The following is a 144179-nucleotide window of genomic DNA, read 5'->3' on the forward strand; positions in this document are numbered from 1 at the left end:
TGACCTGCTAATGGATATTTGGGTTGTTTCCACCTTTTCACTATTACAAATAATGTTGTATGAATATTGGTGTGCAAGTTGTTGTATGGACATACTTTCATTCCTCTTGGTTAGATATCCGGAAATGGATTTGCTGGGCCTTATGACAAATTTACAGTTAACGTTTTAAGAAATTGTCTACTGTCTTCCAAAGTGGATGTGCCATTAGGAGGTTTTCTTTAGGGTAACTAAACAGATCTTTCCAATGGGTTTGTTTTTATTTTGTGACCCTTCCTAATGTAAAATATTCTGCTGCTTTCAACTCTGACCCCAGCTCAGTCAGAAAGTCAAGCAGTGGGCAAGATGAATTAATTCTTCAAATAGTTCTCATTTTCACATCCTTAACTCACAGCTGATTTCACATTAAAACTAAACAACCTTTAAAGTTCAGAAGAAGTGTTATAAAACATTCTATGAGACCTCTGGCAAGTTATGTTGGTCATTTAGGGCCTCAGGGTCCCACTTGTCAGAGAAGATGAGACCAAGATGATTTCTAATGTCCATTAATGGCATCTATGGAGGTATCTACCGACCCACAACAATCCTTTGTTGGTTTTGAGATACTTAGTTTACACTGCCTGGGTGTGGAGGTGAACAGTTTCTCAACCATGCATATGCAAACTCAGCAAGGGAACTGGGACTTTCCCCTAACTGTGGACCCTAAAATTGGAGAAACAGGGAGCAACAGATGAAAGAATGACCCTTCTCTTCCTAAGACGAGCTGAATGAAGCGACACTATGACCTTCTTATTCCAGTGAACTGCCTGACATAATATGCATGGTGGACATTAATTAACATGCCTCTGAGGTCATGTTTCTTTTGAGTTGACTTTTAAAAATCTTGATCGTCTGTCTGGAAGTGGTAGCGTTATATTACTCATTGGAACATGTGTATCTTAGGAACTGTGTTAATTTCCTAGGGCTGCTCTAATAAAGTACAGTCATTCTTAGGGGGGCTGGTTCCAGGAGTGCCCCACATACTCAAACCCACGGATGCTCAAGTCCCTTATAAAATGACATAGTTCAACGAAAACATTTGGCCCTATGTATCCCTAGGTTTCACATCCTTGGATTCACCAAACTGTAGATAGAAAGTCCTGGAAACAGAAGGTTGGCTGTACCAAAAACTGGGTAGCTTGAAACAACAGAAATTTATCATCTCACAGTGCTGGAGGCTGTAAGCCCCAAATCAGGCGTTGCAGGGAACATGCTCTCTCTGACAGCTCCAGGGAAGGATCTTCCCTCCTGTCTTAAAACTCCTGGCACGCACTGGCAATGCTTGGCCTTCCCTGACTAGTAAATGCATCACTTGACTTACATGGCTTTTCTCCCCTTGTGTCTTCACACTGTCTGCCCTCTGTGAGTCTGCCTCTTGGTCCAAATTTCCCCCTTGTAAAAGGACACCAGTCATCTTGAGATGCTGTTGCTGTTCAGTCGTGTCCGACTCTCTGCAACCCCATGGACTGCAGCTGCACCAGGCTTCCGTGTCCTTCACTGTCTCCCAGAACTTGCTCAAACTCATGTCCATTGAGTCAGTGATGCCATCAGGACCCACCCTAACGACCTCATTTAAATTTGGTCACGTCTGTAAAGAGCCTACTTCCAAATAAGGTCACATCTGAAGTACTGGGGGTTAAGATTTCAACATATTTTGCGGGGGGTGGGGGTCAGTAAGGGAACAAGTTCAACTCATAACAGTAACAACTGGGGAAAAAAGGAGGTTTACAATAAGGTCTCTGTCACTGAAAGCACATCTAACTGTAATTATATTATAAAAGGGGGGAAAAGTGTTTTTCTTCTTCAACACCTGACATGAGTTCTATAGCACTTGAGCACAAAGAAACATAACAATCCTGAGCTCTTGACTCTCAGTCCCATGTGGGTTGAGATTCTGACATCAGCAGTCATTTAAACAAGTGTCTTCAGTCTGGGGAGGGAGAGGATCTATTCAGTGCTTGGGACAAAATACTGTAAATTATTTAACATGGTTTATCCTGAGTAGTGCTTCCTAGGACTAAAGACAGGGAAGAATGGGATGTTGGGAATGGTTTTTTTTAAAGTTGGGATGCAAGGATGTGATTCCATAATCACAGGACGGGGATTAACTTGAATTTCCACACCTTCGAGAAGGAAGAGAGAATGTCAGGTTGGCAATTGAAAGAGCTGATTATCACTCAGGAGGAAAGAGAGACAGGTGTGGGGCTGGGTTCACTTGCCAGAGTGAACCTTAATTGGCTTGTGGAGAGTATCATCTTCTAGCAGAGGGACAGAGAGAACCCAGAAGGCCTCCTCACAGAAGACTTTCAAAAGACCTTTTTCCCTTCTCTCCTTACAGTCGTAGTCCCCTCCATGAGGGCTTGGGGACGCCAGCTGCCTCCCAGGCAGACCCAGCACAGCCCATGGCTTTCAGGAATTTCATCCTGTCTCACCGGCCATCACCCTCCTCCCCTGTTTAAATTCACCTTTTCCCTACCTGCACCCCTATAAGCCTATCTTTCCCACCCCATCTGTGCTCCCATTTGATTTACTTCTTCCATGGGATCCGCTGGAAACTTCTGCTGTTAGAAGCAAATTAATGAAGAGTTTAAGCTGGTCTCAAATACGCAATGCAATGCCCCACGTTCAATGCCCCACCATGTGCAATTAGCAGAAACCTGGAATTCTCTTGATAATGCTTCTCCCTTCCCTCCAAGAGACCTCTTTTCACATGACTCTGGGTTACACACGGTCTGGAAGAGAGTTCCTCAGTTTCATGGCCTCCCCTAGACCACCGTGTTTCCGATCTTTCCCCTCTTTGTCTCGTCTTTGCTCCTTCCTCACCACGCCCCTCCAAGCTCTTTCATTTCTCCTGTGGCTCCAGACACCATTCCACCAGGAGAACTTCATTCACCAGATGACTATCCCATGCTTCAGACTCCAGAAACCACAAATGAAGTCCTTTGACTTCCTTATTTGTGCTAATGACACCAACTTTCTACCAGTCTCTTGAGGCAGAAGTTCTGTTGGTTTTCTTTGATTTCCCCGCTCTCCCTCAGCAACAGCACTGATCAGGAAGCATCCAGTCCCTGTATCTCCCTCTCGATGTCTTTCCAAACCATCCATCCAACATCCACACTTTCTATTCCCCCTGCCACATCCCTTATCAAGCCCTGACCTCCCACCTGGACCAGGGTTAGACACTCTAAGCCTGTTTCCTTGTCTCCAATTTCTTCTTCCACTTCTGATCCACTTGAGATATAAGATCCAGATAGAGCTAATGAAAAATTAACTTGGATAGCGTCATTCAGCTGTTCAGAAATGTCAATCCTCTCCCGCGGGTTTACTTGAAAAGCGAGTCTTTCCTGTCCAGTGCCCCACGCCATCTCCAGGCTTGTCTCCAATAATTATGCTCCAGTCAGATTGGATAAGAAATTTCTCAAAGTCTTCTGCCTCGCCCACATCCATTCCTTTGCAGATACCATTCTCTCAGTCTGGAAAGTCCCCACTGTCCACAAATTGGAATTCTTCTCATCCTGCAAAGCCCCTTCCTCCCTGAAGCCACTTTGTGTTTTTGTCTCTTCCTCCTCTGAATTCTCACCACCCCTAGCTTATCTTCCTCCCACAGTGCTTTTATTTGTTTCTCTAGATCTTTCTTTTTTCCCCTATATGCCCTCATCCTGTGCTACGTAAGGAGAAGGCACTCAGTAAATGTTTCTAATATTTGAGGTCACTTCTCCGGTTGGGGAGATACAGGTTTGGATTACTTTGGTCCAATCTTGACACTAAACCCTCCAGTACCCCTGCTAGCATTATTTTCCTCATCTTACCTTTTTACCTTTCTAATTCCAAATTACTTTACCTTATCCACCCCAAAGCACACCACCTGCCCCAGCCTTTGTCTTAATCTCCCCAAATTTAACTGCTCTCTTGTGCAGACTGGTGCTCCAGGATGAAAGCCCTGAAGGGAATCGCTCTTCTTTGAGGTCTGATGTGTATCAGGGAAGCCAAACCCTGCAGTTAAAAATGTCGTGAAAACGAACTGATAAGTAGCTAGAAGCAAAATGCTGAGTATACACAAATTCCACTGCATTGCAGAGCGCAGTTTGGAAGTTCAAGCAAGAATTGTTTATTAAAATGCATGAGCTTACCGTAGCTTCACAGAGAAGGCGATAACATACTTAACAGTTACTGGTGGAGCATTGCATAAGAGAATGGGTATTTTGTGTGGATCTAAGCAACTCTTGAAGTATTTTTTTAATTCTTTTCATTAGGCTAGAAGAAGCCAGCTTTAAGGCCATGTCACTGGCATTAAAAGATGCACATTATACATCAGCAACTACAGCATTTACTTCATGTGAGCACAGCAAGAGGCTTGAAAACACAGTTTATTTTGCAGAGAGACTGAATTAATCCTTCACTTGCTGTCCCATGCCACAGAACTGCCAATTCTGCCATACTATATAACCTTTGCAGTGAAGTGAAAGTTGCTCAGTCATGTCCAACTCTTTGCAACCCCATGGACTATACAGTCCATGGAATTTTCCAGGTCAGAATACTGGAGTGGGTAGCTGTTTCCTTCTCCAGGGGATCTTCCTAACCCACGGTTCAAACCCAGGTTTCCCACATTGCAGGCGAATTCTTTGCCAGCTGAGCTATAAGGGAAGCCCAACAATATGGGCGTGGGTAGCCTATCCCTTCTCCAACGGATCTTCCTGATCCAGGAACTGAACTGGGGTCTTCTGCATTGCAGGCGGATTCTTTACTAACTGAGCTATAAGGGAAGTCTTTACTTCTTATAATTACGTATGTTAACCAGTTAATATACTAGAGACAAATTAAGTAAAGAGAAGGAAAAAAGTGGGAACAGGAGGTCCTCCTGTGTGTTCCCTTCTTGGGGTGGGTGTCCTCAATGGGCTTTACAGAGGAAGAATGTAAAACCTTTACATTACAGAGGAAACATCCAACCTGAATCATGGGGACTAGGAACTTCTCAAACACAGGGGTTTCCCCTCTTCCATCTTAACAGAATGGAAGCTTCCCAGATGGCACAGTGGTAAAGAATCCACCTGCCAATGCAGGAGATTCAAGAGATGTGAGTTTGATCGCTGGGTGGGGAAGGTCCCCTGGAGTAGAAAATGGCAACCCACTCCAGTATTCTTGTCTGGGAAATCCCATGGACTGAGGAGCCTGGTGGGCTGTAGTCCATGGGGTTGCAGAGTCGATCACGACTGAGCATGCACGCATGCACACCTTCTAACAGAACTGCAGGCCCCTCCTGATGTCATTTTTATATTTCTCCAGTGACGACCACTTTGTCCCTACCTGCTTTTCAACACATTCCCCTCCTGGTTTCTCTGTAAATGAGTGGGACTGACCCTTCAATTTTGCTGGCTGCTGATGGAGCCTAAACTGAGTTTTCCTTCCATGTTTGTTCAAATGGTTTCCCATCATTTCGAGAAGAAAGAAAAACAGCTGGATGACCAGTACTAGGGGAGGGTAGTGTGGCAGAGTGGAACTGCCCATCAGAGGAGCCAGACTGCCCTTGGTTCCAATCCCAGGACCAAGACCTGTCAGCCCACAGGTCCTGGCAAATTACGTGCCCCTGTGCACCTTAGCCTTCTCTGTGAAATGGGGATGATATCCCTCTCATGGGGTTGCTTGGCATAGGGTAGGTATTTGACAAATGTTAGTTCTACTTCACTAAACCTTAAACCCCCAGTTCTATTCATACTCAGGAGAAATTAGTGACATTGGAGCAAAGGAAGGTTTTGCTTATTTATTTTTTAATATCCCTGCTAACATTCTCCCTTTCTCACACAGAAGCCAAATCTCAAACACATGTCTTCTCCCCACCCTCACCCCAGCTGCCCAGTCCTGCCATGTCAATGCCAGATCACTAGGTGAGCCCAGGAATCTCAAGGAGAACCAGCTTCCTTCTCTGGGCTGGGCTGGGTGGAAGCTCACGGGTGAATTCTGATGGGCTCCCTGGAGGAGGAGGACCTGCTGGAGTTACTGGACTCACTGCCTCTCTGGGGAGGAGGAAGGAGCACCCAGAAAGCCACAGGTGTTCTTTGAGGTCTTTTCTCCCTATTCCATTTCCCAGTTTCTCCCTACCAGGCAGGCACAAGGTGGTGACCTGGATGCTAGTTCCCTGAAGAAACACCCAGGTCAAGGTTCAAGCCTGTTGCAGGCGGCAGGAGGAAGGGAGAGGACTGACTGGGTCATAGGCTGTCATACTCTCTGTTAAACGATTTCTAGCCCGAGGACTATCTCGAACTCATTCTATCTCAGTGAATGAGTCACTTACCGGAAACGGTGTAAACACAGGTGTAATACTGGCCTGCGGAAGCCCTGGCTCTCCGAGCTTGGAGGAAGACCAGCTCTTCCTACAACAACCCTTGCCTTCCACTTTCAGAAAACTGAAGTTCAAGGGGCTACGCCTGGTGCCTGAGGCCTCAGTCGAGGGACTGAGGACTCCCAGTTAGGCTGGGTGGTGCGTCAGCCTCGTTCTACCCGCAACAAGTCATTGACAATTTCGGGGCCCACGCAACTTTCGGTACGCGTCTGGGTCCTGATCTTATCATTCCCCTGCGCACCCCCAGATCTGGGGCTGTACCCTCCACCGCCTCTCCCTCGTCCTCTCCGGGTCTCGCAGAGCAGGCTGGACGAAGAGATGCAGGACACCTACATACCTACCTACGCGCACGTTATGGGAAAGGGAAGGCTACAGACACCGAAACTCGCCCCTGCAGAGCCCCGCGGGGCCATCCTTGGAGAAGGGTGCAAAGGGGCGCTCGCTCCCGGGTCGGACGGCGCCAAGTCTCGGACTGGGGGCGGAGCCTCCGTCGGAGCCGGAGGGAGGGGCGGGGCGAGGGTCGCCAGGAGGCGTCGGGGGCAGGGGAGCGAGCCTGCCGGCTGGGGGCGCGAGGCGGCGGCCGGGCCCGCGGAGGTGCGGCGGGGCCGGGCGGGCGGCGCCACCGGAGGCGGGAGGGGGCGGAGCCGCGCTCGCAGCTGCTACCCGGCCGCCGGGCCCGGGCAGAAGACGCCGCCCGCGGCCGGGCACGCACCGCGCGCACACTCTCCAAACAATGCTCCTAAGCGCCCGGCGGGGCGGCTGGCGGCTCGGAGACCCGCGGCGAGGCCGGGGGAGCGCGGCCCCGAGGTGAGCCCGCGGCGCCTGCTCCCAAGTCGGCCTCTTTTTTTGTCTGGCAAACGTGGCCGCAGAGGGGAGCTCTGGGGGAGCGCGGCAGTTGCAGAGCAGGCGACCCCCGTCGGCGTCCCCTGGGGGTGACAGGCGGTCGCTGAAGGAGGGTGGAGCGTTCGGACCGCGTGCGCCCCGAGTTGCGCCCGAGGTGGAAGCGCCGAGCCCGGGCTGGGGGGTGGGGGGTGAGGGGGAGGACCGGGGAGCCAGAGGTATGTTTTCGATTCATTCGAGAATCGCGCTCTTTCGGAAGGGGAAACTTTCCTCGAGTTCCGGCAGCGGAACCGATTGCTCTGGTCTCGCTGGTCTGGCTGCTGGATTTGGGGCAGGAGACCGGAGCGCTTTGGGGATTGCTATTGTGGAGACTGCCGTTCCGCGGCCGCAGGATTGTCACAGGAACAGAGAGGGAGAGACCGCTCAGTGGCTCGGATCGGGACCCCGGGCGTGATGCTTTGGGACGCCAGGTTAGTAGCTGCCTGTTGGGCAGCCCGCAGTTGGATGCCAGCCTGAGGGTCTCCAGGGGGAACTAGACGATACCTTCTTCCTGAGCGGTGGCGGAGCCCTCTGAGAGGCTATCGTGGGCACGTTGTTAACCTTTGCTTGTGTTGCCTCCTCCTCCTCCGCCACACACACACACAAAATAGAATCACACACACACACAGAAAATAGGATCTCTCCACTTTTCGGTCCTCAGTGAGAACGCGAGGAGGCAGGGCCGGCTGACTATTTCTCAGGTGAAGCTCAGCCAGCGAGCACATGGCTTTGCAGAGCCCACAGCAAAGCCCAAAGGTCTAGAAGGGAGGAGTTTTGCAGGGCATCCAGCCCAGAGTCAGGTTGGGAAGGCGCTATTGATCACTGGCCTGAAAAACCCCTTCCCCTTTTGAGCCGGAAATTTGACAGGAAGCACTGGGGAATTCTGCGGTTATTTCACTATCTTGGGGTCTTGTGGGATGCGGGTATCTTCCTTACTGGTTTAGACTGTAGTGGGTCTAACCCACAAAAACCACATTCCTGCTGCTGAGATTAGATTACATAGCGCTGGAGAAGGAAAAAAGGACATAAAAAGTTGGGTGAGTAGCATGACTTAGCCTCTGTGCGTGTGGGTGGTGGGGGGAGGCAGGAGGTTAGGCTTACTTTCTCCTTTCTGCCTGGGCACCCCCTGTCAATGGAGTGTTGAAATCCAGACAAATTTCCATAAATATACCTCTTTTGCATTCATTTAATTGTATTTAATTGTAAAAAATAGATAAATTTTTTAGATGACTGTTTGCTCACTTCAGGATAAGGCATGAGCAACTTTCAATGCAAGTGTGAAGGGCATTTGGAGCCCAGAGGTTTGATTTTGTGGATCTGGTCACCATTGTTTGAATTCTTTTTCCTCTGAGGTGGGTGTGTATCTGACAGCTTCAGTCTTGCACATTTTAGCCACAACTCTGGTGCAGAAGTTTGCAGAGGCAAAAGATATTTTATCATGACTTGGATCAGAAAGAATGCTGAGATCTTTTTCTAATCTTACACTGCTGCCTCCCACTGAAATGGGGGAATTTGCATAATTCTGAGGGCTGCCTGCCCTCGGAGGTAAGGAATGTGGGCTGGGAAGGTGCCATTCCCAGGCGGTGGAGAGCTGGCACTGCGAGGCAAGCAAAGCTCATGCTTGGTGAGCGCCACTTGAGTTTTTCCACTGTCTTTTGACTTAAAATAAATAGATAGTTCCAAGCCCAGAACCTCTCTAGACAGAGAGAATCCTTTCTGGCTTGATGTAGTGATAAATTCTGTTTGCTGTGACTGAGGAACCAGTTTTAACAGGATGTGTAGTGAGTCAGTGATGGTAAGGAGCCCAGGGCTTCGTTCTGTTCCCGTCTTCATTCTTTTTCCCTGAAAAACCTTTTCCAGTCTCTGAGCTGTTGACATGGTGAAAGTTGTACCCACCGTCGGAGAATTTCAGAGCTGAGGATGGGAACGAGGAGGGTGTTCAGGAACTGGTAGGGGTTCTGAAGGAAGCTTCCTGAATGTTGGTAATCCGACCTGAAGCCCCAGGGCTGGAGTGGGCCATCTGCGCACAGGAGGGGACCTTCGGCACCAAGCAACCGTGACACGTTTGGGTCGGTTATCTGAGCAGGAAATGAGGTGTGGCCACCCCACGTGGCTTTCTTTGCCCCCCTCTGTGGATGCCTCACTCCTCAGACAGCCCAGCCCTGTAAGGAGCTGCAGGAAGGAGGTGAGCCCACTCAGAACCGATCCCCCAGCCCTCTCCCTCCATCCCGCCTGGGTGCGGAAGCCTCTGCCTGCTGTAGAGGGGGCTAGGATTCCCAGGAAAGGACCTCTCCCCGCCTCAGGGCCAGGGTATGGAGCTTTGCCTTATTGAACAACGAAATACCTCTTCTACTTTTTCCTCTTTCCAAAATCCTCCCTGGCGTGGGATTGTGAGAGAAAGAAAAACCCTTGCTTTCATCCTCTGCTTGTTGAAGCTTGGTGACCTCTTCTGGGGAACTTGGCAAGGAACAGACCTGCCACTTGGGTGTATTTATAGGAGTAGAAGAACCCAACTTGTAATCATGTTGATGAAGGAGATCCTAACAATGGTCACGAAAGACAGATACTGGTCTTTATTTCAGAGAGTTCATTTAGCTTAAAGATGCAGTGGGCTTCCTGGTTAACTTTGGAGGGAAAAAGAGGCCCAATGTAGCTTCAGCTCTCATTGAATAGGCACCCCAGTCTGGGAGTGTGGGAGATCAGAAAGAGAGCTCTTCCCACAGAGATTCTGGAATGATCTTTGGGGCTCCTGGCTCATTTCACCTGGTTAGTCCTGTTGATGGTGGGAGAGCAGCAACCTCAGAGCCAGTTCTCACGGGAGGAAAGCGGAAAGCAGACCCTGGGGCCAAACCCTCTCTATTTAATGAGTCTGTTCACAGTAGATTCTTCAGGATGATTTTCTCCTGAACACTGTCCTTCTGAGGAAGTCAGTTCATTTAAGTGAGGAAAGGAGAGCAAAAAGCAGCAACCGACTCAGTGTAACATGTGAGGTATGATGTGAGGGGCTGCCAGGAAAGTTGGCTTCTCTCTGAGGAACCCCTGAGCTCTCTGTGCCTGTGGGCATGCCTCAGTTTATGTTCTTGGCTTTGTTTTCCCGTTTGTAAGACGGAGGTGACAGCTACCTGATGGGTCTTATTCGGGTGAACTGGTTAAAGTCTGCAATCCTTCGAGTTTTCCCCCCCAGTGGTGAATTTACTGAGTGAATTCTGTGGTGCAAACTCTCCACATTCAGTTTTACTCTCAGAGGAAATAAACTCTTTCAGCAAGCTGACTGCCTCCCCTCCAGGGTTCTCGTTGTTCCCTCCTGTCCTACTCTTTGCGACCCCATGGACTGCAGCACACCAGGCTTCCCTGTCCATCACCAGCTCCCGGAATTTGCTCAAACTCAAGTCCATTGAGTCAGTGATGCCATCCAACCATCTCGTCCTGTGTCGTCCCCTTCTCCTCCTGCCTTCAATCTTTCCCAGCATCAGGGTCTTTTCAGTGAGTCGGCTCTTTGTATCAGGTAGCCAAAGTATTAGAGCTTCAGCTTCAGCGTCAGTCCATCCATTGAATATTCAGGATTAATTTCCTTTAGGATTCCTTAGGGTTCTCATGGGGAAAATCATTGTGAGCCACGACTCTTCTAGTACAGCCTACTGTACAACTGCTTCTTCTAACACAGTCTATCCAGACCAGACCACAGGGCTGACATGACCATGAATCTCTCTCTTTCCCCCAGGCCTGAAGCTCTAGGTCTATTGATCTCACTAAGCCCTGGGTTGAATAAGGCATATTAAGTAGAAGTGTTGGAGAATTCCAAGATGCCAGACCTCCCAACCAGGACCCCCTGGAAAGCAGCTAAGACCACATCTCTCCACTTTCTCACCCCTTCTGTCTCCACCTTCTGACAAGTATGGGTTGCAGTGCTGATCTCTGAGCCCAGGCTTGCCTCTCCACTCATATCATTCTTGGTTAAAAATTGTGGCTTATTTTCCAGAAGGCACGACTTCTACCTGCTGTCCTATTTGGAAGTTCTCATTTCTCTGAGGCCAAGTCCCAGGCTCTAGACCCCATAGCAGCAGGGGATGCACCGATGAGCCACAAGCTTCTCATCTCCAGCCCTGTGTGATTTCTTCCCGTGAACTGCCCGCAGAACCTCCTGGTGCTCAGGATTTTAGGGGACTGAAGTATCTTTTACACACTCTACTCATGCATCAGGGGCTTCACTGGTGGTTCAGGTGGTATAGAATCTTCCTGTAATGTGGGAGACCCAGGTTCAACCCCTGGGTCAGGAAGATCCCCTGGAGAAGAAAATGGAACCCCACTCCAGTATTCTTGTCTAAAGATAATCTCATGGATAGAGGAGCCTGATGGGCTACAGTCCATGGAGTCACAAAGGGTTAGACACAGCTGAGCAACTCACACACACACATACACACATGCAACAGAGCTGTGTTTAGGTTTTACAGCTTTTTAAGATCACCCCACTAGAAAGGGGTTAAGCTCCTCATGACAAGTGGGTGAGGGCCTTGGAATAAATAAAATATTCATCTTCACCTCTTTTCTTCTTTCCCTTCTGCTCCATAGTCATATCATCAGACTCTGATTGATCATGCCCCATCTTCCCCAGGGGCTCAGTGGTTAAAGAATCTGCCTGCAATGCAGGAGACCCAAGAGACAGGCATTTGATCCCTGGGTGGAGAAGATCCCCTGGAATAGGAAGTGGCAACCCACCCCAGTATTCTTGCCTGAAAAATCCCATGGACAGAGGAGCGTGGCAGGCTATGGGGTCGCAGAGTCAGATAGGACTGAGCATACACTAAGGGATCCTCTGGCAGGGAAGATCACTGATCAGGCAAGTGTTCTGCTTTTCCAGGAAGTTGCCCTTGGAGCCCCTTCTGTCTTTCCGGAGACCACACCAGCAAGCTGAGTGCAAGATGAACCAGTATCCCGTCCACTGCTCAAGATGCTCAAGACCATCCCACTGAACCCCGAGAGCCCGAAGATGTCTGCGTGCAGCGACTTTGTGGAGCACATCTGGAAGCCCGGGTCCTGCAAAAACTGCTTCTGCCTGCGCAGCGACCACCAGCTGGTGCCTGGCCGCCCCCAGCCCCGAGTTGGCTGCCTGCCCCCTCCGCCTCGCCTGCCACCCAGGCCTGAGAGCGGCCGCCCGGAAGATGACGGCCTGAGCGGCTCGCCCTACTCCAAGCCCACCATCGCCGTGAAGCCCACCATGATGAGCTCCGAGGCCTCGGATGGGTGGACAGAGGCTGCCGGGAGTGCCGGCGTGAGTGCCGACGTCGCGCAGGTGAGGCTGACTCAGCCCCGCGGTATTTTTACAGGGGCTGCTCCTGTTGTAAGGCTGTCGTGACTGGCGGGCAGCCAGGGCGAGCTGTCCCGGCAGGACTCCTGCGGGATGGCTTCCCGGGCAGCTCGCCCTAGACTGCTCCTTCCTGACGGCCGCCCTCTCTTCTCTCTCTGCCCTCCTTTCTCTCGGTCCCTTCAGGCTAAGAACCATGAATGCAGTCCCTCCAAGTTTATTTGGAGATTGTATCAGGACACACCCACCAAAATGAAGCGTTTTTCTAAAAAGTTTAAAAAAAAATTTTGTTTTTAGAGATCATCTTAAGTATATGCAAAACTAGGAAGAACTGCCTAACAAACCCCATGCATCCACCACCCTGCCTCAAGAGCTTGAACAGTCATCAACTCATGATCACTCTCCTTCCATCTTTATCCCCACCCCTACCCTCCCTCCCCCTCTTTTCCCCTAAAGCAAACCCCAGATATTGCATCATGATAGTACCTCCTTAAAAAAATTAAGTCTTTATACAAAATACCATTATCACACTTAAAATTGTCAGCAGTAATTCCGTATATCGTCCAGTTCCCAGCCAGTGTTCATATTTCTAATTTGGAAGCTTGGATTTTTCCACCTTTGATGTGGGATTACTAAAGACAATTACATCCTTAGAGAGTACACCATTCTGCTCATCCCTTGCCCAACCCCCCCTACCCCCTACCCCCGCCGTTGACCCTGACCAAGGTCTATTTAGAGGGCATGTGAAACCTGCTGCCCCTAGACATGTCTTATAATAAGCTGCATGTCTAAAACATATTCTTAGGACTCCTTATAACCTCTTTACCCGTTCTCGTTTTCTTAAACTGTCACAGTGAGTGGGTCAGGAAGGCTTTGTGAGCTTATGTGAAATCAAAAGTCAGTTTTAAATCAAGGGAGGCTTGAATGAGGCAAGCCACCTCCTGGGGTTGCTCTCAGCTTCAAATCCCCTGCAAAGCTGCTCCATTTTCCAGAATCTGGTTACACTCATTCCCCAGGCTTTTCTTGGTACCTTCAACCTTCACATATGTAAACCAGGAACTCTTTCTAGTTTGGATCATCTTGGAAAGGAGCCAGAGGCCAGCCCTGCCTCGAGGCTTCTTTGACAGTGGGGGTAGGGGAGATTTTAGAAGGGAAGGAGAAGGGGACAGTGGTTTCAGTGATGGGAATGACTAGCCTACATTACTGTCTCAGGCTCAACTAGTCCAGCCACTTATGCAGGTTTGGGCTGAGGTCACTGCCTGTCACTGGGAGAAGGATTGTAGCTCAGTGAGTGATGCGAGGGACCAGGGCCCAGCTCAGAAGGGGCCCCTCACCCTTCTGCCCTCTAACCCCACCCCCCACCCAAGGTGTTTTTAAAAGCCTTATGACTTTGTTTTCTTCCTGCCGTGAAACCGTTATGGAAAGACTAATGAACACTAAGCAAAAATTCAAACTCTTATTTTCGAAGCTCATGGGAGAATTCACCTCATCCGGCAGTTTCGAGGGAAAAGGCAATATATTCTTCTTTAGTGTTTTTTCCGCTCAGCCAAAAGAGTAACAGACATGGGCGGGGAGCGTAGTGTCTGGGAAGACCAGTGGCTCCAGGGGGCCCCGCGATGATGAGAAGTCCATGGGTAGATCAGAGGGTAGGCGGGCAGCCTGGCTTCTTCACTGTGGCTCAGGAGACGGTTTCCAGTGTCATGGCCCTGCCCTCTCACTTTCTCTGTCTTCCTTTTTTCTCTGGCAAGGTCTAATGTAAGTCTTTTAACCTTGGGGCTGTGTAGGTCATCTGGAGACGAGCCCCTGGCAAGCTCCCCCTCCCGAAGCAGGAAGACGTGCCAATAGTTTTTCTGGGCAGCTTCCGAGGTGTCCAGAAGCCTGCTGGGCCCTCGGGTCCCACAGATGGGGGTCACCCCCGCAGTCCCCCCGCCTATGCCATGGTCGGCCTGCACAGCCTAGAGCCCCGAGGGGACCGGAATGCCGCCTTCCACCCGGTGAGCTTCCCTGACGAGAAGCTTGGACGAGATGATAAACCAGTGATCCCCTACCAAGAGCTAAGCTCCCCACAGGAGAGCTTCCGCCAGAAGCTGGCCGCCTTCTCCGGGATGACTTCTGGCTGCCACAAGGGCCCGGGGCCCTACCCGTCTGCTCAGCCCCTGCGGGAGTCCCTGCCCTCGGAGGATGACAGCGATCAAAGGTGCTCGCCCTCGGGGGACAGCGAAGGGGGAGAATACTGCTCCATCCTGGACTGCTGCCCCGGGAGCCCAGGTGCGGAGGACGCGGCCCGGGCCGGGGGTTCCCGACACAGACAGGGCGGCAGGGACTGCTCGGCAGCCTGCTGGGAGCCGCGGGTGTGTGCGAGGCCACCTGAGGAGGAGAAGCGCGCTTTGAGCTTCCCCAGGGACTGCTGCGGCCAGGGTCCGACCGAGAGCCCACCCCGCCTGGGCTCCAAGAAGCAGCCCCTCGCTTCAGAGGCTGCCAGCTCTTCGGATGGCCTCTCCTGCGGCAGCACCAACAGCCGTGCCAGCAGCCCCCTGGCCCCCCATCTTGAGAGCAATTACTGCTCCCTCCAGAAGGAGCCTGGGCCGGGGAAGCAGCAGGACTCCGGCTGCCACGGCGTGGCCTCCAGCAGGTGCCTTGGGCAGACGGGGGAGCCCCAGCCCCCAGCCCACTCCAGGGAGGCTGCACAGCCTGAACCCATCTATGCTGAGAGTACCAAGAGGAAGAAGGCCGTTCCAGTGCCTTCCAGGCCGCAGGCCAAGGCGGAACAGGGGGCCGGCACCCCAGGCCAGGCCCAGGTGCGGACGGTTAACACCTGGGCTCAGAAAACCGCCTCTGGCTGGGGCCAGGACAGGGAAGGCCTGGATGTGGCCCCCCAGATGGCGGCCACCATCACAGTCATGGCGGCCCACCCAGAAGAGGACCACCGGACAATCTACCTGAGCAGCCCTGACTCCTCGGTGGGGGTGCAGTGGCCACGTGGGCCCCCGAGCCAGCAGGCTCCTGAGGCAGGCGGAGAGGAGCCTTCAGCTGGGCAGGGGCTCAGCTCCAGGGAGAGCCGCCATCGTGGTGCCAGCGAGACCACGGCCAAGGGGAGACCTGCCATCCCCCCCAAGATGTCCAGGAGCAGCCCCGGGGGGTCCCCGGTGTCCCCCTCCACCTCCCCGCTGTCCGACCTCAGTGAAGGGAACTCAGGCGTCCCAGGACCCCAGCCTCTGTCCAGGGGCCCTGCTGACCCTGCGTCTTCCTTCCGGGCCAACGGCATCCCCACCAGCGACTCTGCCAGGGGTCCCCCGCCTGCCACCAGCACGTCAGCCTTGGAGCAGAGGCGGCCCCGGCCCCAGGCCGGTGCCTGGAGTCGCCAGTGCCGGATCGAGGAGGAGGATGAGGTGGAGCAAGACTTGCTGAGTCAAAGTTGGGGGAGAGAGGTGGAAAATGGCCCCTCGGACCCGGCCAACTCCTCCGCCTGGCACCGTCTCCGCCCTACAGACGGCTCCTCTGGGCAGAACAGCAAAGCTGGGACTGGAATGAGCAAGTCTGCCTCATTTGCCTTTGAGTTCCCCAAGGACAGAAGCGGGATTGAGGCATTCTCTCCTCCCCCGCCACCTCCAAAGTCACGGTAAGTACGACTGTATGTGCGCGCAACTTGGTGTTGGGGTGGCCCTGGAGGGGGTGTTTGTCCAGCAAGATGGAGGCGTCTTCCAGAAACCTAGGTCTTTGCTGCCTCCACCAAGACATCAGGCCAAGGTTTGGTGTCCTAATGCGGGACACCTGTGTTGGCCTGCAGGCACTTGTGCCTTTGTGTAAATTTCTGCTTGGTGCTCAGCACACAAACACGAGCAGAGCCCTGCTTGGGACTGGCTATGGGGAAGGCATCTTTCTGAGAAGCACTGAGAGGCTGTCACTCTTGGCTGGTGCCATCCTCTTACAACAGGGTGCCTTTGTTTTCTCCATTTCTCTGAAGTGTCTTCAGCAGGCTTTCCCCACTCCATCCAAATCCTGAAGTTCCTCATTTAAACGTGCAGAAGAAGGCTCCAGGAGGCTATGCTACAGAATCTCGCAAGGCAAAGAGATGGGCAGGCAAAGGAGCAATGCCAGTGTGCTCCATAAATTGTAACCATGACAGTGATTAGACTTTGGGGGCAAAAGCAGGTTGTAGGAGGCGCTGCACATGTTTTAGAACTCTCAGATGTGGGTTTTAAAAGAAAAAAAACACATATATATAGTTTCATGGTAGCATGCTGAAACTCACAGCTTTCTCACTGTTTTCTCCTGCCAGTTTAAAGTTCCTCTCAAAGGCTTGAGAAAAATAAATGCTTTTTTTTTTTTTTTTTTGAAGTATTGAGTTGTGCATGGAATTCAGATTCTGAGGCAGGGAGGGGGGAGGGGGGATGGCCCTCAATTAGAGCAAAACTGATTCCTCTTAGGGAAAGGAACAGCCTGCTGTTTTTCAAAAGATGACAGCCCTTGCAAACACTTTCTTTAGTCGTGTCATCTCCACTGGTTCTGTTGCAGCTCACGTGCCTCCAGGTTGATGTCAGAAGCAGGGAATTGACCACAGAGGGAAGCGGCTGTGACACTTGACTTTGAACATCAAGGCGTCTCGGGCTGTGACGCGTCCTAACGTGGGCTTTTTCTGGGACCACTGCTTTGTTCTGGTGTTCAGTTGGCCTCCTGCCATGTGTAGTAGACAGCCATCCCCCAGATCTTTGGATGAGCATAGACTCTGGGCTGTGGTTTTCGCTCTCTGACTGAATGGGGGGTTCCGCAGCTCAGAAGAGCTCCCCCTTTATACGACACTAACTATGGGCCAGGCATGGAGTTAAGGGACTTAGACATATTAACTCATTTGATGCTCAGAGCAGATCTAGGAAGTAGGAATTACCATCCCCAGTTACAGATGACAAAACAGAGAGAGAACTGAGTAACCTGTGCCAGGATCACACGGCATACTTGGCAGTCTGCCTCCAAAGTCTGTGCTTCCAAACACCTGAGACACATCAGTATATGGAGGAGTGGGCAGGGCATTCAAATAAAACATGGGCATCATGTCTGTCTGCCTCAGGCCTGGAGGGCTTAGTGGGAAGCCTGGGCTTTGGAGCCAGAAAACTGAGTTCATGTTGCGTCTGTCTCACCTACATGTTAAGTGATCTTGAGCAAGCCACTCATTGTGACAGAGCAACTTCAAGTTACTCTCCAAAATGGGCTAATAATAACAATACATTTGTAAGACCCTGTTGTTGAAAGGCTCAAATAGGTGAACAGAATCTAATGCAGAGATTAGTTCTATAGGCAAAAGCCACCCCGAGCTGTCAATTGTAGCAGGGATACCCACACCCTATAGAAATGGGACTGGCCTGATCCGAGGAACACCACCTGAGCCTTGGAGAAGGAACTAAAGCTTTCTTGGGTAAGAATCACAGGGTTTGGAATAACACCAGTCACCATAGCAATGTGACTCAAGTAGAATCTTCGCTAGCATCTAGGGTGAGATCAGAGTTTTGGAGGCCAGTTTGTTAAAAAACAAAACCATTGAATTATATACAATTCACACCAGGTGGGAAGCTCAGAGGTTCTAGGTGCCAGCTCTTTAAAAATTATTTTTTAAAAAGTTATTTTCAGAATTTTTGGGAGAAAAATCTAGGAAATAAAATTAACTAGCTTAAGAGAACACAGAAAAAAAGGAAAGAGCATCTGGTACTATTTAAAATAAATTGAACTAGTGTATGTATATATATATTCATTTGGGGAAGATTTTTTCAAGCATTACCAGCATTCTCTTTTGAATCATTGCACATCTCCCATGAGTATATAAGAGGGCAGGCTCAGGACCATAAGTTCAGTTCAGTTGCTCAGTCATGTCCGACTCTTTGCGACCCCATGGACTGCAGCATGCCAGGCCTCCTGTCCATCACCAGCTCCCTGAGTTTACTTAAACTCATGTCCATTGAGTCAAAGATGCCATCCAACCATCTCATCCTCTGTTGTCCCCTTCTCCTGCTTTCAACCTTTCCCAGTCCTTCCAACTAATATTCAGGACTGATCTCCTTTAGGATGGACTGGTTGGATCTCCTTGGAGTCCAAGGGACTTTCAAGAGTCTTCTCCAACACCACAATTCAAAAGCATCAATTCTTCGGTGCTCAGCTTTCTTTGTAGTCCAACTCTCACATCCATATGTGACCATAAATTGACTTTTAATTGTAGAACTTGGTACTGTACTTACTGAGGTGGGTGCCAGGAACCCACAACCTTCAAACCTAGTCAGCCTGGGTGATGGTAAATCAGAGTATTGACCAGAGTAATAGCCCACGGTTGATCCAGCACCACACAGGTGGCTGTGACAGGCTGATGTCAGTTTTCCAAGATGGGAAAATGTTGGAAGGTCTTTGAGCAACATCCAAGGTTAACTATTTCTTCACATGGGTCGTCTGTTCAATGGGTTTTATTTCTACAGCTCAACCTCACCTGTGAACAACGATAACAACTGTCATGAGGGGTATGAGGTCCACTCAGGACTCCAGAGAAAGGGGCTGTTCCATGCAGGGTAGTGTTACTTTTTACTAACAGGCACTTAAGCAGGTCAGTGAGTGCTTTCTCAGGCCACTATAGATCAAAGAAATCATATGCTGGATTTCCTATGGTCCCATTTTACAAAACTGACCGACTAAGAGGGGAAAAAATAGATGTTGAGAGTGACCTGGCTTTCCTGTGGTCTTGTTTTGAATGTTTGGCAGTAGCTTTTCTGTTTTCTGAGATACTGTCCTCTGCAAACTCCCATCAGGGTTCCTGAGAAAACTCTTGCTGCAATACCATGTAGGATGGAGATTCTCAGTACTCATTTAATGCCTGAAAGCCATGTAGAGGTGTTCAAGTACATGTTCAACCTTCCTCCCAGGCAGGTGAGGAGGTCTGGGTCCTTTACCTGCGGCTGCCAAGGCAGCCTCCTATCTGTGTAAGCTCACACCTGCTCAACCTGACCAATCCCACAGAGTCTCTGGATCACCCCTGCTCCAATTTAGGGCAGACTTAGAAAGTAAGGAGCAACAAATATTGCTGGTTAGAAAACAAAAACCTACAGGGAAGAGATGTGCACGTCTTAGTTTAAATGTCACATTCGAGACTTAAGGCAGTTCAATGAGAGCAGTCAGTGCCTGGGGGAGTAATTAAGGTGTGAAAAAAATCAAATTTATTTCTGCCTTTTATTTCCTCACAGATGCAAACCTGGTTTTAAATGACTTACGGTTTTTCAGTGACAAGGTCAGTTAAGGGAAAATCATCTGATTAGTGCCAAACAGGTGTTTCACAAAGAAACCCTAAAATAGGAATTAGACTGGTAGACCTGAACTCAGAGGTAGAATTAGAGGACAACAGGTGAATGAGAAATAAGACAGGTTTATATGGTTTTAGTTTCCAGATGATCTGGCCCCAGATGAGACTAATCAAAAAGAAAGAAACATTTCCCCAAGAAAAGCAAGGGATGACTTTGTTTTAAAGTTATCACTCATGCTTATAATTTTAACCCAATACTTATACTAAGTTCTCCTCTTCAGCTGCAAGGATTCTGGGAAGCAGAGATTGAGTCTGTCCTAAGCTTTTGTTCATTCTTAATTCTCATCCTTTTCACATGGCTTCTCAGCAGATAGTTGGTGATGGTGTCAGAGATGGAGGTCTTTTCTGGACACATTGCTCCCCAGAGGAACCAATAGAACTTCATTGTACGATCCCTCAATCACATGCTCTCTTAGCATGACTTCGAGGATTGGAATTGGATGAGTGAGATGGGTCACTGTCTCTAGATCCTATATCCAATCTGATTAAATCTCTAGGGACTTCCTTGGCGTTCCAGTGGTTACAATTTCCCCTTCCAAAGCAGGGGCTGCAGGTTCAATCCCTGGTCGGGGAGCTAAGATCCCACATGCCTTGTGGCCAAAAAGCCAAAACATTAAACAGAAGCAATACTGTAACAAATTCAATAAAGACTTTAAAAATGGTCCGCATGAAAAAAAAAAAAAACAACTTTCAAATGCTCTATTCTTGAGGCACCTCTTACTGTAGTGGATTGTGATGGGATGTCAACAGTTGACCAGGAAATCCCACAGTCTTCATGTATAACATGCTTTTCTCAGTGGCATTTTGAAAATCATAGTTTGTATCAGAAAGCATTATACACACTTCAGGAATCTTCTCTTTATGTTTACCTTTTTGACAAAACTGGAATAAGTCGGCTGGAGATTGAGTCAGTTCGGTGAAGACTGAATACTGGGCATACTTCAGGGGAGAAATCCACCCCCTCCCACATACACACACACAGTTTGGCAAACAGAATAAAGCACACATATCAACACTACAGTTTTACATCCTGCTCCGTGCCAGGAAATTGTATAGTTGGCCTCTTCCCATGAGTTAGTGGATAGAATCTGACATGGGACATCTAGTAATGCTGAAGCAGGGAGAACTAACATTGATTCCTATCTTCTTACTCTGTATATTTTTTTTAAAAAGAATCACTAATTGTAACAGTTGCATATATAAAGTATTTACAGTATTCTCTCCATTTTTGAGAAGGTATCCATGGTGAAGGCTTACGGGTAAGAGATTCTTTAATTCATCAGATATCTACTGATTGCCTAATTTCTATGAAAGGTGCTAAAAAAAAGGCCAGTTACTGGGGTTCCACCCCTTAAGGCCCCTGAGGGTTGCATTGGTAGGAATTAAATCAGCAGGTGTGCAAAAGACTGCCAAAAGTTTACCCCTGCTTTGATTGCTTTTATTGAGACTGGTTATCACAGCATCTGGATTCTCACTGAATTTCTTGTTCTGCCCAGTAAAGCCCAGGTAAGCTCAGCTTGGTGTCCAGGAGTAGTGAAATAACAATCCTTCTATTTAAGGTCTTTTGACCTAATACAAATCACACTTAGTACAGGCATGTAGATAGCCATCTATTTAAATTAAAAAAAAAGTTCCTTGAAGGTAAAAGACACGCTGCTGCTGCTGCTGAGTCGCTTCAGTCGTGTCCGACTCTGTACAACCCCATAGACGGCAGCCCACCAGGCTCCCCCGTCCCTGGGATTCTCAAGGCAAGAATACTGGAGTGGGAAAAGACATGCTTAGCCATCTATAATTTCAAAATATCCTGTTAAATGCCTGGCGTATGTAGATGCTCAAGAAACTTTTATTCAGTAGACAGTAGTAGGCAGAGACCCTACCCTATTCCATTTTGGCCAGAAGCACCTAACTCTGTGTTTTGCACAGGAAGAAATACTGAGAAAGGAACAAGTAGCATCATTAAATACTTGTATAAAAATGTCTGATACCCAAGTTTCAGATTGCCCCACCCCCACCCCCCGCCCCATGCTCTGTTCTTGCCTCTCTTTTGGCAGTTAACACAGTATTTTGAATTAAACTCCATTCATAAGTCATATCTAAGAGCTTATAAACTCTTGAGAGTACAGGAAACATTTTATATACTTTTCTTTGACTTTTCCATAGGATGCCTTAAGACAGTAGGTATTCATTAAAAGATTATTGAATTAGGGGGGAAAAAAGGCTAGAAGGAACTACAGATCTTGGCCTTATTTTTCACTGGGCACCCCATTATAATTCTGTGGCTTGAGTTAAAGAAACTGAAGTTAATAATTATTAATGCTATTAATGCTTCAAGGTGGGCAAACACTATGAGAGCACAATGCACCCTTTCATGGATTAATTACTCTCCAACGATTGTACATTTGCTTTTTTTTTTTTTTAAGCTGAGCAGGTGTTTGGAGCCCAGCCCTCTCTTGCCACAAGAATGTTCTTTTCAGGCAGTAATCACCTAAGGACTTTTTTCCCCACCCATAAATTGCAAGGAATTCTAGGGTGTGGTTTCATTTTTCTGAGAATAGATTTTCCATGCTTTCTGAGGTGGGTTGGGAGATACAGGCATGGGCCGCATGATCAAGCCCCCTCTGCCATCACATGATCAAAAGCACTTTGTTCCTAGAATAGCCAGCCTACCTTTGAGGTGTGGAACTCACCAACTGCTGAGACATTTTCTCTATTTGTAGTGCAGGAAATCTGCTGTTTGGTTATCATCGATGTGCTCACAAGACTTGCATTTCCCTTTATCAGGGTAGATAGACCAACTACAAAGAATCATTAGCAACCATTTCTCCAACTAATAATTTTCACTTTAAGATCAACATCTTCAGCCTCTGTGCTAAAATCGCTCACTTGTTTCTTTCTATTGGCTTTTGGGCAGGTCCCTAAAAATGTTGGGCATTAAAGGGTGTTTGTTCTGTCCCCATACAGCTCTGTAAAATCCTTTGCTTCCATCAGCTTTTGTCTGGTACTCTGGACATTTATTCTCTGTACTTTTCTAATAGGCAGACTTATGTAAACAAGTGTCCTCCGCTGGGGGAAAAGGGGAACTTCCAGATTAAAGACTGCTTTAAAAAAAAAAACCAAAAAACCCTTCCCTTCTTACTCAGATATTTTGCTCTCCAGTTAATTTTAATATCTATCTCTACCAGATGATCCCCCTGACTTCCTGGCAGTTTTGTTTTAGCCATTTCATGCCCATTTATACATGTGCTATAAAAAATTTCCCCAAAGTTTAAAACTTGTCTTTTAGGCAAATGATTGGTAATGTTTCCACTGTATGTCCCTTCACAATGGCTCCTGATTCCAGGAGCTCTGTAGACAGTCAAAATGAATGAAAATTCAGATACCCTGGATAAAGACAAGAATAGTTGAGGTAAATTGACACATTAAGTAGTAATAAGACTTTGAAGATTAGGAAGAAAGGGAAGAAGAATCTTTGGAATTTTTATCAGTCATAATGGGGAGGTCACTTAAAATAATACTTATGAATGTGTGATCAAAAGGAGGGTTTTGTGAGTGCATGTTCTTGCACCACCAATTAGGGCAATTAGCTTGCATCCTCCACACCAGCTACAGTCAGTTGGAGTAGCAGTCTGGAGTGTCACATGCAAAACTGAGAGCTTGCCAAACTCCATCAATACTGTCTGCAGGTTATGGGAGGTGGGGGGAGCGGTGTACAGCCACAGGTGCCAGCTGTTTGCCAGTCCAGCTTAAGCATCTAAAATTTACCATCAGTAATTGCAGAATCATTGGGGACCAATAACTCTTTCCTATCAGATGGTAAAGAATGGAAAGAATCTGCCTACAATGCAGGAGACTCAGATTCGATTCCTGGGTTGGGAAGATCCCCTGGAGGAGGAAATGGCAACCCACTCCAATATTCTTGCCTGGGAAATCCCATGGACAGAGGAGCCTGGCGGACTACAGTCCATGGGGTCACAAAGAGTTGGACACGACTGAGCGACTTAACACTTCACTATACTGATTTGAAAGTTCCACACCTGGGAGAGGATCTGTGGTCCGTCTAGCCCATGTAGCCCTAAGCAAAGTGTTTGCAAAAGAGGGTCTTCTGATTCCAATCTCCACCTTCAGACTGTTGTGCAAAAATGTTTTGTTTCCTTTTAATGAGTGATTATGAATATTTTCTGACTTTTAATGAGTGACTGAATATTTTGTGACTTATGAGTGATTATAAATATTCCACGAACTTTTGGAAGTTTGTATTTTAGTAAACAATAGTTACCATTAATTCTAGTATCCAATATATAACGCATTATTTCTCTTTAAAGGCTTTAAATTTATGTTTTCAGTCCTTAAACCATGTTAAACAAGGAATGTTAGCCTCACCCTCTTTAACTTGTAGCAGTGACTTTCTGTGCCCCAGGTGGTGGGGTAAGGGGGTCGAGGCAGGAGGTATGTCAGAATCGTTCAGATGAGTAGTTTGAAATGGGAAATATTAAATATAATATCAATATTATATAAATTAATATTAAATATTATGATATAAATTTATACTTTAGAAATTGAAAGCTATTGTTTTCATAATTACTTACATATAATTTTTCCAAGTCCTTTTTCTGGTGGTAAGTGAGGGCATCTGTTTTTATGAAAATATTCAACATGAGGATGGAACGCATCTCCCTGGGAGAAAGTAGAAGAAAACCCAGACAGGAATATTTGATAATCTGTTACATTTACTTGGTGACTTCCCTTCAGATCTTTCAAAATGCCTCCTTGATACTTGTGTCCTCTCCAGAGCTTGACACAGGGGATTGTCTGCACAGTAAATAGTAAATCCCAAATCCCGCCCCTCGATCCTTTTCCTTTGCCTCCTTCAGCACTGATCTGCCCTTCCTCCTGCTTGTGACAGTCATTTAATCGCTAACTGTTGAGGTCTAGGTGTAAGGGAAGCTAAAATGAATTACCCAGGAAAATAAAATATAAGAATACGCTGTTCCCGCTCCATTTCTGAGTGATGCCTTCGAGTAAAACACAATGAAGATCAGTGCAGTATTGTTTGTAGTAGCTGGGTGTTGGTGCAAACCCAGGCTTACTTGAGAAAGGTGAAGATAGTGGCTCAGAACACCAAATAATGGGATGAAAGGTTGGAATAGCTGCTTTGGAGAATTTGAGGTCCTGTGAAGGGATGGCCAGGGAGCCACAAGAGCTAGCTGTCAGGAAGTTTGAGTTCGTCGTGGTGCCAGCCTGCATGGCTGTGTGCTTTTCTAGAGAAGCACTGGGCTACCTAGCGCAGGAGTCGGATGGGAGATGTTTGTTTCATCTTTGGGTCTCTTTAAAATATGAAAGTAAAATCTCTAGCCTATCTATTAAAAAATATCTAGGTATTTTCTGTCCATGTAGCAAAATACTGGATTTGCTGGAGGCTGCTGAAGTCTGTCTGTCTGTCCCCATCTATCCATCATCTATCCACCCATCTTTCTATATAACTAGTACTTTCTTTGTACCTGGTACTATTTTTAGCACTTATTAAATAGTAACTCATCAACTCTTCCTAACCACCGCCGCACCCCACCCCCACCCCCAGTGAGGTAAGTAGTAGTATTGTCTCCATTTTGTGCATGGGAAGCCCCAGGGTCGATGCTCTTAAGAGTGAAACTCATGTGGGAAGCTTTTCAAATGCGTTCGTTACTATTGTTCCCAAAGGCTCCAGAGGTTCCTTTCACACTGTGCTGACCTGTGGGCAGGGCAGCTGGTGGGAGGGCCCCGTCTGTGGATTGTAGTTGTTCAGTCTTTACTTTCCATTGGTCATTCATTGCCTTCTTTTTACCTTCTCTTCCCGTCTGCCTCTGTGTGAACAGATGACCAAGCTCTTGAACATGTAGCATTTCTTCCTTAAGAGGCCAGGAGTTGGAGATTCATTATTGGAGATGCAAGTGTATTGGACCAGGTGATGGGGTCCAGCCGCTGAGTTGCTCTGCACCCTCTTACCTGCTTTCATAGCCGGTCTCCTGTCCTCAACCTGGGCTTAAACCTTCCCACGCTAGGTAGTTGCTGCCTTCCTCTCTCTCACACCAGAAATTCTTTGGGAAAGGACATAGCCATGCAGACTGGGGGCCACAAATAAGAGACTGATTTTCTAAGACAGCAAAGGTCATCTTTTAAAGCCATTTGTACCTCTCAGTGCCAAAGTATATCTATGTATAGTTAGGACAAATGGCTGCAAATTCCCATTTGACCGATGGAAACGTTTTTGTCCATTTTTGTACCAGATAACTAGTAACCTAAAGATGTGTATGGAGGTGCAGGTGTCATGCATGCATGCGCACACTGCTGTCTTTAAAAATGAGCATGTCCTCATTCCTGTTTTTAAATCGTTTCCACTGAATGCAAAGTGCTTTCGTTTTGGGGTTAAACCAAAGGGTTTTTTCAACTTGAGGTTCCCCAGCAGTCACCAGTGCATTAACTGCAAATGCAAATTAAAAAGCCTGCACCATGGGGACTGTAAAGGTCATCTGACCCAAAATGAAACTGATTTCCTATCTTTATATGTGCTAATAAGTCAGTGGGGAAGCCTGCCACTAGAGCAGACTGGATCCATTAGTTCCTTCATTTGGCACTTAGACACTTTGCAGAATAACTCCCATAGCATCTTCTTCAAAGAGCACTAAGGATAAAAACAATAAAAACCTTTCCAGCTTAGCTGTATAACTTTCTCATCCCATCTCTTGAAAAAAAAAATATTTTTTAAACTATAAGGTTGTTAGATTATATAAATTCAGGATACTTGGGAACTGTGGTATTTTGTAGATATGAAAAAGCCTTAGCTATTGAGTCCAACTTTCCGGAGGGCTGTTGTTTACTCAGCGTTCCTGCCTTTTGCAAGTTTTGCTGGGCAAGTGTAGCCGGGCAAGTGTGATTCTTTTCTTAAAGGAAACATTTATCCTCCTAGATGCCTCCCAGTTATTGAAACAGAGGCAGATAAACTTAATCAAGAAGTATTTAATAATGACTCTCTGTTCCAGCATGTCCTGACTAGGACACAGCTCCTCAAAACAGTTTATAATTGTGGTGGTAACAAGCCTGTTTCACATGAAACAGAATCGTCTAACCAGGATTATAACCAAATGCTCAGTGATGTGAATCAGACTCGGTTTGGTATGAGTTCCAAAGCGGACACACCAGTCAGAGGAGACAGATGGCTGGGGAAGGGTTTGTAGGTAAGTGATGCTTCTGCTGCTAGGTCTTGGGTATGGAAAAGGTTTGAAGGGGAGAGAGAATGTTTCCCTCTTTGCCGAGGTGGGGCAGGGACAGGAATGCAGGGTGCTTTGGGGACAATGAGAGGCTAGCCCCACTGGAGCAGAGTATATATGAGCAGAAGTAGTGGATATCGATTAACCCAAATGGTGATAATTTTTTTTCCAAACAGAATGCTAGGCATGTGTTCTAATGTATACACAGTGCTGGGGTGGTGGGGTGGGGTGAGGGGGATATTTGAAATCAAAGAAAATCTGGAGGTGTGTTTCTGTTACCATGCGAGACCAGAGCTGATTCAGTATGTGGCAGAGGTCAAGAATACTTGAACGGGCTCTGTGTAGGGTTCTTGAAAGTTGACCATCATTATGAGAGAAGAATTTTGGAGAGTTTTGGAGTCAGAATGACCAAATCTGCAGATGTTTTCTGACGACCATGGCTTAAACCCTCTGCATACTTTTTTAGAGGAGATTGATCAATATTTATCTCCCAGGTTGTTGAAGCAAGGATGGTGTCACCTCCCCTCGCTGTTGTAGCCACAAAACCTGACACAGTGCCTGGCACAGAGCAGACAGTCAGTATTTATTTACTGGAAAATCTGAGAATGGTATTCAAAAAAGACAGGATTGGGGAATGCACTGCTGGTCATACAGGCATAAGATAAATAAAAATGGGGTGCTTTTATTCACCAAGCAAACCCAGTGTTTCAGCTCCAATCATTGAATGATTCTGACTTTAGGATCTGGCCAAATAGTAGAGAATGAAATAGGGTGAAATTGAGTGTATTTGAGAGGGTATTTGAATTGCTTCTGATGATGCAGCCCAACAGGACAATTGGAGATTGGAGAAAGCCGCAGGTCACAGAGGCAGAGCCGTCCCTATTTTCCTGTGCTTTCGCAGGAAGTGCATTTTATAGAAAAGTCAGAGAGGAACTGGGGGGAAACGGAGAGCTCTGAGCTGGTGAACTCACAGCGGCTGACAGGGCACACGCGGCCGCCTTTGACGCTGGCCCTTCATCCTCAGGGCTGCTCCGCGGGGCCCCGCCGTCACCGGCCCAGCACACCCCTGGGCTCTGGGAGCCCACGCGGATGATCACAGCACCGAGGGCTGGAGTCTGGGATGGTAAGAGGCTCTCATTCTTTGATTAAGGCATGACTTGATTTCGTTGCATCTAAGCCAGTTTATTTCCCCTTCTTGGTAACTTAAACAAGGTTTAAATGAGTTTTCGAACATGTTCGTGCTTTCTGAGCTACCTGAAAGGGCTTCCCTAAAACATTAGACATAGCAGCGAACTTGACCCATCCAAAGACTGGGTGGTATAACTGTGTCCAGGGGTCTGGAGAGCTAGTGTAAAACTGCACACTGGTGCTGCGCGACTTTTCTTACCTTTCGCTCCAGGGGCAAAAATTTCTCAACCAAATAGATGTGAGCTAACCCAGACTCAGAGCTTTGAGAATGAACGTTTGCCTCGGTCACATTTTCAGTTGTGCTGCGTATGAGGATTCTAGCCGCCGTGTCTGAGATACAGTCTCTGCCCCTACTGGGGTCTGGTATCTGTTCAGAATTTTGGGCATTCTGAAAACTTGGGGCTATTTTTAGACTTAGTGTTTTTTTTTTCTCCTACGAATGAGGAAGTCTGGCAGATGGCTCTTCCGGCTGGATTATTATTATTTTTTGCAGCTTTCTACCAATACGATAGGGAGAAAACTCTGGCAAGGCTTCTTTCTCTAAGGACAATGGGGGGAAAAGCCATTCTGCAAACACTGGGCAGCAGCTGCAGGGTTCAGATCTCTAAGGACGCTGTGCCACTGGCTCTGTATCTCACACTGCTCTCCTGTGACCGTGTCTAATCACGGGGGGAGGTAGGGAAGGAAGTCTGAGCAAGAACAAGCCATTTATCACAGTGCAGAGCAATGACATCTGTGCAGGCAGTGCTCTCACTGCAGATGATAAGAGTGTTATTCGCCACCCAGAGAGGAAAGACTAGAGCATGTGGCTTTGGCCTCGTGAAGCCACTTCCTTAAATCACATGACATCAGAGTTCACCGCATAGATGGTTTGCACCAGTTTTATGAAAGGCAAGTCAAACTATCACTAATGAAGGAAAAGAGCCTTTAAAAGAGAATAAGTATAGTCTGGCTGTGTATTGCTGAGTGCCTTCGGATTCTCATCCGGCCTCACATCTGATGGAACAATCTATTAGGGCCCAGAAAAGTCACCTTTGGAATCTTAAGCCTTTTGCAAGGATGCTTGAGAAATCTATTGCACACACAGACTGGAGACACAAAAACAACGTGATTGTCTGTCCCCGCTTTGATGGCCAACTTCCCCCTTTTCATTTTCAAGTCTGGTGTGGTTGTTTTCCTTCGATAATTGAACTCGCCATTCTCTAAGACAATAGATCATACAGGTTTCCAAGGTGGATGAGATTTGATGCAGTTCATATGAAAGATTTTATAAAAGGGTCACCTCTTTCTCCTTATTTACATCTGAGCATCCCAACTGCCTGTGGGGTTTTAGTTACTGGTCAGGAACCTGGGCTTCTTGAGGGTTTTTTGGTAGAGAAACTTTGACGTGTCCAGGGGCTTCCCTTGTGGCTCAGCTGGTAAAGAATTCACCTCCAATGAGGGAGACCTGGGTTCGATCCTTGGCTTGGGAAGACTCCCCTGGAGAAGGGAAAGGCTTCCCTCTCCAGTATTCTGGCCTGGAGGATTCCATGGACTGTATAGTCCATGGGGTCGCAAAGAGTCGGACACAACTGAGTGACTTTCACACACACACGTGTCCAAGATTTTTCAAATAATTACCATTTTGTTCTCTGTTTTGGGTTGTTGTTTTTTTAAGGAAATATTACAAATACCGTGGAATATCCCTCCCTATACAATTTCCATTTCAATTTCCCCTTGCTACCCAGAGTCATCACTGTCTTGAAGTTGAGTGTCATTTCCATTTTACCACGTGTATGTGGTAAAATGTGTAAAAAATACATAGAATTATAATGTGTTTTAAAATTGTATATAAGTGATGTCACACTTAAGCCTTTTGCAAGCTGCTTTTAAAATAGTCAGCATTTTAAGAATTCTTTTCATACTGGTACATTTAAATCAAGTTTATTTATTTTTGAATGCTATATGGTACTCTGATACAAGACTATACCACAGTGTATAGTCTTCCATTCCTTTACTGATGGCCACTGGACTGCCTATGATTTTGTTTCTGCTGTTAGTAACACTGTGAATAATCTTCCCCATATATGAGTTTCTCTAGATCTGCCCTACACAGTGCAGTAGCCACTAGCTAAAATGTGGGAGCCTAAATTGCAATGTGCTATAAATATAAAATATAAACCAGATTTTGAAGACTTGGAATGAAAAAACTATAAAATATCTCATTAATTTTATATTTGTTGCATAGTGAAATGACAATATTTTATGTATTTTGTGAAGTAAAATACATTGTAAAAATTAATTTTACCTTTAATTTAGCTACTAAATTTTTTAAATTTTGTATATATGTACATGACTTGCATATTTCTATTGAACAAGACTGTTCTGGATCGGGAGTCATCATCTACCACCCACAGGTCAGCTATCTGTGTTGTAAAAAAAGTTTTACTAGAAAACATGCCCATTTCTTTACATATTGTCAGTGGCTCCTTCCCTGCTACAAAAGCAGAGCTGATACTTGGAACAGAGACTATATGATCCATGAGCCTAAAATATTTACCACCTGTCCTTTAAGGAAAGGTTTGTCTGTCCCTATTCTAAAGTGATGACTTTTAACCTTTTTAAAACTAAGTTTCTAAAATATATTTTAAGAATTATATTTAATACTGTGATCCAATACACACACACACACACACACACACACCTCTGAAACAAAAGTTTCACAAATACTTACTCTTTTAATTTTTATTTCTGGTCTATTCTATTTTGTTAAACTGCCTTGACACACAAAATTGAGCTGGCCATTCACTACTGGTCATTTAATATCTTTGTTCCTTTTGCATATGGCAACTGGACATTTTTCTTTCTTTTAATGCTTCACTTTATACTAAATAATCGTGTGTATGTTCTCACACATACCACATTTACTTTTTGTTTTGTTTTCTCTATTTATACACATTCTCTTCTGGTGATTTTCTGCATCAGCTCAGCAGCTGTGGTGCTGGAATTTCTCCCATGGCAGTTTTCTGAGCCTGTAGGCCGGGAGACTGCAGGGCCGCTCTGATGTGGTTGCATTGCCAGAGAGACCTAGCTTTTTTTTTTACCTAGACTGAGGACTTGTCATTATTCACAACTTCATATCTTGGCCTCATCTGCAAAAGCCACTGTTGTTGCATCTGTTGTTGGATCATAAAATAAAAAAAAAAAAATATTTCACGAAACCTTCTATGACGATATTTTGGCAGAGGGTAAAATAAAGACAATCTACTACCATAGTGCTTCCTAAGATTTGATGTCCCCAAGGCCCCTAGAGTGACATTGGGATGTAGAGAATATTATTAGTTGTAACATTGCCATCACTGTCATATTTAGGTGTAATAGCTTTGAAACTTTTAAAAATGCGGTCCTAAGGGTGGGAGGCAGGGAGAGAGACATATCTCTGGAGAACATGTTTCATGGAAGCAGACTTTCTCTAAACTTTTCTGTTAATGAACAAGAGATTCCACTGCCTATGAGGACCACACAGGACTGGGCACTGCTGAACACAAAGAACAATCAATACATTCTTGGCTGTACGGTCATGTGCATTAGATAAGGCAGTTCTGATACCAAATCAATACTGTTTTGTGTATTTCCTACAGCAGATATTGAGATATAGATCCACCGTGGTGGGAGAGGAGTGTCATCAGGAGATATCAGTCCGGAGAAATCTAGGTTACCAATAACAGGGAGAGGGCTGGATTGATTGTGGTCTGTCCCACTGCGTGGGGAAAATGTCAGGTCAGAGTGAATATTCATGTGGTCCTCTGAAAGAGGGAAATCAATCAGCTAAACCTTCTACTTAATAAGGGAACCGTTTTCTCCAAGGCGAGGTCCTTTTCTTGAACTTGATATTCCTGTCCCCAGTGCGTCAGTCATTCTATCTTAGAGACACAATCAAAGATTTCATAGAAAGCCTAAGGGCAGATTCATTCCTTAGTTTTGGTATCAGGTTTAATATGGTTCTATCTAAGCATTGCACTACCCATCTAGTTAAAATTGCAATAATGTTTCCTTTAATTCCATGGAACAAGCTAGACCCTTTGAAGCTATATCAAGAGAGTACCAGGCACAGAAGAAACCTTTTGTTTTTGGTCCACAGTTCACTTGTCCTGTGATCTTGCAAAACCTCCCCAATCTCTATATCTCTGTACATTGGCTTGTATGATCATGTTCAATTTTTCTTTGTAGAGATGACACATAGTATAATAGCTGACATACATATTTTGGCAGAGGGGGCCAGAGTATGAAGGCTGCTGCTGCTGCTAAGTCACTTCACACGTGTCCAACTCTGTGCGACCCCATAGACGGCAGCCCACCAGGCTCCCCCATCCCTGGGATTCTCCAGGCAAGAACACTGGAGTGGGTTGCCATTACCTTCTCCAATGCATGAAAGTGAAAAGTGAAAGTGAAGTTGCTCAGTTGTGCCCGACTCTTCACGACCCCACGGACCGCAGGCTTCCAGGCTCCTCTGTCCATGAGATTTTCCAGGCAAGAGTACTGGAGTGGAGTGCCATTGACTTCTCCGGAGTATGAAGGCAGTTCCTCCAAAATCATGATTTGGGGGCTTTTCCAAATTTAATAGTCTCACTTGTCTTTAATCACACTCAAGAAATCACCTGCCAGTCGTGTGTATAAGGTTTCAGAAGAGCCCGTGTTCTGTCCTCCCCCAAATCATGTTTTCAGAACTTGGCAGCACTGGTCAGGCTTCAAGAGCATGGTAGGTTCATACTCTATTGGCTGGTTTTTTGAACAGAGACCAAATTAATTATTGTTATCATTTGTTTCTGCATTTTCCAGGCACCTTTTAAAAATGAACAGGAGCAGCTCTGATTTGGAGAAAGTGAGCCAGGGCTCCGCCGAGAGCCTCAGCCCATCCTTTAGGGGCGTCCACGTCAGCTTCGCCACAGGCTCCACGGACAGCCTGGCCTCCGACTCCAGGACCTGCAGCGATGGGGGTAACACACTTGACCTTGATGGAGAGGCTTAGATCCTCCTGAGCCTGGAAGGCCAGGCCTGGGTTAACTGCCGAGACTCGGAAGCGTTGAGCTGGACCTACTGTCTCGGTCCCACTTTCCCCACAAAAGAGACTCTACCGAGGAGTTTTTTTTTTTTTTAAAGAGTTCTCTTTATTTTTATTTATTTATTTGTTTGGCTGCACTGCACAGCATGTGCTATGCTGCGCTTGGTCACTCAGTTGTATCTGACTCTTTGCGACCCCGTGGACTGTAGCCCACCAGGCTCCTCTGTCCATGGGATTCTCCAGGCAAGAATACTGGAGTGGGTTGCCATGCCCTCCCCCAGGGGATCTTCCCAACCTAGGTCTCCTGCATTGCAGGCAGATTTTTTTACTGTCTGTGCCACCAGGGGAGTCCAAGAATACTGGAGTGGGTAGCCTATCCCTTCTCCGTGGGGTCTTCCTGATCCAGGAATCGAACTGGGGTCTCTCGCATTGCAGGTAGATCCTTTACCAGCTGAGCTACCAGGGAAGCCCACTGCATGTGGGATCTTAATTCCTCAACCAGGAATGGAACCCACACCCCCGCATTGGAAGGTGGAGTCTTAACCACTGGACCACCAGAGATGTTCTTATTCCCTGTTGAATTTATAGCAAGGTGCTTCACCCCGTATCTCCCTCTCCAATTACACATAGTACATCCACATGGCAATATGGTGGGAGATCGGAAGCATATCGAAAGATTCCTGACTCCTGGGTAATGAGTCATTATATATTTAGGTCTGCACTTGATTTCTATCCTCAGGATTGGTTCACAGTGGCAATCCCAAGTTCCCTCTCCCTCCACCCTCTGTCTCTCCTTTTCTTTCACAGGCATGCACACACACATATGCACACACTTACTTGGATACACAGCAGGCGTTTTTATCAGTGTTTGTTGAATTAAAGCATGGAGGCTTCATTAGACCACCACCAATCCCAGAGCTTCTGGATAAAGCTCTAAGGCTTCATATGTGGGTATGTCCTGATTGGGCTTCCCAGGTGACACTAGTGGTAAAGAACCCACCTGCCAGTGCAAGAGAAGCAAGAGATGTGGGTTCGATCCCTAGGTCGGGAAGATCCCTTGGAGGAGGGCACAGCAGCCCACTCCAGTGTTCTTGCCTGGAGAATCCCATGGACAGAGGAGCCTGGCAGGCTGCAGTCCATAGGGTCGCAAAGAGTCGGAAGCAATTTATCACACATGTACACATGTCCTGGTTGGGTATATAGTTGCCTCCCCCCGCCCATATCTGCAGGCTTTGAATTCACGATTTGAACAGGTTCCCAAGGTTAAATCTTTGGTTAAATTGACGGATACAGAACCTGCGGATACAGCAGGCTGGTGGCACTCTGCTGCTGCTTTGTATAAGGCACTTGAACATCTATGGATTTTGGTATCCCAGGGGATTCCTGGAGCCAGTTCCCCCAGGGATAAGGAGGGATGACTGTATTCCTAAAAAAAAAGAACTCTCGCTTTCCTGTAGTTTCGATGGGTAGTAGTAGAACTTTTAGCCTTTAACATTTGTGTGAGTGTGTGTGTGTATGTGTGTTGACTCCTGTATTTCTCATCAACTTGCCCTAGCACGATAGGTTTGAACATGTGCTATCATGACCCTCTCAGTCCTAAGGAAATATTTCTTCTCCGTTGGCATTTTTAGAGTAGAAAGTTCTGGTGTGAATTTACTGTCACCAACATTTTTCTATCTAAAAGATTAGTGCCACTCAGACAGAAGCATAGAAGTCAGTCTGTGGTGTGTTCTGATGGGAAGCTTCCGATAGATCTGACTTAAAAACAGGAAATATCTTAGCCTTGATTTGGGTGGGATGTGGCAAAAGAACATTTTCTTTCTCTGCAGGTTGTCCTGGGCGTCTATCTTTTTCCTTTCCCCCTTGGATTGTGCAGAAATTTCTACAAAGCACATTATTTTGTGGAGGGCTGGGCTGGGCACGTGAACCATTAGACCCTGTGCTGGTCCGCGGGGACCTGCCCTTTTGGGATTGTGAGCCATTCTGTGGGAGGGTCTTCCATCTGCCACCCACCAGCTCGTGTTGGTGAGAACTGGACTAAATTGCTCCAGCACTTTTCTTCTCGGAACCAGCAAATCATGACGTTTGCTCTTGGGCTCTTACCATCTAGCCAGGAAGGTAAGATTCAAATTCCTGACCCATGGGTGGATGGAGTAAGCAAGCAAATTGGGCTGCTCAGAACAAGAGTGCTTATGAAAGCGTCCAGAGAGAGAGGAATCAGTGAGGGCTGGTGGAGGGTTCAGAGAAGGCTTCCTGAGGAGATGGGACTCTTGTGTCAAGAGTGGTTAAACTTGAGGAGGTAGTGGGAGGAAGAGGGGGCTTTTCAGGTTACGGGATCAGTTCAGGAGGAGAAAAGGCACAGGTTAGCGATGCTCAGGGTGAAAGGGTGAGACCAGCCTGATACACTTGAGTGGAAGCGAATGAGGGGCGCTAGTCTCCGCGGTGGTGGGAGGCCGGGGCGGGCTGGTGCAGAGCTCCCCAAACCAGTCTGTGGAGTTTGGAAGTAGGGAGCCACTTGGAGGTTTATGAGTACATTCGTGACCCCTAACCCAGACTTCTAGAATTAAAATGAACACTTGTCCATCTGACACTGAGATGACATTGTAAACCAGCCATGCTTTGATTTTTTTTTAAAAAGGATACATTTTCATGGTTATCCTTTTACTGTGAGCTGTTCAATGGAAATGCCCCTCAAAATCTAGATACCTGGAATAACAAAACGGTATATATTGCATTGGCCGAAAAGTTCGTTCAAGTTTTTCTGTAACACATTATGGAAAAACCCAAGCGAACTTTTTGGCCAACCCAACACCTTCTTAACCAGACTCTGGCTCGTCAGAGCAAACCAGTTTCTATCTGCTGCTCCTCCGTATGGCTCTGTACCGAGAACCCTGCTTTGAAACTGGCAGGAGACCATAGGAATGCTCTCTTTTCTCCTTCTTAATGTCTCTTAAACATTAATCTGGAGGCTATCCAGAACCGCCAGTCATGAAATGTAAGAAACCCTTCATTTAGCCACTCATCATTAGCCAAGGCAGCTGGCTTCAATCTGTTGTTGAACAGTGAGCTTTTCGTCCCATGGATCCTTACTCACTTTTACCTTGGAGCAGAAATACTTACCCATCGTGCCTTTTGTTACTATTTGGCATCTTGTGCTGAAGCTGAGACAGGGAACCAAGATAGGAGAGGTAGAGTTAATTCAAGAATGTAGCATCGACCTCTTTAATATTATAGATCAAATCAAAAGAGACCATTCGATTACTGATTTTGTCAGTAAGAATTCACTCATAAAAATGACACATTTTGTGGACTCCGAGTCTGTGGTATGAGCAAGCCTGAGTGAGTTGAGGACAAAGTCATTCCAGGGCATGTAGCATAGTAGTTTTTAGAAACTTCTTGGAAACTCATCTGGGTTCATGGTGAAAGTTTTCTTCTATCCAGGTTTTGTGGCCCACCCCCTGCAAAAGTTTTTAATTTTATAAGAAAAATAAACCTAATTGCAAGCTGTAACTTTGTTGCATTTTTTTAAAAAAAGGAGTTTGTCTAAACTTGACAAAATATTTTTGTATCAATGTTAATTCAGCTCTTTGTGCTTGTGTCACATTTCTTACTCCTCTGAGCACATCTGTTATCCCATTTGTCCATGTGGGCAGTTCCATTGAACAGTGGGTCAACTCGGTGAAAGGAAAAATCCATCTAAGCAGTTGTCAGGTTTATGCTTGGTTAGGGAGGGACAAACTGCATGTGTAAGGACAGATCTATGAATGCTGCCAAGGGGAAGGTCATCTGGAGTGAATGGTTGGATGGGGGTGGGAGGAATGGTCATCAGGAGACTCATGTGCTTTTAAATGGTTACTTTTAAATATTGCAAACCTCATAATTGCATTAAGATAATTTTCCCTTTTGATGTAGGATAACATTTCAATTAAGAGTTCCACAGTTAAACAAACATCGTGGATGCCAGGCTCCCATCTCCCATTGAACTGAAAATGTGGTCACAAGGGATAGATGAGAGGTCTAAATAACTAGACAGTAGTGACTATAAACTCCCATGAAGAAATATACCCAGGCAGTGTTTCTGTTCTGATTTTTGTTGCCGGCAAACCAGAGGCATAGAAAGTTCATTAACTATCTTGACAGTAGTGAGCTTGTATTTCTCAGTAATAATGCCGAGAGGATTTTAAAAATATAGATGTTAATGCAGTCATTGGTTTGATAGGTATTCATTGAATACAAACGATGTGCTCAGTTGCGTCGGACTCTGCGACCCCATGGACTGTAGCCTGCCCAGCTCCTCTGTCCATGGGATTTCCCAGGCAAGAATACTGGAGGAGGGTTGCCATTTCCTTCCCCAGGGGATCTTCCTGACCCAGGGATCTAACCTGGGTCCCCTGCATCTCATGCATTGACAGGCAGATTCTTTACTACTGAGCCACCTGGGAAGTCCCATGCTACTGTGGATTGAGTACAATGTTAGATGTTGAAGACACAGCAGGGACAGAAGGTGTCATGTCCCTTCTTTCATAGAGCTCACATTCTAGTGAGGAGACATGGACAGTGAGGAAGATGAAGAACTCAGGTAGCCAGTGTTAGATGGCAATAAGTGCTCTAGGGAAAAGTCATCCAGGAAGGGGGCGGGGCGCACCTGTCAAGGGGAGAGAGAAAGTCCACAAAGGGCAGACGTCAGCCTGACCCTCACTGAGTCCTTGCTCACCCACTCAGGCTATTATCTGAGCCTCTGTAAGAAGAAACAACATTTTCAAAAAGGTGATCCTGGGAGTTCCCCGGTGGCCTAGTAGTTAGGATTCTGGGCTTTGCTATGGCCTGGGTTTAATACCTGCTTCAGGGAACTGAGATCCTGCAAGCTACATGAAGCAATCAAAAAAAAAAAAAAAAAAAGGTGGTCCTGAAAAAGACATCTAAAATTTTCAAACCAAAAATAGTGTGTTTTCAATTAATTAAGCAAGCTTGTTAGAATGCTTGATCCTAAATGGATGGCTTCAGTCTAATTTCCATCCATGTTTTGCTCTAACACTGTATCTCTCCTCCCAACTCTCCATGGAGACAGACTGAGTCATCAGTTTTGTTCTGGAAAATCTACTACTAAAGGTTGGAGGAATTATCCTAAAGAAAAGATGCTGATTTTTAAGTGTAAGTGTGGCCTGAGCCCTCAGAATATCACCAGACTTAAAGCTTCACCTTAGATTGAGCCATTCCCCTTAAACTAAGTTTAAAAACATATATATATTATTATTTCAGTAAAGTCTATACATGTCTATGATACAAATCTAAACAATGAAGAAAGATATAAAATGAAAACCAGTCTTCAGACACTCCCACCCCAGCTCCCACCTCCACTTGGAACATTTTTTCTATATCATCCCACAACTTTGTATCCATATTCCAAATATCATAAGCTTTAGTTCTACACACTTTTGTACTTACTGTAACTTGAAGTCCTTCAAATCAGAACCTCTAGGTCAACCTCATTTTCTTTTCATACTGCATATTTTTTCATTGTATGAATTAGTTAAACCCTTCTCTTGTCAATGCATATGTAGGTTCCTTTCATTACAAGTCTACAGTAACATCCTGGGACATACACTGAGATAATTTGGTGAGCGTATCTGTAAGATAACTTCTTAGAAGTGGAATTGATATGTCAAAACATATATGCATTTTAAAATAGATGTTATCAAATTAACCTCTAAAAATGTCAATTTATGCTTCCATCAGTGGCACGCAAAAGTGCCTTGAACATTCTACTGTTAACTTGGAAGCAAACCCTTAACGATTGTGTTATAATGGGAAAAATCACGATTCGGGAAGCACACACAGGCTGTAGACATGACATATTTTATATGAGCCTGTTTTCCAAACTGAGACAGTGCTTCCCCATTTTGCATGTCAATGGCCTGCCCATCTTGATCACTGTTTTTTGGGATACTTAAGCAGTCCAGAGAGGCATCTCACAAATGCCGCATTTTCTGTATAATTGTAAAATGCTAATAATATGCTTCCATTTTCAGATCGTGTTTGCCTTCTTGAAAAAGTAAGCATTCCTCTTGAAGGAATGCCATGTGCCTTCCTTTAACAAAAAAAAAAAAAAAATAGAGCTTAGTCTATTTTGATTGTGGAACCAAACAAGAGCTTATACAGTTTTCCTTTGGAGGAAAAAGTTACTATCTGTGAGTCTAAAACATATCCTCCACCCTTAACATTTTCTGGGGGTGGGGTGGGGAAGGGGTTTTGGCCAAAATCTGCAAGACTATCACTTCCTGTGTGACGCTGGCCTGCACCGATGGCTTCAGACCATAGTGCAGACAAGGTTTTCTCCATCTACTCTGTTCCCCCTGCCTTGCCTGTAGTAGGTGCTCAAGAAATACTGAGTGAATGAATGGATTATTAATCTATACAGTCATTTCCAGCCAGTCAGTCATTTCCTGTTACCCTCATTTTAAAAAAAGATCCACAAAACACTTAAGTGTTTCAAACAACAGAAAATTCCATTTACTTTCCTTTAAAAGGTGGAGACAGTCAGATGCCAAAGCTAAAGTTTGGAGCTGGGCTGGGGGCCTCTGAGCTGGGACCTGGCCCTTTGTCCCCACATTTGCTCCGGCCTCCCTGCTGTCAAGGTCTGTGTCATTTCGTCCTTTACATCTGCTCTCAGAAGGCAGAGTCGGGCGCCGAGGGAGCCACACGGGCTTATTTATACATTTCAAAACTGGACTGACCACTTCCTCCTGAAGCCCAGCTCTCATTTTAGCTGTAGAGAACAATGAAAGTACCTATTAAAACCCAGCCAGAAGAGAGGACTCTATAATAAGAAAACCTCACAGTGCTGGGGTTGAACTTTTGGCCTGCGTTTCTGCATAGGAGTTAAGCTCTTTTTCCGGACCATTGAAATCCTGGTACCTCTTCTCTGCTTTCTAAATAGAATGGCACCAAATGAGTTCACCTTCCCGTCTGTTGTTCTAAGATCCTACCCCATGCACCGTGTGATAGTTAGTTTCGTCCGAGAAAAGACTTTTCTCTGAAGCACAGCCACTAAAGAGATGCAGGGCTGTTCTGCTCTATAGCTAGCTATGGGCTTGATGTGCAGAATTGAAAATTAGAGGGAAAACTTAGGAAAAGGGGTTTGTAGCTCTCTGGCCCTATTAGTATGCAAAGTCATTTTAAAAAAACTACCAATGATGTAACTGTGATGTAGGCAGACTTCCCAGGAAAGTATTTTCCATTCTTACCCTTTTTATACCCTTAATTATAAGCCAGAATTTGGAAACAGAGTGACCTAACACCGGCCTAAAACCCCAGGATATATCTGACTCTGTCTCATGCGCCCTTGGATCCAAGTCCTGAGAATATGGGCTGTTGGCCAAAGTGTTTCATGATTTTTTTAGACACATTTTTCTAAACCAGTGGCTTGCCTGTGAGTTTTGAGACTATTTTAGCTGTCAAGGCATGTTTGTTCCCTCTTCTTTCTGGCTCTTCTAAATGCAGAGGGTGGCAGCTGCTACTCATAGTAAGAGTCTAGCTTCTGCAAGGTCACAGCCGTGTTTCCGAGGAGGTGCCCCACAGAAGAGTCAAGAACACGACCGAGCCAGAGTGGGCTTTCGGGGGCGCCTGCCATTGGGTAGAAGATGGCTGCTGCCTGTCTTGTGGTGGAGAAATCACAAAGTTTAATCGAGAAGGGTCACGTGTGGACATCTCTTTCTGAGAAGCCCTAAGAATATTAACAGCCGAGATGTAATTCAGTCCTGTGTTGCCTGGGAGTCATCAGAGAGAATTACAGTCTTCTCATCAGTCATGGGTCCACGTCTGGAGCATGGATTTAAGAATGCCTCAGGACAGAAGGTGGGGTGCCTGTTACCAAACTAGGTGATTTTTCTCAAATGAAAACAATCACAGTATGTGTATGTAAAGGGCTTCCCAGGTGGAGGTGGTGGTAAAGAACCCACCTGCCAATGCAGGAGATGTAAGAGACGTAGGTTCGATCCCTGGGTTGGGAAGATCCCCAGGAGGAGGGCAGGGCAGCCCGCTCCAGTATTCTTTCCTGGAAAATCCCATGGACGGAGGAGCCTGGTGGGCTACAGGCCATAGGGTCGCAAAGAGTTGGACACGACTGAAGGGAGTTAGAATGCACGCACACACGCACATGTATGTAATGCCCAGTCATAGAGGGAAAGGGAACGTTTCCGATGAGCCTCACTGCACTGGGTAAGGTCTGTGTCCTGTAGTCCTTCCCATCTGCTGGGCAGGTGCCCGGCTGGGAGCCTTCTATGCAGTGCCATTGTCTGACTGCTCTGTGCTTTAGGCGGTGCTTGTTGGGTGACAAACACCTAACATCTAAGAAATAAAAAGGAACCAGCCTAGACGCTAATCCTTGAAGGCACGCCTCCTTCTAATATCCAGTACTCCTGGCTCAACTTAGTTCAGAGGTTGCAGGATATAGATCTCATCAAAGCCACTGACTCACAGTTCCCACAAGAAAGCAAGAGAACACCTACAGGGCAAAGGAGAAAAATCACTTCCTTCCAACTGCGTGAACAGACACAATATATTTTGTGCTAAAGCATAGCCTCTTGGTTTTCTTTGGTAATCCAGAAATAAGAAGTGTCGCTGATTTTATATATATATATATATGTGTGTGTGTGTGTGTGTGTGTATATATATATATATTTTTTTTTTTAAGATTCCTGCTATTCTTAAAGACTGAAAAGTTTTCCAGCCACAGCTTGTGAGAGCTAGAGCTAGAGGAACAGAGGAAGCCAGATAACCATCAGCCTAGAGGTATTTTCTTTCAGGGGCAGCTTTGAGACAGAATGCACTTGAGGAGCTGTTGAAAATGGAAAGAGTGGCTGAAACTGTAGACTATTAGTGTTGGAAGGGGCCTTCGTGGAGATGCAGTCTGGTCAGTTTTAAGTGAGGAAACTCAGCTGAGTAAGATTGACAGCTGACATCTCTCTGTGCAACCTCAGATCAGGGTAGAGGCAGAAAGGGATGTGGTGAGAGCCAGACAACGAAGGCAAGAAAAGCACACCGAATAGTGGGTGGGTGTAAGCATGAGGCTAAAAGAGGGAGCTAGTCCACAAGCTGATTTGTCACAGGCCTCTCCGGCCAGTTGAACTGGGCCAGGAGTCATAGGCAGGGTGTCCTTGTTGCTGGTTGCCGTTCAGTCGTGTCCGACTCTTTGTGACCCCACGGACTGACCGCAGCACACCAGGCCTCCCTGTCCTTCACCATCTCCCAGAGTTTGCACAAACTCATGTCCACTGAGTCAGTGATGCCATCCAACCATCTCATCCTCTGTCATCCCTTTCTCCTCCTGCCCTCAATCTTTCCCAGTATCAGGGTCTTTTCCAATGAGTTGGCTCTTCACATCAGGTGGCCAGAGTATTGGAGCTTCAGCCTCAGCATCAGTTCTGCCAGTGAATGTTCAGGGCTGATTGACCGGAATTCTGATCACACTCCGCTCCTCCCCCACCCTTACCTTCTGCGTGTTGATAATACATCTCTTTGCCTGAACCTGGTTCCCAGCTCCTGGGTTCAACGAGCTGCGTGTACTCACTCTGTCCTTCTGGGGGCTTCGCACTGGGCTTGCTCTGCTGTTGCTCACTGATGCTGGTCAGTGGGACTGGGGCATGGATATCAACGCCTGAGGACGTGGTCGTCCACTTTGCTCTCTCCTGCCTGTGGAGGAGCATCTTAAGTGAGGAGACCACCCCCACCCCACGCCCTGCCCATGTGGGTGTGACAGGCTTGGTGCCGGCCGCTTCTGTCCCACTTCGGCTGGAGAAAGCAGAGAGAGACTCAGGCATGAACAGCGATCACGTATTCACGAGCAGCCCTACAAAGGCCTTGAGTGGAGTGACGCAAAACTCACAGTGGCCTTCCTTTGGGGCCCCTCTCCGCGTGCCTCAGGCCTCTGAGTTGTACATCGTTCCTTCTCGTCGTCCTGCTGAGAGGGGAGGGGTTCAGAGGTACTGCATGCCCTGCCCTTAGGTGACGTGCACAGTCACAGTGGTCCCCAGCTTTTTTGGCACCAGGGACTGGTTTCCTGCAAGACAGTTTTTCCATAGACTGTGGGTGGCAGGGGGTGAAATGGTTTGGGGATGATTCAAGCAAATTACATTTATTGTGTCTTTATTATTATTATATCAGCTTCACCTCAGGTCATCAGCCATTAGATCCCAGAGGTCGGCGGCCCCCTGAAAATGACAGGCGCACATCATAACTGTCCATTTCCTTAAATCTGAGACCCCTGTTTCTTTCACATTTTAACCTTCAGGATAACAGCATGCATTTTACCACATATGGATACATTTAATGGTTTTTTTTTTTTAATCCCCCTATAAGCTTTTATTAAAATAGTGGGTACATCTTTGAATCAGTTCTTAGAATGAAATAAATGAGTATTATTTCACTTGGCACTTTCTTGTCTCCAACATCAATATCTTTTCTTAAATGTTTTTTTTTTTTTTTTTTACCTGAAATCTTGTTTCATTGCGAACTCTCCATTTCATGCAGTGATACAAAGACTAAGTCCAGTCTTCGCTCTGTCTAGATTGGCTGTCCATCTCACCTTCTGTGATGTTTCTGGACGTACCTGTGCACTGTGGAGACCTGGGGCGGTGATGGAGCTTTCCCAGAATCATATCAGTATCCATGTGTACCACTCTGGGAACTCAGGGGCCTAGGAACCACTCACTTTCCTGCTGCTTCTTTTTATAAAAGTCACCTTCCTTTGCCCTCTGGGCTTCCCTGGTGGCTCCGTGGTTTAAAAGAAATCTGCCCACAGTGGAGGAGACTTGTGTTCAATCCCTGGGTTGGTAAGATCCCCAGAGAAGAAAATGGCAACCCACTCCAGCATTCTTTCGTGGAAAATTCCATGGACAGAGGAGCCTGGCAGGCTACAGTCCATGGGGTCATAAGAGATGCACACAGTTTAATGACCAAACCACCACCACCATTGTCTGCCTTCTAAAATGTCTGCGGGCCTGCCCTGTCCCCCAGGCCATCAGGGAGTTTGTCAAAACTCTTAGAATTACACACTAAAAAGGAAGCATTATACTGCAGCTAAACACTACCCTCTATAAACTGACTTTTTGAAAAAATCCAGCCAAGCCACACATGTTCAAGTTTGTTGTTGCTGTTGCAATATTATTTGCTACATATTAGAAGCAACCTAAGTATCCATCCAGTGGGAGCTGGTTAATAAATTATGATACTTGCATATGATGATATAGTTTGGGGCACCTATTAAAAAGAATTAAGTACATCTGGACATTATCTGATGTGGACTGTCTCCAAGCCATAGTGGCAAATGAAGAAAAGGGATATTGGGATCAGTGGGCACTATTTGCTCTCCTTTGTGTAAACGTGTGTATGTTGCGTGTGTGTGTGTTTTGGTTGTTTGGCGGATCTCCAGAAGGATGCATGAGAGACTGCCAGCAGTGGTTTCCGTTACATTAGAGGGACTGGATGCTGAGGGACAGGATAGGAGGAAGACTCATTGGCATTGTATACCTTTTTTGCACTTTTAATTTGTTCATATGCATGTGTTGTCTCTTTAAGAAATAAATAAAAACAATATAAAACAAATTACTTTGATGGGGAAAAAAAAAAGCCCACAGGACCCTGGAACTGAGCAACATGGACTTCTAGCCTGAGAATTTCTGTTTCTCTCTCTCAGGTCCATCGTCTGAGCCAGCTCACTCGCCCACCAACAGCAGGAAGAAGCTCTTCGCCCCTGTCCCCTTCCCTTCAGGCTCCACCGAGGATGTGTCCCCCGGAGACCCCCTGCAGCCCCCGCCTCTTCCCCAGAAGAAGCTCGTGAGTCGGGCGGCCTCTTCCCCGGATGGCTTCTTCTGGACCCAGGGCTCCCCCAAGCCTAGAACAGCAAGTCCCAAGCTGAACCTCAGCCACTCGGAGACTAATGTGTGTGTCCACGAGGACTCCCACTTTAGCTACGCCTCGGGCCCCGGCGGCCGCCACCAGCACGTCTTCGCCGCTTCCGAGCCGCTGGAGAAAACGTCCAAAGGCAGTGGCCACCGGGGCCCCACGCCGGGGCTGGGGGGCAGCAAAGGCCTGCAGGGCAAAGGGGTCTCCTCCGCCTCGTCCTCCCAGCTGAGCGTGTCCAGCCAGGCCTCAGCGGGCAGCACCCAGCTGCAGCTGCACAGCCTCCTGAATAGCATCAGCAGCAAGGAGGGCACCTATGCCAAGCTGGGGGGGCTCTACGCCCAGTCCCTGGTCCGCCTCGTGGCCAGGTGCGAGGACCTCTTCATGGGCGGCCAGAAGAAGGAGCTGCACTTCAGCGAGAATAACTGGTCCCTGTTCAAGCTGACCTGTAACAAGCCCTGCTGTGACTCAGGGGATGCCATTTACTATTGCGCTACCTGCTCTGAGGACCCCGGTAGCACCTACGCCGTGAAGGTAGGTCCCACCCCCACCTCCTGTTCCCCGCCCTGTGCCGGCCGGCGGGTCTGGCTGGCAGCCCGGTGGCTTGAGAAGTCCTGTCCCCTCGGCCGCCTCCAAGAGGAGGGTCATTTCCTGGAAATGCTCGGTGAGTTCACTCTGCCTGGCCCAGGACATGGTGCAGTGTGATTTGTATGCACGTGTTCGATGGAGGAAAGAGCAAGCTGAATGTGGTCAGCCTGGTCATCACTGGCAGCCCAGAGCCCAGGATCTGTACCCATCCAATGAAGGGATGTAAATTTGAGCTCCTTGAAAGTCAAGGGGGTGGAGGTGCCTTTAGGAAGTTCTTTGCTACTGCTGACCCAGTGGACCTGAGAAAATGATCTTTGAATCATCCCTCTGCTTCCACCCTGAACATTTTCTTGTGTTCAGGTACATCAGTTACTCTCCCCTGCCTCCTGGGGCTGGACCTGGGGGCTCCTTCACTGTCAAGAGACGGCTGACCTCTTCATTTTGAGGAAGAACAAGCCTGGTGGGACAGGCTTTTAATCCTTCTTGCCCATGGGGTAGAAAGTGATGTGGCCCAAGGGGGCCACTTGGCGCAAGGTCTGCCGCTGGATCAGAACTTCTGGATCAAGGGGTTTGGTTTTTTAGATTCGTGACTGTGATGTGCAGCTTGGATTCTAAGACCTCCTGTAATAATGTAGAGTTAGCCAATTCTGAAGAACAGTGCAGAAAATTCAACATTCCCAGAGAACATTAGAAGGCAGTGTTGTTCATTTCATCTGAAATCTAAACCATAAGGAGGGACTTCCCTGGCAGTCCAGTGGTTAAGCCTTTGCCTTCCAATGCAGGGAGTGCTGGTTTGATCCCTGGTCAGGAAGCTGAGGTCCCACGTACCTCCCAACCAAAAAAACCAAAACAGAAACAATATTAATACCAAGTCAGTAAAACTTTAAAAATGGTCCATATCAAAAAAAAAAAAAGAAACCAGCAGATAGACTTTGGGCCTGTTAAGGAGGAGAGTCCCAGTTGTTCTCTGTGATTCTGCTGGAGGCTTGGCAGATCAGGAAGTATCTCCATAGAGTGTGAAAAGGAAATTTCTTTTTAAAATTTTTTTAACTTTTTTTTTATATTGGAGCTCAATATTTTGTGAAAAGGAAATTTGAAGAATTTCAAGTATTCAGAGTCTAGGGAACAGCAGCATCAATTTGCAGATGTGCCTGGCTTGGTGATGGGGTGGGGGCGGGGCACAGAGCGTCCTGCACGCGCCACCGTTCCACTTCATTAGTGCTGGTTCTGGATGGAATACAGTCATCTGAATCCTCTGGGTCCCCAGGAGGCGGAGCTGCCTGTCTGCGGCCGAGCTTGTCTCACCCATGTCTGGGATGCGGGAGCTTCGGCTGCAGGCTTGCACCTGCTTGGGCTCACGTTGGTCCCTCTGTTTGTGGGCTTTGCCTCCTGTGGCAGCGAGAGAGTGAAGCCAGCTCGTGTAGCCCTGCTCCACGAATACAGGGAAGAGGAAAAGCCTTTGTTAACTTGTGCTGTCGACGCTGTTTCGTGCCTCAGTCAGCCAGAACTCCAGTAATTAGGGACCTGTGTTAAGCTGGCTGGGCCTTTTTTATTTCGCAGACGTGACTTAGCCCAGATTTTCAACCACGAAGCAGGCCAAGGCACCAAAGTTTAAAGCAAGACTTGGCTCAATGAAACCTTTGAAATTGGAGCTGAACCAGTCTGTGTGAAGGTCTTGAGCCAAAACCTGAGCACAGACCCCTGAAAATGATCTTGCAGGGTGGTGAGGGGAGGTGGGGGTGGAAGAGAAGCCTTTCACCCACCTCCTCTACCTTCACTCCTCATTTGACACTGTAGAATGATCTTGCGGGGCCCCTCCCAGGGCTCCCCCACTGGTTAACATGCACCCCATCTTTTGTTCGAGGCAGTGAGGTCTTGCCAGAGGACCAGCTCACTGATTCTGAATCCCATCCAGGCCAGTTGTCATTTACTTTGCTCCTTCATTTACATCTCTGTGCAAACTGCCTGGACTCCCAAGGAGAGTTTTTGCTGGGCTCAGACCTTTGATACCCTGGAGAAAAGGATCCTTGGAAACACATCCCAGGCCTGGCAGCTGTGCCCTCTGGGTTTGTACAATTACCTGCCAGCCACCTCTGGATTGCCTGGCTCCACTGCCAGGTTTCCTCCAGACCCACAAGGGCAGTCACCATAGCAACCTTTCCTGAGGGGTGCTCACCTGTCTAGGCTTTGTGTTGAAAGCTGCGTCTGTGTTGTGTCTTTTAACGCTCCCAGTGCCCTGTGAGGAGGGACACTGCCCTTGAGATACAGAGGAGAAACAGACTTTGAGATAAATACAGTCAATTCTCAACATTTGGGGATTTCATATTTGTGAATTTGGTGTTGAAATTTTTTGTAACCCCAAATAATAAATACTTGGGGTGCTTTAGTGGTCATCCCTGGCCACGTGCAGAGTTGGGGAGATCCAAGTTATTCAACACACAAATCCCTAGCTGAGGTGCTACACGGGGACTTTCCACCTTCTTTCTCAGCTCTCATACTGTAAACAAGTGCCTCATCTTCACACTCTTTTTAAGGGTGATTTCACCCTTTAAAATGGCCATGCCAAGCAATGAAGTCCTGTCTCATGATCCTAAGGTCAGGAAGACTGTGATGCAGTTTTGAGAGGGTGTTAGATCAGCTTCTTTTCAGGCATGAGCTACACTGCTGTCAGCCATGAGTCACTGTTAGCACAGTTGAGATACTCAACAGTATCTATGAATAAGGCGACTTTAAACAGAAACACACATACAGCAGGGCTATACATTGGCCAGTTGATGAACATCTTGTGACCAGAGGCTTGTAAGAACTTCACGTTGTATTTCCCCAGGAGCAGTGGTTCAGCATTCATGCGTTCAATGTTTGTGACTACTTAATAGAACATAACGACCAACCGAAAAGAACAAGAATCAAGGGTAACTTGCCAGTGTTTGCAGAGTTCATATTTAAACTAAGGTCCTTTTCACCCTAAGGCTCTTACTCTTCACCTCCAGAACACTTCTCAGCTGTATAATCTTCGGTGAATAACTTAATTTTTTAGAGTCTCAGCTTCCTGCTCTGTAGTAACATCTATCTCATGAAGTTGTTCAATGAAATTTAGAGAGACACTACAGGAAGTATGCTTTATAGGCATCATGTGAAAGTTTGCTGGGTATGTCGTAGTTGAGAAGCTCTCCCTTATATCCATGGATGGCAAAGCAGACAGGTCCATACACAGTGGTTGTTGGTATTTATACACTAGACTATTTTTCGAGGACCACCCCAGCCGACATTGTTCCAGAAAACTGCCATTTAAAAACCAAATACAGCTGGCCTGGCTCAGATGAGAAAGAACCTACAGCAGTGCCTTTTCGACATGTATCCCGAAATCACTTTTGTTAATGGAAGAGGAAACACTGTCTGGCATAAAATGAGCTTGCCTTTTATTTCTATTCTACTTTTCTAATAAGAGAGATCACTAAATTAATGTGTTCCCTCCCCCCGGCCCCCCAACCCTCCAATTATCTTTTAAAAGTTTTCTTAGTAGCTGAGCTCCTTTATGCCAGGTTTCATGCTGAGGTTTGTAGAGCTGCAATATAAATAAATCTCTTTGAAAAGGTGCTTGCAACAGAACTTCTAAAAACGTCACCTGTAAGCATTGTGGCACTCCATAAACACTGCCGTGATCATTCAAGTACAGCCATGCAGCAGCCAGAAGGGTTATTTTGAGATTGTTTGCTGGGTGATATTTTGTAGATGGGGCCAGATGCCTTTCTTCTCAGGATTACATACTGATCCTTACCCTTCTACAAAGCACGGCTGGGGCTGCACCATCTCCTTTGCAGAGGAGTGCCCACAGACCATCTACAGTCTCCTTCCGTGTAATTAATTAGAGGGGATCAGGCCTGATGGGGGGCCATTGTGTGTGACTCAAGACTCTCAGTTGTGCAGCCACCAGATGGATTCCTGTTGCTCAGGATCCTTAGGTGACTGATGCTGTCATTAGTACAAAAAGATGTAGAAGAGGAAGGAAAAGACATAGCATAGGGATTCCCCAGAGAGCTTGAGATCCTCTGCTTGTTTATTTCATCTTCGGTTCAGAGGGTACCTTTGGGCCCTTGGGCTTCCCTATTCCCTGGAGAGCTTTCTGTTTTCTTTCAGCTTTTATGACTCACCCTTGGAGGAGTGGCTTACACTTAGCAGCTCCACTAAAATCAGCCCCATGGGTTGTGCCAGTTGGTAGGCATGGCATATTAACCTGGATCTAGAAACCAGGGCAGAGAGAATTTGACCAAGTCCTAGAGGTGTAGGGGCCTGCATCTCTGCCCCTGAGATTCCCCAAGAAGGGAACATCCAAGTGATCAAATATATCTGCTGTCAGGTAGCTGCCAAGTCAGGTACAGTGGCTGAGGAGTGAGGCTGATTGCCTGAGGAAGCTCTTATCTGGCTTCCTGAGAATTTGTCCAGTCCACGTTGTGGGCAGAGAGATGTCTTCCTATCAAGGGAACTCATTCTGGCTGGGTTGTATGATCATTTTAGGTTTAACTTTTTAAGAAATTGACAATCTGTATTCCAAAGGGGTGGTGCCATTTTACATCCCACCAGCACATCTGAGACATCCCATTTCTGCACATCCTCATAAATGCTTGGTAGTATCATTTTATTACAGCCATTCTGGTGGGCATCACCTGGGCTCTCATTGCGTTTTTCGCTTGCCTTTCTCTTATGACTCATGATATTGAATATCTTTTCATGTGCTTGTGGCCATTTACATAGTTCTTGGGTGAAATGCCTGTGAATATCTTTTGCTGACTTTTTGATTGGATAATTTATCTTATGACAGCTTTGCAAGAATTCTGGGTACACTCTGGATGGATATGTGTTTTGCAAATATTTCCTCCCACTCTAATACTTGTCTCCCCAATTTTCTTAATACTTTTTGAACCACACAAGTTTTAAGAGTTGATAAGGTCAAGTTTGTCCCCGTTTTCTTTTTTGGACCATGGTCCTGGTGTGGTTGCTGAGAAATCTTGGCTTAGCCTAAGGCCTCAAAGATTCTGCCCTGTGTTTTCTTCAAAAGTGTGCATTGTTTTGGCTCTCACACCTAAACCTCTCCATTGTGACCTAGGTCTCTGTGACCCATTTTGAGTTAAATGGTGTGTGCGCAGTGGGCGGTAGGGGTGTAAGTTCACCATTTGCATGCGGACGTCTAAACTTCCCAGCACTGTTTACTGAACAGAATGATGGCTCTGGCTTTTGACCTCACTTCCGCTTTCCCCCAGATCTGCAAGACCCCCGAGCCCAAGGCAGCCTCCTACTGCAGCCCTTCAGTGCCCGTGCACTTCAATATTCAGCAGGACTGTGGCCACTTTGTCGCCTCCGTGCCCTCCAGCATGCTCACCTCTCCCGACGCACACAAGGACCCTCTGTCTGCCCTGCCCTCACATCCCCCCGCCCAGGAGCAGGACTGCGTGGTGGTCATCACCCGGGAGGTGCCCCACCAGACCGCCTCGGACTTCGTGCGGGACTTGGCCACCAGCCACCAGTCAGAGCCCGAGGTGTACGAGCGGCGGGTGTGCTTCCTGCTCCTGCAGCTCTGCAACGGGCTGGAGCACCTGAAGGAGCACGGGATCATCCACCGGGACCTGTGCCTGGAGAACCTGCTGCTCGTGCACTGCGCCCCCCAGGCTTCCCCCGAGCCCTCCCCCGCGGCCTCCGTGCCGCCCACCGCCACGTCCCCCGCCCCTGCGGCTACCGCCTCCTCTGCCGCCCTCCCTACCGGCGCCGCCCCCACCCCTCCAGCCGCCCCCGCCTTTCCGGGAGGGTCCGGTGAGAAACACTTGCCCCGGCTTATCATAAGCAACTTCCTGAAGGCCAAGCAGAAGCCAGGCGGCACCGCCAACCTGCAGCAGCAGAAGAGCCAGGCACGCCTGGCCCCCGAGATCGTGTCTGCCTCCCAGTACCGCAAGTTCGACGAATTCCAGACGGGCATCCTCATCTACGAGCTACTCCACCAGCCCAACCCGTTCGAGGTTCGGGCGCAGCTCCGGGAGCAGGACTACGGGCAGGAGGACCTGCCGCCGCTGCCCGCGCTGTCCCTCTACTCGCCCGGCCTGCAGCGGCTCGCCCGCCTGCTGCTGGAGGCCGACCCCATCAAGCGCATCCGCATCGGCGAGGCCAAGCGCGTGCTGCAGTGCCTGCTGTGGGGGCCCCGGCGCGAGCTGGTGGAGCCGCCCGGCGCCTCGGAGGAGGCGCTGTGCGCCACGCTCCACAACTGGATCGACATGAAGCGAGCCCTGATGATGATGAAGTTCGCCGAGAAGGCGGTGGACCGCCGACGCGGGGTGGAGCTGGAGGACTGGCTGTGCTGCCAGTACCTGGCCTCGGCCGAGCCCGCAGCCCTCTTACAGTCGCTGAAGCTCCTGCAGCTTCTGTGAGGCAGCTCCCGGCCCCCTCCTCCGGGCCGGACCCGCACCCGACCCCCTTCCCCGTGCCCTGCCTTGCCTTGAAAACATCCGTGTCTCCTGGGAAATGGTACAAATGACTGTCATACTTGGATGTAATATATATATATATAAGATATAAATATGAAAGACTGTGGATGTCATTGCCCACCGTGGTCCAGCCTCCTTTTCTCCTGTAGTCTTGCAGTTTCCTCTGCAATTATGTACATTTCTAGCTTCTTGCAAGGTCGTGAGGACAGTGCCACCCGCAGAATGAAGCCTGGACTCTGGTCTCACTACCCCATTAGGGGGTCTCTACTTTCTTGTCAAGTGGCTATTTAAAAAAAAAAAAAACACCTCCATTTTTAATTAAAATTGCTGGTTGAGTCGTGAGCAAAGCTCTTATATCCCCAAGTGTGTTAATACCTTTGGTGGGTAAAATCGTTTTAAGCCCTTGAAACAGTGGCTTCAAGACCACTTGAACTGTCCCCGTTCTTCCGCTTCTTGTCAGAAGGAGCATCAGGCCGCAAGAGCCCAGGCATGTGGGGACCAGTTCATCTTCCCTGCTTCTCTCTCCACCTCACAGCCTCTTAGGAAGAAGCCAGACACAGCTGGCGTGATCCCCGAGTTTCAGAATCTAATTCCACTGCTCGAAATCCATTTCCAGTTTGCTAAAGCTGGTTATCATTTGTATCAGAAGCCTGGCTGAAAGCGGAAGCCATCCCAGATGGTTCAAATGACGAGAACTTAGCAGGGGACCACTTAAAGGGTTGCAGGCAGGATTAAGAGAAAAACAACGGATGGTGAGACAAAAAGCAAGGGCTGGAATGGGGAGGGTTTACTCAATCTGTTCCCCACCTGTCATCCCCAGGCCAAGACCAGTGAGACGCCAGGGAGCAAGAGGGCCTGGGTGGTAGAGCCAGCAGGACTGACTGCCCTGGGCAGGGTTGGGAAGAAAGGGTGGAGTGCCAGGTGGGAAACAGCCCACTGTTACTGCTGTCCTAGATAAGGGCAGTGCAAGAAGAGAACTCAGTGTTTCTACTTTCAGACCACTCGCCCACCTGCTGTTCAAAACTCCTTTGGGTTTCCATTTTTTTAAACTCATTCAGTTAACACATTTATTGGCACCTACTACAGTCAGCATTTGGTACCATGCCTTTAAAAAGTGCTTCAAAGAATTCGGAAGCACCAGATCTTTCTTCCTCAAAACTAGACAGAGAAAAAAATCAATAAACACTCATTTGAAGGGAAATAGCCCAAGAGCTTTGTATTGCTACCTAAAAGGGTAATCTTTCAAGTTGTGAACGAATTTCTCAAACCTTGTAAATAACAATGGACAAGTTTAAAATAAATTCAAAGGTCTTAATGGATGTCCTAGGAATCTAGGAAAGTGGCCAGCAACCAGGATGGCAAAATCTCCCAGGTCCCCTTCTGCTTATTTTTTTAATAACTTTATTGGTTTATTATTGGCTGTGCTGGGTCTTCATTGCCACGAGGGCATTTCTCTAGTTGCAGTGAGTAGGGGCTACTCTCAAGTTGCAGTGTGTGGGCTTCTCATTGCAATGACTTCTCTTGTTGCAAAGCTTGGGCTCTAGGACCCATGGGCTCAGTAGCTGCAGGATCCGGGCTCTAGAGCACAGGCTCAGTAGTTGTGACGCATGAGCTTAGTTGCTCCGTGGCATGTGGCACCCTCCCGGACCAGGGATCGGATCCCTGCTGCTTGCATTGGCTGGAGGATTCTTCACCACTGAGCCACCGGGCAAGTGCTCCTTCCATGTACTAATTTCACTCTTTTCGCAGCCATTCCAGCCTGGGACTACAGGTACACACACCCACACTTCCAGGCATCTAAGGTGAAGCCTGGGGCTTCAAGGCGCATATGTCATTTCAGTGGTGGCTTGAGCATTGAGGGTCAGTCAGTCAGTTCAGTCGCTCAGTCGTGTCCGACTCTTTGTGACCCCATGAATTGCAGCACGCCAGGCCTCCCTGTCCATCACCAACTCCCGGAGTTTACTCAAACTCATGCCCATCGAGTCGATGATGCCATTCAGCCATCTCATCCTCTGTCGTCCCCTTCTCCTGCCCCCAATCCCTCCCAGCATCAGGGTCTTTTTCCAGTGAGTCAACTCTTCACACGAGGTGGCCAAAGTACTGGAGTTTCAGCTTCAGAGTCAATCCTTCCAGTGAACACCCAGGACTGATCTCCTTTACGATGGACTGGTTGGATCTCCTTGCATGACCCAGATAACCACAATGGTGTGATCACTGACCTAGAGCCAGACATCCTGGAATGTGAAGTCAGGTGGGCCGTAGGGAGCATTGAGGGTAGAACCGGCTAAAACCAGCTTCCAGCTATGTTTGTACAGAGAAAGAGTTTTGGACATGGAAATCATAATTCTCTGTAGGACCCATCTGTTTCAGAGGGTATTATTTTGTCAGTTGTTTCTTCCTGGGAATTTTCCAGGCAAACCCTCCACCCTCAGTTTGCTGTCTTTTGCTTTCTTGTTCTTTCTCACATCAAATAAACAATGGAGAGGGAGGAAGCAAATATTCTGCCAGGGGGAATGCAGCGCTAGTTGGAAATAACTGTCACAAGAAGCACATTTTAAACCTCTGAATTAATTGCACCTTTTTTATATGCCTCCCACTTAAGGGAGAAAAAAAACACTGAGATGGTAGAAAAGATTTTCAGAACTAAAATGAACCCCAAAGTAAAGGTGGAAAGAGAAGGAACTATAGCAGTAAATTCTAATTAAGAAGAATGGTAGTGATCAAACATAAGACTTATTTCTGAGCTTAGGTCCACCAACCTAAGAAAAGTACAGAACAGCCGGGTGTTCTCTGCTTCTGCTAAGTCACTTCAGTTGTGTCTGACTCTGTGCGACCCCCCTCCCTGGGATTCTCCAGGCAAGAACACTGGAGTGGGTTGCCGTTTCCTTCTCCAATGCAGAAAAGTGAAAGTGAAGTCTCTCAGTCATGTCTGACTCTTCGAGACCCCATGGACTGCAGCCCACCAGGCTCCTTCGTCCATGGGATTTTCCAGGCAAGAAGACTGGAGTGGGTGCCATTGCCTTCTCTGCAGGTGTTCTCTACTTCGGGGTAATTCTTTTTTTTTTTTTTCCATTTATTTTTATTAGTTGGAGGCTAATGACTTTACAATATTGTAGTGGTTTTTGTCATACATTGGCATGAATTAGCCATGGATTTACATGTATTCCCCATCCCGATCCCCCCTCCCACCTCCCTCTCCACCCCATCCGTCTGGGTCTTCCCAGTACACCAGGCCCGAGCACTTGTCTCATGCACCCAACCTGGGCTGGTGATCTGTTTCACCCTAGATAATATACATGTTTCGATGCTGTTCTCTTGAAACATCCCACCCTCGCCTTCTCCCACAGAGTCCAAAAGTCTGTTCTATACATCTGTGTCTCTTTTTCTGTTTTGCATATAGGGTTATCGTTACCATCTTTCTAAATTCCATATATATGTGTTAGTATACTGTAATGGTCTTTTTATCTTTCTGGCTTACTTCACTCTGTATAATGGGCTCCAGTTTCATCCATCTCATTAGAACTGATTCAAATGAATTCTTTTTAATGGCGGGGTAATTCTTTGGGTAATCTCAGGAGACAGTTCATCGGCAGGAACAAACCTTTTCCTGGTGCTTGGTTTTGAAGGGATTTTGTCAAGGATTTCCTTGTTTAAAGGCATTAAATAATGTTCCCAACAGCACACACACACACAAATTAAAAAGACATTTATTTTAGATAGGGCAATTCCTTATATCTACCATTGGTGAAATCCACGGGTGAACGTTCAGGCCTAGTTTCATTGAGATGATTCTGCAGAGCACTTGTCACTCACTCAACTCTGCAAATCAGCCTTTTCCATGAATGACAAGTCACGTGGCTACAAATATTAGGTTTGGCAAATAGCTTCAGGCACAGAGAATTCCAAATACAGCTTTTTTTTCATCACCCCAACATATACCTGGGATGTATGACTTTACTTCACAGAAACCTCAAGCACCAAATAAATTTAAATCCAGAAACAAAGAGTTTCTTCCACAGGGGACCGAGGTTCAGAAAAAGGCAGCCACCTTTGTATGATGACAGTCTTGGAACACCTGGCTATCTAATAGTCCTGTTATCTGTGAGTTCATCTCCTCTCCTTTCTTCTTGGCTTTAGACCCAACTACTGGTATTTAAACCTCTAGGTTCTTTTGCCTCCAACTCTGGGCTAAGTCGCCCACATATCCTTTCCACATCATACTTTGGGTTGTTAACGGGCCTTTCCCTTTCCCATGCCCAGATGTAGGATCGTTTTCTTCTCCTAAATTCTTTTCTGCAGGTGTTAGAAAGCAGGCGTCTAAATTACTGTATCCTTGCCGGAAGCAAGATGAGCACTTCAGGGAGGATTTATTTATGGTAGCACATGGCTCAACTCTAAAAAGACAGGGCTCTGGGGAGCTGTAGTTACCACTCTGTGTGATGCATCCTGGTTTCCAAAGGCTTGGGGCTGGAGAAAGCCCTCTTGTGAGACACACGTGTGCACAGAACAATGACGAAGATTTTGAAGAGGGAAGACACACGTTTCTTTAATGACTTCTCTGAAATGTGTTGTTTTAATATACCACCAGCCAAGGCAGCAGCCCTTTCCCACTCTGATGAGTGTCTATAAGTCTTTGAAGATCTAAGAGTAAGCTTATTAAGTCCCATTAAAATAGTAGATTTATAATGTAAAATCTGTTTGGCATGTTTAATAGAGGGTGAGGTAAATGGAATTGATTTATTAGAAACCAAAACTTAAACCAATTGCTGTCATTGCTAAAAATAAAAGGCAAGAATAAAACATCTGGGGCAAGTTTTACTGGATGAAAGTCTTGACAAATTACTCTTTCCTCCTCTTTTCCAATGCTAATTAATGCAGTTAAGGACAGTCCAGGAGACCTACTCCAGGTGAGAGATGCCTTTGGAGGACCTATTCCCTGGAAAGGAGGTCATCTTCAGGTACAACTTCCAGATTAATCCAAACACAGGATCATTGACTGAGGGGGATCTGGGGTCATGGTCAGTTTGGAACCTTACTCAATCTTGGGTACTCAGTCTTCTTTTCTGGACTCAGGGAAGCAAAGTCAAGTTTACTTGGGATCTTTCTGCATGCCAGCAAGGCAGCTTTGTATTGAACTATCCCAGTGGGATTTGAACATGTACACTTTTCACATATCCTGAAGGCGGGATTCAAATCTTTCCAGACCCTTTACCAGAAATGATTACATCTATTTCCTACAAAAATGCTGTCCTGAACACGGGATGTGATTAGACTCCCAAAATGTTTATGTACAGTATTAGGACCTAAAGGTCATCCTTCAGGCTCCCGCCTTAGGGCCTTATCAGGGATAATCAGGCATGGAGACAGGTTAGGGGAGCTGGGCATGGGAACTGAACTCTTCCAAGGGTGGAAGAGAAGGCAGGAAATGAGAAGGCAAGATTCAGAGACAAACCATCTGTTTTCCCACTTGCCTGGATCCAGCCCCAAGGTCTTCCCACAACCCCCCAAAAGATATTCTTGTGTCATAGTCCAATTGGGCTGCTAACAAAATACCATAAACTGAGTGGGTTGTGACAACAGAAATTTGTTTCTCACAGTTACAGAAGCTGCTGAGTCCAAGATCGTGGTGCTGGCAGTTTCATTTCTGATGAGAGTACACTCCCTAGTTCACAGATGGCCATATTTTCATTGTATACTCACATGGCAGAAAGGGCAAGGGAGCTCTCTGGGGTCTCTTTTATAAAAAACAGACCACTAGTCCCGTTCATGAGGGCCCCAACCTCATGACCTTAGCTCCTCCCATACACCCCACCACCTAATATTACCATCACACTGGGGGTTGAGTTTCAGTGTATGGGTTTGGGGGAGGGGGCAGTGGGAGGTACACAAACATTCAGTCTACGGCATCACTTGTCAGACCTTTCTTGGAATCATACAGTCACTACTATGTTCTCAAAGAACTCCAGCTATGCAGAAGCTATAGAACTTCAGGTTGTGTAGATTTCAACGTCCGAGTTTATAGAAAAAGACGCTAAAGCAACCTTTCTTTATTGACTATTCCCATCACTAGTTTGATTTTTCAGCTTTCCTAGGGGGCTTCCCTGGTGGCTCAGACGGTAAAGAATTCACCTGCAAAGCAGGAGACCTGGGTTCGATCCCAGGGTCGGGAAGATCCCCTGGAGGAGGACATGGCAACCCACTCCAGCTTTCTTGCCTGGAGAATCCCCATGGACAGAGGAGCCTGGTGGGCTACAGTCCATGGGGTCGCGAAGAATCCAACACGACTGGGTGACTAACCACGAAGGAGTAGCTGAGATTGCCTTCTCCCCTACCCCTCAGTCTTACTGGTTTTATTTATTTGGAGCATGTAATACATAACATGGCACTAAAAGCCCAAACTATTCAAAAAGATATGCTCAGAGAAGTATCACCTCCCCATCCCCTGTCACCATCTCTCCATCCTTTCTAACCTGCTCCCACCCATCTGTTGCAGTCTCCAAACTCGATGATTTCTTCTTTATCCTTCCTGTGTGCTATGAACACAGATGTGCAGAGGCAAATATATTTCTTTTGTCTCATACATAAGTTAGTAGAGTGGTGATATAAGAGTACTTTGCTTTTCTCTCTTAGCAGTGTGTTTACAGAAGCTTTCTTTGTTTTATGAAAATTTTTGAAGTTTTACTAGTCATGATATTCACAGACACATATTCAGCAGATGTTTATATCGTCACACTGTAGATAATACTTGTGTTCCCAGACTGATAGAAACTTCTTAGGGTCTTTCAAGGATTCCCAGTCCTCGGCTTCATTGTTGTTCTTGTTTAGTCACTAAGTCCTGTCTGACTCTTTTCTGACCTTATGGATGGTAGCTCACCAGGCTCCTCTGTCCATGGGATTTCCCAGGCAAGAATACTAGAGTGGTTTGCCGTTTCCTTCTCCAGGGGATCTTCCAACCCAGAGGTCGAACTTGCATCTCCTGCTTGGCAAGCAGATTCTTTACCCTTGAGCCACCGGGGAAGCCCCCAGAAGCTTTCTTAAAGTGGGGAGGCAACTTGATCTCTCACTCGATTCAGAGAATTGACAGGGTTTCATCACCTTCTACCCAGGTATTTAAAAGCATCATTTGCACAGCTAGAAGAGTGTTCATCCCCCAAAGTTTTAATAACCTCTTAGGACTATAGCTCCTCAGTTCAACTGATTTCATTTCTATGGTGAGATATGAACTGTTTTCAGTCCCAGAGAGAAATCCTGAGGTTTGCCCCAAACCACTTGCAGTCAACATTGGCAGCAGACCCCTAAGTTTAACAATGAGTTTTATCCTTCGCCCTCACTCTGTGGAGTGGTACTGCTGGTTCTTGCACTTAAAACCCAACACTTCTTTGATAAGCTCTGCCTTGATCCCTTGCCTGACTATAGCCAGGTCTCAGAGAACACTCACGGGATGATCTTCCAGAGAGAGTGTTCAAGGAGGGAAAAGATGGTGCTGCTCTGAGGCTTGGCGTTTCCGTGGCTTTTCCCTAACAGTAGACAGTGCCATGTAAGCAACAGGAACTCCACTCGTGGAAATTGTTTGTAGAACTTAGAGTTAACGCTTCAACAAAAGGAGCCTGATGCTGTTGGTCTTGACTGAAGACAGCATGAGTCGTGTGCTGTTTCAAGTACCTGATTGAATATGGACAGAATGTAGGGTTTTCCTGGCTGTTCTGTTCAGTCGCGGGGAGCTGTGTTTCCAGCGCAGAAGGCACACGAGGGCACAGAGCAGACAGCACCTTCTCAACCAGTGCCAACCATACCCTGGCAGCTGGAGCTGGCAGCCTCCCCTCAGCTATGAATCACATGTTTGTTTGCAGCCCTCATCCTGCAGAAGACCCCGAGCCAGCTGCTGGGCCCTGCCTGATCCCTGGTCGCTGGGCAGCGCCCCCTCTGTTTCAACTCCGAAAAGGCAACAGACCATCAGAGAAAGCATTGGAATGAGGAAAACCAAGGGCATTGTGATGTGGGGTTGCTGCCCCTTGGGTAGGATAAGCATTGCTGAGCAAATCCAGCTCACAAGTGCTCCCACAAAGGGGCTTTCTCTAGGAGCTCCTCTCCGGGAGCAGTTTGCCGGAGAGTAGGGATTATCACCTCCCAGGGGACAAGCCATGGAAGGTCTGGAATTTCTCTTCTGTAGGACCTCCAACACTACCATGAAGGGAAAGAAAGGCTGAAGAAAAGAGACGCTTAATACCCCTGGAGTGATGCTGTGGCGAGCAGACCACAAGCCCTGGGAATGCTACTGCGGGGCTCTGTTTGCTATCAGCATGTCTGTAAGTGGACACCATGAGGCTTAGTGAACAGAAACCGGGCAAGAAATCCAGGTTCTTTGTCCAGCTTTCACTCACACACCTCTGTGGTCTGAGCACTGAGAAAGGAATGCCTTCATCCAGGCAACCTTTCATTCGTGGACTCCCTGGGTTGTATAAACAGAAGTCTCTAGTTTGCTGTCTAATGAAAATATTGGAAAAGTATGAGTGACATAATAATAGTCTCTTTGTTTACCTGATTTCACTCTTCCAAAAGACTTCAAGTCCGGGTGTTTGAAATATCATTTTACTTTGGTACAATACTCATCTGATATATGTAGGAATTAAGACAGGAAATCTACATATTAGAAGCGAATCAAGGTCTGTAATAGATCTCTACTCTTTCCCATTCTATTGTTTTCCTGTATTTCTTTGCATTGATCACTGAGGAAGGCTTTCTTATCTCTCCTTGCTATTCTTTGGAACTCTGCATTCCATCTGGTCCCATCACTTCATAACAAATAGATGGGGAAACAATGGAAACAGTAAGAGATTTTATTTTGGGGGGCTTCAAAATCACCACAGATGGTGACTTCAGCCATGAAATTAAAAGATGCTTGCTCCTTGGAAGAAAAGCTATGACAACCTAGACAGCATATTAAAAAGCAGAGACATTACTTTGCCAACAAAGGTCTATCTAGTCAAAGCTTTGGTTTTCCCAGTAGTCATGTATGGATGTGAGAGTTGGACCATAAAGAAAGCTGAGCACCGAAGAACTGATGTTTTTGAACTATGGTGTTGGAGAAGACTCTTGAGAGTCTCTTGGACTGCAAGGAGATCCAACTAGTCCATCCTAAAGGAGATCAGTCCTGAATATTCAATGGAAGGACTGATGCCGAAGCTGAAACTTCAATACTTTGGTCACCTGATGTGAAGAACTGACTCATTTAAAAAGACCCTGATGCTGGGAATGACTGAAGGTGGCGGGGAGGAGAAGGGGATGACAGGATGAGAAGGTTGGATGGCATCACTGACTCAATGGACATGAGTTTGAGTCATCTCCAGGAGTTGGTGATGATGGACAGGGAAGCCTGGTGTGCTGCAGTCTGTGGGGTTGCAAAGAGTCGGACACGACTGAGCAACTGAACTGAACTCAGCTGAAGGTCTGGAAAGGTGAATTGATAAGGTGAAAGGTAAAGCAGGACTGGGATCTAGACTGCACAGCTTCCATCTCCACCAAGCATCATTGTGTGGTTACAAATTTCTTGGGGACCCATCAGCACCCTGGTTGTCCTTCAACATTCAGGTCAAGCCTTTATCCCACCCCTGAAAGCTAGCTTCCATCTCACCTCTGCTCCCTGCATCTGGAGGTCCCTCTTGACTCCATATTCTTGACTCATTCTTGGCTCCCTCTTGGGAAGGCGGGTCCTATTTTTCTCTCACTATAATAAGAATGATGATGGAGTGTATTCATTGTCGCTAAGTAGACCCTGAGCCCCCTCAGGACCCTGATCATGTCTGAAACGACCCCAGTTCCTTATATTGTACAGTCAGTGCTTAACCAACGTGTTGATGGCATTGAGGATGATGCATGGTTTACAGTGGATGATTGGGAACACTGCTTATGAAAAACGATGCCCCACTCATCACCCAAGTCCATAAAGCTGGCAAAGCACCTTCACAAGCCTCGTCGCATCCAGCGCTCGCCGGTGGTTCAGCATCTCCAAGGTCAGAGCGCACAGAAAGCGCAGAGAGACTAGGTGGCTGCCGGAGAGTCCTTATGGCCGGTGAGTGACAGCACCCAGGCCAGAGCCACGTCTTCTGTGGTCAGACCCAGCCTTCTCTCACCCAAGTTCCTGAAAAAGAGCACACCCCAATTCACACAGGGACCCCCAAGGCCTCTGTCTTTTACACCGAAGGGTCTTTCTGCTTTTCCACTTCAACAGTGCCTATCGTGAGCTCCACCGCTAATATCCAAAGTTGAATTCAAAGGAACCTTTTACAGTTTCTCAGGCACGTCACGCCAACACTATCTGTCCCTCTAAAATGTGAAGGAAAGTGGTGGGCGGTAACAGAAGCACATGAGTTTTGTTAGCACCGGTTTCCATTGAATTACCTTAGGTGCACTCCCAGAATGACAGCGCCCCAGAGGAAGAGCATTCCGTCTCCTCAGCCCTCTGCTCAGCCCTGACTGCTTGCCAAGCTGTAACCCCTCCTCTGCCCTGAGGCCGGGGCAGGGAGGGGGAGAGGGGTCACGTGGGGAATGTATCTGGTGGGGCAGATACCGCATTGAAACCACTGTGACTCCACAGTCCCTCTCCTGAGCTGTGTTCCTCCCTCGGGCTTGTCACCCTGGCACCCAGCCCCAGGCAGGACAACTGGTCAGAGAGAGCAGTGTGGTTTCTCAGCCAGACGGCTCCAAACACCAAATTCTATCTCCTGCCCCGAACCCAGGCTCCGTGGGCAGAAAGGAAGCCCGAGTTTTCATACTGCTCAAGCTGCTTGTTGTTGACCCTGCGCTGGGAGATTTTAAGGCTGAGTCTGAATGTCGCTGAGATGCCAGCTCGATGGCGCAGAAGGTGTCTAATGTGGCTGTCCCAATATGCCCGGCACGGAACCTCTGAAATGGGACTCAGCCTAGCGGGCTCAGGGCTGCAAGGCCGGACACATGGCATCTTAGCAGGACTCCAGGCAGTGCGTTCACTGAGTTCCTTGTGATAAAGAATTTCATGGGACTTGCATGTGGGGTGCATTGTTCTTCAATGCTTAGGGAAAATGTAGGATGAAATTTAATGAGAATCATCTGAATTCATAAGGGTACATAAGTACCCTTGCAAATCATTTAATTGTTTGTGGTAGTTCTAAAAAGAGCTTCCATACTGTTCTCCAGAGTGACTGAACAAATTTATGGATTCCAAGGAAAGGAAGTAGGATGGACTAAGACATTGGACTGGCATATATACACTACTATGTATAAAACAAATAGCTAATGAGAACCTATTCTATAGCCCAGGGCCAACTAATGAGAACCTACTGTATTGCACAGGGAACTCTACTCAATGCTCTGTGGCGACCTAAATGGTAAGGAAATCCAAAGAAGAGGGGATATATGTGTACATATAGCTGATTCACTTTGCTATACTGCAGGAACACAACACTGTAAAACAATTATGTATGCATGTGTGCTAAATCACTTCAGTTGTGTCCGACTCTTTGCGACCATATGGACTATAGCTTGCCAGGCTCTTCTGTCTGTGAGATTCTCCAGGCAAGAATACTGGAATGGGTTGCCATTTCCTTCTCCAGGGGATCTTCCTGGCCCAGGGATCGAACCCACATCCCTTGCATTGCAGGGAGGTTCTTTACCACTAGAGTCACTTGGGAATCCCCATAGAACAGCTATACTCCAATTTAAAAAAAAGTTTATCAATGATTTTTTTTTTTTTTTAAGGAATACTCTTGAGCAAAAATTTCCATGATGTAGTGTTCTGTTCGGGTTTCCCCAAAGTTGGACCAGGTTTAAGACACACTCTATTTCTTGGCAATGGCCCAAGTGTGCCTTCCTTTTGAGTTGCTTCTCGGTGTGATGTTCTTAGAACAGGAATTCAGTTTTCCAAAACAATTTCTCAGTCTTTCTGGGAAAAAGACTCTATAAACTTCATGAACCTAGCCCGCTCACAAACCTCGCCTGGCTTCCTTGACAGCTAAGCTCAGTGGAGTTCGGATCTCTGCCTGGGTTTCTGTTCATTTCTGGTCAGAAAGGTCTTTGAGTTCAATTCTCAGCAGATTATTTCATCGGTCTTAATAAGGGCATGTCAGGGCTCTGGCAGGAAGAATCTGGTTTCAGAAGCAACTTTCCTTTGAAAGTGCCAGGGTAATCGCTTCTACCCAAACCCATGAGGATCGCATTGCAGGAAGCGAAAATGTGATAGCGTGACATCTTGGCAGACAGGCTTCTTCCCTCTCCCCCCAAAGCCTCCAGGCAAATGGCTCTCAGGGAGGGGGCATGGGGGAGAGATGTCTACATCAGACACTGCTTGTCACTTGTTGGGTCTCCCAGATGGGGAAGTGTTTGCTTTGGCTGAGAATGACTATCTTCTCTGCATCCGGAGTCGGGGGCTGACTGCAAAACATTCTTCCTGGCTGTAGCTGGGCGAATTTGTGGGTGCCATGCCTTTCCCCAGCTCCCATCATCCAGAAAGGTCAGAGGAAGTTAAGACAATACAAAGGACCTAACAAGAACTAAATATCTCCAAAGTGGGCAGAGGCTCCTGTGTGTGCCATTTTAAAGATCATAAAGCCTCTGAGTTGATAATATCCAGCTCTTGGCAAAATCTCGGATCATGTGGGATGCTAAAATTAGACTTTTTTTTTTCTTTTTTTAAAGAACACATTGGGGCTTCCCTGGTGGCTCAGTGGTAAAGAATCCACCTGCCAACGCAGAACACCCAGGTTCAATCCTTGATCTGGAAAGATCCCAGATGCCACAGAGCAACTAAACTCATGTGCCACAACTACTGAGCCTGTGCTCTGGAGCCTGGGAACCACAACCACTGAGTTCATGCTCTGCAATAAGAGAAGCCACTGCAATGAGAAGCCCAAATCCTTCAACAAAGGGTAGCCCCCACTTGTGGCAACTAGAGAAAAGCCCATGAAGCAAAGGAGACCCAGCTCAGCCAAAAATAAATAAATAAATAAAATTATATATATATACATACATATATATATATAAGAACGCACAAGAGGTAGAAACACATCCATCTCCTACTTAACTCACTCTTGCATCCATAGATGTCCTCAGGAAATTTGTCTGCATTAAAAAAAGGTCACTGAGGAACTTCCCTGGCAGTTCAGTGGTTAGGACTCTTTGCTTCCACTGCAGGGGACATGGCTTCAATCCCTGGCTGGGGAACTAAGATCCAGCAAGTTGTGCAAAGTGACCACCCCCCCCCTCCGCAAAAAAAAAAAAAAGTCAATGAAGCATGAGATCTACCTGCCACAGTCCTGGATGGGAAGTCACATTTTTCCCTGTCAATCACTGAGCTGTAATACCATCCCGGTTGGATGCCCTGAGCCTAAGTAATGTCCTCAAGTCATTGCTTTTTTGATTGATAAAAATGTATAGCACTGCTCAGCTACTAAAATCTATGATAATCTCAGAAAGTTCCCCAAAGTCACTTTTAAATCCAAGTGAGATGCCCACTCACCTGTCCAGCATTCTTATAAGGAACAGGGTAGCCATTTGGGGTGGAAAAAAAAAAAAAAAAAACAGAGTTCAAAGACGCGACCGTGTCCTATGACTTTTATCCCTGATAGAAGCCAAGAAAGGATTATGGGCTTAGGATAGGGATGATCAGACAATGATGGCAGAATAAGTTTGTACTGAGTCAGGGCTTGAAAAAAGTTATTGTCATTTTCTTAGAGCATTCAAAGGGCTGGAACTTGGATAATTGTGTATATAAAAAATTGTATAGCACTTAAAGTTTGCATAGCTCTTTCAAACACATCTCTTTTAAACCAGTAGTTTTCTAGGCACCTTGTCTTGCCACTTCTTGTTCAAATTCTTCAAGGAGAATGACTTTGTCCTCTATATCTTTTGTGCATGTGTATGTGCTCAGTCATGTCCCACTCTTTTCAACCCCATGGACTGTAGCCCACCAGGCTTCTCTGTCCATAGGATTCTCCAGGCAAGAATACTGGAGTAGGTTGCCATTTCCTCCTCCAGAGGATCTTCCTGATCCAGGGATGGAGCCCATGTCTCCTACATCACTTCATTTCTTATATCCTTCAAAACGTGACTCACAAGGCAGCAGTATCTGCATTCCTGGGAATTTGCTACAAATGCAGAATTTCACGCTCCACCCAGAACCTACTGAATCAGATGCTGCACTTTAACAAGATTCCCACATGATGTGTTTGCACGTTAAAGTTTGGGAAGCGCTGCTGCACTCCTTTTAGCCCTTTAGATCCCCAGTCTTGAAGCAAAATAATTATCATACAAATGTTTCACTTTTAAAAAACTTTTATTAAAATATAGTTCACATACCATACTATTCACCCATGTATAGTGTACAGTTCAATGTGCGTGCATGCTAAGTTGCTTCAGTCATTTCTGACTCCTTGTGACCCCCATGGACTGTAGCCTGCCAGGCTCCTCTGTCCATGGGATTTCCCAGGCAATAATGCTGGAGGAGATTCCCTCCTCCAGGGGATCTTCTCTACCCAGGCACCAAACCCATGTCTCTAATGTCTGCTGCATTGGTAGGTGGGTTCTTTACCACTAGCACCACCTGGGTAACTTTTAGTAAATTCATAATTTTGTAGCCATCACCACAATCAATTTTACAACATTTTTATTATTCCATAAAGATACTCCCATAGGGCTTCCCTCTTAGCTCAACTGGTAAAGAATCCGCCTGCAATGCGGAAGACCTGGGTTCTATCCATGGGTTGGGAAGATCCCCTGGAGAAGGGAAAGGTTACCCACTCCAGGATTCTGGCCTGGAGAATTCCATGGACTGTGTAGTCCATGGGATCGCAAAGAGTCAGACATGACTGAGCCTCTTTCACTTTCAAAGATATTCCCATGTTAGCCATCACTTCTGAAGCCCCTGTCCCACCCAGAGCTGGATAACGCCAAATCTACTTTCTATCTTTATATTTGCAGTTTCTTTTTTTTTCCATTTATTTTTATTAGTTGGAGGCTAATTACTTTACATCATTGCAGTGATATTTGCAGTTTCTTAAAGCCTGGTTAAAACTACAGCTTTCGGGGGACTTTCCTGGTGGTCCAGTTATAAAAACTTCACCTTCCAATGCAGGTGTACAGGTTGGATCCCTCGCAGGGGAGCTAAGATCCCCCATGCCTCATGGCAAAAATAAACCAAAACATAGAACAGGAAAAAAAAAAATACTGTGACAAATTCAATAAAGACTAAAACTGGCCCACACCAAAAAAAAATTTTTTTTACACTACAATTTTTCTTTCTCTATTTCTCAAGCACCACCTCACTATTAGTAATCACTTACAAATATATGTATTTTTAATAATCCATTTAAAATCTTTTGGGGAAAAATTTAGCCCAGAGGTTGCCTTAGAAGATAATCTGTGATGTCTTTTCCAGTTTTCTGGTTCTCCGGAGGCTATTTCCCCTTAAATAAACAAATGATGACCTCGTCAAGGCTTGACCTAGTCAAGGCTTCCGTCCTTTCACAGATGTTAGGAACTTTATTATTAGTGCAGGCCCAGCACAGTACCTGAACATTTAGCCTGGGACTTCACCAATTTATTTTTCCTATCACATTTTAACTATGATTCTTCCTTTACACAGTCCAGTAGTATATTGGGGTTTGTCTCCTTGGACAACTGGCTCACTCAACCGAAAAAGGGACTGGACATGACTACTGTCTTTAAATTCCAGCCAACTCAGCTGAGGACTGTACAAAGGACAAGCCTTCCTGGCTTCAGAGGGACAATGATGAGAAATGAGAATCTGGCTGTTGTGGGCTGTAGTCCTCCCTGCAGCTCGTGGTCCTGGGGTAACATTTGAGTCGGCCCTATCTGTGCCTTGGAGGTGCTCTGAGGGCCTTGTCTAGGAACTATGAGATGTACATGATAAGCCGTTAATGACCGGATACAACCATTCTTTTAACTTATGACTAAAGTTATTAAAATGTATGAATGAGTAAGATTCTCCACAGCCACTACTGGCAGTGATTGTCAATAAATCGGAGCCTCTATCCTGTCCTCTTTCTCACCGTCATTCCTTGGAATATTTATCTACAGTCTTTGTGTTTAGCTGAGGTATTTTTCCAGGAGTCTAAGGCTTTCTCAGGATGGCTGAAGGGAGACACTCATCGGACTCTTAACATTCATTTTCTCCTCACACTGAGTCCCTCTACACTCGACATCAGGTCTTTCTTAGTTCCTCTCCTCACATTACCTTTCTCTCTTAGCCTCTTGGGCTTTCTCTCGATTTCCACCTTCCACGAGTGGGGAGACATTGCCACTTGTTAAAATACTGCCCCGAGAGATACCCCATCTGACAGAATCTCCCAGCTGACCCACCCCTAGTGTTGAGGTGATCAGCCCTCAGGGGACACCATTTAATTCCTTTCTGAGTCTGTCTACCTTCTCAAGCAGAGCTCAGATCTGAAACCCTAACCCAGTAGTTAAAACCCAGATAGGAATTTCCCCACTTGGTCCCCAAGCCTCGTCTTTCTCAGGTACGCCAGGCCCTACTTTGGGATAACTGAGCTAGTGATTTTTTTTTACTATAATGTTACCACCATCTAAGTGCTTATGTTCCTTTATGGTCTTATGAGTGATGGCAGGAGATACCATTAACTCCATTCTAAAACAGGAGGGTAATCCAATGGTTAATACTCCAAACTTCCAACACAGAGGGTGAGGGTTCAATTGCTGGAAGGGAAACGAAGATCCCACATGATGCACAGCAAAGTCAAGAATTTAAAAAGTAATTTTAAAATTTTAAAATAAAAAAGAAAGCCAAAGGGCCTCAAAGTCACCACACCACCTGGTTACAGTGGACTCAGCAAAGGCCTAAATCTTCCGCTTTCTTTGAAAGTTTCTTCTGAATCAGGAGCTCTCATTATGTCTACTACTCTTCCGTGACCCCCAGCTGAGGGCTTTTTTTTTTTTTTTCCTTTCACGCTTGAACTGGAATTTTCCACAAGGACCCCTGAGGATGGAGAAGAAACATTCACAGCACCCACACCACACCCCATCCCCACCCCCAACCTCTTCCCCTCGGCGCCCTCGGCCTTCCGGTGTGTGTCCTTCCCAGCCTGGCCGAAGAGGAGGGTCCCTTGGCAGCCTCTCTGCACCAGCGGCGGCCCTGGGACCAAGAAGACATCCTCTTCTCCACAAATGATCCCCCAGAAGCCTGCTCCCCAGAGGCGCAGCTCCGGCCGTCTCCCCTTCCGGGCTCCCGGGAGATGCTCCCCGAAGCTCGGTCCCACGGCTCTGCACAGTCTCGCCTCCTCCCCTCCTCGGTGAGGACCGGCTGAGGCCTCGGGAAGGCGCGACCAGCCAGCTCCCAGGAAAGCTGCCTCCTCACAGCAAGGGCGGGGAGGCAGGTGAGAGGCTCGGGAAGCCACGCCTGGTGCCCGGGCAGCGGGCGGGTCCCGGGTGGCCGCTGAGGTCAGGCTGGTGGAATGCTCTGGTAACACCCTCTCCGGCAGAGCAGGAGGTGAGTCAGGGATCCCGACCCTGAGACTGAAGAGGTGAGCCAATCTGCTGCCCAGGGCCAAGGGAAGGAGGAAACGGAGCGAGCCCCCCACCCGCTCCCAGTGCCCGGGGGGCCGGGGCGGGGGCACGGCCCTGAGCGCAGGTTTCATCCACCGAGTCCCACGCATTCTCTTCTGGAACAAATGGAATATTGCTTTGCTCCTTGGAAGGGTTTGCCCTTCTGGGGCCCTTGGGAATGAGTGGAAGAAAGCCACTCGCCTCCTCCAGCCACCTCCGTGAGGAAGGAAGAGACCTTTCTGTTGAGGACAGGGCAGGGCTGTGCCTTGTCCCAGCACATAGTAGGGCATCACCCACGTTTCCTCCCCGGGCTGAGAAGTAGGAGGTCTGCCCTTGCACCACTTTCCAGAAGTCTGCACCTTAAGCACTTACAGGGTCCCATTTTCTCAACAGAGTGAATGTGGAACTCAGGGCTCATGTAATTCACTGACTTGGAAAAGGTACCCCGGGGCTCAGCACCTCCAAAGAAGGGGTCTGGCAGCTGGGAGGGGGCTGCAGAGGAGGTCTAACGTGGAGCACAGTCTGTGACTGTAAATCAAGTAGCCTCCACAGGCCCTGCTGAGGCTGGCGGACCGCCGTCGACTTGAGACCTGGAGCTGGGGCGGGTAGGCTGCCCTGAGCTTCTGTAGGAGCACCCCACAGGCAGGAGCATTGAGCTTCCCTAGGAGCACTCCACAGGTAGGAGTACCGAGCTTCGGTAGGAGCACTCCACAGGCAGGAGCATTGAGCTTCCCTAGGAGCACTCCACAGGCAGGAGCATTGAGCTTCCCTAGGAGCACTCCACAGGTAGGAGCACTGAGCTTCGGTAGGAGCACTCCACAGGCAGGAGCACCCCACAGGCAGGAGCATCGAGCTTCCCTAGGAGCACTCCACAGGTATGAGCATTGAGCTTCGGTAGGAGCACTCCACAGGCAGGAGCACCGAGCTTCGGTAGGAGCACTCCACAGGTAGAAGCACTGAGCTTCGGTAGGAGCACTCCACAGGCAGGAGCACTGAGCTTCGGTAGGAGCACTCCACAGGCAGGAGCACTGAGCTTCGGTAGGAGCACTCCACAGGTAGGAGCATTGAGCTTTGGTAGGAGCACTCCACAGGCAGGAGCACTGAGCTTCGGTAGGAGCACTCCACAGGCAGGAGCATTGAGCTTCCCTAGGAGCACTCCACAGGCAGGAGCACTGAGCTTCGGTAGGAGCACTGCACAGGCAGGAGCACTGAACTTCGGTAGGAGCACTGCACAGGCAGGAGCACTGAGCTTTGGTAGGAGCACTCCACAGGCAGGAGCACTGAGCTTCGGTAGGAGCACTGAGCTTCGGTAGGAGCACTCCACAGGCAGGAGCACCGAGCTTCGGTAGGAGCACTCCACAGGCAGGAGCACTGAGCTTCGGTAGGAGCACTGCACAGGCAGGAGCACTGAGATTTGATAGGAGCACTCCACAGGTAGGAGCAGCGAGCTTCGGTAGGAGCACTCCACAGGCAGGAGCACTGAGCTTTGATAGGAGCACTGCACAGGCAGGAGCACTGAGCTTCGGTAGGAGCACTGCACAGGCAGGAGCACTGAGCTTTGATAGGAGCACTCCACAGGCAGGAGCACTGAGCTTCGGTAGGAGCACTCCACAGGCAGGAGCACTGAGCTTTGGTAGGAGCACTGCACAGGCAGGAGCACCGAGCTTCGGTAGGAGCACTCCACAGGCAGGAGCACTGAGCTTTGGTAGGAGCACTCCACAGGCAGGAGCACTGAGCTTTGATAGGAGCACTCCACAGGCAGGAGCACTGAGCTTTGATAGGAGCACTGCACAGGCAGGAGCACTGAGCTTTGGTAGGAGCACTGCACAGGCAGGAGCACTGAGCTTTGATAGGAGCACTCCACAGGCAGGAGCACCGAGCTTCGGTAGGAGCACTCCACAGGCAGGAGCACTGAGCTTCGGTAGGAGCACTGAGCTTCGGTAGGAGCACTCCACAGGCAGGAGCATTGAGCTTTGGGCCCTCCGGGTCTGAAGGCTCTGAAGCCACTGCTGAGAGCAGGCAGCACATGAAAGTCAGAGTCCAGAGATGGAGAAAAAAGCCCTCAGAATGAGGCGAGGTCAACTGGCTCTTCCTGCCCACAACACTTGATATGCTTACAGCCTGCCCTATTCTCAGCACCCTTCACCCTCCTGGGAATGGCCAGTTGCATAGTCAGGAAGGGTAAACGGGGAGCTGTGAACCTGACCTCAGGTCTGTCCAGTCATGAGGGTGAGGTGTAGCAGCCCTAGCTGAACCAGCTAGATAGACAGGGGTTCGGGGTGCAGCCCTATCAAGTGCCTCCTTCACAGGAAGTGGATGTTGAATCCTTCCTAACAATTTCTTGCTCCCAGTATTCTCCCTTACAATGTGGCAGCACTTTACTGTCCTAGGCTTACAAGGAGCTTTACTTCCAACACCCCCTCACTGTTTACACGTGGACAATCTCACCTCTTATCAACTTTTCTCTCCTCTGTCTGCTGTCCTTCAGTCTGTCATGGAATCACCATTGGTTTGGTTTGGTTACCAGGTGCCAGGCCTTTGATACAAAGTCCCAGGGCTTCCAAGGGCTCGTATTTGAATTAGAGAAATAAGCCCAGTTCATCAAGAAGACCCTAGTAAGTTCTTTGCTGGTGGCAACAGGAAGGAAGAGTGGGGATAGACAGACAGGGTCCCAGTGAGGGGGACAAGGGGGAGAGGGGGCTTCTCAGAGACTAGTTAGGACCACACTGTGAGCTGTGTTTTGGGAGCTGGAGGATGGTTTTTCCAAAGAGGGAAGTGGTCCTTATTTGGGGAAGAAGGAAGGGATGCACAAAGGCCTGGATTTGAGAACCATGTCACATTTGAAGAGTGATAGCAGTTGGGGGTGCTCTGAGCTGGCTGAAATGATGGGGGACCCGGTGAATAGCAATAGAGCTGGGACTTCACTTCCTGACTCTCCATCAAGTCATGAAAGGCTCATACAGTCCCTGAATTGGGAGGAGGCTGTGGGGAGTACAGGATACCGGTCCTCTCATCCCCCCTCCTCCTCCTCTCCATCTCCAGGATAATTTATTCATATGGCCTGTCTTCTGGATCCTGCCTCACTTGTCACAAATCCGGCTTATCCTTGATTTGACTCTTAAGCACTGCCTACACTTCCATTTTTGGCTAGGAAGGGAAGGAAAAAGCTGAATGACATTAGCCTCTAAGTGAGTGGGAAATCAGCCACATAAGGAATCCTAGCAAAAACGCTAAACAAAAGCAGGAAGGATGTTTCAAAGGAAAATCCTCACATAGGAAGTAGGGAGACAAAAATAAAAAAGAGAAAGGGAAAAACAAACTTAGGTCACCTGTGAAAACCATTCAGTTAGCTAATGAAATACAGGATATGACCAAATGAATTACAATAAGCTAGGAAGATAATCACAGCCAACACTTAAATAGCAGTCACTCTATATAAGTCCTTTCTTAAGCATGAAACAGTTATTAACTCATTTAAATCTCAGAGAAACCCTATGCATTGAATGCTATTATTATCCCCATTTTACAGATGGGGAGACTGAAGCACAGAGAAGTAAAGGAAGTGAAGAAGTAAAGAATGGATACATGCAATGGATAAAAATGAACAGTCTGCATATATTATAACAGAAGTTCACAATGAGTAAGTTTACTTAAGATGTTTGGGAAAATTCTCCCGTCATGTTCTTCCTGCTGTCACTAGGGAAGGTTGTATTATACAGAGCGTTTGCCAGCTTAAGCCTGAAGTACAGTCATCCCTCGGTATCCTTGGTACCCACAAGAGACTGGTTCCAGAACACCCCCTAGATACCAAAATCCATGGGTGTGCAAGTCCTTTATATAAAATTATGTGGTATTTACATATGACCTGCATAGCTCCTCCCATTTATTTAAATAATCTTTCCATTACTTATAATACCCAATACAATGGAAATGCTATGTAAATATATAGTTGCCATGAGGTGTGAGCCAAATTCAAGTTTTGCTTTTTGGAAATTTTTGAAAAAAATTTTTGTAGTATTTTGACCCATAGATGCAGAACTCGTGGACACGGAGTGTCTTGGGTGGAGGAGGTAGAAGCGGATAGTGGGAACCCATGGCTTGACAAGGAACAAGAGCATGGCCAGGACCAGAGCACCCAGCAGCTTGGCAGTGCTCAGCAGGAGGATGGCCAGGTACCCAGGGGAGGCAGCAGGTCCCAACCAGAGACCTAGTACCAAACAAAACCCACTGTGGTAGCTGAAACTAGTGGTGAGACCTGGCAGTTACTGAAGCATCCAGCAGAGCTGTGTCCAAACAGAAGTGAAGTGCTTGTCACTCAATCATGTCCATCTCTTTGCAACCCCATGGACTGTGGCCCACCAGGCTCCTCTGTCCATGGGGATTCTCCAGGCAAGAATACTGGAGTGGGTTGCCATGCCCTCCTCCAGGGGATCTTCCCGACCCAGGGATTGAAATTGTGTCTCTTGCGGCTCCTGCACTGGCAGGTGAATTCTTTACCACTGTGCCTCCTGGGAAGCCCAAGTATTATAAGAACAAACTCCAAAGAATCCCTGAAAAAAAAAATGTGACAAGAGCAATAAGTATAAGTGATTACTGAATTTGTAACCTCTAATTAAAAAAAAATCAATTAGCCTTATGGAGAAGTATTTGCATGGCTTTAACTTAGAATTTAATTTAACTTAGAGCTTCCCAGGTGGTGCAGTTGGTAAAGAATCTGCCTGCCAATGCAGAAGACGCAAGAATTGTAGTTTCGATCCCTGGGTCAGCAAGATCCCCTGGAGGAGGGGCATAGCAAACCACTCCAGTATTCTTGTCTGGAGAATCTCCATGGACAGAAGAGCCTGGCAGGTTATAGTCTATGGGGTCACAAAGAGTCCAACACAACTGAGCACGTACATGCAACTTAGAATTTAGGCAAAATCTGTGTTTTAACAGAAAAAAAAAAGTTCACAAATAAAAGCTTCCCTAAAATGAAGAAACGTATTTTAGGTCATCATGATACCAACCTAAAAGAGAGTTAGTGTTTACACAATGTTTCTTAGGAATGTTTGCTGATGTTGGTTTCCTTAAATTTTTGCTAAATACTGATGCCTCTCTTCTATTTCTTATTGTTTGAATAATAGTAGTGTTTCTGTGGATAAAATCCAAAAACTTGAGAATACAAAAAGGAAGTTCATGGCATTTGGGTCAAGATTTGCTCCTCACCTCTCCCCTCAGCCCCTGATTTTGATTCCTGTGGTCTTAGAGGCATGACCTTGCCTATTAATCTGAATGACATTCTGGTTTCTGAAAGGGCAGCCCTCTGAATGGCAAATAATAAGATAAAAGCATTTAATCTCTTTAGTCCACCTGTGTACCTGCTTTACTTTGTTTCAGCAGCTATGTGTCCCAAGATTACACAGAGTAATCAGCCTGGTTACACCTAACGCAACAAATACTATCCAACTTTAACAAAACAAGAGTTTTACACTGTCTGGCTTGTTCTTAATTCTTCCCTAAGGGCCTGTGTGGTTTAGCATCAAATATAAGCTTAAGAGACTCTAAACTCGAGCTGAACAGTGTCTCAGGGGGATTTAGAGATGATCTCTTTACACAGCAGAGGGTTAGCATACTTCTGACATCCCCTGCAGACAGCACATCATTGTACATATAATACACCCCTGATTCCTAATATTGATTATTTGAAAGCCAAATGAAAAACAGTATTACTCTACCCTCAAAAAATCAACTTGCGTTGTGTAAAAGTTTTGGCAAGAAAAGTCTTTTATCAATTTATGCTGAATGAAGCAAAAAGAATGAAGTTTGTAGTGATTACCTGATCACGTAAAAGTTTATGTGTGTATATCCATGTATGTGTGCATACATAGGTTTATTTGCATCTATCTTAAATTTGCATAGCACAAATGAAATGAGTTAATAGGACCTCAACAAGAATCCCAAATTTGGTCTTCTAAGACCCATTCTAGTGCTTTTTGCTATACCCTGTATTGTACCCAAATAGTAGGAGAAACTTGCACGACAGAGAAGGAAAAAACACAGGATAGTATTTATCGGTCTCAGTTCTACCCACTGACTAATGATTAAATATTTTTGCATAAGTAGTAAACCAAAGGATACATTTTTCTCATATATTTAGACTTAATAAAATTATTTTTAGTGTTTTAAAGAGACAGCAAGGTTAGAGAAATAGAGAAGGAGAAAGAGGTCCCTGGTAATAAAGGTAAAGGGAACGAGGGGGAATAACTGTCTCTCTGTAATGGAGCAAGTGGGCTCATTGCTGGTTGCATCAAGACCAGGCATCAAGGCAATGGTAAGACCATTCTCAGAGAGAGAAAAGGCTGTTTTGCAGGGCAGCCGAGCTAGGATACGGGGGCAATGCTCAGAGATGTCTCCCTGATCGGCTTCTGAGTGGGGTATTGTGGTCGTACGGAGCAAGGAGGGTGGGCATGCTCAAAAATGACTGGTGGAAAAAAGAGTTGTCTGTGCAGGTGTGACTGTCTTTGCAATTTTAGGGTGGGGGTGAGGGTGTTCCATGCTATGGATTTTCAGCCTGCGACATCCGAAGTTCCCTCAATGCACCCGCACCATGCTCAGTTGAAAGGGTGTTTAGCAAGTTGTTTGCATTCCTATACTTTCCCTGGTACTCTTGGAGGCAAGTTTGAGGGTTTCAGTTAATCATTTTGTTTCTGCCTAATGTGCCTTGTAAGTTACAGGGTATGGTTTCATCTCTCTCTTTAAAGTCGCTTTTCTCCCAAGAGATAATAAAACTGTATAAAGAGCTGCAAGATTCCAGACTGTGTCCCCGTGAAGTTATAAACTGAAGAAGAAGACTTAGAAACAAGGTGGAAAATGGGAGTGTAATTGGGAACGTTCAGGAAGACAGAGGAGCATCAGGCAACAGAAGACTAGTTGACCAGACTTGGCTCAACGAGAAGGGTATTCATGTCACTGCACCAGCAGAGGCAAAGTCACTTTCCCAGTTTATTTCCTTATGATAGGAAACGTGCTTTTTAATATTTGACTTACTGCTTTTGCAGGATAAAATGCAAATGTATGTATACATAAACACTTAAATGCCAGTGATTAACTGTTACATGTTCTAGAATTAATTGTTTCTGTGTTCAGAATGCATGGGTTTATATCAAATTGTTAGGTGGAGAGAGAGCACAGAAGTTGTATACACTGCTTCATTTACAGAGGAGGGAATGGATTTGAAAATCACATATGGTTTGCATATGCAAAGCTTATGTAACATTGTATTTTTAAATGTGAGAGAGTAACTAAGCTTTTAAAAACTATTTAGACTGTCTTGGGTTTTTTTGTTTGTTTGTTTTTTGCTTCTTCTAAGTCCTAAATTTTCTGCAAATGAAATTAGTAACCTTGGTTGCAAGTTTATTTCCTCACAGATATGTCAGCTCTTTCACTAGGCAGACCTCTTGTCCTGGTGAGAAATGCTAATGATAGGGTAACAGCAACCAAATAAAAGATTAGGTGCTGTTAGGGAAAGAGTATTACTCATAACTCGGTATACATCCTGTCAATTATCCTGCCCCATTAAATAGTATGTGACGGGAAGCCAGGAAGTGATAAAAAAGCTGCCAGCCTCATCTCCTTGAAGGGGAAGTGGGGCATTGAGTGATGACACACGGCACCTTGTCCCACACACCACAGCGCCAGGACAGGGTCCATTCATCACTCCCTCAGCCTTGGGACAGCCTCTGCTCTGTTATAAAATGTGGATATCAAAGGGGACATTCAGGTCTAAGTAGATAAGCTGAGAGTTTATAGAGTTCAAAATGAATGTCTTGTCCCAAACCAAAGTATTATTTAAGAGAGGAGAAGAATAATCATGTAAGCCAAAAGAGTAACTCTGCTTAGATATCTTTTTTTTTAGATATCTTTATTCCCTGTGACTTGTGGGATCTTAGTTCCCCTACCAGGGATTGAACTTGGGCCCTCAGCAGTGAAAGTGCCAAGTCCTAACCACTGGACAACAGGGCAATTTCCTGCTTTGACATCTTTCATCCACTCTCTTTTTCTAGTTTATAAATAACATGGTCTAATCAATGTACCATGATTAGTTCCCCCCCAAAAAGAATTCTTTTCACATCTCTAAGTGTGTAGATGGGCAGTAAGCAACAATCTTAGAATAGCAAACTCAGAATTGTAGATATCCTGATGGTCTTGACATCTGGGCCTCCCAGGTGGCAGTAGTGGTAAAGAACCCGCCTGCCAATGCAGGAGACACAAGAGATGTGGGTTCGATCCCTGGGTCGGGAAGATCCCCTGGAGAAGGAAATGGCAACCCACCCCAGTATTCTTGCCTGGAAATCCCATGGACACAGGAGCCTGGCGGGCTATGGTCCATAGGGTCGCAAAGCATTGGACATGACTGAAGCGAAGCAAGCAAGCCAGCAAGCAAGCTTGACATCTAAATTCTCACCCAGTGAAGGGACTCCTATAATAACCTGGAAATGGTCCAGATGCAGTTACATTTTGAATATTGCCAGTATTCTGGGCAAATCATGACCTAACCAGGCACATGATTCTATTTTCAAACTAGCAAGCCCGTATGTGACAGGATGGGGCTGGGTTTTGAATACTTCTGTGAAAGTCTGCGTGTCCCTCACCAAGCATCTGTGTGTACCAAGGAATGTGATGGAAGCTTTGTTTTGACCGAGAGGAGGAGGTAGAAAGGGGAGACAGAGTAGTGACCACGCAGAGTTTCCCATGTGGCCCGGTGGGAGCCCCTCTGGAAATAACACTTAAGGGCCAGAAGATGAAACAGTCACAGAGATATTTCTTGTGGCTTTTCCTGGGAGAAGGGTTCAGTGTTTTAAATGAGTGCATTGCAAAAAAATAAAATAAATGAGTGCATCGCGCACACAGCCAAGCATCCTAAAATCCTCCCTCCCCGTCCTTCGCCCCAGGGTCTCCGCTACAGCAGGCTCTGTGTCCCTTGCTCTGCACTCTTGCCCCCTCCACCCAATTTTCCCATGACACTTCCTCACTCTTCCTCCTCACCCTCCCCTCGAATCTGTCCTCTTTGCTCCCGGCAGCGCCTCCTCGACGCTTCACACGTGCTGTAGAAGACGAAGGGAGATTGTGAGCACTCACTTGTTCATTTGTGGTGTGTGTTCATCACACCTTTTAGAGTCTGATCACAATAAAAATTTAAGTTTATGTGAGAGAGCTCGATGACCCCATTTTGAGGCACGCTGGGGAGCTCAGATGGAAGGAAGAGAAACACAGGGGCTGACGCCACCGGGCGTGGTCCTGGGCTGGCGCTTTATTCCCACGAGGTGAAATGGGCATCTCCTGTCTTGGTTTGTCTGAGGTGTGAAAATGGTAAGATGCCATGTTCCCGGTGCGTTGTGAGACTGACTCTCCTGTGGAAATGGGAAAGCATGTCAGATGATTCATCTACTAAAGGTCGAAGAGGTCGCTTTGTTAGAGATGGATGGCATTCGTAGAGATAATTTGTTTGGAGATGGCTATCAGCGTGTTACAAGCTCTACCCACACCTTTTACCTCAAGTGGCGGAAGGGAAGAGGGTGTTTGAAGGATCACTCAGAACACCTGTCCCCCGCATCTAGCTAGACAGCGTGGGCTTGGATTTGACTCATGCCTGAAGAATCGCAGGTCCAGAGCTGCCTGGCCAGCTGTTTTGATGGCATCGTGCACAGAGATTGCCAGGATGAGGGCTGGCTGCTCAGTTGGGGTGAGGGGTGTGGATTGATTTGTGAGTGTGTCCGTGGGCCTGACCTGGTGCACCTAGACCAAGAGAAGGAATGAAAGCTTTCCTTAGGATCTGCTCAGGCAGCCTCTGGGAAAGCCCTGGCCTTCAGGAGAGGAGACGTTGGGTTCAGCTCTTTCCAAAGGCCTGAGAGGGGCATGAACAGCCACAAAATAAAGTCCTTTTGCCATGGTCAAGAGCAGCCCAAGGCTGGAGAGATGAGGGACTGGCAAACTGAGGCCTTGGGCCTGCGGCCCACTGTGTACGTTTATGGAACATGGTGCACCCGCTCCTTGATGTGTTATAATGCACAGTAGTTGCAAGAGAGACCACAGGGCCTGCAAAGCCTCATATACTTATTAATGCTACCCGGCCTTTTACAGAACGTGTTTGCTGAACCCTGGGAAAGAGTCCCAGAAACTCTCAGAAGTGCCTCAGGAGGGAAGGAGTGAATTCAGAGAGCATGAAACCACCTTAAAATGTTTTGATTCAAGTGAAAACTCTCCACTGCCTTTTACTCCTTGCTGTCCCTGCATCAACTTAACCAAGTCTACATGATTCTAACCATCAGTTACAAGGTGGGGGGGGTGGGGATGGGGAGCATTCCAGACCCACAAGCAATTCTCCATCGTCAGCTGGGTGTCCTACCGGTCAGGTCAGCCCTGACTGTATCCACTCGGAAACAGTCGCAGATCCCATGGTCTGGGGGTTCAGTCCTAAGACTGCTTCCCCGCCTCCTGTCCCAGGCGACAGCAGCAAGCCCAGTTTGTCCCCTGTGCTTCTGATCCACCGACTGTAGATCTGAAGTTCCAACAACCCCCTCCTTGGGTTCAGTTAATTCACTAGAATAGCTTACAGAACTCAGAGGAATATTTTACTTAGCAGATTACCTATTTCTTATAAAAGAGTATCCCTGGAGGAGGAAATGGCAACCCACTCCAGTATTCTTGGCTGGAGAATTCCGTGGATGGGGGAGCCTGGCGGGGTGAGGTTCATGGGGTCACGAGGAGTCAGACACATCTGAGTGACTAACACACACATACACATAAAAGAATACAACTCAGGAATAGCCAGGTGGGAGAGATGCATAGAACAAGGCATGAGGAAATGACTTGGAGTCTCCATGACCTCTCCAGATGCACCATTCTCCCCAAATATCCATGTGTTCACCAGCCCTGAAGCTCTATCTTTTGGGGTTCTATGGAAGTTTCACTACACAGGCATGGTTGATTACAACATTGGCTTTTGACAATTAATTCAATCTCTAGTCCCTCTCCCTTTCTTGGGGTCAGGTAAGATGGGAGGAATGTGAATGCCCATCCTCTGATCACATGGCTGGTTCCCTGGCAACCAGCCCTCATTCTTAGATACATCCAAAAGTCACATGATCAACATTACAAAAACATACCTTTGTCACTCTCATCATTTAAGAAATTTCAAGGGTTTTAGGAGCTCTGTGCAAGAACCAGGGATGAAGACCTAATATATATTTTGTATTATAAACCACAGCATCACAAGGTCGGACACCACTGCGGGAGGAGCAGAAAAGAGAGGAAATGACTCCACCCTCCTTTCCCATTTGAAGGGGTCTGACCTCAGCAGGCCCAGCCTGGGTGTGCGAGCAAGGGGAAGGAAAGACAGTATGAGATGTTTACTCTAAGGTGGATTGAAGCTCTGCTTATTATGTAGGTCTGGACCCTGCAAATTACTACATCAAGAACCTGCTGATTAAAAAGTAAATGTATTTTTCCTTTGGAGGTAAGGGAAGAACTTCCACTGTGGAACAAATATCCCCTAACAGTGGGGGACAAGAAATAAACTCAGCTCTAAGATAACATCCCAAGAGTCCTGCCTGTTCAGTATATTTTCTGGTTTTACATATATTCCTGCAATGAGGAAAGCCAGGCTCCAGATGTGGCTCTTGCATTATTTACATTGTACAGGGCAGTGCTCATTGTGTTTTCGGCACTCCTTTTTCTTATCTGTGAAATAAGGCGTGGGCCGGCCCTAGACAAATCCTTTCAGCATTGGTAATCGGTAAATCCTTCGTGACGGATCTTGCTTATTTGTGACTCTTTAGCTGTTGCTCAGGGTGCCTGCTGTAGCCTGGGGGTAACTTGTATATAAATGCCCGCGGAAATGATTCAATGTGTCCCCACCCTCACCTCTGAGAGTCCTTGAGTGCTTCCCGGCTATCCATGCCTCTCTTTAACCCTTAGAAGGAGCTGGGGATGAGAAACCAGGCATGAGAGTTTACATTTATATGGCTAGGAGCTGGGCTTCCTGGGTGGCTTAGTGGTAAAGAATCTGCCTGCAATGCTGGAGACACAGAAGAGTAGAGTTCAATCCCTGGGTGGGGAAGGTCCCCTGGAAGAGGGCACGGCAACCCACTCCAGTATCCTTGCCTGGAGAATCCCATGGACATAGGAGGCTGGTGGGCTGCAGTCCCTAGGGTTGCAGACTCAGACACAAATGAAGCGATGGAGCACAGCCAGGCACAGCTGGGAGTCAGGCTCTGTTTTCTGCTTCCTGTGGCTGCGGTGTCCAAGGCTAAAATTTCCTCCAGGGCTGTTTTTGTCTTCCCTGCTGTCTGTGAATTTCCTCAAAGACTCCTTAAATAAGGATTTGAGGCTTGCAGTTCTTAATCTGTGTTCCCCTGTTATTACCCAGGAGCCCTATCTGGTGGTCACAGGGGGTGGGGGAGGGGAAGCACTTATATATATAGTCCGATAATTAGGCCTCAGTCTTTTACTGAGTCTGCCTTCGGTGTCTCCTGTCCCCCACGCTCAGGGCTAGAGGAGGCTGGAGATGGGTACTTCTCTTCGCTCTGGTCATTGAGGCATTGGTAAAATCGTTTTCCTTGAGGGCAGTTCTTGTTAAAGAGAACAGAATGTCCTGATATCTTTCAGAATGCTTATTTGTCGCTCCCTCCACCTGCCACAAACACAAGGGGATTTTTCTCCAGTCTTCACAGGAGAACCTGGCAGAGCTCCTGGAGGTAAAATTCATGAAAGTGGGGAGGTTTTCCCTAAGACACGGGGAGTTTCTAACACTGGCTGGGTTGGAAGGCACCCACAGGGAACCTCCAGAAACTTGTCAGTTACCCCTTCAAGCGTTCTTCCCTGTGTTGGCTGCAGCCATCTGCGCCCTAGCTTCTGTTCCCAGGAGGCTGTGACCTACTATCTCCACCTGTCTGTCTTTCCAGTTTTAGTGGTGACAGCTGGCCTGTGACCTCAGTTCTCTGAAGCATCTAAGAACAGTTGTGACCCTTCACTTTGCTCAGCTCTTCTTTTATTGTGAAGACAGGTGTGAGGACTTTCCTGCTCTTCACATGTATGACCAGAAACCATGAGCCCCCCCATTTATCTGGGTAAATAAACTACATGAAATCATTGCCGGTCAGCAGTTTCGTTCTACAAACATGTTGTTCTACAAAATGGCAACATCTCCTAGGTTCAACCAAACTCAAACAAATAAAGAAAATTAAGTACAGGAAAATTGCCCAATTTGAGATTCAGAGTGCATTGTTATAGGCAGCCCTGAAATTATTTTAAAGACTTACTATGATATTTTGTGTTAAAATCCAGTTTTGTAAACCTTGAAAACAATTTTTCAAGTACTCCTTCATAGAGAATCCCACTCTAAGTCCCTTAAGCAATGCCTGACATATGTTTCATAATTATAATCGCTTCCAGCACTTTCATTTTGTACATATTTTCATATACATTTTTTTTTCTCACAGGTGGGTAGAATTGACATGACCTTTGGGTATCTTAGTCTCAAGAATCAAAATTTCATCATGGCAGTGGGGCCAGTACCGTACTGCTATCCTGTGATAGATATTTGTGGAGAATGTGCATTTGCAAACCTTAATCTATGTATACATCCAAGAAATGTAATTATTTTCTTGTTGCTATTTAGTCTCTAGTCGTGTCTGAGTCTTTTTGATCCTATGGACTATAATCCACTAGGCTCCTCTGTCCATGGGATTCTCCAGGCAAGAATACTGGAGTGGGTTGCCATTTCCTTCTCCAGGGTATCTTTCTGATCCAGGGATCAAACCCGTGGCTTCTACCAAGTCTCCTGCATTGCAGACAGATTCTTTACCACTGAGCTGTCAGGGAAGCCCCAAACTTAGGATTTGCATTCAGAAGGGACCAGCAGAAAGTTCCCCTTCTATCCATACAAGTGTCTCCCTCCCCTCGCCAACACACTAAGAGCCCAAGAGGCCTGTGTGGTACTCGGAAGGGAGAAGATGCACATGGGCCGCTCAGCACCTCCTGGTGCCCCATCACATAGTCCTCTGAGCCTGTGGTCCCCAGAAGGGAGCTGCTCCACACACCCAGCCCGAGAAGACCTCCTTCCTCTTTTGCCACAAAGCCTGAGACAACTGGTTACATGAGACAGACTCCCCCAGAGGTGCTGAGGTGCGGATCTCCAGGACATTTGGAAATCTATAGGAAGATAGAGAAGGAAGGACAGAGGGGAGGAAGCAAGGAAGGAATGAAGGGAGAGAAGGAGAGAGGGAAGGAGGGAGGAAGGAGCAAACAATAATAACAGAAAGTGTCTCTCCTCTCTCTGGGACACAGAACACATTGACTTCAGTGAGCACCAACCAGCTCCCGCTTTCTGCTCTGCCCAGAGTGGCCCGAGGGCAATGTCGGCATTCACCTTCTAGGAATACCTGTGGGAAACCGAAAGAAGAAACACATTGAAATGTTTCAGCGAATGACCCTGCCACACATCTAGTACGTCAGCTAGGAAAACCAAACCTACCCACAATAATGTCTTCATCTGATTTGAGGCAGTTTAATCCCTGGAAGTACTTTCCTTAATTTCCTCAGTTTGAATATTAATTATAGGAGGTATGTGACTGATGACACAACACGAATGAATCAGCAGAGAGATACTGAAGATCAGTGAGTGTCTTCTGGGGGAAAAAATCATCTGAAGACAAGCTCATTATAACAACCCATGATTCAAGGAAGTGGGGGAAATGTAATGAACGTTGCCTTGAAATTAAGACTGAGCTGTACACGTAGAATGATCTTTTTTTAAGTCAAAGACACAATTTGGATAAAAAGAAGACTCCAAGGTGGCCTCAAACAGAAAGAACTGTGAACATTTGTGAGCACTGAGAAGAGACAGTAAGGAAATGACAAAAGAAAAGGAGGGTGAAGTCTTCAGAATAACTCAAACAACTACTTTACTGATGGAACTATTGATATTACACTGGAATTGACATTGACTGTGAGTTTGTAGGGATTGATAAACATTTCCTTAATCTGGATAGGAGCTACTTTCCACTATTTCAAGTTTACATCAAATGATCTTACCTAGAGTGTAAATTTAAAGTTGTCTGATACTGAGGACTTCCCTGGCAGTCCAGTGGTTAAAACTTGTCTTTCAAAGCAGGGGTGTGGCCCCAATGTTCATCGCAGCACTGTTTATAATAGCCAGGACATGGAAGCAACCCAGATGCCCATCAGCAGACGAATGGATGAGGAAGCTGTGGTACATATACACCATGGAATATTACTCAGCCATTAAAAAGAATTCATTTGAATCACTTCTAATGAGATGGATGAAACTGGAGCCCATTATACAGAGCGAAGTAAGCCAGAAAGATAAAGACCATTACAGTATACTAACACATATATATGGACTTTAGAAAGATGGTAACGATAACCCTATATGCAAAACAGAAAAAGAGACTCAGATGTATGGAACAGACTTGTGGACTCTGGGAGAAGGCAAGGGTGGGATGTTTCAGGAGAACAGCATTGAAACATGTGTATTATCTAGGGTGAAACGGATAACCAGCTCAGGTTGGGTACATGAGACAAGTGCTCGGGCCTGGTGCACTGGGAAGACCCAGAGGGATAGGGTGGAGAGGGAGGTGGGAGGGGGGACTGGGATGGGGAATACATGTAAATCCATGGCTAATTCATATCAATGTATAACAAAAACTACTGTAATGATGTAAAGTAATTAGCCTCCAACTAAAAAAAAAAAAAAAAAAAAAACAAAGCAGGGGTGTGGGTTCGATCCCTGATTAAGATTCCCACATGCCTTGCAGCCAAATAACCAGAACATAAAACATAAGCAACATAGTAACAAATTCCAAAAAGGTTTTAAAAAAAAAGCCTTTAGCTAATAATACCAATCACAATTAGTCATCAGTGATCAGAACTGCAGTGTTCAACAAGACCTAGGGATTTCTTCTTTCCATGCCTTTATTTCTGTATTTGGCAGGCATTTATTCAGTCAGTTCAGTTCAGTTCAGTCGTTCAGTCGTGTCCGACTCTTTGCGACCCCATGAATCGCAGCACGCCAGGCCTCCCTGTCCATCACCAACTCCCGGAGTTTACTCAAACCCATGTCCATTGAGTCGGTGATGCCATTCAACCATCTCATCCTCTGTTGTCCCCTTCTCCTCCTGCCCCTAATCCCTCCCAGCATCGGGGTCTTTTCCGATAAGTCAACTCTTCGCATGAGGTGGCCAAAGTATTGGAGTTTCAGCTTCAGCATCAGTCCTTCCAGTGAACACCCAGGACTGATCTACTTTAGGATGGACTGGTTGGATCTCCTTGCAATCCAAGGGACTCTCAAGAATCTTCTCCAACACCACAGTTCAGAAGCATCAATTCTTTGGCACCCAGCTTTTTTCACAGTCCAACTCTCACATCCATACATGACCACTGGAAAAACCATAGCCCTGACTTTTATTAGTTATCCATAAATTACTAAATTATTCGGTAGCCCAGAAATCCACTGAAACGTGTGATTCTCATCTTACATGTCCACTGGAAAATGGTCTCTGAATTCTTGCTACCAGATATGAGAAAAATCCAATCAAAGCAAAAATCTGTTTTAGAATGCTTTCAAGGCATCAGGGTAGGGTAGAAGAGAGGCTGTGAGACTGAGGCAGCCCAGCTGAGACACTGGAAACTTTCCTGCAATAAGGTAAGGCTCTGTGAAGGGTTAGATTTCCTTGAGCAAGCTGACACACATTCACACACAAAACACAGAGACAGACCAGTTCCATTTCTGGAAATATGGCAGACAAGGTATTCAGATACCTTGTCAGAAACCTCTAAGTATAACTTACCTAAAAATGCTAGATGTCTATCTACATAAGCATATGTGTATGAGTAGACAGGGACTTTCCTATTGATATTTACTGAGTTCAGTACCTGTCTATTTGGGCTTCCTCAGTGGCTCAGTGGTAAAAGAATCTACCTGCAATGCAGGAGACGAGGGTTCAGTCCCTGGGTCAGGAAGATCCCCTGGATAAAGAAATGGCTACCCACTCCAGTATAAATGCCTGGGAAATCCCATGAATAGAGGATTCTGGTGGGCTATAGTCTATGGGGTTGCAAAGAGTTGGACACAACTCAGCGACTAAACAACAACAATGAATAGATGGACAGATGATTGCTAGGAATATATATCAATAACATTTGGTCTTTGGAAAGGTCTTTTTCTGTTACGTACCTAAGATGGAAAACTCAGTGATTTATTCTCTGACTTAGTGAGTGTCCTCAACATCTTTCTTTCACCTTAACAGGTAAACAACTGCAATGCCTGATATAGAATTCTTGGGAGTTTCTTCCAAAATCTAAAGGTACAAATTTAGATTTGCAGTGTTGCAGATAAGAAGTCCAAAAAGAGTCAAAAAAGGAAAATCCTGGAAACTTGTTTTAGCAGATTATGCCTCAGTGTGTGTGTGTCTCCTCAATCCAGCCAAGAATTCTGAACCTTTTGATCCTAAAAACTCAAGTCTTTCTTTGGCTTAGGAAAATTTTCTAAGTTATTTAAAATGATTTATTCTACTTCTTGTGTGCCTTCTTTTTCTTTCAATAATATGTATTATTCAAATGATAGGTGTCCAGCCTCTATTTTCCAAATCTCTCTCCGTTTCCCTGGTGATTTCCATCTCTGTGGTGCTGGTGGTCCTTGACCTTCCAGGCCATGAACACAGTCCTCATCAGCTACCATCACTTTCTCGATTCATCCCTTAAATTGGTAAGGATTTTTAAAGCTCTGGGAAATCTTTTTTATCGGTTGTCCTCTAATTTTGTTCTTAAGTACTCTTTTCAATTTTATTTTTTAGGATTCCATTTGTCTGCTCCAGCAGTTCTTTTCAATCGGGCATAAGATGTGAGTGTTCTTTCTGTGTGTCCTCTTTGGCCTCTGGACACCTTTAGAGCCAAGATCCTTCTAGAGCCCCTTCCTGTGATCCTGTTGTAGAGGCTCCCCCTCTAAGGCAGGGAGAGGAAGCATCCCTGATCTCTCGTCATCCTGAGCTCTGCCAGCACCTATGGCAGGGAAGGCTTGTCCAAATCTTTATGTCCCGTTAGGGAACTCTGACACACTCAAGTAGGACAGAGCAGACCTTACAGTTGCGCAAAACGTTTTTTTTAAATAAATAAATATTTATTTATTTGGCTGCACCTGATAGCTCAGTTGGTAAAGAATCTGCCTGCAATGCAGGAGACCCCAGTTTGATTCCTGGGTCGGGAAGATCTGCTAGAGAAGGGATAGGCTACCCACCCCAGTATTCTTGGGCTTCCCTGGTGGTGCAGCTGGTAAAGAATCGCCTGCAATGAGGGAGACCTGGGTTCGATCCCTGGGTTGAGAAGATCCCCTAGAGAAGGGAAAGGCTACCCACTTCAGTATTCTGGCCTAGAGAATTTCATGGACTGTATAGTCCATGGGGTCGAAAAGAGTCGGACATGACTGAGCGACTTGCAATCACCAGTTCTTAGTTGCAGCACTTGGGAATCTAGTTCCCTGACCAGGTATAGAACCCAGGCTCCCTGCACTGGAAGCACGCATGGAGTCTTAGCCACCGGACCATCAGGGAAGTCTTAGTTCTGCATATCTTAATTGACAAGCTCTGTTCCTTTCTCCAAGCTTACCAAGCTCAGTACCACTTCCTTTGCAAAGAAGCGGGGCAGGAAGTGGCCCCCACGGAGAGCCCAAGCCCTGATTTACTCCCACCACAGGTCCTGGCTCTTGGCGATTTCTTGGATTTGGGAGTGGAGGGGAAGAGAATTTCATTTAGATCACCACGTTCTGAAAATCCTCAGCCCGGGGGTTTCTTTCTGTAAAATGAGGAAATTTAGACTTGTGTTAAATCATACTTAAGAACTCTTTCAGTTCCCCAAATGTATAAATCAGAGATTAGATAAAATGTATTTGTGACTACGATAATTTATAGGATTAGAATGTGTCATGAGAGAAACCCTTTAGGGTAACTGTTTTTAAGAAGAAAAAGTTTTTGAGCTGTAATGTTTTTACAAAAACCCAGCCAATTGGAAGATAGGAGATTGAGAATGGAACTAGATGGTGAGATCCTCTGAGCTTTCAAATCTCTGATCATATATTGAACATAAAATGTTTTCCTCCTGTAACCTAGGATCCGTTTATTTCAATCGCTCAGTCGTGTCTGACTCCTTGCGACCCCATGAATCGCAGCACGCCAGGCCTCCCTGTCCATCACCAACTCAAGTGATACCATCCAACCATCTCATCCTCTGTTGTCCCCTTCTCCTCCTGCCCCCAATCCCTCCCAGCATCAGCATAGAGGTTGTCAAATGTACAAATCACTTACAGTGCAGACTCTGATTCAGCAGGTCTGGAGGAGGGCTGGAGATTCTGTATTGCTTACCAGCGAGGCTGCCCACCCCTGCTTGTCTCTGGTTCGCATTTCTGTAGCAAGGCTTAGAGGATTTGCAATGGTAAGTAGACCTCTGGTGGCTATTAGTAGAAATGCACAATCATTTTGTCACATAGCTGTAATTTTTCTGAGTTTCCCTGGTGGCTCAGCTGGTAAAGAATCCACCTGCAATGAAGGTGACCTGGGTTCGATCCCTGGGTTGGGAAGATCCCCTAGAGAAGGGAAAGGTTACCCTCTCCAGTATTCTGGCCTAGAGAATTCCATGGGCTATACAGTCCGTGGTGTCGCGAAGAGTCAGACACAACTGAGCAACTTTCACTTTGTAACTTTTCTGGGAATGTTAAAAAACTTATTGACCCCCAAACCAGCAATTGATCTACCTCTGACTGACATTATAAAGGCCAAGTCAAGATGGTTCATTAATTTAGACTCTATTATTCTGAAATTTTGTGTCATTCCAGACAGGTCACTCTGTCAGAGATAGTCAAAGAAGGGATGTATGTGTTCAGTCTATTAAGTCCTAAAGCAAATGCATCAAAAAATGAAGATGCCAATGAATTACAAATGATTAGTCTTTATTTTACTAAGTTAAAAAATATTCTCTAAGTCTTTTAATTTGATTCTTCTGTCCCAGTCAAGGGTTGTCATAAATTACACTTCTTACGAAGTGCTCCCTGATTCAGACTCTTTTCTGAATCAGACAACCCTACTCTTTAATTAGGAAAAATGAAGGCAGTTTTATAGTAGTTTTCAATTTCTCAGTCTTTTGGATACTTTCTGTCTATGCTTCTCAAGCAGAAAATAAAAAGTATGGTGCTGTTTGCCTAACTATTGTCAGTGGTTCAAATTAAACAAAAATCTACAAATGTTGAAAGGTATCCAGTTTGGGGAATCGTTTTTTCTACTGTTTTTTTTAAACTACAAGTGTATTTCTTATTTTGAATGTCAATAGACACATTTCCTGGCTTTGCTGTGGTAAATAGATAAATGTTCCAGAAATTATCCAGTTTTGTTTTGTTTTTTGAGATAACAAAAGTAATATCACTCTAGGAAGAAAGATAAACATCCTCCATCAACACATGCTTACTCTCACACTTGAAGCTCATCTAATGGAAACAAACTTGCAAATTGATTCTAATACCAACTTGATATTATATAAACCTCTGGCCTCATACACAACTTCACTATCACTAGTCCTGAGCTGTTACTGGAAAATGGTCCATTGGCTCATGGAAATTTTCCAAGTCTATTATGTTCCAGTGTCCTTGCATTTGGACACCAAATGAAACCCTAAATCAAATCTTTTCCTTTGCTGGCTTCCATAGCACCAGCACATCCATTTATGTCGTAAGAGTTATACAGATCTTATCTATTTTAGGAAGTTAAATATGATTATTTAAGCCTTTTATTAATCAGATTTATAAAAAACATCTGGAGTTATTACAACAATGACCTAGACCTGGCAGATCATTTCAAAGACACCTGTTCTGGGCTTTAGGGGCTGGATAGATTTTCTCAGTAAAGTTTTGGTGGGAAGTGCGGATAATGATTAATTGCAGATATTTCCATATTCTTAGAGTCCCCAAAACCACACAAAATTTCATATTCATCTCTGACTCAAGGATCCACATGTGGTTTGTATATATAACCAGATATCACCTGGCAAAGTCCCTGATGACTTCAGTTCACTAAATGAAAGAGAAAAACTCTATTCTACTCTCTCTACTCACAGCACTTCTGACACCAGACATGTGGCTTTCCCGTCACATCAACCAATCCTCTGACACCAGCTGAGTGACCTACAATTCAATTCAGGTCTGACACCATCTGCCTGGAGTCAGAATCAGAGCCACAGGTTAAGGGACCTGTCTCCCAAGACAGACCCTACTTCAGACTCCCGTACTAAGTAGTGGGTCCCCAGGTCACTTGTGCTTCTAGTCAACTTGGCTACAAATTTGGAGTTCCAACGATCCCCTCCTCAGGTTCAGTAATTTGCTATAACATCTCACAGAACTCATGGAAACACTCACAATTACCATTTTATTATCTAACAAAAGATCTGATAAAGGATACAAATGAACAGCCAGATGAATAGATACACAGGCCGGGATTCAGAAGGGCCCCAAGTGCAGGAGCTCCTGTCCCCGTGGATTTGGGGTGTGTGAAGCACAAGGATGTATGACGCTCTCCCACACGGTGTGCTTATGTGTATGTGTATGTGTGTGTGTGTGTGAGTCACTCAGTCGTGTCTGACTCTTTGTGACCCCATGGACTCTAACCCACCAGACTCCTCTGTCCATGGGATTCTCCAGGCAAGAATACTAGAGTGGGTTGCCCTTTCCTTCTCCAGGGGATCTTCCCCACCCAGGGATCAAACCCAGGTCTCCTGCATTGCAGGTGGATTCTTTACCATCTGAGCCACCAGGGAAGCCCCTCCTACACGATAGATCAGGAGTTTTTATGGAGGCTTCATCATGAAAACGTAATTGATTATTAACCCAGTTTTTCTGGCCGCCCTCTCTTCCCTGGAGGGTGAGGAGTGGAGATGAAGCTTCCAAGCTTCCAGAGCCCTCCTCTCTAATTGCCTTCAGGGCGAGGCTGGCAAATATCTCAACTGCGTCCTCCAGTAGGGATGAGGCAGAAGAATGAGGCTGCTCTGTCTCTGGAAGTTGTGATGCAATCACAGACAGGTAAACACGGAAAGTCAAGTCTCCGAAGGAATGCAAGTAAGAGCCAAAACCAACATTCTGAACTAGGTCAGCAACCCCAGGGGCAAGTAACCAGTAGAAACTAAGGTACAGCTCCAAATGGGTTAGAAAAACAAAAGAGAAGAGCTGAATGAGAGTATCAGGTTGTGCCCAAAGAGGCAGCATTTTGAGGTCAGGCTGACTGCACCAAGAAGCACTTAAATTGTTCAGAACTGGGACTTCCCTGGTGGTCCAGTGGTTAAGACTCTGTGCTTCCACTACTGGGGGCACCAGTTTGACCCCTGGTTAAGAAACTAGGATCCCACATGCTTTGTGGCTCAGCCAAGAAATGAAAAATAATGTGTTCAAACTAACATCAACTCCCCACCCCCAATAGGCTTTCTCCTACAGGGTCTCCCTAGATTTGCCTGGTAGAAGGCTCTGAAGAAGCCAAGAGCTTGCATTTCTAAGGTGGTAGGAGGTTCCTGTTGTCACAGTGGATTATCTACTGGAGACCTTATTGGGATCAAAGGCTCAAGTTTGGTTGTTGGAGGCGGGCTGAGGGTCGCAGGGACCCGTGGAGAGTGGTCAGGATGTTTGCAGTTCATGGAAGCTCAGGGCAGGAAGCCATGGAGTGTTGGCCTTTGACAGCTTTAAAGGCCCAAGTGGACTTCTAGTTTTTCCTCGGGTCTGACAGATTCTGAAGGAGATCCAGGCATTTCCCATTGAGATGTCCTCTTTTAGGGATGGGCAGCTGTCTGTTTATGACTTATGTTGACCCTCAGCACACTGCAGGGTTTTCTAGAGGTCTTGCTAGGTGGCATGGCTCCTCCTGCCTCCCATCCCTGAGTCCCTGTCACTGGCCAGGCCTGTGCTCAGAGAGTGGAGAATTCCTGGGGAAGGAGCACAGTGGATTTATATAGCAAATGCCCCTGAGTTGAGTTGAATGCCCTGGTTATTTTGGTTTCTCTAGAACTGCAGAAGCTTCCCCCCACTGCCCTCTCACCAAGTTAATATTGATTAATTATTTGTAGACTTCAAGCCCAGTAAAAAGCATTTGATGTGATTCTCCCTGAATCCTTCCCATGCTCTCTAGCAGACCCTCCCCAACATCTAGAATCCTCTTCTCCAGAGCCCTGAATCTGTCAGATCCCGCAGAGCAACAGTCATTGTGGACAATCACACAGCCCTTTACCACCCTTTACCACCTACTTCTGTCTTGTTTAGGAAAATGCTGTTTGATTTTTCCATCACTCACAGCAAAACCTAATCCACACTGGCTAGCAAGGTCAGCAGGACTAGGCTGTGAAAACTCTAAACAGATCAGGCAGTGAGAAGACTCAATCATGTGAGAATGAAGGAAACAGAACATTCCACTAGTCTACCGCTCTTGAAATTTTGAAGTTATTGTTATGACTTTGTAGGGAGAATTTCTAAGTTCTAGTTTCTATAGGGATACAGGGGGTCGGCCCTAAAGAACTGGGGTACACTTGCCAGATTTGAATTGTACTGTGATTAAACAAGGGGGTGTTGGTTTGTGTACCTTGAGGGAGATGAAGCTGGGTGACTGTCCACGTGCTCATCTGGCTTATCTCATCAGATTGCTTTAATTGCAGTGCTCACAAATTCTCAAATTGAACCCCCAAATCATGTCTTGACCCCAAAAGTGTTTAGCATCAAAAATGAGATCTGGAGGCAGATTGTAAGGGCTGCTTAATATAACGAATTATTCAAGTGAGGGAATTATATGATGAGTAGTTATATTTAATACATACATGAGTGACACAGGGTGCCCATTCCTACTAACATTAATGTATTCCTACATCAAATATTCATGTAGTCACTTTATTTGAGAAAAATTTTACAAGGCATCCATGAAATTATGTTGTAAATTGTCTGTCCTTTGACTGTATACCAATTGGGGTTTTCCTGTGTTACATCCTTTTGTGGAAGTTTTTTGGGTTTTTTTTTTCTTTCTAAATTAAGGATTGTAGCAGAATTAATTCTAATGCATTCTGATGCTATTCTTCATTGTTAGTCATTGTCAGAAAATTATAAATATTCTATGTTAGATACTGCCAAATGTTAAGCATCATAGTTCTACATGAATAATCTTTTGCTGATAATTACTAGTGAGGCTTATGCTTTACTGCCTTGCTGGGGTTCATGGGGGTTTATTGACTTGGAGCTAATTAAATTGTTGCCTGCTGCTTTTGAGATTCAGCCACAGAAACATGCCTGTCATTAGTGCAGCCTTTGGGCAGGAGGCCTGAGTTGGACTGAGACCAACTTAGTGCTTGCTTACTACCTAAGTGCTTGCTGGGGGTGGAGGTGGGGAAGTGAGATGGAAGCACAAGGGTGAAACTTGTCTACATTAAAAACTTAAACGTAATATATGTGTGTGTGTGTGTGTGTGTGTGCTCAGCTGTGTCTGCCTTTTTGCAGTCCCTGGGACTGTAACCTGCCAGGCTCCTCTGTCCATGGGATTTTCCAGACAAGAATACTGGAATGGGTTGCCATTTCCTGTTCCAGAGGATCTTCCCAACTCAGGGGTCACAGCTGCATCTCTTATGCCTCCTGCATTGGCAGGAGGCCACTGTGCCACCTGGGAAGAGACATCCAAAGTGGAGGTTCAGTTCAGTTCAGTTGCTCAGTTGTGACCAACTCTGTGACCCCATGGACTGCAGCATGCCAGGTTTCCCTGTCCATCACCTACTCCCGGAGCTTGCTCACACTCATGTCCATTGAGTCGGTGATGCCATCCAACCATCTCATTCTCTGTTGTCCCCTTCTTCTTCTGCCTTCAATATTTCCCAGCATCAGGGTCTTTTCCAATGAGTCAGTTCTTCGCATCAGGTGGCCAAAGTATTGGAGTTTCAGCTTCAACATCAGTCCTTCCAGTGAATATTCAGGACTGATTTCCTTTAGGATGGACTGGTTTGATCTCCTTGCAGTCCAAGGGACTCTCAAGAGTCTTCTCCAAAACAATAGCTCAAAAGCATCAATTCTTCGGTGCTCAGCTTTCTTTATAGTTTAGCTCTCACATCCGTACATGACTACTGGAAAAACCATAGCTTTGACTAGACAGACCTTTGTTGGAAAAGTAATGTCTCTGCTTTTTAATATGCTGTCTAGGTTGGTCATAGCTTTTATTCCAAGGAGTGTCTTTTAATTTCATGGCTGCAGTCACCATCTGCAGTGATTTTGGAGCCCCCCAAAATAAAGTCTGTCACTGTTTCTATTGTTTCTTCATCTATTTGCCATGGAGTGATGGGACTGGATGCCATGATCTTTGTTTTCTGAATGCTGAATTTTAAGTCAGCTTTTTCACTCTCCTCTTTCACTTTCAACAGGCTCTTTAGTTCCTCATCACTTTCTGCCATAAAGGTGGTGTCATCTGCATATCTGAACAGGAAATATCTGTTATTGATATTTCCTCTGGCATCTTGAATCCAGCTTATGCTTCATCCAGTCCAGCATTTTGCATGATGTACTCTGCATATAAGTTAAATAGGCAGGGTGACGATATATAGGCTTGACATACTCCTTTCCCAATTTGGAATCAGTCTGTTGTTCCATGTCCGGTTCTAACTGCTGCTTCTTGACCTGCATACAGATTTCTCAGGAGGCAGGTAAGGTGGTCTGGTATTCCCATCTCTTTCAGAATTTGCCACACTTGTTGTGATCTGTATAGTCAAAGGCTTTGGTGTAATGAATAAAGCAGAAGTAGATTTTTTTTTAATTCTCTTGCTTTTTCTATGATCCAACGGATGTTAGCAATTTATCTCTGGTTCCTCTGCCTTTCTAAATTCAGGTTGAACATCTGGAAGTTCATGGTTCATGCACTGTTGAAGCCTGGCTTGGAGAATTTTGAGCATTACTTTGCTGGTGTGTGAGATGAGTGCAATAGTGTCGTAATGTGAACATTCTTCGGCATTGCCCTTCTTTGGGATTGGAATGAAAACTGACCTTTTCCAGTCCTGTGGCCACTGCTGAGTTTTCCAAATTTGCTGGCATATTGAGTACAGCACTTTCACAGCATCATCTTTTAGAATATGAAATAGCTCAACTGGAAGCCTATCACCTCTACTAGCTTTGTTCATAGTGATTCTTCCTAAGGCCCACTTGACTTCACATTCCAGGATGTCTAGCTCTAGGTGAGTGATCACACCATTGTGGTTATATGGGTCATGAAGATCTTTTTTGTAAAGTTCTTCTGTGTATTCTTGCCATCTCTTCTTAATATATTCTGCTTTTGTTAGGTCCATACCATTTCTCTCCTTTATTGTGCCCATCTTTGCATGAAATGTTTCCTCAGTATCTCTAACTTTCTTGAAGAGATCTCTAGTCTTTCCCATTCTATTCTGTTTTCCTCTATTTCTTTGCACTGATCACTGAGGAAGGCTTTTTTTTATCTCTCCTTGCTATTCTTGGGACCTCTGCATTCAAACAGCTATATCTTTCCTATTCTCCTTTGCCTTTAGCATCTCTTCTTTTCTCAGCTATTTGTAAGGTCTCCTCAGACAACCATTCTGACTTTTTGCATTTCTTTTCTTGGGGATGGTTTTGATCACTGCCTCCTGTACAATGTCACGAACCTCTGTCCATAGAAAGAAAGAGGTAAAATTGTCATTATATGCAGATGACATAATACTATATATAGAATCCTAAAAACTCCACACAAAAACTACTAGAACTGAAAATTAATTCAGCAAGGTAGCAGGATACAAGGTTAGCCTACAGAAATCAGTAGCATTTCTTTACACCAATGAAATATCAGAAAGGGAATGTAAAAAAAAAAAAAAAGTACCTTTTAAAATCACACCCCCCCCCCCCCAATAAAATACTTAGGAATAAACCTGACCAAGGAGGTGAAGGACATATAGGCTGAGAACTGTCAAAACTTTAATAAAGGAAATTGAAGATTACTCAAAGAAATTGAAATATATTCCATGCTGTTAGATTGAAAGAGTTAATATTGTTAAAATGGTGGGAATATAAGTTGGTACAGCCACTATGGAAAACAGTATGGACTTTCCTCAGAAAGCTAAAAACAGTATATATCCAGACAAAACTACAATTCAAAAAGAAATATGGCAGCACTGTTCACAATAGCCAAGACACGGAAACAGCCTAAATGTCTTTCAACAGATGAGTGAATAAAGAAGATGTGGTACATATTTACAATGAAATACTACTCAGCTATAAAAAGAACAAAATAATGCCATTTGCAGGCCGTGGATGCAAGTAGAGATTATCATACTAAATGAAGTAAGTCAGAAAGAGACAAATACTATATGATATCACTTATATGTGGAATCTAAAATATGGCACAAATGAACCTGTCTATAAATTAGAAACAGACTCAGACTTGGTGATCAGGCTCACGGCTCAAGAGGAAGAAGGAGTGGCAGGGAAGAGGTTGACCAGGAGTTTGGTGTGGGCTTCCCAGGTGGTGCAGTGGTAAAAAATCTGCCTGAAATGCAGAAGACACAAGGGACCTGGGCTCCGTCTCTGGGTTGGGAAGATCCTCTGGAGGAGGAAATGATAACCCCCTCCAGTATTCTTGCCTGGAAAATCCCACGGACAGAGGATCCTGGCAGGTTACAGCCCATGGAGTTGCAAAGAGTGGGACGCGACTGAGCACACAGGCAGAGGGAGAGAGATGCAAGCTATTACGTTTAGAATGGTTAAACAAAAAGGTCCTACTCTACAGCACAGGGAACCAAATCCAGTCTCCTGGGATAAACCATAATGGAAAAGAGCATTTTAAAAAGATTGTATATGTGTGTGTGTGACTGAGTCATTTTGCTTTTCAGCAGACATTGGCACAACATTGTAAACCAATCGTTTGTTGTTATTGTTTAAACCGCTGAGAAACCTTAAGTATGGCCTACCATGCCTAACTCGACCTTAAGTGTGATAAGGGCCTTGACTCAGCTGAGCTTCTGCTATCCACTGCAGGAAGGGCTCCGGGGGTCCCCGGCTTTCGTGGCCACCACGCACCCCCAGAGGAGGCGCAGACCCTGACAAGGGCCGGTCTGCAGCCCATCTGCTTCCCAGGATCGTTTGGCGCCGACTCCAGAGCGCGCCGCCCACCGCGCCCACCTGCGCCGGCGTTCCCCGTGCGGGGCGGGAACTGGAGTTAAAGCCGCCGGGACGCCTAGTGCGCTCCGCCCGCCGGCTGCCTCCACGCGCCTCGCGCTCGTGGTTCTTCGCGGCCTTGCGACGCCCGGCGCCCCTGCTCCAGGCGCCCGTGCTGGCCGAACTGGGCGGCCTCGGAGGGCTCCCCGACCGGTGAGTGGGGGCCCTTGGCGGGCGCGCATCCCAGTCAGCAGACTGCGGGGCCGGGGTGGAGGAGAGCTTGGGGCGTCCTTGCTAGGTGTGCGTGGCGTGTCCCCCGTCCTGCGGTGACCTTTTATCCGGGAGGGCGAGGCTGGACCATCTGGAGGGGCCCGGGCTTTTCAGCCCTTAACTCCTTAGCAACCCTGCCTGGTGGGTGGGCTCAGCGGACAAACTGTGTCTTTTGCTTTTTGGCCCTCTATGGGAATGGAACGTCCCTCGACAAGCTTCTTCCTAGATTCCCCACCGTCCAGGGGAGTGGGATTGGCTTTCTAGCCTTTGTCTCTGATGGGCCGGCCGCCCAGGTTTAACCAGGCCTCTCCTGAGGCTTGGGGCCTTGGAAAGGGGTGCTTCCCTCCAAAACAGCCCTGGAGTTTGTTCCCGAGTGCAGTTAGCTAGCAACTTGCAGCAGCACTTGTTAATACCACTCAGGTGCAGGCGGACCCCAAGGCAGAGAGCTGCGCCGGGTCCCAGGGTGTTTGAGACACTCTCAGCTCCCGTAGGGTCGGTGGCTGGTGACTAAGCCGGTGCAGGAGCTGCCCAGCGTTTGTCAGACCACCTGGCCTGCCGGAGTGACTCTTTCCTGATAGGTGCTCCTGATTGGCCCTCAAGGATGGAGGCAGGCTTGAAATAATTTGTTATAGTAGGGGCAGACACTTTCTTGGTCAAGGTACTGTGAAATCCTTTGGAGGAGATGGCCCTTCATCTCTGAATTGTGTGTCCTCCAGAAAGGATTCTAACACTCAGGGTTTTTGCCTAACCTGCTGGAGCATCTCTGCTTGGCAGGAAGCCCTTCCCTGTGTCTGGTCTGACAGCCCCACTCCTGAAATAGGATTTAAAGTTACTTGTCTTTTTCACTAAGCAGTGTTTCCCAAAGCCTTCTGATGGGAAGACATCTTTATGACGTCTGCTGTAGAACAGTGTGTGATCTGCTCTGTATGTTGTACACAATATGCTTTGTATATTGACAGACTATGAGAATGCTACTGTAAACTTAATATGTAAAATGAAAGTGTTAGTTGCTCAGTTGTGTCTGACTTTTGTGACCCCATGGACTACAGCCCGCCAGGCTCCTCTGTCCATGGGATTTCCCAGGCAAGAATACTGGAGTGGGTTGCCATTCCTTTCTCCAGGGGATCTTCCCAACCCAGGGATCAAACCCATGTCTCCTGTGTCTCCCGAATTGCAGGCAGATTCTTTACTGTCTGAGTCACCAGATATGTTAGTAAATTTTTAATTTAGTCACAGCAAGCATGTACCTGAATCTGAAAACTAATATTTGAGACTCATCTACCGATGGTGTGTAGAATACGTGTGCACACTGGGTCTCCAGACTAAGAATCCCCAGGGCAGATAGTGTTCCAGATGGGACTCGGCTAGCTGTGGGAGTCTCTGAGGGTTGACTGCAGGCCTCACTGGGCTCCTTGTGGAAGGATCTGATAGAAGATGGCAGAAGAGTCCAGGAGCATTTATTTGATGGGTTTATGCCAAGTGACTCTGGACTCATTAAATCCTTGAGTTGTTCCTTTTAGAAACGCTTATTCACTGGAGCTCCCCTGGTAGCTCAGCTGGTATAGAATCTGCCTGCAATGAGGGAGACCTGGGTTTGATCCCTGGGTTGGGAAGATCCCCTGGAGAAGGGAAAGGCTACTCCAGTATTCTGGCCTGAACCACTTATTCACTAGCGTCACTTTATAGACAAGAACTGAGGCAATAAGTCTCCGGGGTGATGTGTTAGTATGTGGTCTAACCAAAACTGCAACCTAGTAGCCCGCCAGCTGAGCCTGGGATTGTTGACCTCAGCTGCTTTCAATTGAATGGTTTTAATCAAGTTAAATGGGATCACCTGGATGGTACGTGGGTCACTGGCGAAGTTGTTCCCTGTTCATTAATAACCAGTACCTCCTGAGTCTTTCATTTATAATGCAATTTATAAGCCAGAATTTTAAAATGAATTATTGAGTAACTTTCTAAAAGCACTATGCAGGTAAGGTCTGGTCCTTACCAAAGAAGGTGTAGTCTACGAGGTGGGCTTCCATTGTCAATTCCCATCACATGACTTTCCATCCCAAGTGCACACATTGTTCCTAGGTTAAGACTGCTGGGTCTTCACTGCATCTCGTAGAGACTTCTACTAAATGAGCCAGGCAGTTTATGTTTTCTCAAAACCAAGGATTGACTTTTTCTTTTTGAAAGTTAGGAATGAAATAGTAAACTAAATACAGTCAAACCTTCCTGGTGTTTCCCTCTGAGTACCACACCCATAACAGGCTTATTTTTGACCATTGATCATTCAGGGTTGATAAACACAAGTTCATGATTTGAATAAAATTGATAACATAAATCAATGTCCTGCAAAGAACTGAAAACTTAAATATGTGTAACCAGGCTGCTAGAGGCTTTCTTATAAAGATGGCATGTAGGACCCCAAACCCTAACTTCACTTGAAGCTCTATCTACACATGCCTAAAAGTAAACTGAAGTCAAGTGCTTTGAGCCCAGACCTCTAGACTTGCAACTCTTCATACTGAGTCTTTAAGACCAAATCAGACCTGGAGGAAGGGTAGTCATATCTTTTTAAGCACAGTGCAGGTCTGAGTCATTCTAGTAGGACAAGGGGGAGGTGAACGACAGACCTCCAATAGCAACTCCACAGCATCAGAAAGAATGGTCCCCAAAGCAAAAACTCCAGGATCAGTGGTGAACCTTCATGGGTTTTCAGGGTACCGAGCCCCCTAGCTTTCCCCTCAGTAGTAGTTGAAGGAAGGTCTTTCAAGGAGAGTGTGTGACTGCAGCTTATCACTAAAAGGTCTCCTGGACCCAAGGGAGCCGGGAACCCTGATGGCTTTGCTTCTTGGTCATCCAATGCAGATGAAATATGGTGTCACATGACGAGGAAGCTGCATGTGGTGGGAGGTGCATTCCTGTGGCCTGGCTCTGCAACGGGGAGCGGGAGTGCCCGGATGGGGCGGACGAGCAGTGCGGTAAGCAGACTTCCAGCTGTGCTGTTATGGATCATGCGCTCACCCACACCTGGGCCTTATTGCTACATGCCTCATTGACAGCTCTCTTGGTTTCACCCTCTTAGAGGGTATTCTAAAATGTTGGGAGTTCTGGGTTGTACCTGCCTCGTTGACAGTTGTCATGGTTTCACCCTCTTAGAGGGTATTCTAAAATGTTGGGAGTTCTAGGTTGTCTTGATAATGTAATTCCGGTGTCGGAAGTAGCCTAACCTTTGCAGTCAAAGGAAAACTGGTTTAAATCTACTCCATGTGCAGTGGGAGCTCAGTCTCCCTACAGTTCCCACCAGATTTGCCCAGAGGAGCCTGGTTTACAGCATTTTGGGGTCCCCTCTGGAGCACCCTCCACTTTTGTTGAATTGTTGAGTTTGTGGGTATCTGCACTTCATGTCCCCACCTACTCTTATCCTTAGCTGCAGCAACACACAGTGCATTGCTTTCCACCTTCAAATTCCTGCTCATTCTTTATGGATCAATTCAGTTTCTACCAGCAACTTCTGCCTTAGGAATCTCACCATAAATTCTAAGCTACTTGTCAAGGTGTTTTTCTTAGGCAAAAAAAGTTCTATCCTTTGTCGTGCTCCTAAGACTTTTCAGGAGAAAAAGCTAGAAAAGATTTATGAGGAAAATACAACTTTTTATGTAGATATTACCAGTTAAATTGTAAAATTATAAGAAATTTATTCAATATATTTTATTTTATACTTGAATCTCTTTTTTCCTGAAAATTGTTTGCCGTCAATTTTTTTTAACCTTTTTCTCCATTTTTTTTTTTTTTTTTGTGGCACATTTTTAACTGTAGAGTTCATTGGTATCAAATACATTCACAAATGCTACCATCACCATCATCCATCTCTAGAAAAGTTTTCATCTTGTAAAACTGCAACTTTTACCCATGTTTCCCATCAAATTCTATACAACCATTTGCTATATCCTACAGTATATTTGAAATAATCTCAAAGTGGTAGTACAGATATTTCTACTGGTATTAAGACTATTGAATCGTTTATGTTTTTTGCTCTTTTTTCCCCCTTAAAATGTAATCCACATAAGAATTTAAAATCAAAATATTGTATTGGAAAGTCATTTGAAATTATTTGTTTTCTCTTTTAATTATGTCACCAGAGTGATATATGGTTACATTCATTTATTTTAACTTTTTTTTATTCTTAGTGATTAATCTTATGAACATAGTAAAACAATTACTTTACTAAAAATAAAAGCTTTTATGCATTGTATTCAGAAAAATCCAGCTTCTATTCCTAGCCCCTCTTTTCTGTTTCTCTATCACAATGGGTAACCATATTTTAATTTAAAATTTTTGTTTGATTTTATATACCTTTATAAATAAAGTATATAAATACACTCACATAAGAGGAAGTATAATAGACATACTCTACTTTGCTTTCTCCACTTAATGCACCTTGTAGGTATCATATTCATACGTAGGGATCTGTTTGGTTGTGTTTATTGCATAGTATACTTTTGTGTGGATGTATCACAGTTTATTCAACTGGTCCCCTGTTGATGAATGTTTTGGTTGTTTCTATTGGTTACCTTTATGAGTAATTTCACAATAATGTTCATAAAAAAAATTCCATCCCTTAGGGAAATTCTAGTGCTGTTAAAATAATTTATTATTTCACCTTGCTAGACGAATTAAGGCTCATTTGATTATGAGTCATAGAGTCCAAATGAAGCTAAGGTAAGTAGGCTTAGTAACTTATTGTAAGGATACACTGGTTTCTAATGGAACTCAAAGAAGAATGGGACACCTGGGCCTTGGGACAGTGTCTTATAGTAAAAACACCGATCTCTGGGGATCAAAGACAGTTCCTCACTGACAGTTGACCAGACACCCATAGAAGTGTCTATAAGGTGACCGACTGAGCCCATGAGATCTAAGTCCATCTTCTCAAAGAGGTAAGAGTTCAAGTGCGTCATCAACTAGGACATATCACATACGAAGACCACTTTTATGTGTGATCATTTTCAAATTTTTTAAAAAAGTCATTGTTTTACTTAAAAGCAAATACTTTTTAAATTTTTTATTTTTAAACTTTATTTTATTTTGGAGTATAGTTCATTTACAATGTTGTGATAGTTTCAGATGTACAGCAAAGTGATTTGGTTATACATATATCTATTCTTTTTCAAATTCTTTTCCCAGTTTAGGTTATTATGGAATATGGAGTAGAGTTTCCTCTGCTATACAGTAGGTCCTTGTTGGTCATCCATTTTAAATATAATAATGTGTGTATGTCAATGCCAAACTCCCAATTTATACACCCCCCACTGACCTTTCCCCTTTAGTTACCATAAGTTTATTTTCTAAGTTTGTGATTCTGATTCTGTTTCTATTTCATTTGTAACATTTTAAAATTTTTTGATTGAAGAATAATTGGCTTAATAATAGTGTATTAGTTTCAGGTGTATAACAGTGATTAGATATTTTTATACATTATAAAATGATCACTCTAATAAAGTCTAGTTATGATATACTTAGAAAGTAAGTTTCCATAAGCAAAACTCAGGAGAATCCATTTCAGACCTTGTTCCATAAGACTTCAGTTTCTAAAATATCAAAAAGAACATTTCACTTGTAGTAAGGTTCCATAGAATGGAATCAAGTTAAAACAATAAAACGCATCAGCGCATGTGAATTCAAAAGGTGTATTTTCTATATACATTCATAAAAGAAATATTTTAGTTCAAAAAATTTCTTTAGAAAGCCTAATCTAAGATTGGAATTACTATGGGATTGCTTAGTAGTAATGCTTAGCTCTTATTATATTGATACCATGAATATATATATGAACTATTAAAACAATATATAGTTAGTAGAGAGCTTTGTGATGCACTTAATGTTTAATAAAAACTGCTGCAATCAAAGCCTGTAATACAACTTGAACATCCACCACTCTGAAACAGTAACCTCCAGAGGCATTATCGCTTAGGGCTCCACATTCTCCTGCCTGGTCTTGTATTCTTCCTCCGTCACATATTCAGTCATCTTCCCCTAGTACTTTGAATCAGTAGTCTTGAGAGAGATTATCACCTAGGACTCCCTCTTCCTCTGCCTCGGTCTTCTGCAACAGCTTCCATTTTCTTAGATTTCATCTTTGGTGCCACATCTCCAAGTAGTGTATCCAGAGGTAAATTGGCAGAATACAGTATCAAATGTTATTTCCTCAAATGCTCAGTGTTTCCAGTTGTGCAGGTTCTCTGTTCTTCAGGGTCGTTTTCACTGCTTTAAGATGTATATTCATGCTGACATCTACACCTGTGATTGTTCCATGGACCTGTGTTCCATTCTTTAATTCGGTGGTTACACTCTCATATAACTCAGTTTGATCAAAAATCGCATGAGGTTCATCCTAGGGGCACCCTCAGCCATTCGACCCAGTAGTGCACAAAACCTGACCTCCAAGTGCTGACTGCCTGAGGTATGACCGGCTGGAAACACTCCCTTTATGTGCACTTTGGAGAAGAATCTATTTTGATCTTCTGTTCATTTTTGATTGGCTTGTTTGTTTTTTTTTTTTATATTGAGCCTGTAAAACCTGTTTTTATATTTTGGAGATTCCTTGTTGGTGGCTTTGTTTAAAAATACTTTTTCCCCGATCTGTGGGTTGACTTTTCATTGTGTTATGGTTTTCTTTGTTGTGCAAAAGCTTTTAAGTTTAACTAGGTCTCATGTATTTATTTTGTCTTTATTTACATTACTCTAGCAAGAGAATTCAAAAAGATACTGCTGTGATTTATGTCAAAGGGTGTTCTGCTTATGTTTTCCTATGAAAGTTTTATAGTATCTGGTCTTATATTTAGTTCTTTAATCCATTTTGAGTTTATGTACAGCACTAGAGAGGATTTCTTTTTGGTAAGCTTTTTATTTTATATTAGAACATAGCCAATTAACAATGTTGTGATAGTTTCAGGTGTAGTGTATAGGGATTCAGCCATACATACACATGTATCCATTCTGCCCCAAACTCCCCTCCCATCCAGGCTGCCACATAACATTGAGCAGAGTTCCCTGTGCTATATAGTAGGTCCTTGTTGGTTATCCATTTTAAATATAGCAGTGTGCACATGTTGATCTCGAAGTGAAGTCGCTCAGTCGTATCCGACTCTTTGTGACTCTGTGGACTGTAGCCTACCAGGCTTCTCCTTCCATAGCATTTTCCAGGCAAGAGTACCAGAGTGGGTTGCCATTTCCTTCTCCAGGACATCTTCCCAACCCAGGGATCGAACCCAGGTCTCCTGCATTGCAGGCAGACACTTTACCCTCTGAGCCACAAGGGAAGCCCATTGATCTCAAACTCCCTAACTATTCCTAAGTCTGTGAGTCTGTTATGTTTTGTAAATAAGTTCATTTGTATCATTTCTTTTTAGATTCTGTATATAAGGGATGTCACATGATATTGCTCTTTCTCTGTCTGGCTGACTTCACTCAGATAACAATTTCTAGGTCCATTCATGTTGCTAGCTCTAAGGGGCATTATTTCATTCTTTTTAATGGCAGAATAATGTTCTGTTGTGTACATGTACAACATTTTCTGTATTCATTCTTCTGTTGATGGACATTTACATTGCTTCCATGTCTTGGCTATTGTTAATAGTGCTACAATGAACACTGGGGTGCATGTATCCTTTTGGACTATGTTTTCTCTGGATATATGCCCAGGAGTGGGATTGCAGGGTCATATGGTAGCTCTATTTTCAGTTTTTTAAGGAACCTCCTTGCTGTTCTTCATAGTGGCTGTACCAATTTACATTCCTACTGATAGTGAAGGAGTGTTCCCTGTTCTCCACACCCTCTCCAGCATTTATTGTTTGTGGATTTTTTGCTGATGGCGATTTTGACTGGTATGAGGTGATATCTCATTGTAGTTTTGCTTTGCATTTCTCTAATAATTCGTGATGTTGAACATCTTTTCGTGTGCCTCTTGGCCATCTGTATGTCTTCTTTGGAGAAATGTCTATTTAGATCTTTTGCTCATTTTTTGATTGGATAGTTTGTTTTTGATGGTATTAAGCCTCATGAGCTGTTTATTTTGAAAGTTAATCCCTTGTCCGTTGCATCATTTGTAAATATTTCCTCCCATTCTTTGGTTTGTCTTTTTCATTTTATTTATGGTTTCCTTTGCCGTGCAAAAACTTTTGAGTTTAATTAGGTCCCATTTGTTTATTTTTGTCTATTTTTATTACTCTAGGGGATGAATCCAAAAATATCTTTCTGTGATTCAAGTCAGAGAGTGTTCTGTCTACACTTCCCTCCAAGGATTATAGTATCTGGCCTTACATTTAGGTCTTTAACCCATTTTGAGTTTGTTTTTGTGTAGAATGTTAGAGAATTTTCTAACTTCATTCTTTTACACTGTTCAGAGTTTCCAGCATCATTTATTGAAGAGACTGTCTCTTTTTCCCATTGTCTATTCTTGGCTCCTTTGTCATAGACTAATTGACCGTGGTTGTGGGGTTTATTCAGCTTCCCAGGTGGCTCAGTGGTAGATATTCCGCCTGCCAATGCAGGAACGCGAGTTTGATCCCTGGGTCAGGAAGATCTCCTGTAGAAGGAAATGTCAACCCGCTCCAGTATTCTTGCCTGGGAAATTCCATGGACAGAGGAGCCTGGTGGGCTATCATCCGTAGGGTCATGAAGAGTCAGACATGACTTAGCAACTTAGACATGTATGCATGTGGGGTTTATGTCTAGGTTTCGTATCTTATTCCATTGATCTGTACTTCTGTTTTTGTGCCAGTTTTTATTGTTCAGTCACTCAGTCATGTCCAACTCTGTGACCCCATGGACTGCAGTATGCTAGGCTTTCCTGTCCTTCACTGTCTCCCAGAATTTGCTCAAACTCATGTCCATTGAGTCGGTGATGCCGTCCAACCATTTCATCCTCTCTCGTCCCCTTCTCTTCCTGCCCTCCATCTTTCCCAGCATCAGGATCTTTTTCAATGAGTCCGCTCTTCGTACCAGGTGGCCAAAGTATTGGAGTTTCAGCTTCAGTATCAGTCCTTCCAATGAATATTCAGGGTTGATTTCCTTTACAATTGACTGGTTTGATCTCCTTGCTGTCCAAAGGACTCTCAAGAGCCTTCTCCAGCACCACAGTTCAAAAGCATCAATTTTTCAGCACTCAGCCTTCTTTATGGTCCATCTCACACATCCACATATGACTACTGGAAAAACCACAGCTTTGACCATACGAACCTTTGTTGGTAAAGTGATATCTCTCCTTTTTAATATGCTGTCTAGGTTTGTCACAGCTTTTCTTGTAAGGAGCAAGCATTTTCATTTTATGGGTACAGTCACCATCTTCAGTTATTTTGGAGCCCAAGAAAATAAAGTCTGTCACTGTTTCCATTGTTTCTCCATCTATTTGCCATGAAGTGATGGGACTGGATGTCATGATCTTAGTTTTCTGAATGTTGACTTTTAAGCCAGCTTTTTCACTCTCTTTCACTTTCATCAAGAGGTTTTTTAGTTCCTCTTCACTTTCTGCCATTAAAGTGGTATCATCTACATATCTGAGGTTATTGATATTTCTCCTGGCAATCTTGATTCCAGCTTATGATTCATCCAGCCTGGCATTTTGCATGATGTGCTCTGCATAGAAGTTAAATAAACAAGGTGATAATATACAGCCTTGACATACTCCTTTCCTAATTATGAACCAGTCTGTTGTTCCATGTCTGGTCCTAACTGTTGTTTCTTGACCTGCATACAGGTTTCTCAGGAGACAGGTAAGGTGGTCTGGTATTCCTATCTCTATAAGAATTTTCCACAGTTTGTTGTGATCCACACAGTTTAAGGCTTTAGTGTAGTCAACAAAGCAGAAGTAGATGTTTTTCTGGAATTCCCTCACTTTTTCTATGATCCAGTGGATGTTGGCAATTTGATCTGTTTCCTCTGCCCCTTCTATATCCAGCCTACTGTACATCTGGAAGTTCTTGATCCATGCACTGTTGAAGCTTAGCTTGAAGGATTTTGAGCAATACTTTGCTGGCATGTGAAATGAATGCAATTGTGCCGTAGTTTGAACCTTCTTTGGCATTGCCTTTCTTTGGGATTGAAATGAAAACTGACCTTTTCCAGTCCTATGGCCACTGCTGATTTTTCCAAATTTCCTGGCATATTGAGTGCAGCACTTTCACAGCATTATCTTTCAGGATTTGAAATAGCTCAACTGGAATTCCATCATTCTCCACTAGCTTTGTTCATAGTGATGCTTCCTAAGGCCGACTTGACTTCACACTCCAGGATGTCTGGCTCCAGGTACTATACTATTTTGATTACTGTAGCTTTGTTAGTATAGTCTGAAATAGGAAGTCTGCTTCCTCCAGCTCCATGTTTCTTTCTCTGGATTGCTTTGCCTATTCAGAGTCTCTTGTATCTCCATATAAATTATAAAGATTTTTCTTCTGGTTCTATGAAAAATACCATTGGTAATTTTATAGCGATTGCACCAAATTTATAGATTGCCTTGGGTAGTATAGACATCTTGACAATATTGATTCTTATAATCCAAGAACATGGTGTATCTTTCCATCTGTTTGTGTCATCTTTGATTTCTTTCATCAACCTCTTATAGTTTTCTGAGTACTGGTCTTTTGCCTCCTTAAGTAGGTTTATTCATAAGTATTTTATTCTTTTTGATGTGATGATCAGTAGGATTGTTTCCTTAATTTCTCCTTCTGATCTTTCATTGTTAGTGTATAGGATTGCAAGAGATTTGTGTATTAATTTTGTATCCTGAAACTTAGCTGAATTCATTGAGCTCTAGTTTTCTGGTAGCACCTTTAAGATGTTCTATGTGTAATATCATGTGATCTGCAAACAGTGACAATTTTACTTCTTTTCCTACTCAGATTCCTTTTATTTCTTTTTCTTGTCTGATTGACTAGGACTTCCAAAACTATGCTGAACAAAAGTGGCGATGATCTCAGGTGGTTTTGACCTGCAGTGGCTTCAAGCAGGATCTCAGCTCCCCAACCAGAGATTGAAGCCAGACCGTGGAAATGAGAGTAGCAAATCCTTGCCACTAGGCCAGGAGGGCCAAAGGCTAGTTACAAGTCTCTGGGTCATCTCCTTTGGAGAAAGGAATTTTGACCCAGAGGCAGAGGTAGTGAAGCGAAGTGTTTGTTAAGAGGGAAAAAGAGGATGTGTGGATGGACACATATAGGTGGGCTCAGAGAAGGGGTTGTGCCCTCGGCGTAGTTGACATCACTTATATGGGGCAGTTCTTTGACCAGTCATCTTGCTTGCCTGGCTCTGAGTCCATATTTGGTCTACCTCAGGGTCTCCTTGCACATGCACATCTTTTAGCCAAGATGGATTCCAGCGCAAGGGTTTCTGGGAAGAACATATTATGGTCTGGTGTTCCCTGTGTTCTTTGACCTCTGAGAAGTCTTTTTGCGCAGAAGTCTTTGTGTAGTTTGGGAGGTCTCCTTGACCTCAAGAATGAGAAATATGTGGTCTCTTTATTTTCTCTCCAAGCAGGACTCAGCTCCTCCTTGCTCCTTCCATTATCTTTATCCTGGAATATCTGTTCACAGGGGACAGATTGCAGCTGCTCAGACTGGCGCCCATCTATTTCCTGGCTCAAATCCCTGTTGAGCAATGTGGACCTCAAGGAATCTTTATTGGGATGATGAAGGGCAAGTCTGTCTTCTGTAGCTTCTTTAGGTTACCATGGAGCTTTCAGACCCTACCTAGTTGGAGCCATGGAACTCTCACCCTATCTTGTTGAGAGGCCCCAGGGTGACTTCTGTTATTCCAGAGTCTGTTTCAAGGAGTGGCTGGAATCCTTGCTGCACCATTATCCTGTTGTGCCCTAAAGGAAACAAACTAAATAAGTAGATTAGAGAAACATGAGCTAAAGACTAGTAAAAGACTATTATAATCAGAGACTCAAGCAGGGGTAAGAATCTGGTATACATGGTCAGCATGTTTTTGTTAATTTCAGGATTAAAACTTAGCATATTTCTCTATTTCTTGGTCTTCTCTGGTGGCTCAGTTGGTAAAGAATCTGCGATGGGAAGACCTGGGTTCGATCCCTGGGTTGGGAAGATCCCCTGGAGGAGGGCATGGCAATCTACTCCAGTATTTTTGCCTGGAGAATCCCCATGGAGAGAGGAGCCTGGTGGGCTGCAGTCCATCGGGTGGCAAAGAGTCAGACATGACTGAGGGTTAAAATTTAGAGTATTTCTTTATTTCTAAAGTGGAAGGTCCTAAACCTGTTGGTCTCAGGCCTCCTCCTTGAGCATAAAGGTCTTAGTTACAGATTTACAATAGTATGGAAGGCAACAAGGCACTAGGTGAAATATAACATAAATCAATATGATTGAAAAGATAAGAGGGTTATGGGAAAATGGAAACCTTGTTCTCTTGGATCAAGAGAACAAACTAGAGAACCAGTTTTCAGTTTCTCCGCCCATATTGAATAACAAGGATTGATGGTTAATTGTTTGCTGGAGAAGGTGATTTGTTGTTGAGTTTTTTCAGTGTTGGTTTCTACCTGGGAAGAGGGGTTAACATAGATGCGACAAGAACTATTGGCAACTGCATAAATTCCTCCTTGCTCTGCCAGTAGATAATCCAGGGCCAGTCGGTTGTCAAGTACCACCTTGGCCAGGGAATCTAGAGATTTCTGTAAATTAGTAAGGGATTTAGCAATCTCACTGGCTATGGGTGAGTGTGCAAGGCAAGTTTCAAAGGACATGTGGTGGGTAGCTACTCTCCATCATGGTAACAATGCATACTCAAAGAAATAGCCATCTCCATCTGGGATATTTCTAGGTAAGTCTCAAGTCAATCCAGTGAACAGTTTTAATGAACTGGCCCAGTGCTTGGATTCATTTCAGGAGTGGATTGAGAAAGGTGAAATCAAAGTTCCCAGCATACACTGTGTGTGTATGGAGTGATTGTATAGGCAGTTAGTATCCCAGAGTGGTTTATCTACCTGTCATATCCTTGTCAGCACAATAGACTAACTGGCCTAAAGCTTAGCCATCCTATCCTGTTATTGTGGAAATATTTTTCAACCATATACCCAGTGCATTCCATCCATGTCTGTTCTGTCCATTTCTTCTTCAGTATGAATCCTTCTTCCATTGGGTAGTGGGTTAGGGTTTGAGCATAAACGGGCAACTGGACCTCTGGCTTGAGTGGAGGGCATCATAAAATGCTGGGGTGTCTTAATACCAGTTTTTCAACACCCCCCCCCCCCCAGTTTTGACTTCATAGTCTCCTGCTGCTGCTAAGGAGAAGCAGGCAAGAGACAAGAATATTTTTCTGTGGGAAAATGAACAGTTTGTACATCCCATAACTGAATCTTGGGTCTTTGTTTTCTTGTTTTTTTTTCAGGCAAGGCTTTATGGAGTCCCTGATGCAGCATGGGGTAGTGAGAACAAGTAATAGGTTCCCCTGCTTGCTTGCTTCCTGAGGTGGGAGCAACCTTGTTCCTTGTAGGAGGGTGGAGGTAGGATGTGCCCGGGGTGGGTCTAGAGGGGTGGCTTAGGTGGTTTGCCCATCCGTGTGGTGGTGCTGCCTGCAGGGGGCATGTGCAGTATCCTGCTTTGGCTCCCAACACCCAGTTTTTGCTTCTGGCTCTTCAGAAGTGGCCTTCCCTTGTGGCTCAGCTGGTAAAGAATCCACCTGCAATGCAGGAGACCTGGGTTTGATCCCTGGGTTGGGAAGATCCTCTGGAGAAGGGGAAGGCTACCCACCCTAGTCCTCTAGCCTAGAGAATTCCACAGACTACAGCCCATGGAGTTGCAAAGAGTTGGACACAACTGAGTGACTTACACTTTCACTTCAGAAGTAGCAGTTGGGCTCTTCTGGTCTTTTAGTAACTTTTGTCCAGAATTTGGCCCAACTGTACATACACATGATTATTTTTAGTCACATCCAGATTCTTTGTATTTTGTTGCTTGAAGACAGGAGAGGTATGTCCAGGTACAAGCATTGCAGCACTGCAGGGAAGGGTCCCAGGTCTCAGCTTGTCTCATTCTTCCCTGAGAGACTACACCCTTCTTCTTCTTTTTTTTTTAAACATTTATTTATTTGGCTGCACTCGGCCTTACTGATAGTTGTAGAAGACAGGATCTTCGTTGCAGCATATGGGATCTAGTTCCCTGATCAGGGATTGAACTTGGGCCTCTGCACTGGGAGTGTGGAGTCTTAGCCATTGGACTACCAGGGCAGTCCCTATTCCCTTATTCTTAAGGGTTAATGGCCCAAAGGTCTCTTCTTCTGAAACTTCTTCCTGCTGGACCAGCACTGAAGACCCTAGCCTATCCTCAAGTTGTAGAAGTAAGTCCCTTGCTGACTGTCCCAAGGACCTGTAGGGACCTGGGCCAGTCTCCACTGGGGTGGGCTGAATTCCTTGAGCCATCATGAACCTCACTTCAAACTATTGGGGCCTGGAAGATGCGAACTTAACCAGAATGTTAAACAAACCAGGGCCAAAAGGAACAAGAACAGGAAGCCATGATAAAGGCCTAAAAAGGGAAGGAACCAGGTGAACTTTGGCAGGTGAGGTGGGAGGGGAGCTTCCTTAACTGTGGACCAGACAGGGGAGGCAATGTCTTGGCTATAAGAAGGCATTCTGCTTGTGTGTATATTTTTGTTAATCTCAGGATTAAAGTTTAACGTGTTTCTCTGTTTTTTTGAATAGAAGGTCTGGATCTGTTGATTCCCAGGTCTCTCCTGGACTAAAAATTCTGGGTCAGAGATTTACAATAATAGGGAAGACAACGGAGTACAAGATGAAATACAGCATAAATCGGTATCATTGAGAAGAATTGAGGGTTATGAGAAAATAGAAACTTCCTGCCAGAGAGTTTTGTATACCTAGTTGATCCAAGAGAATCAACTGGAGAACCAATTTTTAATTTCCCCGCCTGTACTGTATAGTGAGGATTGGTGGTTAACTGTCTGCTGAAGTCAAGTGACTTGTTGAATTTTCTTAATGTTGGTTTCTACCTGGGCATCAGGGCTGCTTTGTGTGTGTGTGTGTTTTGCCTCCCCATTTGCCCTGTTGTTTCCTGGGGTAATTTGAGAATTTTCCTTTTGGTGCCTGCAGCAGTGAATGACTGCTACTAGCTTTGGGTTTTGAGCTACTTCTATGAGGTGTAATATCTCAGCCCCATTTTTTATAGGAGAACTTCTTGTATTTTAAAACATTTATTTTATTTTTTTGGCGGTGCTGGGTCTTAGTTACTGCCTGCAGGCTTTCTCTAGCTGTAGCAAGTGCGGGCTCCTCTCTAGTTGCAGTGTTCCAGCTTCTTATCGTGGTGGCTTCTCTTGTTGCAAAGCACAGGCTCTAGTGCACAGACTCAGTAGTTGTGGCCAGGGCATGTGGGATCTTCTCGGAGCAGGGATCAAACCCGTGCGTCCTGCATTGCAAGCGTATTCTCATCCACTGGACCACCAGGCAAGTCCTTTTTCTTTCCAGATACCTGCGTAGACATGTAAAGCAAGAAAGGCATATTTTGAGTCTGTATGTGTATATATAACTTTTCCTTCCTCTAAAGTTCAGTTCAGTCACTCAGTCGTGTCTGACTTTGCTACCCCATGAGCTACAGCACGCCAGGCTTCCCTACCCATCACCATCTCCCAGAGCTTGCTCAAACTCATGTCCATCGAGTCGATGATGCCATCCTCTTAAAGTTGGGGCTCCATTTCTTTTAGCTCAGCCATCTGGGTGGCAAAGGTTTTGCTTCTGTGATACTATGAGGGCTGACAGTAGTAGCCCTACGCCCTCCTGATTCCATCTTTAAAAACTACTGCCGTCAGTAAGCCATTCTTCCTTAGGGTTTTCTATGGCCTGGTCTGTTGGATCAGGCCTCCAAGTTATAAACTTGGTCAGTGGGTTCAAGGCAGGAATGTGTTTGTTCTGAAATTTCAGGAGCATTGGTGTAGCCAGGTTGAGGGTGTTGAGGTTCCCTCTGGGGAGATGGAGCAAAGCCTGGTACTTGGTAAGGTGGGCTCCAGCTAGCCAGTGGTGGCCTTTAATCCCCAGAATCCCTTGTACTTGATGAGGGGTCTGGACATCCAGTGGCTGTCCAAAGCTTAGCTTGTTAGCTTTTTCCACCAAGGAAGTGGTGGCAGCTACCGCCCAGAAACAGCCAGAACCACATCAGGCCTGGAAATCTAGTTGTCTGGAAAAATAGCTAGTAGGCTGAGGAACTTCTCCTAGCTTTTGAACAGGAACCCTGACAGCTGTCTCCTGATTTTCAGGTACAAGGTAAATTTTTTTTTTTAATTGGGGACACCCAAATTTACACCCCTCTAGCGAGGGACTGGTAGATATTATTAAAATCCTTTTCTTGTTCTCCAGTACAAAGTACTGGTTCTGGGCCTTAGGTGGCCTCAGATAGAAGCTTAAACATTAGTCTGAACCCTGGAATCCAAATTCTGCAAAATCCTGTCATGCCTAAGAAAATACAAAAAAAATTTTTTTTTTAATATTTCTGGGGTGTTTACACCTAATATAGCATGCTTTTTATTTAGAGATTACTGTGTACTTTCAGGAATTATATCTCAGATATTTACCTTGTTGCTCTGATATCTGTGCTTTTTTCCTGGGAGATCATGTTACCCCGGGCCCCATGGAAATTAAAGATTTAAATGGTAGTTTGATCTGAGACCTCCAGGTAGGGTGCATTTTAATATGTCATCTACACACTGTAGAATCCACCTTCTTTTAGGTGTATTTCTCTTAGTTCCTTTCCGAGGGCTTGGGTGACCAAATGTGGGCTATTCTGAAACCCCTGAGGCTGTGCTGTCCAGGTGTAGTATTACATTTAGCCCAGTGGGGGCTAGTCCACTCAAAAGAGGGATGAACTGAGATGCGAAAGAAAGCGTCCTTGATGTCAAGCACAGTAAACCATTTGGCATCTCCCATCCAATATTATAAGGCTTGGCCAAGAGGGGAATGTATAGAGACCACTGCTCTAAGGTCACATACAATTCAGTATCCCCATTTGGCTTAGCAACTGGCAGAATAGTGGTATTACGTGGAGACTGACAGGGCATTAAGAGGCCATGTTTTAAGAATTTGTCTATGAGGGGTTACAAACCTGTTTTTGCTTCCAACTTTATGGGGTACTGTCTCTTGTTAGGGTAAGTGACTTCTGGCTTAAGGCTAATTTTTACATGTTGGGCGTTTATAATCTTCCTAGGGGTTCCATTGTCCCAAACTTCAGGGTTTACTGTGTGAAGAATATGGCCGGGAACAGGCCCTTGGTCTTCCAGCTGATTTGTCTTAGAGTCAAGAAAAGGCACAGCTCAGGGTGTCCAAACTTTAATATGGCCCCAAGGGAGACCAGATGGTCTCCCCCCAGTGGTTGGGTAGGACACTCCGGCACAATAAAAGGCACATGAGGTCAAACAATGTTCAGATTGGCAAGTGAGAGGCCCAGTGAAGAAACCAGAGTGAGGCTTTCCGTCAACACCAGTCACAGTACAGCTTTTGCAGGAAAGAGGCCCAGGGTGAGAGATCGGACAGATTGTCTCCTTTACCAATTTGAAAATTGCTATTCTTACTTGCCATGTCAAAGACCACTTGGGCTTTTCGATGGAGTTGGATATCTCATGCAGGGAACCACCAGAACCCCGGGCTGCCTCAGTTGTCTAGCATGGCCACCTTGTGAGCAGGAACCCACCTGTCTTCAGGACTGGGGACAATCCCATCTCCAGTGACCTGTTCGTTTGCAGGCTAGGCATGGACGTGAGGGTTCTTTTTCACACTTTTGGGCTGGTTGACTTACATTTGAAGCATTCCCCCTTTCTGGTTTTAGCTCCAGGCGATGGTTAAGCTTCCTTGGCCCACTTGGGTTGCCCTTAGGTTGCAAGGCATTGCTGATAGCTGTGGTCATAGCTTGAGCCCTGGCCCGCCTGTTTTCATGTCAGGATCTCTCTTCCTCCTCAGCTTGATCTTGATTATTAAATATCCCAAAGGCCACCTCTAGCAGTTGGGACATCAGGGTTTGTGGGCCTAATTGTAACTTTTGGAGTTTCTGCCTCATTATCAGGGGCAGATTGTCTGTTGACATGTTGTTACAGCAGAGATTGACCCTCTGGAGTGGAGGGTTCAATATTAGTAAATTTTACACAAGCCTCCACAAGATGTCCCTAAAAGTGGGCTGGGTTTTCATTTTCTTGGGTAACTCCTTTAACCTTTTCATAGTTAATTGACTTTTTGTTAGATTCTCTCATCCCTTCTAATAACACAGTGGATCACTTGTTTCATGGCTTCTGATCCCTCTCAGGAATGTTAATACCAGCAGGGCTCCTGACTTGGGACTGCATCTTCACCCATAACAAAATGTTCAGTTTGGTCAGGCTGGTCACTGTTCCCCTGGGTTGCTGCCCACATTCTCTGTTTTTCCTCAGGGCCAGAGCAAGTATTAGGATTGTTTGAACATCCTTCCAAGTTAAATCAAAGGCCAGAGTTGGGGCCTGAACATCTGCAGCAAACTTACTAGTCTTTAATAAACCGGCCCAGTCTTTGTTTGCACTGGGCTAAATCAGTTAAAGAGAAGGGCACATGTACTGTGATTGTCCTGTCACCACTTGCCACTTCCCTTTGAGGGCATATTTTCTCTGATCCTGAGTGATAGGAAGTTTGACTACCAGATACCCTGGGGCTCTAGTCTCTCTCCTGGGATGATGAAGGGAATATGGGACATAGGGAGGTGAGTTTGGGATTGGTCAGAGGGATCTGGGAAACTTGGTGGCTCTGGAGAAGCAGGGGAGACTTGCTTTCACCCCTGAAAATTGAGGAAACACCAAGGGTGTTTCTGCTTAGAAGAGGATCCTCCCATGTTGAGTAACCTTGCAACCAAGAGCACTCCTAGAAATGAAGTCCAGCATCCCAAGAGACATTCACTGAAGACTTTACAGAAGGGAGTCAGAATGTGCTCCAAATTTTCTTCTTACCTAATGGAATTTTGAGGGTTCTCTACTCTCCCATAGATTCCTAACCCGATATGGCTGGTCAACCCAGTCCCTTGCATGGAGGGTACCAAGTAGGGGACGTTTGAACCAGTGCCAGTGTGTCGCCAGGGCTGTCCTCTAGGGGGACGTGTTGTCTATAAAGCTCATGTCCTATAACAGTTTTCCCTGTGTTGGGGTGCATTCCTCAAGATTGAGTGTGTATGGAGCGTAGAATGTGGACTGCTTAGAAGTGGCCAGTCCAGTAGGCAGTCGCAGGGACTGCCCGGTGAAGGAGTGAAGGGAGTCCTAGAGGTAGAAAAAGGATCATCTAGAGGAAGTGGAGTTGGGCTCAGTGGAAAATGCCACAGAAGTCAGAAAATGAGGGTCTGGAGATGTGAGTTTCCCCACAGGGGATTTTTTGGGCATTGAGGAAGGTGAGAGACTAGACAGCGGAAGAACCCAAAACCCCTTCCCCTATCTCTTGGGTGATGGAAAATTAGAGCCTGGTGATTCTGTATGACACAGGCAACAGCAAGTTTGGGCAGTGTTCCCCATGTAATTCAATATACAAGTGAACCCAATTAGTTTAGAAGCTCTTTTTGGGATGTTCCAGTGACCATTTGAAGCACCTCAAAATTAGCTGGCAGTCAGAAGAGCTTTAGTTATATTTGGGAAGTCTGTCAAAAATCTCAAGTTTTAAAATACCCAGTCTGATAGAATAATAGGTCCCTGTGAAACAATTATTCCTTCAGCAAAAGTGAAAAATAAATTTCAAAAGTAAATACAGACATTTAAAAGTATAAGAACTCACACAATCTGATATCACAAGGAGTATTCCAGGAATTCTCTTAGGAGAGAGAGAAACCAAACCCAGTCTTGTATCAGCCTACTCTTGATAAAACCCATTTATCTAATTCAATTCAATCCAACCTTAGAGAATCCTGACCACCTACAAAATTCTTTTCTCAATGTTCCTCCTCTGCGAACCTCCTGCAGCTTTCTATAGCCATACTTTGTCCCTTATTCTTTCCACTAAGAAATAACCAGCAAATCACTCTCTTTCCTTTTAACAAGATACATTTCCATTCCTCACATCTTTTCTAAAAACACACATCCTACTTTTCTTAAGCAACCATGAACTGTCTTCTACATTAACATTCTTTATTTTTTTATTTTTTTCCATTTATTTTTATTAGTTGGAGGCTAATTACTTTACAACATTGCAGTGGTTTTTGTCATACATTGAAATGAATTAGCCGTGGACTTACATGTATTCCCCATCCCGGTCCCCCCTCCCACCTCCCTCTCCAAGTTGGGAGGGTGGTACCAACATCTTTAGTTTCTCTCTTCACAAGAAGACAAAACAGGTAAACTTAGACCTGTTCAACAATTAATGGTACCAATATTTTGTCTTATTTGAAATGGCCTGGGTATTCAGTGATTTCCTATCATTAAACTTATTTAGTTTCCGTTTACCAAAATTGGAGAGACTGTTTTAGATGAACTTTTCCAAAACATAGTTATTGCCATAGAATTTACCAAAAAGCTCTAAGCTCTTACATTTTCTCAAAGCTTTAATTATATCAACTTATTTTTCCTGTTCACAAATTTTATAACAAACAATATTGACTTAACTGACTTTCAGTAACCATAGATAGGATTAAAAACAGGTCTGTATTAATTAAACCCGGAAGCTTATGCTAACTCTAGTATCAGACATTAATTAAATACTGAACATTGCCCAAGTCACATGGAAAGGGTATTCTGGAGAGCCTCCTTTATATTTTTGAGAATGTATATAAGTGCTTACTTTCCTTTAAGCCAGTTAAATAGAGCACTTTTACAGGTTAATTTTTACCTAAAGACCAGAGATCTCATAGTTTTCCTCTTGAATATAAGATGGCCCTTCTCCCCCTTCGGTTTGGGGGAAGATAGAGAGGCAGGCAGGTACTAAGGGCCCGGGCAGAATAGTCACAGTGCAGAGGAGAGATGCAGAGCCTTAGTCAGGACTGTCAGTTAAACTGCAAAAGCAGAGGAGTGATTGCAAGCTCTTGTCTTTACTTATTCCCTGAAATCCCACCAAGGAACCCAAGGCTGGAGTGTCAGGCGATGTGGGCTGCTTTCTGTTTCAAGAAGTAGGTGCCCCACCAGGCCCTCAGTGTTGGCAGAGACTTGCACAAGTAGTTGGACAAGCAAAGTCACGTAGAAGAAGGATAACAATGACAAAAACTTAAAGAAGTTTTCAGAATGAATGGTATGGAGTGCAGGTGCAAGGATCGAGGGAGAGGCAAAGGGAGGAGAGACAGAAAAGGCTGAAAAAGAAAGAGACAGCAGGGAAATAGAGCTGAGAATACTGGGACCAAAGGACTTCCAGCCACTACATCATAAGAGGTTTGCACGTCAGTCACTGTTATACATCTCTGGTCAAGGAGAGCCTGCTGGACCAAGGTCTGTGCGGGGTGGGGCAAGCCTCTCCCGCCTCTGTCTGCCACCCATCAAGGGCAACAGAGAACAGGTCTCACAGGATGAGAGGAGTATGCTGTAGCTGCCCGGGGTTCACTCTCTTGGAAACAGAGGACAGAGAGAGGAGAAGAGAGATTTCAGGAGAGGAAAGTGCACAAGTGGGAGGCGTGAGCATTGTGTGAGTGAGAGTCCTGAGGCTGCCAAGGACCCAGAAGGCAGACTTGGGGAACGTGGTGACCCTGAAACAAGAGGTTGGGGGCCACTCGTCACCCATGATGAAGCTGCGATCAGTGGTCTCTGAGATTTCCAGATCCTCTCCCAAGAAGAGGACAAGTGCCCACATTGGGTGCCATAAATCTGATTCTGACCAGGGTTCTTGGCCTTCCTCGATCAATTAAAATTGACTAGAGGCTAGACAGGAAATGCAGGCAAGGCCTTATTGGGACCCTGCTGCAGCAGGAAGGGAGCAAAAACAATTAACAGGTTCCTTGGCTTGCTTGCTCCAGCCTTGGGTCTTTGGAACTTCGTTTCCTAGGAACTTGGCTAAAACACTTCATTAGGTGGACAGTGGGGTTGCTCATTTCTGGGTAAGCACATCCAGCATTCTGTCAACTGAGGGGAGGAAGCAAGAGTTTGCACAATGGGAACCAGGGAGTTTTCTGTCCACTCTGGAAGAAGGCATGAAGTATAGAAAAGTTAAAGTAATGAATACCCTCGTAGTTGCACCAATCAGAGCTTCAATCATGAATAATGAGTAGGAAGCAGGAACATTAAAACAAGTGTTGTAGTGAGTTCAAATCATGATAAGTGTGGGGTCCTGAGGCTTTTGGTGAGTCGCATTAAACCACCCCTCCTGGGCAGAGAAGTTCTGTCTGGGGTGTAGGTGCAGGGCTATAGCAGCACTCGTAATAAATTTCAAAAGTGAAAATGAGAGCATGGAGGACAATAATTATCTAAATCTACCAGAACCAGTTGTTTTGTAAGTGGACTGGAGTACAGAAAGACAGAAAGGAAGATAGTGCCTATGGGTACTTAGCCTTGGGTCTAATAAGTCTCTCTGTCCTTCCTTTTTTAAAAAAAAAAAATCATTTATCTAACTTGTGTATTTGGCTGCATCAGGTCTTTGTTGTGGCATGTGGCATCTTCCTTCTCTTATGCGGAATCTTTCATTGCAGCTCATGGGCTCTTGAGTTTTAGCTACTCCACTGCATGTGGGATCCTAGTTCCCCAAGCAGGGATTGAATGTGTGTCCCCGGCCTTGCAAGGCAAATTCTTAACCACTGAACCACCAGGGAAGTCCCTTTTTATTCTTCCTGAACAGGAGCTTTAGGTCTTGGAGAGGCTCACTCATCCACCTGGATTTTTCAAGTTGTCCAGGGTCCTCTGTGTCCTGTGGAGTCGTGGGAGAAGGGAGGGAGTCATGTCCAACTCTTTGTGATCCCATGGACTGCAGCAAGCCAGGCCTCCCTGTCCCTCACCATCTCTCGGAATTTGCCCAAGTTCATGTCCATTGAATTGGTGACACCATCCAACCATCTCATCCTGTGTTGCCCTCTTCTCTCCTGCTTTTAATCTTTCCCAGCATCAGGGTCCTTTCAAATAAGTTGGCTCTTCACATCAGGTGGCCAAAGTATTGCAGCTTCAGCACCAGTCCTTCCAATGAATATTCAGGACTAATTTCCTTTAGGATGGACTGGTTTGATCTCCTTGTGGTCCCAGGGACTCTCAAGTGTCTTCTCCAGCACCACAGTTCAAAAGCATCAATTCTTTGGCGCTCAGCTTTCTTTATAGTCCAACTCTCACATACATACATGACTATTGGAAAAACCATAGCTTTGACTACATGAATTTTTGTCAGCAAATAAATGTCTCTGCTTTTTAATATGCTTTCTAGGTTGGTCATTGCTTTTCTTCCAAGGAGCAAGCGTCTTTCAATTTCATGGCTGCAATCACCATGTGCAGTGATTTTGGAGCCCAAGAAAATAAAGTCTGACACTGTTTCCCCATCTGTTTGCCATGAAGTGATGGGAACCAGCTGCCATGATCTTAGTTTTCTGAGTGTTGAACTTTAAGTGAACTTTTTCACTCTCCTCTTTCACTTTCATCAAGAGGCTCTTTAGTTCCTCTTCACTTTCTGCCATTAGGGTGATGTCATCTGCATATCTGAGGTTGTTGATATTTCTCCCAGCAATCTTGATTTCCAGAGTATTCTTCATCCAGCCCAGCATTTCACATGTACTCTTCATATAAGTCAAATAAGCAGGGTGACAATATACAGCTTTGATGTACTCCTTTCCCAGTTTTGAACCAGTTTGTTGTTCCATGTCTGGTTCTAACTATTGCTTCTTGATCTGCATGACAGTTTCTCAGGAGATAGGTAAAGTGGTCTGGTATTCCCATCTCTTTAAGAGTTTTCTACAGTTTGTTGTGATCCACACAGTCAAAGGCTGTAGTCAATGAAGCAGAAGTAGATATTTTTCTGGAGCTCTCTTGCTTTTTATATGATCCAACGGATTTTGGCTATTTGATCTCTGGTTCTTCTGTCTTTTCTGAATCCACTTGTACATCTGGAAGTTCTTTGTTCACGTAGTGTTGAAGCCTAGCTTGAATGATTTTGAGCATTACTTTACTATCATGTGAAATGAGTGCAGTTTTGTGGCAGTTTGAATATTCTTTAGCATTCCCCTTCTTTGGCCTCAGATCATGAGCTCCTTATTGCAAAATTCAGAATTGAAGAAAGTAGGGAAAACCACTGTGCCATTTAGGTATGACCTAAATCACTTATGATTATATAGTGTGAGTGACAAATAGATTCAAGACATTAGACCTGATAGAGAGCCTGAAGAACTATGGACGGAAGTTCGTAACATTGTACAAGAGGCAGTGACCAAAATCATCCCTACGACGAAGAAATGCAACAAGGCAAAATGGTTGTCTGAGGAGGCCTTACAAATAGCTGAGAAAAAAGGAGAAATAAAAGGCAAATGAAAAAGGGAAAGATATATCCATCTGAATGCAGAGTTCCACAGAATAGCAAGGAGAGATAAGAAAGCCTTCTTAAGAGTGACAATGCAATGCAAAGAAATAGAGGAAGACAAGAGAATGGGAAAGACTAGAGATCTCTTCAAGAAAATTGGAGATACCAAGGGAACATTTCATGCAAAGATGGGCACAATAAAGGGCAGAAATGGTACGAAGGTAACGGAAGCAGAAAGTATTAGGAAGAGGTGGAAAGAATACACAGAAGAATTGTACAGAAAGGGTCTTAATGAGTTGGAAACCATGATGGTGTGCTCACTCACCTAGAGCCAGACATCCTGGAGTGTAAAGTCAAGGGGGCCTTAGGAAGAATCACTATGAACAAAGCTAGTGGAGGTGATAGAATTCAGCTGAGCTGTTTCAAATTCTAAAAGATGATGCTGTTAAAGTGCTGCACTCAGTGTGCCAGCAAATTTGGAAAACTCAGCATTGACCGCAGGACAGGAAAAGGTCAGTTTTCATTCCAGTCCCAAAGAAGGGCAATGTCAAAGAATGTTCAAACTGCCTCACAATTGCACTCATCTGTATCCTTAGTTCCACCTTGGTCTCGTGCCCACGTCTCTTTGGAAGTTGAATATCAGAGTATATTGGTAGAAGGGGCAAGGGATGGGGTCAGTACCATTTCTCTTATGGGCACCAGGGCTGCTGTCTTTGCTTCCCAGGGTGTCCAGTTATTTCCTGGGATAATTTGAGAAATGCCCTTTTGATGCCTGTGACAGTGAATGACTGCTATGTATTTTGGTTTTGAGCTACTTCTATGAAATCTGAAATCTCAGCCTCATACATTATATAGGAATTTCTTGTACTTAAATGTTCTCTTTTTTCCTAATAGCTCCACTAGCATGTAAAGCAAGGAAAGCATAATTTGAGTCTGTATATATATTTACAATTTATCCTTCCTCTAGGGTTAAGGCTCAGGTTAGAGCTATCAGTTCAACCTTCTGGACTGAAGTGTTGAGTGGGAAAGGCTTTGCTTCTCTGACAGTAAGTGTGCTCACAATAGCATCCCCTGCCCTCCTGACTCCATGCTTCCTAAAGCTGCCGCTGTCAGTAAACCACTCATCCTCAGGATTTTCTGTGGCTTGAACTGTTAGATTAGACCTACAGGCATCAAGCTGGTCAAGGGTTGTGAGGCAGGAGCTCTCATCAGGCATAAGCGTAGCTGGGTTGAGGATGCAGCAGGTTTTGTGGGTGAGCTCTCAGGAGTCAAGCAGCACAGCCTGGTGTTAGTAAGGCACCTTCAGTTAGCCAGTGGTGGCCTTTAATCCCCAGAATCCCCTATACTTGATGGAAGGCCTGGATATCCAGTGGCTGTCCAAAGGTAAACTTGCTAGTTTCTTCCTCTAGTGAAGCAGTGGCAGATACTGCCAGGAGGCAGCTAGGCCAACCTCGGGTCATGAAATCCAGTTGTTTGGAAAAATACCCTATAGACTGAGGAACTTGCCCAGTTTCTGTGTGAGAACCCCCTAGAGTTGTGCCTTGTTTTTCAGGCACATTCAGGATGAATGGTGTTTTCAGGTTGGCATGACTGAGAGCAGGGGATCTGGTGAGGGCCTGGTTGATATCATTAAAAGCCTTTTCTTGTTCTTCATTCTAAAGTAATGGTTCTGTGTCTGAGCCTTCACATAGAGGTTTAGCCATTATTCCCAATCTTGGAATCCAGATTCTATGAAATCCTGCTATGAGCAGAAAGGTAAAGAGATGGTTCTTCGTCTTTGTTGTTGTTTAGTCATCCAGCTGTGTCTGACTCTTCTGCGACCCCATGGACTGTAGCCCACCAGGCTCCTCTGTCTATGGGATTTCCCAGGCAAGAATGCTGGAGTGGTTGCCATTTCCTTCTCCAGGGGATCTTCCTGACCCAGGGACTGAACCTGTGTCTCCTGAATTGCAGGTAGATCTTTGCAGTGCTTATGCCTAAATATAGCTTGTTTTCTGTATGGAGAAAACTCTCTATTTGGGGGTTTGTGGTAAATCCCAGATAATTAACTCATTGCTTTGAGATTTGTTACACCTTTGAAAGGCTCTGTAGCCCCAAGGAGATTAAGGACTTAATGGTGTTTTGATCTGAGACCTCCATGGTGAGGTACATATTAGTATATCATGTGCATACCTGTTGAATAGCCTGTTCTTTTAGGTGTATCTTCCACAGTTATTTTCCTAGGACCCGAGAACAAGTGTGGGCTGACCAGAATGCCCTGACGCCATACTGTCCAGGTGTATTGTTGCATTTGGCTTGAGTGGTGGTTAGTCCATTTAAAGGCAAACAAATATTGTGAGGAGTGATATGTTGTTTAGTCGCTAAGTCATGTCCAACTCTTTTGAGAGCCTACAGACTGCAGCCCATCAGGCTCTTCTCTGTCCATGGGATTTCCCAGGCACGAATACTAGAATGGGTTGCCATTTTCTTCTCCGGGGGATTTTCCCGAGCCAGGAATCAAACCCACAGCTCCTGCATTGCCACTGAACGATGAGATAAGCTGAGTGGTGGTTAGTCAGCTTAAAGGCAAACAAATATTGTGAGGAGGGATATACTGGGATGCAAAAGAAGGGATCCTTGTAGTTGAGCACGGTAAAGCATTTAGCATCCTCAGGGATTTGGACTGATATTTTATAAAGATTGACCACAAGGGGGTGAATATGCACCACAGCATCATTTCCTGCTCTACTTGTATCACTTGAAATTCCCCAGTAGACTTAATAATTGGAATAATAGGAGTGTTGCTCGGAAACTGGCAGGGCAAGAGGCCATGATTTAAGAATTTATCTTTGAGGGCTTTTAACCCCTTCTTTGCTTCTAATTTTGTGGGATATTGTCTCTTGTCAGGGTAAGTGGCTTCTGGCCTAAGCCTAATTCTTACAGGTTGGGCATTGATGGCCTTTCTGGGTCCTCCTTGTTCCCAAAAGGCAGGTTCACTCCCTGTAGAATATGGCTGGGAATAGGACCTTGCTCTCTGGCTGGCCTCCTGTAGGTCAGAGTCAGTATATGGGGCTGCTCCGGCTGTCCTAATTGTTTAATGGTCCCAAGGGAGCCTAGAAGGGCCCTTCCCAGTAGTGGGTTAGGACACTTGGGGACAACCAGAAGGGCACGTGAGGTCAAACACTGCTGAGGTTGTCCAGGGAGAGGCCAGTGAAGTGACAGGTGGGAGGCTTTCCATCGACACGAGTCCCTGTGCAGCTTTTGGAGGAAAGGGGCCCAGTGTGAGAGTTCAGGACAGAGTAAGTGGCTCCCCTATCCATCAAAAAGTCCATCTTCTTACCTGCCACGTCAGGGACCACCCAGAGCTGCTCGATGAAGATAGACATCTCAGAGGGAGCCCCCAGAACCCCCCCTCCCATCAGTTTAGCTTGAGCCCTGGCCTGTCTTTTCTCTTGTTGGGCTCTCTCTTCATCTTGATCTCGATTAATTTCTACCCCAAAGGCCACCTCTAGGAGTTGGGTCATCAATTGTACCTTCTGTAGTTTCTGCCTTACATCAGGGGGAGGCTGACCAAATATTGTCACAGCAGGGACTCGCCCTCCAGATTGGAGGGTCCAATGTTAGTACATTTCCCCAAAGACTCCACAAGTTGTCCCTTAAAGAGGACTGGGTTTTCTTTTTCTTCTTGGGTCACTCCTTTAACCCTTTCATACTTAACTGGCATTTTGATAGGTTTTCTCATCCCTGTAATACATAGTGGGTCACATGTTTCATGGCTTCTATTCTCTCCCAGGATTTAGAATTCCAATGGGGCTCCTGACTTAGAACTGGGACTCAATGCATAACAAAATGTTCTGGTCCGTCCCTGGCAAGCCACTGTTCCCCTGGGCTGCCGCCCAAATTCTGTTTTTCCTCAGGGCCAGAGGAAGTATTATAGATAGGACTATTTGGACATATTTCCAAGGTAAATCAAAGGCCAGAGTTAAAGCCAAAAACCCTGCAATAGTGTTAATAGTGTCTTCAGAAAATTGGCCCAATCTCTGTTTGCCTTGGGCTAAGTCAGTTAAAGAAAACAGCACATGTACTCTGACTGTCTCTTCACTGATGACCACTTTTCTGAGAGAGGGCATTTTCTGATCATGGGTGATAGGAGGTTCCACTGTGGGTTACCCCGGGGCCACTAGTCTCTTTCATGGGGTGATGAAGGGTATATCGGACATAAGGAGGTGAAGCTGGGATTGCTCAGAGGGATCTTGGATATTCAGTGGCTCTGAGGAAGCAGGGAAGGCTGGGTTTCACCCTTGAAAATTGGGGAAGGTTAAAAGGGGTTCATCTAAAACAAGAGTGCTTTCTGATTCCGCAGGCTTTCGATTACAGGAGCCAGATAGATAAAGCAGGGTTTTGATAAAGAACCATGAAGACTACAACTTAGGGAACCTCAGTCTGTTCTCCCATCTTGTGACAGTAAAGATCCAATTGCAGGATGGTATTGTAGTTTAGAGACCCATATTCGGGCCATTTTTCTCCATCCCCTTAACTTACATAAACGCAAGGCCGTGTTACAGTACAGGTTAAGTTTTTCTCTTTTCAATCCTTCAGGTTTTTAAAATTTACAATTTGGGATGTTCTTGGTGGCTCAGATGGTAAAGAATCCACCTGCATTGCACGAGACCTGGATTCTTTCGCTGGGTCAGGAAGATCCATGGAGAAGGGAATAGCTACCCACTTCGGTATGCTTGCCTGGAGAATTCCATGAACAGAGGAGATTGTGGGGCTACAGTCCTTGGGGTGACAAAAAGTCGGACCTGACTGAGCCCCTCACACTACACTACGACTAATGATACAGTCCAGAGGTGTTTCTTATGACTTAGAAGAGGATCCTCCCATGTTGAGTAACCGTCAGCCAAGCGCTCTCCTAGAAATGAAGTCCAGAGTACTGGAGACATTTACATGGAGGTTTTTATCAGGGGGAGGTGCAGTGTCCTCTTAATTCCCTCCTCACCTAAGAGGATTTTGAGCATCCTCTACTCTCCTATGGATTCCTAACCAGACGTCTCTGGTCCACCCAGTACCTCTCATGAGGGGTCCTCAATAGGGGACATTTGAACCAGTGCCACTGCTTGCCAGGACTTTCCTTGAGGGGGATCTGTTGTCTATTAAGCTCATCTCCTATAACTTTTCCCTGTGTTGGGGTGTATTCTGTTATATTGAGCGTCTATAAAACATAGGATGTGGCCTGCTTAGAAATGGGCAGCCCAGTAGGTAGTTGGCAGTCCCTACACAGTTACAAGTGGAGGAGTGAAGGATATCCTAGAGGTGCAGAAAGGAACTCTTGGGGAATTGAATGGCTTCTCTGGTGGGAAATTAAAGTTGGGTGCAGTGGAAAATGCCATGGGGGTCAGAAAATGAGGGCCTAGAGGTGGGAGTATTCTCATGGGATTTTTTTGGACATAACGTAAGGTGAGACTAGACCTTAGAAGAACCCAAACCCTTTCCCCTATCTCTTGGGCAGCTACAATAAAATCAGGGAGAGCCTGATGATTCTATCTGATACAGGCAACAGCAAGTTTGGACAGTGTTTCCCATGTAATTTAACATAACAAATGAACTCCATTAGTCTAGGATCTTTCTTTGGGGTTCTACAGGGGCCCTTTGAAGTACCCCAAAGAGGCTTAAGATTAGAAGAAGTTTGGCTAGAATTTGATATCTGGGGAGGCTGTCAAAAATCACAAAAAAATTTTTTTAGCAACTTGAGTTTTGGCTGTGCTGGATCTTTGTTGCTGTGTGGGCTTTCTCTACTTGTGATGGGCAGTGGCCACTCTGTAGTTTCGGCACAGAGGCTTCTCGTGGCGGTGGCTTCTCTTCTTGCAGGCCTGGACTCTTGGGAGTGTGGGCTCAGTGGTCTGGGCTCCCAGACTCTAGGGCACCGGCTCAGTAGTGGTGGCCCAGGGGCTTCGTTGCTCCATGGCATGTGGGATCCTCCCAGAACAGAGATCAAACCAGTGTCCCCTGCATTGCAGGCAGATTCTTTACCACTGACGCACCAGGGAAGCCCCTCAAAATGTTTTAAAACAGCCAGTCAGATAGAATCATAAGGGTGAAACAATTACTCATTGAGCTAAGGTGAAAAAAGTTTCAAAAGTAAATACAGATCACTTAAGGGTATAGGAGCTCATATGATCTGATATCAAAAGGCGGAAAACTTTGTTCCCTTGTGAGAGAGGGACCAGATCCAATCTTGTATCAACCTTTGCTTAATAAAATGTGTTTATCACAGAAAATTCTTTCCTCAGTGTTCCTCTTTGACAAACCTTCTGCTACTTTTTGTAGCCATAGTTGTCCCTATTCTTTCCCCATTCACAAAGTCAATTCCAGGACAAAATCACCCTTTTCCCTTTCAACAAAATACATTTCCATTCCTCATACCTTTTCTGGAAACACACATCTTACTTTCCTTCAACCACCATGAACTGTCTTCTACATTAGCATTTCATAGATGGGTAAAGAACATCTCAAGGTGGTACAAAACATCTGTAGTTTTCCTCTTACAAGAAAACCAAAGTAGGTAAATTTGGACCTGTTTAGCTGTTAGTATTCCAAATATTTTGTTTTATTTGAAATGGGCTGGATGTTCAATGAATTTGTATCATTTAGCTTAATTTAGTTTCAATTCTCCGGTTCTCTTGCCTGGAGAATCCCGCGGACGGCGGAGCCTGGTGGGCTGCTGTCTATGGGGTCGCACAGAGTCGGACACGACTGCCGCGACTTAGTAGCAGCAGTTTCAATTTACCAAAATTTGAGAGAGAGTTTTAGATAATTATTGCCATGCCGCTGCTGCTAAGTTGATGCAGTCGTGTCCAACTCTTTGTGACCCTATGAACTGTAGCCTGCCAGGCTCTTCTGTCCATGGGATTCTCCAGGCAAGAATACTGGAGTGGGTTGCCATGCCCTCCTCCAGGAGATCTTCCCAACCCAGGGATCGAACCCAGGTCTCCTTCAGTGCAGGCAGATTCCTTACCACTGAGCCACCAGGGAAGCCCAATTATTGCTAGAGTTTACTAAAATGTTCTTATCCCAGTTACATATACTTAAAAAGTTAATCATATGAGCTTATTTTTCCTGTTAACCAATTTCATAACAGAAGCAATATGCACTTACTTTCACTAATCCTAGGTAAAATAAGAGTATAATACTTAAAGTTGATCACTCTAAAGTTAGATGTGTATTAATTAAACCCACAAGCTTAACCTAGCTCTAATACCAGATATTAATTAAATATTGAACATTTCCCAGGTCACGTGAACCTGAAATGTATCCTGGTGAGCCTCTTTTATATTTTGAGAATGTATATAAGTGCTCATTTTCCTTTAAACCAATTAAAGACAGCTCATTTAGAAGTTGATTTTTATATGAACATTGTTTTCCTCAAATTTAAAGTGGCTCTTTTTTCCCACCTTAGTTTGGGGAACTACAGATGAATCAAGTAGTTCCTAAGAGCCCAGGCAGAATAGTTACACAGGAAAAGCAGAGGAGGGAAATATGCAAGAACCTTATTACCTTTTTGTTCTCTAAAATCCCACCAAGTAACTTAAGGCTGGTGGTGGTTGTTTAGTCGCTAAATCATATCAGACTCTTTGCGACCCCATGGACTGCAGCACACCAGGCTTCCCTGTCCATCACCAACTCCCGGAGCTTGCTCAAACTCATGTCCATTGAGTCGGTGATGCCATCCAACCATCTTATTCTCTGCCATCCCCTTCTCCTCCTGCCTTCAATCTTTGCCAGCATCAGGGTCTTTTCCAATGAGTCGGCTCTTCCGATCAGGTGGCCAAAGTACTGGAACTTCAGCTTTAGCATCACCCCTTCCAATGAATATTCAGGACTGATTTCCTTTAGGATTGATTGGTTCAATCTCTTTGTGAACATAGGAATGATTTCTATTAGAAGTACTTTAGCCACTTTAGCTGCCTTCTGTCCTAGTAGGGAGGCCTCTACTCATCCAGTGAAAGTGTCTGTAAAGACTAATAAGTACTGAAGCCCTGGAAAGAGCGTATGTGAGCGAAATCTATTTGCTAGTCCTCTCCTGGCTAAATCCCCTGTTGCTGGACTGGGCTTACAGGACGGAGAGGCTTGATGTTGCCTCCTGGATTGTGGATGGTGCAGAGCGTGCAGGCTCAATAACACTTCTGGTTGTATCTGGGATCCCTTTCCCTGTAAAAAAAAAAATCAGAAAACAATTGTAGACATTGCACCTCTCCCCAGATGGAGAGAATCATGTAGCACTTTCATAATATTCCATTGGGAGAAAGAGGTATGAGCAATTTCTGATCGATGCATTTCCAGCCGTCTGTCTTTGGTTTCCCCTTGGTCCTGTGCACAGGTCTCTTTGGAAGTTGAGTGTCTGGGTATAAGGTTAGAAGGGACAAGAGATGGGATCAATGTCAGTTCTGTTATGGTCATCAAGCCTGCATAGCTGCATGGGCATGAAACATTAAGGAAGACATACTTTGAGTCTGTGTATATACTTATAATTTTTCCTTCCTCTAGGGTTAAGGATCAGGGTAGAGCTCAGTTCATCCTTCTAGGCTGAAATGTAGGGCGGGAAACATTTTGCTTCTCTGACACTATGAATGCTCATGATAGCGTCCGCTGCCCTCCTGACTCTGTCCTTTATAGAGCTACTGCTGTGAGTAAACCATTCATTACTCCTCCTCAGTGTTTCCTGTGACTTGATCTGTTAGATGAGACCTACAGGCATACACCTGGTCAAGGGATCTGAGGCAGGAATGTGTTGGCTCTGGGCTCTGGTCAGACATAAGGTAGCTGGGATGAGGGTGTGTGGCAAGTTTGGAGGATAAGCTCTCAGGAATTCAGGAGTAAAGCCTGGTTCTTAGGAAGACAGGCTTCAATTAGCCCACAGTTCAGTTCAGTCGCTCAGTCGTGTCCAACTCCTTGTGACCCCATGGATGCCAGGCCTCCCTGTCCATCACCAACTCCTGGAGTTTACTCAGACTCATGTCCATTGAGTCGGTGATGCCATCCAACCATCTCATCCTCTGTGGTCCCCTTCTCCTCTCGCCTTCAATCTTTCCCAGCATCAGGGTCTTTTCCAATGAGTCAGCTCTTTGCATCACGTAGCCAAAGTATTGGAGTTTCAGCTTTAACATCAGTCCTTCCAATGAACACCCAGGACTGATCTCTTTCAGGATGGACTGGTTGGATCTCTTTGCAGTCCCAGGGACTCTCAAGAGTCTTCTCCAACACCAAAGTTCAAAAGCATCAATACTTTGGCACTCAGCTTTCTTTGTAGTCCAACTCTCACATCTATACATGACTATTGGAAAAACCATAGCCTTGACTAGACGGACCTTGACTAGCCCATGGTGGCCTTCTTTAATCCTCAGAATCCCTGTACTTAATGAGGGGTCTGGGCATCAGTGGCTATTCAAAGGTAAGCTTGTTAGCTTCTTCTCCGAAGGAAGTGGTAGCAGCTACTGCCTGGAGGTAGCCAGGCCAATATCAGGCCTGGGAATCTAGTTGTTTGGAAAAATAGCTAATAAGCTGAGGAACTTCTAGCCTTTGAATAGGAACCCCCGAGAGCTATCTTCTGTTTATCAGTTACATACAAGGAAATTTTTTTTTTTTTAATTGGGGTCACCCTGAGTAGGAACTCTGGGGAGGGCTTGGTGGATATTATTAAGAGTCTTTTCTTATTCTCCAGTCCAAAGTACTAGTTTTGTACCTGGGCTTTTGGTGGCTTCAGATAGAGGCTTAAATGTTAGTCAGAACCCTGGAATCCAAATTCTGCAAAATCCTCTCATGCCTAAGAAAATACAAAGGTTTTGTTTTTTGTTTTTGTTTTTTTTTTGTCTTTGAGGTGCTTTAACTTAATACAGCATGTTTTTTATTTAGCAATTAGTGTATACTCTCAGGAATTATGTCTCGGATACTGACCCTGTTTCTCTGATACCTGTGCTGTTTTCTGGGTGATCATGTAACCCTGGGCCACATGGAAATTAAGGACTTAACTGGTGTTTTGATCTGAGGCCTCCGTTGTACGGTACGTGCTAATATGTGCTCTTCATACTGCAGAATAGTGCCTTCTTTTAGATGTAGTTCTCTTAGTTCCTTTCCTTGGGCCTGGGTGAACAAATGTGGGCTGGCCTGAAATCTCTGAGGCAATTCTGTCCAGGTGTATTACTGCATTTGGCTCAAGTGGGGATTAGTCCATTCAAAAGCAAACAGACACTGAGATAGAAAAGAAGGCACCCTTGAGGTCGAACACAGTAAACTATTCAGCATCTCCCATCCAGTATTACAAGAATTGGCCACAAGGGGAATGTATAGCTACCGCAGCATTATTTACTGCTCTAAGGTCATGTACAATTCAATATTCCTCATTTGGCTCAGCAACTGGCAGAACAGCGGTATTCCAGGAGACTGACAGGGCACTAAGAGGCCATGTTTTAAGAATTTATCTGTGAGGGGTTGCAAACCTGTTTTTGCTTCCAACTTTATGGGATACTGTCTCTTGTTAGGGTAAGTGACTTCTGGCTTGAGGTTAATTTTTACATGTTGGGTGTTTATAGTCTTTGCAGGGGTTCCATTGTCCCAAGCTGCAGGGTTTACTGTGTGGAGATTATGGCTGGGAACGAACAGGCCCTTGGTCTTCCAGCTGATTTGTCTTAGAGTCAAAAAGAAAAGGGGGGGGGGCTACCCTGGACCTCCTAACGTTAATAGGGCCCCAAGGGAGCCCAGGAGGTCTCTACCCAGTGGTGGGTGACACCTAGAGACAATAGAAGCCACATGAGCTCAAACACTGTTCAGATTGGCAAGTGAGAAGCCCAGTGAAGAAACCAGTGTGAGGCTTTCTGTCGACACCAGTCATAGTACAGATTTTCCAGGGAAGAGGCCCAGGGTGAGAGATCGGGACCTGTTTAGTGGCCCCTTTATCAATTAAAAAAAATGATTTTCTTACCTGTCACATCAAGGACCAGGCAGGCTCTTTGATGGAGTTAGACACTTCATGTGAGGGAGCTACCAGAATCCCTGGGCCACCTTCGTCATCCAGCATGGCCATCATGGGAGCAGTTCTCCTTTAGAACTGGGGATAGTCCCACCACCAGTGGCCTGTTTGTTTGCAGACTGCGCATGGACACAAGGGTTCTTTGTGGCACTTCTGGGCCCAGTGGCTGGTTGACTTACATTTGAAGGATTCCCCCTTGCTGGTTTTACCTCCAGGCAGGTGGTTAAACTTTTTGGACCCCTTAGGTTGTCCCGAGGTTGCCAGGCACGGCTGACAGCTATGCGCATCAGTTTAGCTTGAGCCCTGGCCTGCCTCTTCTCATGTCAGTTTCTCTCTTCCTCCTCAGCTTGAGCTCAAATATTAAATACCCCAAAGGCCACCTCTAAGAGTTGGATCACTGGGGTTTGTGCGCCTGATTGTAACTTCTGGAGTTACCAACACATATCGGGCAAACTGGCTGATCAAATGTTGGCACAGCAGGGACTGACCCTTGGGAGTGGAGGGGTCAGTGTTAGTAAATTTTCTATAAGCCGCCACAAGACGTCCCTGAAAGAAGGCTGTGTTTTCTTTTTCTTCTTGGGTCACTCCTTTAACCCTTTCATGGTTAACTGGCTTTTTGATAGGTCTTCTCAGCCCTTCTAATATACAGTGGATCACGTGTTTCATGGCTTCTGTACCCTTTCTGATTTGTAATACCAGTGGGGCTCCTGGCTTGGAACTGTGTCTCCACTCATAAACAGAATGTTCAGGTTGGTCAAGCTGGTCACTGTTCCCCTGGGCTACTGCCCAAATTCTCTTATTTCCTCAGGGCCAGAGAAAGCATTATAAATAGGACTATTTGGACATCCTTCCAAGTTAAATCAAAGGCCAGAGTTAGGGCCTGAAACCCAGAAACAAACTTACTAGTGCTTTCAATAAACTGTCCCAGTCCCTTTTTGCACTAGGCAGTTAAAGAGAAGGGCACGTGTACTCTGATTGTGTCTTCTCCATTTGCCACTTCCCTAAGAGAAGGCATATTTCTCTGATCCTGGGTGATAGGAAGTTCCACTATGAGTCACCCTGGGGACACTAGGCTCCATTCAGGGCTGAGGAAGGGTGTATGGGACATAGGGAGGTGAGTTTAGGATTGGTCAGAGTGATCTGGGAAATTCAGCTTTGGGCAAGCAGTGGAGAGCTCAGTTTCACCCGTGAAAATTGGTGACGTTAAAAGGAGGCCATCTAAAATGTTAGGGATGCTTTCTGATTCCCGAGGCTTTTGATTACAGGAGCCGGGTATAGCAGGGTTTTGGCAAAGAACCTTGAAGCCTTGAACATTCCAGTCTTGTGACCCTAAAGATCCAATTGCAAGTCAGTATTTAGAGACTCACTTTCAGGCCATTTTTCTCCATCCCCCTGACTCATATAAAGGCCAGGTAGTGTTACAGTAGAATTTGCGTTTCATTGATCACCTTATCTGTTTGTAAAACATCCAGTTTTTAAGGATACATTCCAGGGGTGTTTCTTCTGGCTTAGAGGAGGCTCCTCTCATGGTGAGTAATCTGCAACCAAGAGCGCTTCTAGAAAAGAAGTCCAGCATCCCGGGAGACATTCACGGAGGATTTTTACAGAAAGGGCTCAGAATGTGCTCTGAATTCTCTTCTTACCTAATGGAATTTTGAGGGTTCCCTACCTACTCTCCCATAGATTCCTAACCAGACGTCTCTGGTCAACCCAGTTCCTTGCATGGCGGGTCCCTAGGAGGGGACATTTGAACCAGTGTATTGTCAGGACTCTCCTTGAGGGGAATCTGTTGTCTGTAAAGCAAATGTCCTATGGCAGTTTTCCCTGTGTTGGGGTGTATTCCTCAAGACTGAGCATCTATAAAGCCTAGAATGTGGCCTGCGGAAGTGGCCAGCCCAGTAGCAGTCACGTGTATAAGCTGCCAAGGCCTGGAGTGAGGGCGGTCCTAGAGGTGCCAGAAGGAACTCCTAGAGGAATTGGGGTTGGGCTCATGGACAGTGCCATGGGGGGCAGAAAATGAGGGCCTGGAGCTGGGAATAGCTCATGGGATTTTGTTCGGACCTAGAGTAAGGTGAGAGACTAGACAGCAAAAGAACCCCAAACCCTTTCCCCTATCTGTTTGGTGGATATGATTAAATGGGAGAGGGCCTGATGATTCTGGCTGACACAGGCAACAGCAAGTTTGGACAGTGTTTCCCCACATAAGTTAACATACCAAATGATCCCAATTAGTGTAGGATCTCCTTTAGGGATGCTCTAGGGACCCTTTGAATCACCCCAAAATTAGCTAGAGATCAAAAGAACTTTAGTTAGAATTTGATACTGGAAACTCTGTCAAAAATCTCAAAGTTTTAAAATACCCGGTCTGATAGAATAATGGGTCCCTGTGAAAACAATTATTCCTTGAGCCAAGGTGAAAAATAAATTTCAAAAGTAAATACAGACACTTATAGGTAGGCACAGAAAGTCACACGATGTGATAGGAAAAGGAGTATTCTAGGAAAACTTTGTTCTCTTAGGAGAGAGAGAAACCAAACCCAGTCTTGCATCAGCTTACTCTTGAGAAAATCCATTTACCTAATTCAATTCAATCCAACCTTAGGAAATCCTGACCACCAACAAAATTCGTTTCTCAAATGTTCCTCTTCTGTGAACCTCCTACAGCTTTCTATGCCACACTTCGTCTCTTATTCTTTTCACTGAGAAGTAGCCAGCAAGCCACTCTTTTTCCTTTCAACAGAATGTATTTCCATTCCTCACTCGTCCTTTTCTGAAAACGCACATTCTTCTTTCCTTAAGCAGCCATGAACTGTCTTCTATATTAGCGTTTTATAGATTGGGAAAGCATATCTCAGGTGGCACCGAACAGTGTTAGTTTCTCTCTCACAAGAAGACAAAATAGGTAAAATTTGACCTGTTTAGCAATTAATGTTCCCAATATTTTATCTTATTTGAAATGGCTTGGATATTCAACTATTTCCTATCATTTAACCTCATTTAGTTTCAACTTACTTTAATTGGAGAGAGTATTTTAGGTGGATGTTTCCAAAACATAATTATTGCTATGCTGCTGCTGCTAAGTCGCTTCAGTCGTGTCTGACTCTTTGCGACCCCATGGACTGCAGCCCACCAGGCTCCTCTGCCCATGGGATAGAGTTTATCAAAAAGGTCTTATCACAGTTACATTTACTTAAAAATTTAATCATATAAGCTAATTTTCCCTGTTAGCAAATTTCATGACATAAACTCTATATACTTACCGACTTTCAATAACACTAGGTACAATGAAAGTATAATACTTAATGTTGATCACTCTAAAAACAGGCCTGTATTAATTAATCCTTGAAATTTAAGCTAACTTTAATATCAGATTATTTAAATATTGAGTGTTTCCCAAATCACATGAACTTGAAATGTATTCTGCTGATCCTCTTGTATATTTCTGAGAATGTATATAAGCACTCAGTTTCCTTTCAATGAGTTAAATAGAGTTTATTTACAAGTTAATTTTTACCTAAAGACAGAGCCAGAGATCTCATAGTTTTCCTCTTGACTATAGAATGGCCCTTCCCCCTCTTCAGTCTGGGGGATGACAGATGGTCCTGAGAGCCCGGGCAGAATAGTCACAGTGCAGAGGAAAGATGCAGACCCTCGGTCAGGATTGTTAGTTAGACTGCAAAAGCAGAGGAGGGAGAAATGCAAGCTCCTGTCTTTGCTTCGTGTTCTCTAAAATCCCACCAAGTAACCCGAGGCTGGAATGTCAGGCAAGTGGGCTGCTGTGTATTTCAAGCTGTAAGTGCACCACCGGACCCACAGTGTTGGCAGAGACTTGGAGGAGCTGGTGGATGAGCAAAGCTACGTGAAAGAAGGATACCAATGACAAAATCTTAGACACAAAGAAGAAGTTTTCAGAATGAAGGGTACTGGAGTGCAGGTACAAGGATCAAGGGAGAGGTAAAGGGAAGACAGACAGAAAAGACTGAAAAAGAGAAAGAGGCAGCAGGGAAATAGAGTTGAGAATACTGGGACCAAAGGACTTCCAGGCTCTACGTGATGTGAGGTTTGAACGTCAGTCACTCTTATAAGTATCTCATCAAGGAGAGCCCGCCGGACCAAGGTCTGTCTACACGGAGTGAGGTGAGCCTCTCCTGCCTCTGTCTGTCACCCTTCACGGGGAACCTTGCCATCCAGAGGGAGCAGGTCTCACGTGGTGACAGGAGTGATGCTGTAGCTGCCTGGCCTCCACTGTCTTGGTAAGAAAGGAGTAGAGTGGTTTCAGAAGAGGAAGGAAGACAAGGGGAGGAGAAGGGATCCTGAATGAGGGTTCTGATGATGCCCTCAGGGACCTGGAAGGCTGACTTAGGAAACACGGTGATGCTGAAACGAGAGGTTCAAGTGGTCAGCTGTCACCCACAGGGAAACTGCGGTCAGTGGTCTCAGAGGTGCCTGGATCCTCTCCCCAGAATGGGACAAGTGCCCCACATTAGACGCCATAAGTCTGATACCGACCAGTGTTTTTGATCTTCTCTAATCAGAAATCAGTCCTGAGTATTCATTGGAAGGACTGATGCTGAAGCTCCAATACTTTGGCCACCTGATGTGAAGAACTGACTCACTGTGAAGGACCCTGATGCTGGGAAAGATTGAAAGAGGGAGGAGAAGGGGATGACAGAGGATGAGATGGTGGGATGGCATCACCAACTCAATGGACATGAGTTTGAGTAAACTCCGGGAGTTGGTGATGAACAGGGAGGCCTGGCATGCTGCAGTCCATGGGGTCGCAAAGAGTCAGACACGACTGAGCGGCTGAACTGAACCAGAGCCTCAGTTATTTTGTAAGTAGACTGGAGTGCTGGAAGGGAGAAAAGAAAGTTAATGGCTTTGGGAACTTAGCCTTGGGTAAGTCTCTTTGTTCTTCCTTTTAAAATATATTTATTTATTTAACTTGTATATTTGGCTGCATCAGGTCTTTGTTGTGGCACATGGCATCTTCATTGTGTCATTGAGGATCTTTCAGTTGCAGCCCATGCTTCTCCAGTTTTGGCACATGGGCTTAGTTGTTCTGCAGCATGTGGGATCTTAGTTCCCCAACCAGTGATTGAACATGCGTCCCCTGCATTGTAAGGCGGATTCTTAACCACTGGACCACCAGGGAAGTCCCTCTATCCTTCCTGAATAAGAGCTTTAGGTCTTGGAGAGGCTCACTTGTCCACCTAGATTTTTTAGGCTGTTCAGGTTTCTCTGTGTCCTGTGGAGTTTTGGGGAAAGGGCGGCGGGGGCAGGGGGAATTCACAGGGATGGATGGAATGCGGGTCTTTGGATTCCTATAACATATTAGTGGACATGGGTGTCGACTAAAAAATACAGTCACAACGTGAAAGTAGAGAGTTTTGGTTTTTTTTGGTGGGAATGTTTACGACTCTGAGCCCGGGAGACTGAGTAGCTCTGAGAAAACTTCCAAGGAGGCAGGAGGGGGAAGTCAGGCTATACAAGTTTGCAACTAAGGGAGCAGGGAGTCTGAACATCATAGATCAGGTATCAAATTAAGGAATTTAGCATTGTATGTATGGGAAGATACATGCCTCTGGGCTCATTGAATTCATTCCTTTCATATGCACCTCAGCTATCTGGGGCCAATCCTGTTCACCTTAAGGTGTGGCAGATGGCTGCTTTTTGTGTTCCCCCAGCTCCAGCCCCGCAGCAATCACCACAGCAGGTGGCAGCATCCACTGGATCGCAGTTTGGGGAGCCATCATTCACATTTGGAGGCCAAAAATTGCTGATGGCTGTGACATTTCTTATTTATTGATATGGCAGGAGATATTTTTCATTTCACAGTCCCTCCCCATGGTCATAAATCTGACTATATTTGGGAGATATTTCATGGCCTTTTTTTTTTTTTTTTGGTCCCCTGGTATTGGGAGGCTCATCTAAGATCTGGCAAAGGTCCTCATTGATATGTCACTCCAGGTGTTAATTTCTGGATGACGCCCATTGATAAGTAATAAAAGATGCTCTGGATCCTCTATCTTCTTACTTAATAGGATCCAGGAGATAATTCCCTTATTGCCTCTTCCCATACCTAGAATCACATTATTATAATTATTCTCTGTCGTAAATGTGATCTATTTCTTCAAGATGTTTAGCCATCATTAATTTGGCTAGAGGCCTGGTTATACATAATACAAAAGACAATCTTAAAAGATTACAAGTAATACAGCTAATAAGGTGATTAAAGTTACAAACAGGGATTTAAGCCATGGGCTTTCAGAACCAAACCATCTTCCTAAAACATCACCCATTAGAGGATTATCTGGTATGTAAGTACAACATTCAGTTTGAATTATAGCACAGGTGCTCCCTTGAAATGCTGTAAGGACATTAAGGGCCATATGATTGTGTAAGACAGCTTTTCTCCTCATAGAGACCTCAGAATTTAGTAGACTAATAGCCTGGTTGCTATCATTTAATGCCTTTTGAGTGAATGTTGTTAAGGCTTCAGTGTGAGAAATTACATTTTCCAATCCTACTGAAGGTGCAAAAATGGCTGCTATGTGATCCTAGCAGTGAAATACTGATCTCTTGGGTCATGGGGCTCCTATTAATGGTAAATTTGCGGGAGTCACATTTAAGTTTGTACATAAGTGGCCTTGAGCCCCAGGGAATCCTAAAGTACATCTTTCTGGCTAATCTGGTGGAAGCCAGGGTCATAGACTGGATCCACAAAGCCATTGAGTCCAGTTAGGTACTAGCCAGTATATTTCTGGACATCTAATCCAATCTGTCCCATATCAATCACTATCTTTAAAGAGAAACGGCACTTTGGCAGTTTTCATAAGACACTCAGCCTAATTTTCTAGTGTCATTTGGTTAATTATCTTTGGTATGATTGAATTGTACCCAGCATAGGGGGCCTTTAGGCTTAGATGACCATAGCCTGGCAATAGCCAGATAAATCCATCCCCTAAGTGAGAAAGCATCTCTCCTAATAGCCTAGAGTTTACTTTTTCCTTGACTAGAATTGCATGTTGTTATTACTGAGCTTGAGTACCCTTAAGAGAAAATTCATATTTTTGGCCAGAATTAGTATGTTTGATTGGTCAAGTGAGTGAGTCCTATCTAGTTATATCAGTAATAGCCCAGACAGAACCTATAATTCCTTTCTTCTAAAATAAACTTTCTAAGAGCCATCCAGTCAGAGACTTGGAGGGGAGAAAAACCCATCAAGGTAAACCAGAAGTACTGGATGCGGGTAAGTGACCACAAATCCAGCAATTTGATTTATTTCTAAAACTCTCATAAGATCATGCCCATGATAGACAAAATATTTGACTCATGCGTAAGAGTCCAAGAAACAAAGAAGAAAACTTATGAATAGTCATACAGGTGAGGTCCAGCATCTGGTGTCAGCTGTCTACTTGTAGTATCATCTTCTTCTCATCCTGGCCATGGTGTTTCCTTATTATTAGAGAGTTGTTTTAAGGTGACTTTGAGCTCAGCAGTTCTCTCTATAGACCAGTCTGGTACAGGAACCCTTTTTAGGTGGAAAATGTGAATCCAAGAGTCAATTCCCTTCAGTTTTGCTGTGCATGAGCTAGTCAAAAGAACCTAATAAGGGTCCTTCCACTTAGGTTGAAGAGAGTCCTTCAAGTGATCTCTTTTCCAATAAACATAGTCTCCTGATTATAAGTTACGGGACATCTGATCTTCATTTGAGGATAGATTAGTGCAATAAAGCTTTAGAAACAAGTTTAGAATGACTTGCCAATAAGATGATTGAACCCTTGCAGTAATATATCTCCTTTAAGCAATGTTGGATCATATAGTCCTTCATGCAGTCTCATTGGTCTCCCTGTAATAATCACAAAGGGAGACAAATGATGTTTGCCAAAGGAGTGGATCTGAGGTTGAGGAGAACCAATGGAAGGGCCTAAGGCAAAGGTAAGGAATAAGAAATTCATAATTTTAGCCAACTTGAGTTTTAATTGTTCCATTTGTCTTGTTCACTAACCTAGAAGACCTGGGCTGATAGACACAATGGAAATGTTGCATAATCGGCCAAATTTTACAAATTTCCTTAACAACTTAACAACTTGTCCAGAAAAATGGGTCTGTCTGTCACTATGTAGTTCAGAGGGGACTCCCCAGATGGGAATCACTCTAAAAGCAGCTTCCCCACCAATTGTGCCGTGGCCCTTTTGCATGGTTAAAGATTTAAGTACAATGCAGTTAGGAGACTTGGATATTTTTTGCAATATATAACATCTTAGTATAATCACTAGAATTATGCTGGCATTATTATATCAGGACATGTCAGATGTTAAGGATTCCATATACATTTTGGAATATCTGTATTAATGATATTTATCTATATATTACAACCTAAAGTTTATTTTCAATCACCTGATAATGTTTTTAAATTAAAAATACCAAATAAACTTAGCTTAACATTCATCTCTGAGGTTCCTCAGAGATGTTTCTTTGAAGCAATCATCCCACAGTCAGCTGGAGCATAAACAGCGTAGTTAGATTTTGATATTTGGGAAGTTTGTTAGAAATATCAAAAAGATTTTAAAACACAGAATCACAGGGCCCTGAAACAATATCTATTCATTTAACCAAGGTCACAAAGGAAATAAATATAGATCATTTAATGGCACAGAAACTCACACAAACATTTATTGAAATTGACACTTAAAACAGAAATGAAGTTTCCGGTCTTGTATTAGCTTAGTTAACTTCAATCTAAATTTAGTTAATCCTGACTATGTATAAAACTTTCCTCACAGAGTTCCTCTTTATAATCTCTCATCACTTTTTGTATCCAGCCTGTTTTTCATTTTTCATCCAAATAAAATCCACCAGCTCTTTTTTTTTTTTTTACTAAAATTTAATTTCTCATATCTTCTTTACTGAAAACATGCATTTTATTTCCTACTAAATTTGAAAAGTTACTGTATTATGTCCAAAAGCTTTAATTACATGTTTAAGAATCCTTTTAAAACTTTAATTTTAGTAAAACTAAGGAGTAGGCAACTATATACTGTCTTTACATTGGCATTTTATAAATTGGTGAGCTTAAACATCAATGATAATTTTTAAAAACATTTGTTTTCTTGTAGAGAACAGCTTAGGTGATACCAAACCTTTTCATTGGTATTTTCAAATACTTTCTTTCCCCCATAATTGAAGTCTCAATATCTTTAAAATAAATAAACTTTCATCACTTATCTTCAGTTGGCACAGCTTTAGAATTTTAAGTTGCCAAACATCTGGAAAGATCATGTTATTTAGACATTCCTAAAATATTATTGCTTTGAAGTTTTTTTCCAAAGTTTTTAATCTTATTTACATTTACCTTGAAGTTTTATTGTGTTCAGTTATTTTGTTGCAAGACATTAGTAAGGTCTTATTTATTAAACCTAAGTACAATAAAGTATTATACTTAATTTTGATGACTCTTAATTGACCTCTATATTAATTTAGATCTATAAGCATTAACCATTACTATCAGGTATCAACTTAATATTGAATATTTCCCAGTTCAATGAATCTGAAAGTCATCTGGCCAGTTCTCTTTAAATGTAAGGGCTTTTTATTAAAATTAAATAGAGCTCTTTATAAATTCAATTTTAATAATACCTTTTTGAAGTAGAGATAGCTCATATGTATAATGTGCACACAGACATAACAACTAGAAATCTCATGGCTTTACTAAAAGATTTAGATATGAACAAAGTATTACAATATTGATATAATTTTACTAGTTAACAATTGGAATACCTTAAAGTTGCTTGAAATTAAAAGATGCTTACTCCTTGGAAGGAAAGTTATGACCAACCTGGATAGCACATTAAAAAGCAGAGACATTACTTTGCCAACAAAGGTCCGTCTGGTCAAAGCTATGGTTTTTTCCAGTGGTTATGTATGGATGTGAGAGTTGGACTGTGAAGAAAGCTGAGTGCCGAACAATTGATGCTTTTGAACTGTAGTGTTGGAGAAGACTCTTGAGAGTCCCTTGGACTGCAAGGAGATCCAACTAGTACATCCTGAAAGAGATCAGTCCTGGGTATTCATTGGAAGGACTGATGCTGAAGCTGAAACTCCAGTACTTTTGGCCACCTCATGTGAAGAGTTGACTCATCGGAAAAGACCCTGATGCTGGGAGGGATTGGGGGCAGGAGGAGAAGGGGACGACAGAGGATGAGATGGTTGGATGGCATCACCGACTCGATGGGCATGAGTTTGAGTAAACTCCGGGAGTTGCTGATGAACAGGGAGGCCTGGCGTGCTGCAGTCCATGGGGTCACAAAAAGTCGGACACAACTGAGCGACTGAACTAAACTGAAAGTTGCTTGCTCAGATGATTAAGGCTTAGTATCTGTAAGGTTTGGCTGAGGGAATATTCTCAGCAGTTTAGATTTAAAACTGCCACTTTTTCCCCTT

General features: G+C 45.2%; 1 protein-coding gene across 3 annotated transcripts; it reads left to right on the forward strand.

The window, feature by feature from the left end:
- The first annotated feature begins 6979 nt into the window (after positions 1-6979).
- On the forward strand, positions 6980-57113 carry PRAG1 (PEAK1 related, kinase-activating pseudokinase 1). 3 transcript variants are annotated; one of them, XM_070459952.1, is made up of 6 exons: positions 6980-7180; positions 12111-12542; positions 14339-16173; positions 33135-33292; positions 45050-45789; positions 51102-57113. In XM_070459952.1, exons 2-6 carry the CDS (start codon positions 12201-12203, stop codon positions 52254-52256), a joined length of 4230 nt encoding a protein of 1409 aa, XP_070316053.1. In that variant the 5' UTR covers positions 6980-7180; positions 12111-12200; the 3' UTR covers positions 52257-57113. The 3 variants fall into 3 exon arrangements, with proteins under 3 accessions (XP_070316053.1, XP_020766999.2, XP_070316054.1); XM_020911340.2 differs by lacking the exon at positions 6980-7180 and adding an exon at positions 7423-7683; XM_070459953.1 differs by lacking the exon at positions 6980-7180 and adding an exon at positions 7962-8289.
- Positions 57114-144179: the final 87066 nt, after the last annotated feature.

The sequence above is a fragment of the Odocoileus virginianus genome, chromosome 32 (assembly GCF_023699985.2).
Source record: "Odocoileus virginianus isolate 20LAN1187 ecotype Illinois chromosome 32, Ovbor_1.2, whole genome shotgun sequence".
Taxonomy (NCBI): Eukaryota; Metazoa; Chordata; class Mammalia; order Artiodactyla; family Cervidae; genus Odocoileus; species Odocoileus virginianus.

Excerpts from the sequence above, each read along its gene's own strand:
- PRAG1 (XM_070459952.1), top strand. The coding sequence starts at position 12,201 with ATGCTCAAGACCATCCCACTGAACCCCGAGAGCCCGAAGATGTCTGCG. Across the intron at positions 12,543-14,338 it reads TGAGTGCCGACGTCGCGCAG|GTCATCTGGAGACGAGCCCC; the intron begins GTGAGGCTGACT and ends GGGGCTGTGTAG. Across the intron at positions 45,790-51,101 it reads GTAGCACCTACGCCGTGAAG|ATCTGCAAGACCCCCGAGCC; the intron begins GTAGGTCCCACC and ends GCTTTCCCCCAG.